Below are 144179 nucleotides of genomic sequence, written 5' to 3' on the forward strand. Positions count from 1 at the left end.
GGGTTAAAAACCTGTGACAGAAACTGGTGACTAAGTAAAATTCTTGAGCTCCTTTTACAGAACAGCAGATAAGGGAACAGGTTGTTTGAAAACTCCTATTGTAACACAACAAAACTGGCTGATATCAGGTCAATATATGCACCAATATAGCTCATCAGAATCTGTGCAGAAGAGACCTGCTTGTCCCATAGGCGACCCACGTCATCACAGCCCCAAAATCACCAACCTGTTTCACACCAAATCCTCTGTATTTGCATGTGTCCCATGAAGAAGTATGTAACCAAGATAAACTTGCACAAAACACCAATTATCTCACTTTTCCTTATCGCCAATCACCTTTCTCTAAGGCCTAAGACCATTCTGCTTCTTGCTCCTGTTAATATTCTAAGCACCTGTCCTCCTGAGAGGCAGTCCTGAGACTTGTTCTCTTGCCTACTTACTAGGTTGCTTCTGCGGCAAACCTTGGTGTCTCAGTGTTTTGGCTTGTAGCTCCTTGGGCAAAAGAACCTGGTTCCCTAACAGCAGCAGTGAAGCTTTTAACTTGTAGGTTAGTACAACACCTTAGGATACATAAAAGAATGGAAGAAATCTGAATCAACCCCCAAACCCCAAAGGTGGATCCACCTTAGTAAAAGAACAGAAAGAAAAAAAAAAAAGGGAATATTTCTGGGCTATAAAATCAAGGATTAAATACACAGGTTCCTCTGCCCATAGAATTCTCCAGGCAAGAACACTAGAGTGGGTTGCCATTTCCTTCTCCAGTGAAGAAAGAAATCACCAAGTTAAAAAGAAAACACTTTTTTAAAAAGGAAAGAGAAAAACAAACTAATTAAAGACTTTTCAACAGAAGAAAAAATAATAAACAAACCCCTTCTTTCACAAAAACACTCCTGAGAAACAGGCTGTTGAACTCCCATCCTACCATTCACTGGGTCATTCATTTGGGTCTCATTCACTGTGGGGTCAGGAATGCCTAAGCCACCTGTGGAGGAGGGCCGAAATTGGGTTTACCAAGTCAGGAAGGGAGGAACCTTGTCTCCCTGGCTTTCCTGGAATGCACCCAGGTTACTGCCTCCAGGAAACAAAACAAAACAAAAAATATAAGTCCTTCTGTCCTTTCATTTTCGATTCTCATAAACCCCACCCATACCAGATGACTTTTTTTTTAAACAAGCAACTGGCTTTTCAGCTTCTGAATCTAAGAGCAGTTTCCAGAGGAGCCAGAGGCAAGAGGAGCCCTAGGGGTGATCCAGAGCAGCTGACTTGACTCCCGGCTGCAGCGTCTGCTCCAAGTAAGTTTGCTCCTAAGCTTGACCTTCCAAGCACTGTTCTGTTGCTGCTGCTGCTGCTGCTAAGTCACTTCAGTCGTGTCTGACTCTGTGAGACACCATAGACGGCAGCCCACCAGGCTCTGCCTTCCCCAACAATAAAATCCCCCAGTGCAGGCCCTATCCTGGGGGAGGGGAGGCGAGGATGGTGCCATGGGGTCACAGTGTAGCTCAAGCAGCTCAGAGTTGGTTGGCTTTGAGGCATGTCACCCTGACGCTCTGCTCCACCTGGAGCATGTAGCAGTTGCTGTTGTGCAGCTGCTGAGATGGTGTCCGTCTCTTTGCGACCCCATGGGCAGCAGCACCCCAGCCTCCACTACCTCCTGGAGTTTGCTCAAACTCATGTCCATTGAGTCCATGATGCCATCCAACCATTTCATCCTCTGTCACCCCTTCTGCTTCTGCCCTCAATCTTTCCCAGCATCAGGGTCTTTTCCAAAATGTTGGCTCTTCACATCAGGTAGCCAAAATATTGGAGCTTTAGCTTCAGCAACAGTCCTTGAATATTCAGAATTGAATTCCTTTAGGATTGACTGGTTTGATCTCCTTGTTGTCCAAGGGAACCCCCTAAGCAGGGCTGGAGCAAAATGTCCGGCATGGGACAAGGAGGAGAGTATGCTTCATCTTCTGAGAAAAAGGGGCTGAAGTGCTTTTTAGGACTTTTGGGAGGGCCCAAACTCCCAGCCCCCTCGCAGAAGCCCTGGGTGCAGTCTCTTCCTCCAGCCCCCTCCATCATGACTGCACCCGGCTGGGCACTGGTGATAGTCCACAGACAATTTAAATCCTAACAGATTAACAGTGGATTATTTTTTTCCTTAACATTCAATATTCTGCATAATACAAAACTGTATTATTTGAAATAACTCAATTTCATTCTTAATAAAAAAAAATACTAATTGTAAGCCTATTCATGTTTATTTACCATGCATTTTTTTTTTTAATACCTGGCCCATACAAATACTGCCTCTTCTAACTTCTGATGCTTGCTGAAAATACAGAGTGTGGGGTACTTTTAACTATCACTTCAGATAACTCTACTGAATAGTAACCATTGGAAACTGTTCATCATCTTCTGCCATCTGGTAACACTATTTCATTCTAGTTACTTAGTTTTCAAGTTTCTTGGTTTGGAAATCTCAGAATATTTTTAATTTAAAAAAATACACAGTAAATTTATGGAGTCCTACCAAAGCTTTATCAATATTCTGACTCAGAGGTGAATGCTACAGTTCCTGTTGCTTAAAACTGTTCACCTTAAAAATAGTCATTTTTCAAGTAAAAAAGGGTTTACTCAGGAATAGCATGGGAATTGTCATTTGGGATAAGCAAGCTATAGCAAAAGACATGAGGCGAATTCAACCAAGAAAAAGAGGAAGTTTCTCTCTCTTATTTTATAGAGAAAAGTAGTAAGTTTGGAAGGATTGTTTTAAAAGAAAGTCCATTTGAGAAAAGTAGGTGTTCAAGGTAATGACCCTTTTTCCTTGGCTGGATTGCTAGGGTACTCCTGGGTTCTTCTAGGAGATGTGAGGTATGCCTTTTCCTGTTGGGGACTCTCATTGGAGAATCTCCTGTTGAAGATTTTTTCCTTGGGTTTTATGATTGACAATTCTTCTCATAACCATCTCCAGTGGTACTGTGTGAGAACTCTTCTTTCTGGCCTGCTGATTCCATTTGAGTGAAGTTTCCTTTTATTAATTTTCACCTAACAGAGCAGTAAAAGGTCATTTTACTGCTCTATCTCTGCTCCCAATCCAATATAGACAAAAAAGAGCCAGAGACAGAGAGAGAGAAAGAGAAATTTTAGAGAGGAATTCCTTTGAGCAAATTCATGCTTTTTCCTGACTGAAAGATTTTAGATAACTTGTATTTCTTGGCAAATTGCAACTTACAGAATGCACCAACATGTTATAGCATATTGTCCAACTTATTTACTGTTGGAGTCATACATTAATGCAGGAAAAGTTTTAAAAACTTTCTGAGAATTTATATCTTATCATCTGTATAGTAATGAATCAGGCAGGAATTACTGTTTCTCCTATAACACTGGTAAGAAAATGGAGGCTTTGCACGTAAGTTCCTTTTTCAAGGTTTCAACAGACAATAAGTGACTTGAACCCTCAGGTTTGAGCCCTGGCAGCCCAACCCCAGAACCTGTGCTTGGACATCTCGGGGCAGCTTCCAGCTCCTCCAGCCTGACTCTTCCCCCATTGCTGTCCTCCCTCAGCTGTCACTGCTTGGGCCTCCAGCCTGCTCGTCTCCCTCTTGGGCTGTGTGCTCCCATTGCTGCAACCAGGGAAGGAAGTGTCACTTTTTCAGGCCAAAGCCAACTCTCCACTTTCATTCAGAAATTACCCTCCCAGTCTTCAGAGACACACAATTGTGAAATTATGTAGGATTGACTATGTGCTTGTATAACTTTAAGAGTATTGTAAGCATTATGAGATATGTAATCCTCCTAATGACCCCAATACCCTACATGGATCACAGCCTTGTCACGGTGAAGGGACATCACCAGATAGTCAATACCGAAATCAGACTGATTATATTCTTTGCAGCCCAGATTGGAGGAGCTCTATACAGTCAGCAAAAACAAGACCTAGAGCTGACTGTGACTCAGATTGTGAGCTCTTTATTGAAAAAAATAAGGCTTAAATTGAAGAAAGTAGCGAAAACTGCTAGTCCGTTAGGTATGACCTAAATAAAATCCCTTATGATTATACACTGGTTTGGTTTGTGACCCTATTGACTGTAGCCTGCCAGGCTCCTCTGTGCATGGGATTATTCTCCAGGCAAGAATACTAGAGTGGGTTGCCAATTCCTTCTCCAGGGGATCTTCCCAACCCAGAAATTGAACGCAGATCTCCTGCATTGCAGGCAGATTCTTTACTGACTGTGCTATGAGGGAAGCCCTTGATTATACACTGGAGGTGATAAATAGATTCAAAGGATTAGACTGATAGAATACCTGAAGAACTATGGACAGAGATTATAACACTGTACAGGAGGCAATGACAAAAACAATCCCTCCTCCCCTCAAAAAAAGAAATGCAAGATTGCAAAATGGTTGTCTGAGGAGGCCTTACAATTAGCTGAGAAAAGAAAAGACATGAAAGGCAAGGGAGAAAGGAAAAGATAAACCCAACTGAATGCAGAGTTTCAGAGAATAACAAGGAGAAATAATAAGGCCTTCTTAAGTGAACAATGCAAAGAAATAGAAGAAAACAATAGAATGGTAAAGACTAGAGACCTCTTCAAGAATATTGGAGGTATTGAGAAAACCATTTCATGCAAAGATGGGCACAATTAAGGATAGAAACAGTAAGGACATAACAGAAGCAGAAGAGATTAAGAAGAGGTGGCAAGAATACATAGAAGACCTACACACAAAAAAACTTAATGTCCTAGATAACCATGATGGAGTGATCACTCACCTAGAGTCAGATATCCTGGAGTGTGAAGTCAAGTGGGCCTTAGTAAGCATTACTACAAACAAAGGTAGTGGAGGTGATGGAATTCCAGCTGAACTATTTCAAATCCTAAAGGATGGTGCTATTAAAGTGCTGCACTCAATATATCAGCAAATGTGGAAACCCAGCAGTGGCCCCAGGACTGGAAAAGGTCAGTTTTCATTCCAATCCAAAAGAAGGGCAATGCCAAAGAGTGTTCAAACTACTGTCCAGTGCTCTTATTTCACATGCTAGTGAGGTAATGCTCAAAATCCTTCAGGCACACTTCAGCTGTACATGAAATGAGAACTTCCAGATGTACAAACTGGATTTAGAAAAAGGAGCAGAACCAGGGATCAAATTGCCAACATCTGTTGGATCATAGAAAATGCAAGGGAATTCTAAAAAAAAAAAAAAAAAAAAATCTACTTCTGTTTCATTGACTATGCTAAAGCCTTTGACTGTGTGGATCATAAAAAACCGTGGAAAATTCTTCAGGAGACATGAATATCAGACCACCTTAAATGCCTCCTGAGAAACCTGTATGCAGTCAAGAAGCAACAGTTAGAACTGGACATAGAACAATGGACTGGTTCAAAATTGGGAAAGGAGGATGACAAGGCTTTATATTGACACCCTGCTTATTTATTAATAATGTATATGCAGAATACATCATGCAAAATGCTGGTATAGATGAATCACAAGCTGGAATCAAGATTACCAGGAGAAATATCAACAGCCTCAGATATGCAGATGATACCACTCTAATGGCAGAAACTGAAGAGGAACTAAAGAGTCTCTTGATGAGAGTGAAAGAGGAGAGTGAAAAAGCTGACTTAAAACTCAACATTCAGAAAACTAAGATCATGGCATCCAGTCGAAGCAGTGACAGATTTTATTTTCATGGGCTCTAAAATCAGTGCAGTTGGTGACTGCAGTCATGAAATTAAAAAAATGCTTGCTCTTTGGAAGAAAAGCTATGACAATCTAGACAACGTATTAAAAAGCAGAGACGTCACTTTGCCAATGAAGGTGTATATAGTCAAAGTAATGGTTTTTCGAGTAGTCATGTATGAATGTGAGAGTTGGACCATAAAAAAGACTGAGTGCCAAAAAATTTATGCTTTCAAATTGTGGTGCTGGAGAAGACTCTTGAGAGTCCCTTGTATTGCAAGGAGATCAAACCAGTCAATCCTAAATGAAATCAACCCTGAATATTCATTGGAAGGACTGATGCTGAAGCTGAAGCTCCAATACTTTAGCCACCTGATGCAAAATGCTGACTAGAAAAGACCCTGATGCTGGGAAAGACTGAGGGCAGGAGGAGAAGGAGTGATAGAGGATGAAATGGTTAGATAGCATCACTGACTCAATGGACATGCTTTTGAACAAATTCCAGGTGATAGTGAAGGACAAGGAAGCCTCGCATACTGTAGTTGGACACAACTTAGCAACTGAACAACAACGACCTTAATGACAGATTGATCTTTACTTTTCATGTCACCACTTTACAGAAGAGAAACTTGAGGCACAGAGAAATTAGTCTTCCCAGTCATCACACAATTCGTAAAGTTTGGCAACATGTGGACGTTGCTTAGTATTGTCTTTGAGAAAATAAAGGGACAATCCGAGCTCTCTGACTGCTACTGCAGTCTGTCTCTTGAGATCATGAAACACCCTACCATTGTAATAAAGTTCTTTAAAGTAGAAGCTAGCCCAGATGTGAGACTCTGACATATCTAGGCAGATCTGACAACACCCTGGTTGCTTGCTTCTCTTCTCTATCTGCTTAAGAAATGTCCTATAATTCCTGTTAATAAATTAATTCTTACATGCACAACATTGTGTAGGTACCTTAAACTCTGCTGTGTTTGTTTGAGAGAAAGCTGCATTATCTCAACTTCTTTCTCTCACAGTCCTTCCTCTTCCAGCCCGTTCCTGCTCCCACTGCTTCCCTGCATCTGTCTGTTCTCCTCAAAGGGTGAGGACACTGATCACCTTCATCTTTCCTTTATTGTCAAGGTCTTCCCTGGATACTCTCTACATAAATTCAACTCCCAGTGTTCCATAGGCCATTGCTTGCTCATTTCCTTGTGATACTTTACTACCCTCTCATGTACATATAGGGCTTCCCAGGTGGCTCGTGTTAAAGAATCTGCCTACCAATGCAGGAGACATGGGTTTGATCCCTGGGTTGGGAAGATCCCCTGGAGTAGTAAGTGGCAATCCACTCCAGTCTTCTTGCCTGGAAAATCCCAAGGACAGAGAACCCTAGCAAGCTACAGTCCATGGGGTGGCAAAGAGTTGGACATGGCTGAGCATGTACAAGCCTTACATATATGTATTTTGGTTATACTTTCTGTTATCTGTTTCCTCCACTGGAATAGAGTACCGTGAGGCAGAGATTTGTATCCATTTTCTTCAGTTTGATACTGAGCCCCTAGAACAGTGTTCAGCATATGGTAGGTTCTCAGTGAATATTTGTACAATTAATGAGTGACCAAATCATTCCCACACTCCAGAAATCATCTCTGATCACTCTTCATCTCCTTCATGTCCCATCTGCCTCTACTTACCCCCAAAATGTTAGTGTTTTCAAGGTTCCATCACCAATACTTTGTTTTCTCATTCTGTTCACTGTATGGCTCATGTGGGCAAGGTTGTTTTAGAGTTCATTTAAAGATCAATAAGATAATTTCTGTAATTTACCTGTACAGGCCTTGATAAAGGGTGGCTAAATACTTACCTTTTAGAAACATGCAAAGCATGGAGAATTGATATACAAGTTCCACAAGCAGAAGACCGATGTGCACTGTGAGAGATGACTTCCAGATCTTATAGTCTACTGAGTTGTTCCTCTGGGGTACAGGTTCCTGTGGCATCTGGATCTACCAAAATGGATCCTGTCTGTTTGGTGGAAAACCGGAAAAATCAACTATCAGTGAATCCCGAAGCACTGAAGATTCTGGACCAGATATCTCAGCCTCTGGTGGTGGTGGCCACTGTAGGGCTGTATCGGACTGGAAAGTCCTACCTGATGAACCGCCTGGCAGGACAAAGCCACGGTGAGTGTTGCTCAGGAACATTTGCTGGGAAGCAGTGATAACACAGTCTGCTGACCATCCTCCTCTAGTGCCCTGTTAAGGAAGAGCCTAACTCCCCCCACTGAAAACAACTTTTAATTCTCACCACTGAATTTGTAACTCCAAACCTGTCTCTGCACCTCTCTTTCATCCAGTAATGGAGAGTTCACAGGCCCATCAAAATGTCCACCTTATTTGTCCCAATCCCATCCACTGCCATCTTCTCAAGGGTTCATCTTCAAAAATTACTCCATTCCTTTCTCCTTCATCACTTTTGCCCTAAACCACAGGGTTGTTTCAAATAGCACACAAATGTCATTCAACACACTCTGTTTTTTCGAAGAGATGTAAAGAAATACAGACAGATGAATTCCTAAAACTCCCATATCTCAATGAGGCTACCACCCATCTTTTTTTGCTTCATTTAATTTCCTATTTCCAAACTTTGGTAAATTATACCCCTGTTTCTCTACTTAATCTTTTCTATAATCTGAACTATAATACATATAGAACAGTACATAAGACATATATATATGTATATATATATATACACACATAATAAAGTTGATAAACCTAAAGTGATCATCTGTGTAATCACTGCACAGATCAAGAAATACTTCAACACCCAAAAGCCCAATTCATGCCCTCTCATACCTTTCCTAGATCTCACCAATGTTTTGACTTCCATGGTGCATTCTTTCATTCTTCCCTTTTAAAAATGGCTTTATATTATGTTTCTGCATTTGTTAAGCATTGCTCAAACTTCATACAAAAGGAGTTACATTGTGACAATCATGGGGCTCTTGCTTCTTTAGCTCAACAAGAAGTTTATGAGGGTCATCCAGTTTGTCATACATATCTATAATTCATGTATATTCACCATCATAGAGTATGCTATTGACAGAGAATAGGAAATTTTATTTATTCACTCATTGATGATGAACACTGGTATTATTTGTAGCTCCAACTTTTATGGGTTCACTGTTGTGAATATTCTTGTATCTATATCCTGGTGCACGTGTGCACTAGCTACCCTTGTTTGATATACTCAGAAGTGCCATTGCTGGGTCATGGAGTCAACATGTTTTCAGACTTTCAAGATAATATCAAACAGTTTTTCAAGTTTTATGTGCAATTTATGTGCGTATTAGCAGTAACTGGAATTCTCCACAGCATCATAAAAATTTGGTAAGATTTTTTTTTTAGCTTTGGCTGATCTGATGTCTGTACAGTTGCACATTATTTGCTTCACTACAAGTAAGTAGTACTTGTAGATAGACTTCTCCCTGTCTTCCTCTTTCTTTTTGTTTACAGTCTCCCGTTGGCCTCAAATAAAACATTTTATATTTGTCTTTCTTTTAAAGAATTCTTGACAACTAGTCAGGGGAGAGCACTTTTTCTTTGCCAGGTTAAAATAATGAATAGGTCATGTTTCTTGGTGATTAAAGATTTGAGAACTCTAAGAAATGATATCAGTCAAGATGTTTCAACAGTCGAGGTGTTTCACAATATTCCTTTTTATTCTATTCAAGATAACATCAGGTAATAAGGAGGTGATTTCCATTTCTAAGGAAGTCTTTCACCTGGTTATGTTTTTTTTTCTTTTTTTTTTTTGGTTATGTTTTAAAGAACTTGAATTGTGGCACTACTACCCCAATTAAATGACAGGAAGAACAAAAACAAACAAACAAACAAGTAAAACTGGTGCCCAGTCAAAGTTCGCTAGCAGAAGCAGCTCACTACTGTCTCCTTGTTATGATTCTTTGTCTCTCCTTTACCTCACATAACTGACAGTGATGAACTTCAGTTATACCCTGCCTTTCTCCCTGGGGGAACTGGGAGTTCAGACTGCTCTGTATTAATCAGAAAGCAGTCAAATGCCATCACAATGTAGAAGAGTGCAGATCATCTCAGGTTTTATACCTGCTAGAGAAGAATACACAGAACATGGCAGTTGAATGGCCTAAGCCATGCACCCCTGGGCATTTCATCATATCCATTTCTATTCTCAGTTGAAGGGAGCATTGGCATCCGGCAGACAGTCAAAATCTTGGATATAGATAAGACATATTTTGCTTTCTTACCCATATGCGTGTTAGTTGCTCAGTCCTGTCTGACTCTGTGATCCATGGACTGTGGCCTGTCAGGTTCTTCTGTCCGTGGAATTCTCCAAACAAGGACACTGGAGTGGATTGTCTTTCCCTTCTCCAGGGGATCTTCCCAACCTAGGGATCTAACCCAGGTCTCCTGCATTGCAGGCAGATTCTTTACCATCTGAGCTAACAGGGAAGCCCATTACCTCACATAATCACTTTCTGTTGGTTTAAGCCTTAGAAAGAAGGGCAAACAGTTCTCACAGGTCTTTTCTAATCCCCTGCTATTTTATCCCCACCCAAGTCAATGACCAAAGATTTCATCATTTTTTGAACAAAAATGAGGAAGATACAGGGAAAACAAGGAGGGAAAAGACAATTTAACAAAAGCTAATGTGTTAGTTCAGAACCTGGAAGGACACAGATGATCCACTTAACAGGTAACCGGAAATGGAGTGACAATTACAAGGGCCCAAGCAGAGCAAAAGGAACCACTCCATTTTTCTGAAGGAAGCAGCAGAAACAATGGCTAGGGAGCCTTTATAAGTCCTATAGGGTGAAGAGGCAATGAGTGGATTCCAGAATGTGACAGAGACCAGAACAACTGGATGGGGCTAAATGAAAGGAGATGTGACGAAGGCACAGGAGCAGAGGTACCAGGACACCATGGCTCACCAGGGTGGAAGCCAAGGGGACAGTGCCTGACTTCTGATCTCTTGCTGGTATCTCTCACTGTTGGGACTCCATCAGAAAGTGGAGGATATGGAAGTGATAAAAATAGAAAGGTTAATAGAGTTTACATTAATTCTGGAATGTGACACAGTATGAGCCATTAGTGTTATGAGGTGAATATGGGACAAGAAATATTTCCTGGGAAGGTCCTGAACATGTGTAAACATTTGAACTGACAGTCCTTGCTGAAATGAAAACACGTTTCCCCCAGCCATGCACTCACATTTCAACAACTTTACCCAAAGTAACCCATGGGCAGCCTGGACTATCTGGTCTCCTTGTGCGCTGCATTCTTCTTTCTGTGCAGGTTTTCATCTGGGCTCCACAGTGAGGTCTGAAACCAAAGGCATCTGGATGTGGTGTATGCCCCACCCCTCCAAGGAGAGCTGCACCCTGGTCCTTCTGGACACTGAGGGCCTGGGCAATGTGGAGAAGGTAAGGCAGGGAATCTTCTTTACTCTTTTTTCCTCTTTCTTTTTTAAATTGTGAAAATATGATAACACATTTACAGGAGACCTGGAAAATACAGAAGAAAGCTACATATAGTACTACTATATATTATAATAAATTTTATGCAGATAAGTTAAGATTTTAGTTGGAGTTTCAATATCAAACTCTCAAAAATTAATGGAATGAATATACAGAGAAGGGGAAGGATATAGTAGACCTGAAAAGCACTATGAACCAATTCAACATAACTAAGATTTATACAATTTTCACACAACAGTAGAATACAAATTCTATCCAAGTTCCCATAGATTATAAACTAGGAGACACTTTAACTTATCCAGGGATGTAAGATCAGGTGTGAAAGAGTCATGGTATAAAGGTATTAAAATCATAGAGTCTGTTCTCTTATCATTGTGGAATTATGTTAGACAGCAATATCAAAAGATATGTTAAAATAACCCACATACTTATAAGTACACTGTGACATTTACCAAGAGAGATATTTGACTTAGCCACTAAAATCCTCAATAAAGTTAGGAGACAAAAAAACACAGAGGGTGATTGCAGAGTAGAAAGCATTTAAATGAGAAATTGATATCAAAATGAGAAATTAATATCAAAGACATTTAAAAATTCCATGGGTTTAGAAATTAAATGGCCACTTTTAAATGATGGGTATATCCAAAAGGCCATAACAAGGAAAACTAGAAAATATTTGTAATAGAATAAAAATAAAAAGAGAATTTATCAGAATTTGTTACATGTAGCTGAAGCTGCTCAATGCAGTTAAATACAATGTGGAGTCTCGAATGAGGTATGAAAACAAGGGACACAAGCATAAAGTTTTGTGAAATTTGAACAAAATCTGAACTTTAGTTAATAATACTATATCACATTTTAACATGTGATTTTTTTTTTCTACAACATAGTATTTCTTTATATTCTCAGAATTGGATAAGAAGTTTCAAGCCTCATTCAAAAAACTTCTTTTTAAACAAATAACTAAGATAATAAACTTTTCTGGTGACTCAGACAGTAAAGAATCTGCCTGTAATGCAGCAGACCTGGGTTCAATCCCTGGACCCGAAAAATACCCTGGAGAAGGGAATGGCTACCCACTCCAGTATTCTGGCCTGGAGAATTCCATGGACAGAGGAGCCTGGCAGGCGTGGGGTAGCAAAGAGTAGGACATGACCGGGCAACTAAGCATACAGACTTCGAGTAGTAATACTAGATGCCAAAGTACATGGAGTGATATCAAAGTTTTGAGTAAATATAAATTAGAAATCTAGGACTCTATTCATACTAAGTCAAACAAATGGAATCAAAATGTCATAATTTTTAGCCAGACAAAAATTTATGTTTTCTAAAATATATATATATATATAATACACATTATGTATAATATGTATATATATATACAAAAGCTTTTCTACTATTCTTGATAAGGACTTTAGAAAGAATATAAAAAAAAAAAGAGAGAGAGAGGGACAGAGAAATTGAAAAGCATAAACTAAACCAATTGGGAGCACTGAATATGAAATAGAAAAAGTGAAACAAATAGAGAAAAGTAAAATATCATCATATAGTCCACTTGTTATTAAATATGACTGTTCATTAGAAACACATCTAGAGCTTTGGAGAAAAAGAGCAATACCTGGGCATTTGTATTTTTTAGAAAATTCCAAGATAATTCTGATGTGCATCTGGATTTTAAAAAGTGATTCCAGGTTTTTTATTGAATGGTAATTGTACTGATGTAGAATTCTGTTATTTTTTTTGTTGACCAATCATGATACAATATGGAGAAGGCAATGGCACCCCACTCCAGTACTCTTGCGCCAGGAAAATCTCATGGACGGAGGAGTCTGGTAGGCTACGGTCCATGGGGTGGCTAAAAGTAGGACACGACTGAGCGACTTCAATTTCCTTTTTCACCTTCATGCACTGGAGAAGGAAATGGCAATTCACTCCAGTATTCTTGCCTGGAGAATCTCAGGGATGGGGGAGCCTGGTGGGCTGCCTTCTATGCGGTCGCACAGAGTCGGACATGACTGAAGCGACTTAGCAGCTGTAGCATGATGCAATAGTATTAACGGAATAATAGTTACATAATCACAATAATAAAAGATGTGTATCAGTTTTCACAATCAATAGCCAGACAAAAAATAAAAGATAATTAGAATTGCAAGCCATAATAAAACATGATTAACCTAACAATATAAAATTATCACATACAATTTGGGGGGTTAAGTAGAGTGATGTGGTAGGTGGAAGTGCATACATGCACATGTTTTCATCAGCCCAGCCAGTTTATGCCTTTTCGTTGGTGCATTTAATCCACTTACATTTAAAGTAATTATTGATATATATAATTCTGTTGCCATTTTCTTAATTGTATTGGGTTTATTTTTGTAGATCCTTTTCTTCTCTTGTGTTTCCCGCCCAGAGAAGTTCCTTTAATATTTGTAAAGTTGGATTGTGCCCATCTTTGCATAAAATTTTCCCTTGGTTTCTCTAATTTTCTTGAAGAGATCTCTAGTCTTTCCTACTCTATTGTTTTCCTCTATTTCTTTGCATTGGTCACTTAAGAAACCTTTCCTTCATGTTGAGGTTTGACAGGAAACAACAAAATTCTGTAAAGCAATTACCCTTCAATTAAAAAAACAAACAAAAGAAAAGAAACCTTTCTTATCCTTCCTTGCTATTCTTTGGAACTCTGCATTCACATCAGTATATATTTCCTTTTCTCCTTTGCCTTTCACTTAAGTGAACAATACAAAGAACTAGAGGAAAGCAATAGAATGGGAAAGACTAGAGATCTCTTCTAGAAAATTAGACATACCAGGAAACATTTCATACAATGGCAGGCACAATAAAGGACAGAAACGGTATGGACATAACAGAAGCAGAAGAGATTAAGAAGAAGTGGCAAGAATACACAGAAGAAATACACAAAAAAGGTCTTAATGACTCAGATAACCACAATGGTGTGGTCGCTCACCTAGAGCCAGGCATCATGGAGTGTGAAGTCAAGTGGACTTTAGGAAGCATTACTACGAACAAAGCTAGTGGAGGTGATGGAATTCCAGCTGAGCTATTTCAAATCCTAAAGGATGGTGCTATTAAAGTGTTGCACTCAATATATCAGCAAATTTGGAAGACTCAGCAGTGGCCACAGGACTGGAAAATGTCAGTTTTCATTCCAGTCCCAAAGAAGGGCAATGCCAAAGAATGTTCAAACTACCACACAATTGCACTCATTTCACATGCTAGCTCAAAATCCTTCAAGCTAGGCTTCAACAGTGCATGAACCGTGAACTTCCAGATGTACAAGCTGAATTTAGAAAAATCAGAGGAACCAGGGATCAAATGTCAACACCTGTTGTATCATAGAAAAAGCAAGGGAATTCCAGAAAAGCATCTACTTTTGTTTCATTGGCTACACTAAAGACTTTGATTGTGTGGATCACAACAAACTGTAGAAATATCTTCAAGAGATGGGAATACCAGATCACCTTATATGCCTCCTGAGAAACCTGAATGCAGGACGAGAAGCAACAATTAGTACTAGACATGGAACAACGGACGGGTTCAACTAGGAAGAAGTATGTCAAGGCTGCATATTGTCACCCTGCTTATTTATCTTATATGCAGAGTACCTCATGAAAATGCCAGGCTGGATGAAGCACAAGCTGGAATCAAGATTGCCGGGAGAAATATCAATAACCTCAGATATGCTGATGATGCCACCCTTATGCCATGACAGAAAGCAAAGAGGAACTAAACAGCCTCTTGATGAAAGTGAAAGAGGAGAGTGAAAAAGCTGGCTTAAAACTCAACATTCAAAAAATGAAGATCATGGCATCTAGTCCCATTTCTTCAGGGCAAATAGATGGGGAAACAATAGAAACAGTGACAGACTTTATTTTCTTGGGCTCCAAAATCACTGCAGATGGTGACCTCAGCCATGAAGTTAAAAGATGTTTGTTCCTGGAAGGAAATCTGTGACAAACCTAGACAGTGTATTAAAGAACACGGACATCACTCTGCCGACAAAGGTCCATCTAGTAAAAGCTGTAGTTTTTCCAGTAATCATGTCTGGATGTGAGAGTTGGAGCATAAAGAAGGCTGAGCACCGAAGAACTGATCCTATTGACTTGTGGTGCTGGAGAAGACTCTTGAGAGTCCCTTGTACTGCAAGGAGATCCAACCAGTCAATCCTAAAGGAAATCAACCCTGAATATTCTTTGGAAGGAATAATGCTCAAGCTGAAGCTTGAAGACTTTGGCCACCTGATGCAAAGAGCTGACTCATTGGAAAAGACCCTGATGCAGGGAAGGAGTGAAGGAAGGATGAGAAGGGGGTGACAGAAGATGAGATGGTTGGATGGCATCACCGATTCAATGGAAACACGAGTTTGAGAAAACTCTGGGAGACAGTGAAGGATAGGGAAGTCTGGCATTCTGCAGTCCATGGGGTTTGCAGAGCTGGACACTACTGAGCAAGTGTTGCTGTTGCGGAACAACAAGCAAAGCTGGATTGGTGCTGCTGAATTCTCTTAATTTTTGGCTTGTCTGGAAAGCATTTGATTTCTCCATCATATCTTAATGAGAGTCTTGCTGGGTAAAGTATTCTTGCTTGTTGGTTCTCACCTTTCATCACTTGGAATATATTGTGTCTGCGCAGCAGGACTCCTTGCTGCCCCACTGTGTGTCATGTATCTCTGTAGTACGCCTGTGTACTCAGTCACCAAGTCGTGTCCAACTCTGCAACCCCGTGGACTGTAGCCTGCCAGGCTCCTCTGTTCATGGGATTTTCTAGGTAAGAATACTTGAGTGGGTTGCCATTTCCTTCTCCAGGGGACGTTCCTGACTTAGGGATCGAACACATGTCCCTTGCATTGGCAAGCAGGGAGCCCATTTCTGTAGTGTGTATATATATATATATAAAATCAATATATATATAATCTCTCTATATATATATATGTATATATATACTCAATTCCAAAGTCACTCTTGACCTTCCGAATCTCATTTTTAGCCACAACATCTACTACTACATGGGTAAAACTACTTCAGTCAAATAAAGTAATCTTGTAATTTCTCTATATGACCACACTTTCTGGCAATTGCGATCAGCTTCTGTGAGCCCTTCTACCTGCAGAGTCCCTATAACTCCAATCCACATTCTGTCAATTTTTTAAAGCCCAGTTCCTTTCAACCTAATGCCATCATGTCACTATCAGACATAGTTAATTCTGGCTCTCAATGCAGAGTATTTTTTTCTGTCTTTTGGGAGTTGCCACTTTGTCTTTTACAGTACAACATTTGATTCCATGCCAGGCTGTTTATCATTGTGGATTGATTTGTATGTTCCCATGTATATCTGCCCCTCAAGAAAGCCATCTCTCTAGGGTGGGAATTATCATGTGGAACTTTATATCCTAGTAAGCAAATAAGTATCTTGTGCTATCTAGATGCATAGTTAGCAGTTGATGAATTTCATGAAATAGTATTTCTGTCTCTAATATACATTGTGATCTAGAAAAACTTGCAAAGCAATCACTGCCCACTTACTATTGTACAACTTTTATGTTCCAGGCACTGTATTAAACATTTTAATCACATATAAGATGTCATTCACTTTTGTTAATATCTAATCACACTGAAGCACTTGAAGGGGAAAATGTCAATACCAGAAAGTTTGAATTTATTATTGTCTTGAAAATTTATTTACCTTACAACTGAGTTACAGTAGAGCTGTTATAGTGAATGAACGCCTGAATGAGAGCATGCGGAATAGTGTCCTCACTCTCTCACATACATTCTAGGAGGACTCCAAGAATGACCTGTGGATATTTGCCCTGGCTGTGCTCCTGAGCAGCACCTTTATCTACAACGGCATGAACAGCATCAACAATCAGGCCTTGCAGCAGCTGCAGTATCCTTTCAGGAATGGAACCACCATGTTTCATTGAGGTTATGGGAATAGCAATTGACACTGTTTTTTCTTGCCCATGACTTCAATCTTATAGTTGATGAAGATGGAAAATGGGGCAAAAGGGAATGATGATAAAATTTGTTTTGAGGTGAGATCTGGAAACTGTGTTGGAGAGTACTTCTTTTTCCTTAGCTAAGATCCCAGCTATGTGACTGAATTAACAGAGCTGATCAGAACCAAATCATCTCCCAGCTCTGACGAAGTAGAGGATTCAGCCAAATTTGTGAGTTTCTTTCCAGACTTTATTTGGACTGTACGGGATTTCACGCTGGAGCTGGAGTTAGACGGAAACTCCATCACTGAAGATGAGTACCTGGAGAATGCCTTGAAGTTGATTCCAGGTATCAGAGCAAGGCCAGGGTGGTAAGAAGCTCAGTAGGAGGTGGGGTCAACAGAGCCCTTTGATTTGAAGTTGGATTTGAGGCCATGCTAATGGTACTTGGTGAATGACTGCAAGGTGGTTTCAGTCATTATTGTTACTGGGAAAACCCCAGTGACCAGAGCTTTAGCTCACAGAGGAAATTTAGAATCCAATATTCTACCAAGTGACTTTAGAAAAATTAATACCATGAAAACGAAAGGCTCATATATTGTGTTTCATATTAAGTGTTTCTCCTCTTCTATTCGAGAAATATAACCCATCAAATTGAAATTAGTAAATACAGAATCGTAAGGTAAGCAAAATAATTAATTTTTAAATACATTTCACACAGTGTATTTTAGTGTCTTATATAGATACATTCTTCACAGACAGACTACTTACACCTTAATTAATTCCAAAGAAAAGCATTGCTATGTCCTTTCACTGAGACTGTGAAATGTCTTCAAATGCTTTCGTCTAATCTCACACTCTTTTTTCTAGAGCCTTACATAGTATGTCATATTATATAACAAATTAGTTATAACAGATTATAATTAGCAGAGAGAATAATGAGTGGTACTTAGAAGAAATACTGAGTTTGCTTGTTTCATCATTTATTTACCCTTTCAATAAATATTTATTGAACTGCAGATATATGGTCAGAATCTCTCTGGATGATACTGTCACTTCCAACAGAAAATGATGCAAAAGACTGATGAGGTGTCCTAGTTTCATTTAGGCCAATCTTACCATGAGATTGTGTATGCTAAAGTAATCTCAAAACATATTTATAGAATGTGCATTTTTTAACTCTGATTTTGTAAAACTTTACTGTCTTGTGTATCATTTGTCTCCCACATGGTTTCTTTCCCAGAAATACTGTGAATATCCTTATTTCTATAATTTCTTTACTTTTGAGCTCACATTTCATACCTGAAATGGAGACTGTAATATCAGAAAAGTATTTCTGACAATGATTTGCATTAGTTTATCTTTCAAGAAAGTGAAATAAAGTGAAGTCGTTCAGTCATGTCTGACTCTTTGTGACCCCATGGACTGTAGCCTACCAGGCTTCTCCATCCATGGGATTTTCCAGGCAAGAATACTGGAGTGGGTTGCCATTTCCTTCTCCAGGAGATCTTCCTGACCCAGGGATTGAACCCAGGTCTCCTGCATTGTAAGCAGACGCTTTACCATCTGAGCCACAAGGGAAGTTCATTGGCAGCTCTATAGACCTGGTCTGTAGGGTTTCTGCCATAAGCTGTATGAGGTCTTCATTTAATAAATGATTAATCCATGGCATACTATACAATGGCTGAGGAAAACAACCCCAGGTTTCTTCAGTTGGGATGGATGCTTCTTCTTCTTCCCCAGGAGTACTTTCTTCACCCTTGGCTTAATACAAAAACAGAGTTTCCATGGTAGATCACCATAAGACTAAAAAAGAGTTACAGGCACAGGAATCAGAGTGATCCAAAAATCCCTGGAAATGAAAGTCCTCAGCCCCCTTACCTGAAGTTTGTCGCTTCTGTGATTGCTCTTTTTCCACTTTTGCAGATGAAGATCCCCAAATTCAAAGTTTCAACTTGCCCAGAGAGTGTATCAGGAAGTTTTTTCCCAAACGGAAGTGTTTCATCTTTGACCGTCCTGCAAGCAACAAAAAACAATTACTCCATCTTGAGGAAATGCCAGATAATCAACTGGATGAGAATTTCCAGAAGCAATCGAAAGATTTCTGCTCATATATCTACACCCATGCAAAGACCAAGACCTTAAAAGAAGGAATCACTGTCACTGGGAAAAGTGAGCCTCATTTGCTACAGCATGTCTCTCTGTGATTCAGTGTGGGTGAGGAATGTGTGGTGGAGTTGAAATTGTGAATATCCTCTGGGATTGCCAATAATTGTGTTTTCTTTTTTTCAGTAATTGTGTCTTCTCTATATGATTTGGAAAAACATATTTACGCCCCACATAGAAGTGCATGTTACTTCATTAAAATTTCCCTACATGAGGGTTTTTTGAAGACTATCATATCTCATGAAACTGTAGGGCTGGCCAACATGTTCTTTCAGGTTTTTCAGTAAGATGTTATGGAAAAACCCAAAAAAACTTTTTGGTCAACCCAATATTACATTGAAGGTATGTTAAGGATAAAAATATTCAGTATGATGAGCCATCTGGTGGATAAGCGTTTCTAGCGAGGATTTGCAAGTTATTTTGTGAATTCACATGAATCAGAAAATAAGTGGTACACCGTGAATCCATGTAAACTAATTGAAAGTCTGAGAAACAAATGTAAATACAGTCTTATAAGCAGAGCTGGCTTCATGCACAGGCTACTTGAGCAGTCTCACGGTGCCCTATGCTGAGACATGCCCTGTCTGTTTTAATGTTGTCACTGTCTGGAAATTCTTGATGACATTTTTACATGGGGCACTGCATTTTCATTTGGAAATAGTACCCACAAAATACACAATTTATTTACATATATAAAATCTCCATATTTTGCTACAATGGGGAAAGTGTCCCAGGAGAATTTTGAACATATTGTTGAGGTCATTCAGTTAATATTGTATTGTGATGAACTGAGAACCATAAAAGAGAATGAATAGGAGACATTGGTGTTATTAAAAGAAAATTATAGAAGAAAAAGAAGGATATGAAGATGAGGAGACAAAAGAGAAGAAAAGAAAATTTGAAGCTCAATAAAATTTTAGTGATTCTTAGGATCTAAGGTTCATAAAATGAATGAAAACATTCTATTTTCAAAATATTGAATTGGCCAAAAAGTTTATTCGGGTTTTTCTGTAGCATCTTATGGGAAAATCTAAATGAACTTTTTGGACAACACAATATAATATGTTATTCAGGGCTGGGGCCTCTGGTGGAGGCCTATGTAAATGCCATCAACAGTGGATCAGTTCCTTGTTTGGAGAATGCAGTAATAACTCTGGCCCAGCGTGAGAACTCAGCAGCTGTGCAGAAGGCAGCTGACCACTACAGTGACCAGATGGCCCAGCAACTGAGTCTCCCCACAGAGACGCTCCAGGAACTGCTGGAGGTGCACGCAGCCTGTGAGAAGGAAGCCATTGCAGTCTTCATGGAGCACTCCTTCAAGGATGAAAATCAGGATTTCCAGAAGAAGCTTGTGGTAATGTGGCCTAGAACATATCCTTCCTGATTCCTGTGGTTCTAGAGATGTGCTTTGTTGTTGCTGTTCTTCAGTAGTAGCTCAGTCGTGTCTGACTCTTTCCAACCCCAGGGACTGCAATACACCAGGCTCTTCTGTCCTCCACCATGTCCTGGAGTTTGCTGAATTTCATGTCCACTGAGTGGGGGATGCCATCCAACCATCTCACCCTCTGCAGAGGATGAGAAATGTTCTTAGGCTCCTTCTGTTCACCTATGATTCATATGCTTCTCATTGTAAAAGGAGTTTGGATTGTTGTGAATGACAGTACTCTACAGGCTACTTTCCTTCTTTTTTCCTAAAAACTGGCCTCTTTATTTTCTACTGCAAACAAATTACCCTGTGCTTTGATACTTAAAACAACACACAGTTATTAGCTCACACATTTTCAGGTCGCACTCCAGTGCAGTGTGTGTATGGGTGATGTGCTCGGAGTACGGCAACCTGAAAACAAAAAAAGGTTCAAATGGGTTTAGCAATACCACCAAGAATAATCAGTAAGCAATTTTTCTCAGGATAAGAAAAGAGTTTTATTTGAGCCAAATGAGGGCTAGATACAGATTAAAGAAGAACTTGAATTCTGTTCTGTTACATGACAAAATGCCGGGTGAGGGGGGCGGGGGGTGGAGAACCCTTACTATAGGCAAAACCCATAAAATTACCTGTATTATTTGTCAAGAATTAAGATTGTAGCTGGAAAGAAATGAGAGTGCTTGTTAAAGAAGGATTGTTTGGGTCTGAATCTATTGCATATTTACAATGGTACACTTTGAGTTCCTAAGTTTGCAGCTCCCAGTTACTAGCAGACACTCTTGAGAATGGATGGTGGCATCCTTGAATTTGATAAAGTTCAGAAGATTCAAGTTCTCAAGGACGCAGAAACATGTCTGAAACCACATCCACAATGGCCACCAAGCTCAATTTTTAATTCCTGCCCGACAGTTACTGCATTTTGATTTTTAAATGCATTCTTTTTAAATTATTAGAGCAGATGTACATGTTTGATAGGCCACAAAACAGATTATTGTAGTTAGCATAAAGTTTAATTTAAATCATGTGCAAGCCAGAGTGTCCTCCCCATATGTAAATATGTGAATATATCTTTCATCAGAACTCATATGGGCTCTGGGGAACCCCCTTTCATCTTCAAGCCAGCAATGGTGCATTGTATTCTTCTTTTGTTTCTAATCACTCCAATTCCCTCTTCTGCCACCAACTAGAGAAGACTGCAGGGGAAGGGCTTGTGTGATTATGTAATGCCCGCTTGGGTAATCTCATTTTCTTAAAGGAGCCTGTGCCGTATGACATAATCTAAACACAGGATCAATGTTCATCATGTTCACAGGTCCAGGGACTATGCAGTGTGAACGCCAAGGGAGAGAATTCTTAGAGTTCATAATCCTGCTTACCATTGGTGCCGTCACTGAAACCTTGTCTTTCAGTCTACCTTTGTACATCCTACAAGTTACAAAAGTCTCTTAGAGGAAAACCAGCCCAATTGTTATTTATAAGGACAAGCACGAAATTTCTGTTCCTATATTTTCACACAATCAAACACTCAATGAAACAAGAATTCAGAAAAAGTTCAAAACACTGTTCAGTGTATACTTCATTCATTATGTTAGGCAGCTGATTTGCTATGTATATATTTTATTTAAAGCACCTAGTATGCATAAGAAAGCCTACTTCAAATCATAATTGAACTTGCTATTTTTCATTGTTGATGGATTTATCACTATTAATCCTACTACTGTTAGAGGAACAATGAAATTCACATCTGCCAACCCATCATTTCACAGATGTTGAGACTGAGACAAGAACGTTAAGGGACTTCCTGTAAGTCACACAGAGTTGGTCACACCCGGGACTAAAACCAGTCTCCTGACTCTCTATCTATTATTCTGTGTCTCTGTGCCGATGTTGTCTGATTGCTTCCTTCAAGAGGATCACAGTTGGATGTTTTCTTCTAACAACTCCTTTCTATTGAATTTCTCCTTGTTTTTCAACAGATCATGATCGAGAAAAAGAAAGACCATTTCTTATTGCAAAATGAAGAAGCATCTGACAGATATTGTCAGGCTGAGCTTAAAAAACTTTCAGAGCCCTTAAAGATGAGTATTTCAGAGGGAACTTTCTTTGTCCCTGGAGGACACCATCGCTACTTAGAAGCAAGGAACAAGCTTGAAGAGAACTACAAATTCATTCCCAGGAAAGGAGTTAAGGTGAGGAGGAAGGGGATTGGGAAAGCACAACAGGTTGGAGACCAAGGGTTGTTGCTGGTTTTTTGATATTCTAAGACCATAGCACAACTTTTGTAGAGAAAGGAGAGCATGGCAATGTCTTTACATTTTCAGCTTTTATATCTATGGTTTGTTAGCTACTCCAACAAACCAGAAATATTTCTATCCAAAGACAGGACTTATTATCAAGGATCTAGATGAAAGAGAATATTCCTTTTATTCAAACAGTGTACTAGGTTTTGCAAAACACTAATTGAAAAAGATACCCGCATCCCAAAGTTCATAGCAGCATTATTTACAATGGCCAAGATACGGAAGTAACCTAAATATCCATCAACAGATGAATGGATAAAGAAGATGTGGAGTGTGCATATACATGAACGCTACTTACTCAGTTATTAAAAAAATAAAAGGGTGAAATTTTGCCATTTGTGGCAACATGGATTGACTTATACTAAGAGAAATAAGTTAAACAGAGAAAGACAAACACTGATGATATCACTTATATTTGAAGTCCAAAACTACAACAAACTAGTAAGCATAACAAAAGAAGAAGATTCAAAGACATAGAGGACAAATTAGTGGTTACCAATGTGGAGTGGGGGCAATGAAGGGTGTGAGGTACAAATGACTGGGTGTAAGACAGGCTGTAAAGATGTATTGCAAAGTATAGGGAATATAACCAATATTTTGTAGTAACTTTAAATGCAATGTAACCTTTAAAAAATTAAAAAATTGTATAAACATAAAATAACAAAATTTTAAAAAGAAATTTTCCTCAAATGGGCTTTCTGCAAAGAATAGGAAAATTAAAGAAAAGTTGCTATTTTCAAGAAGCTGATGGTCTTGCCTGAGAAACATGTAAATAGTCAATGGATATGGTGGGACAATGGTGGGACATGGTGGGACAATACATTGATAGGGATAAGTGACAGTGATGGTGGTGGTGATGATGATGACTGATGTATGTTGAGCACTTGCTACATCAACTGTACCTTAGGTGATTTGGTTGGATTATCAATTTAGTCCTCAAAATAATATAAATTAGATGTTATCATCTTTATTATAAAATTGAGAAATGTGACATGAGGAGAATGTACTAAGTTGCCTAAGATCACACAACTATCAAATAGTAGTGCTTACAGGACAGCTGTTAGGTTCTTGGAAACCATTCAGAACTCAGAATAAAGCTTAAGAATGCTTCCTGGAAGAGGAGGTAAAAGCCACAAGTTGGAGTGTCAGTAAATGATATCCTAATAAAGAAAGAGGAGATGAGCATTAGAAGAAAAACAGTGTGCAGAGACTACAGTTGCAAGCGGTAGAGGATTAGTGTTTGTACAACTGCACATTATTACAAGGTATTTAACCACTGTGGGGTCCCAAGAAGGGTGAAGAACTTATAGGGTCCAGTCTGTAGGTTTACTGAACAATAATTTCCATAGCAAGACACTACGTCTTTGCTGCCTGATGAGTCTTTGCTTCTTGTTGTTTCCTCAGGCAAACCAGGTCCTCCAGAGCTTCCTGCAGTCACAGGCAGGAGAAGAGGCAGCCATCCTGCAGGCAGACCAGGCCCTCACTGATGCAGACAAGGCCATGACAGGTACAGGGGAGGACTGAACTCTCAGAGGGGAAGGTGGTTCCTGTGCTGCCCTTTGGCAGGTGTTGGAGCAAACACTTCCAGAACCAGAGCTCCCTCTTCTGTGGAACCTCTCTGCTACATGTGGAAATAACCAGGGGAGTTTGGGTTTTATGTACATCCAGTCAGGGCTTCTACATCATATGCTGGAGCAGGTTATCTGATGTGGTAGCAGGAACAGTCAGACTCCTTCCCACCAATTTAATGTCATTTTAGTCTTTGAGCTCAGGACGGTACAGCTCAGCATAACTGCTATTTCTTTAAAACTCTTGTGAAACAGAGGAACGTACCAAGAGACAAGCAGCAGAGATGAAACAGGATCTGCTAACACAGAAACTGAATGATGAGAAGCAAAAAATGGAGGCCCAAGAGAGAAGCCACAAGGAACATGTAGCCCAACTGAAAGAGAAGTTCAATATGGAAAGAGAAAACCTTATCAGAGAGCAGGAAGCAGTGCTGGAGCACAAGCTGAAGGTAAGTCTAGTTGGGCTTGGGCAGAGTCTGATGGACAAAATGCTAGTTTCTCAATAATAAAGGGACAGAACTTCAACCTTAAGTCAGATCCCAGAGAGAAACCCAAAGACATATGTTTCATGTAAATATCAAAGAGATGTGGATCATGCTGAAGACTCACCTCTGTAAGACTCAGCACTTTCTGTAGTGTTAGGGTTTGGAAGGGAAAATAACATGGCCCGGGCTCCTGAGCTGCTGTTTGTGGTGATTATAATGTCATATTTGCCCCACCATGAATACGACTTCGGTCTTAGAGGCGTTAGAATTTTTGGTACAGCCATCAGAGACCTGGAATAGTTCCGTCTGCTCTTGAAGGTATCAGATTGTGCCTGGTATGATATATGGGATACTGAAAGCTCTAAAACTTGCTACATTTGTTTCCAGATCTGCCTGATTCATTTTACACACCTAGAGTAAATGTATTCTTTGTTCAAACCTGTAGTTTGATAGTCAGTATCCTAAAGAGGGTCAGCAGATCTCGTTATTTGTGACATGAGTGTGGTCATTCTATCTCAGGGGAACTGAGAAATATTCAGAATTCAACTACATTCCCCCCCAGAGTGCATTCTTAGGGCTGGAACACATTACTGGCATAGTTTTAAGGCCTGCCTGAGGCACAGATCCTCCCTGCCCAGAGAGATGGTGTAGAGCTTGGGTTCCCAGCCCGCAGGCACAGACTGGTAGCAGTCTGTGGCCTGTTAGCAACTGGGCCACACAGCAGGAGGTGAGTGGTGAGCAAGCGAGTGAGTAAGGCCTCATCTGTACTCACAGCCACTCCCCACCACTCGCATTACTGCCTGAACTCTGCCTCCTGTCAGATCAGTGGCAGCATCAGATTCTCAGAGGAGCCTGAACCCTACTGTGAACTGTGCATGCAAGGGATCTAGGTTGCATGCTCCTTATGAGAATCTAATGCCTGATGATCTGAGTTGGAGCTAAGGCTGTGATGCTTGGGAGTGACTGCAAATTCAGATTATCATTAGCAGAGAGGTTTGACTGCACAGAGCCATCATAAATCAATCGGCAGACTCATATCAAAACCCTATTAGTGAGTGACAAGTGACAATTAAGCTGCATCTGGTGGCAGGTTCTACACTGGCAAGTGAGTTGATGTACTTCAATTATACATCTGGTGGCAGGTTTCAAGTAAGAATCCAACACTTATTTTAGTCCATAGATGGCCCATTGATTATTTTATTTACCACTTCTGTCCCCGCCTCTTTTCCACACTGCTCACTAGTCTCAATCACAGTTTTGGTGAGCTCACAAGCTAAGCCTAGCCAAAATAAGTTAAAAAAAAAATGTCACTAGAGAGCTTCTTTGAAAAGGGGGAAAGACCCAATGATGAGACAGCAGAAGACTCTAGGACTGCCAACAAAATGAAAGTTTCACTTAAAAGAAAATACCAAAAGTCCTACTTAAATTACAGGTTCATTGCAATAGGTGGTTCATATTCTCCAACCCACTTTGCATAGTTTGTAGTGACCAGCTACACAGTGAAGCCATGAAACCTTCAAAACTAATTTGCCACATAGAAACCAAGCCTTCTGCATTAAAGGACAAGCTTTAGGAGTTTATCAAAAGGAAAAAATGTGAACAAGAAGAACGGAAGCAATCATTGAAGGCCACCACTTCATCAAACGTGTCTGCACTGAAAGCATCGTTCTTAGTGGCTAACCACATGCTAGAGCTAAGAAGAGGTGGTGAAGAGTTGATCCTGCCAACTGCCAAGGACATTTGTCAGGAACTTTTAGGAGAGGCTGCAGTTCAGAAGGTGGCATGTGCTCCTCTTTCGGCTAGCACTATAACTAGATGAGTTGATGTAATAGCAGAGGACACTGAGGCACAATTGTCAGAGGTTAATGAGTCATGGTGGTATGCAATCCAAGCTGACAAATCTATGAATGTTGACAACAAAGCAACAATCTTGTTTTTGAGACATCTATTTTTCAGAGGATGTGCATGAGGATATGTTATGTGCAGTTTTGTTGCCAACCAACACCACAACCACAGAACTATTGAAGTCCTTTGAATGATTACATAAAAGGACACCTGAATTGGGCATTTGTGTTGGTATGTGCACAGATGGAGAGGCTGCCATGACTGAACGGCTTTCTCGTTTCACTATTCAGGTCAAAGAGCTCGCTTCTGAATGTGAGTCTATGCACTGTGTTATCCTTAGAGAAATGCTGGCTAGATGAAAAATGTCACCTGAATGTAACAACATTTTGCACGATGTGATTAAAATAGTCAACCACATTAAAGTATCTGCCCTTAACTCATGTCTGTTTGCCCAGCTCTGTGAGGAAACAGATGAAGAGCACACACATCTCCTCTTATACACAAAAGTGGGATAGCTTTCTAAAAGTAGGTCACTGGCCAGAGTTTTTGAGTTAAGAGAGCCGCTCCAGAGATTCCTTTTATAAAAACAGTCACCACTGACAGCACATTTCAGTGACACACAATGGGTTCTGACCCAAACTTGCTTACTTGTGTGATATATTGAAACTCAATCTGTCAACTTCATGAGAGAATGACAACTGTGTTCAAGTCAGCAGATAAAATGTCTGCATTCAAAGCCAAACTGTAAGTATGCGGATGATGAGTAAACTGGGATTTTTGACATGTTTCAAACATTAGCAGAGATTTTGAAAGAGACTGAGCCAGGGCCTTCTTTCTCCCAACTGGTGTGTGAACACCTATTTCAGCTTTCAAAACAGTATGAACATCACTTCCCAAACACAAAAGACTCCTAAACTGGAAAGGAAAGTATCTGAGACCCATTTGTGAATAAACCAAATGAATCAAGCTTATCCATGCTAGAAGAGGATGAATTTGCATGAAATCCCAATTGACAGTGGCCTCAATGTATGACAAAACCCACTGAAAAAATAAATAAATAAATAAAGGGAAAAAAAAAAAAGTATGTTTGAGACAGCTTCAAATGTCAAATACTTTCCGGATTCAAGTCAAAGTGAAATATCCTGAGGTTGCCACAAAAGCACTGAAAAGCCTGCTTCCATTTCAACATCCTGTCTTCATGAAGCAGGGTTTTTTGCAGTAACAGCAACTGAAATGAGATTGCCTAGTAGACTGGACATAAGCAACACATTTCAGACATCACTGTCTCCCATCACCTCAGATGCAGCCATCTAGTTGCAGGAAAACAAACTCGGGGCTCCCTCTCATTCTGCTTTACAGTAAGTTGTGTAATTCTTTCATTATATATCATGATGTAATAATAATAGGAATAGTGTGCACATAAATACAATATGGTAGATTCATCCTGAAACCCCCCTACTCTGGTCTGTGGAAAAATTGTCTTCCACGAAATTGGTTCTTGGTGCCTAAAAGGTTTGGGTCACTGGTATAGGTCAATCCTGGGAAGCTATAAACTATGAATACTCTGTCTACCCACCCACATCCAAACCTTTAGAAATATTGGACAAACTCGTCAAAAAGCACCTAAGACCATATAGAAACAGACACAGGTACTGAGCTCCTGTAGTTGTTAGATATGAAGTTCAGATAGTTGGATGTTTTCAACAGGGCACTGTCTTCTTTTTACAGATGCAAGAACAAATGCTTACTGAAGGATTTGAAAGGAAAGCCAGTGAATTACATATTCAGATACTTCAACTACAAAAGGAAATAGAAAGAATTAAAGATGATAAGTTCCTTGAAATTTTAAGGATTCTGTCAGGAATTAGCCTTACGTTGTTAGCGTTCTCACGGCCTAGAGTTTTTAACCGTATATAGATATGATGGATCTCAGGTGAGTTGTTAAATGAGCTGACAATCCCTGTTAAGTACATGAAAAAAAACTTGATGTAAGGGTGGCTAATCCTTGAAGTATATGTCACAGAGTTTCAATCAAGAAAAGTGTAAAAATAAGAGGTTATTACCAAAGAATCAGGGCCTGATATCCAAATATCTAAATAATTTTGATTGACTTGGTCGATTTAAAGGAATGGAAAATGAGTTAAAAGATAATGATTGATTCATAGCCAAGTTTTAAGCAAAGCATAAAAGAAGGGACACTCACCTATGATATAGACATGGAGAGAGTTTCTTTAGGCTCGATCTAACAAGCCCTCATAAATCAGCAAGGAAAGGGTAACGACCACATTTTTTAAATGGGTAAACATATAAGAAGATAATTAAAATGTTTAACTTTACTGATTATAAAAGATATGCAAAGTATAATTAGGGGATAACTGTGTCACCTCTCAGGGGCCAAGAAGTATAGTTTTGAGAGGACCCTGGCCTGGCAAAGGTTACAGGAAAGTGGCAGCCTGATATTTGCTAGGAAGAGTGCAGATGTACACCAAAATTTAAATGCAAATACTGTTGATCCAGCAAGTTCTCACTGAGGGATTTATCTTAAACATTTATGTACCCAAGCTGAATAGGGAATGTATGGTGGTACATTTATTGAAGGATTGTTGTAATTCCAAAAGACTGAAAACATCTTTAAAGTCCCCCGATCACATACTAGTGAGGTAAATCCTGAGACACAATTACACAGGAATACTCTATATCACTAAAGTGAAAAGGGAAACTCTATTTGTGGTAATGTGAGAAAATCTCCAAGATGTATCATAAGCAAAATAAATAAATAAATAAAGATGCAGAAAGTGTGTAAGTTGCATTACTGATTTAAAACATAATCAATATGTGAATATACTTGTCAGGGAATGTTTAACAGGAGGATTCTTACGTGCTGTTTCTCATAAATTCTCTGTTCCTTATCAGTTCCTATTCCAAGAACGAGTAGAGCTGCACGCAGCTCTCAGGACTGAGATCATGAGAAATGGTATCTGGTTGGATTCCTTTCAGTAACTCCCTTCAGTGACTCCTTTCAGTGTCAGCGACCTTGTATGTGTTAGACTATCCATATTGTGGCTATTGATAAAATTTCATCCTGTGTAATAGCTGAGTAATCATCTTACTGAAGATATATAAGCCTGCATTTCTGCTAATAAAATACCTTTGCTCCATCAGAGGTTGGGTCCCCATGTCTTTCTTTCTTTCTCTCTCTCTCTCCCTCCCTCCAGCTCTCTCTTTCACTTTCTTATCATCGACTCTGGGCCACCAGATTCCAGTCCACTAAAGGACCCCAACATATATTATCTTCTATCTCTGGAAATACAAAAGAAACTGGTATCCATGAGCAAAACAGGAATGGACCTGCATATTTGAGACAAAAAGTACATGACATATTCTCCTGTGGGTTTTATATTTTGTATGATTTATCACCTATTCAAACATAAATAGAATTATTAACATTAAATAAGAAATAATAATACATGGAATGGAAGAGTTCTTATGACAAGATGCTGTTAGAAAAATGCCACAGGAGGAAAAAAGCCGCCTCTAAGGACCGGTGGTAAAGGCCTTTATTAAGTGGTCGCTCTCGGGCAGAACTCCCGGAGGCGGGTGAGTGAGGAGACAAAGGGAGTCTGCGAGGTATGAGGGAGTGGGGAGGGGTTTTATAGCCAGGGCCGGCGTCCAAGCCAGGTCTTTTCATATAAGGAAGAAAGCGCGGGCTACAGTGGCGGTCAGTGTCCGAGGGCTCTGTGTTGGTACCTGATTGGACCAGGCTGCAGGGGGTCGGTCTCCGGAAGTTTAGCCAGCCTCCGGAATTTGCCTTGTGGCACTTTCCCGGAGCATGCCCCGACCTTTCAGATGCAAGTGTTGAATAGTGTGAGAAATAAAAAGTCAGCTCCACAGGAGGAATCCACTTATTGGAGCAGGAAATGGAAAGCACCAGATGTGTATCACACTGTTGTCATTAAGGCTTTGAACTTCTAGCCCCTAAGTTATTTTTAGGTATAAAGTCTGCTGGAATGTTACGACCTCCAAATTCCTGCTAGACTTTATGAAGACAGTGTATTCAAAGAAGAGGTTTTCTTCAATTTCAACACAATATTTAAGAATTCTTCTCAGCTGTCGAATGCTAGACCTTGTCCTTAGAATGAACTGGGTGTGGTGACCCTTCTCTGTGCCCCCATTGCACCACGTTTCACTCAAAGCACAGGATTTTTATATAATTTTGACATTGAAATGACCTGTTTACATTTTATCTCCTCTACCAGCTCATGATCCTGTCTACTAGATCACCTTCACTGTATACTTAGCTCCCACCACAAAGATCACCACTGAAGCTTCAGGTGTTCAAACAATACACATGAATAAATACATAAGCTTCCACCCATCAGGGTCCCAAATCGCCACTTCCTTACTACATTAATTGCTGCTTAGGGTTCTCAAAATAAAGGGCACAATTTTAGGAACTGGTACTGAAAGCATTCAGGCAGAAAGTACACACACCCATCTGAACCTGCCACTTTTCTCTGAGAGACTGCGCAGCCCATGTGCTCTGAGTTCCTCCGGTTTATCTCCCAGGAAACTTGCCGAGCAATGAAGCCACCACATTGGGCTCACAGAGTAATGATATTGTCTAAAATAGCAAAAGAGGAGCCAGTAATTGGCAAAATTCACATTGTCACCATAACTGTTAACAGTTCAAGGAACGTCTGTTGAAATAAAACTGTGCCTTTGATGTGAGGAGGATCCATTTCTCACTGAACATGACACCCACATGCTGACAAACTGCGGAGTCTATAGGATGACTCTGCTTTCTTAAGGGTTCAGGGTTAATGCTCAATTGCCACTTCTCTGACCAAAGTCTCTGGAATAAGTCCTTTAGCGGGTCCAGTCCGTAAAGACCCTTTGGTGTCATCAGAGGAATATCCTGAATACCAGAAGTCTGGATGGTCTGGTAAAGTGGTCAAGATTTCAGTGAGGAGTTCTGTTTCCCCATCAAATCTCCCCGACACACATGACAAGTAATGCAAACAAGAAACAGGCATACACATTTGTGCCATGAAGTGACCATGGCTTAGAGAAAGGAAGGGGTCAGGAGTGAGGGAAAGGACTGTTAGGAAAGAGTGAAAGGAACCTGCACTGCTCTGATGTTCAGTCCCAAGTGGTCGTCTGTTGGAATAAAGTTATACACATCTTAAGACAAGGCTCCAGGTGAAAGGCCTCTTCCAGACTTCATAATTAATAAATATTTGTTAAACGACTGATGGAATCAGAGATCTACCCAAGTACTTGTTGAACAATTCTGGAGGAAGACAGCATCACAATCATTTTTTCACACAGTACTTAGTACAGGAAGAGGGAGCTTCTCTGGACATTTCTACATCCATTCCCCCTTCTCCTTAGACTAGTGTACGGCGTGCTCATGTGGGTCTCTTGCCTGCTGACTGGGTATTACACAGTCCTCATGGAATGTATTTATTAAGGAAATTCTTTAGTGTTACAGATGGATTGTCAGAACTCATTAGAAATGCAAATAGAAAATCCAACTCTTTGAGACCCTATGGACTGTGGCCTGCCACACTCCTCTGTCCATGGAATTCTCCAGGCAAGAACACTGGACATGACTTAGTAACTGAATAACAACAACAACAACAGCAGTGATTTTATTCTGCTCCCAAGAAAACAAGGTCTGCAAAGACACATATATGCCCTTGGGACTTGTAGGCTAGTATTTTAACCAAAATATTCCTCCTTGCTCCCATTACATGATAACAATAATACCTCTTTGTGATGATCAAAGTCAATTGTCATGATAAACTACTCCTGTGCCTGCTGCTTTATTGGCAAAAGATGCCCAGAGAAAACAGGCAGTATCTATAGCTTCAGGTTTAAGATGCCTTTAGTGTGCCCCCTCAATGAAACACTCCCTCTCTAGAAACACAGGCCTAGATATTCAAGGTCAAGGAGCACAAATTTCCCCAAAGAGGTCACTGGGAGGGATACTTTGTGCCACTGGCCTCCAAACCCATGTATTATGCCTATTGGGTACCCAGCATCCTATAATGACTCTGGGCTTAAGTTACTGACCACATCCAGAACAATGGCATCCCATCCTCTCAAGAGTTATGGTCAAATTGGCATCTCAATTGCCTCTTGAGAGTGTTCCACAATTCTACTGGGCAAGCTAGTTCTGAACTGTGTGATTGTGGTAGAACCAGTGGAATTCATGTCACATGATCTTAAGCTCATTCTGTATTGTGTGAGTGGCCAAACACAACCCCAAGAGCTGAAAAACAGGCTCATCTTCAAAAGGACACTGAAGTCCTGCTGTGATCAGAGCCAGCATAACAAGGAGTAACAACAAAGCTATAGCTTTAAAAGAGATTCACACATTCTCCTCCAAATTCGTCTGCATTAGCGTCCCTTTGTTTGTTTATCATCATAAAGGCACATTTAAAGGGCACAAATTAGGGAATGGAATTCAGCTGGATATATTGAACAGTTGGGAACACTTTGAAAAAGAAAATGCTTGTGCCTAAATAGAGTTTGTCCTTGTCTGGTAATGGCTGCAGTTTCTATTCCCCTCTTTCAAAGTAAGCACCAAGACAAAACCGAATAGCAGTTTAATTGGTAGATGTCCACACCACTTCTCATGCAAGAATTAGATAGACTAGTTTAAGATATGTAGTTTAAGATTTTACAATTGTGATAATACATCTGTAATATGTAATACAATTCCATTGTACAATACAAATACAATTACATTGTAATACAATTATGATACGACTATTGGCTCCGATATTCTTAAAAAGTAGTGGAGATGAGTGAGAAGGTAACCATTCCTGGTGAAGAATATGTGGATCCTAAAAATTTAGAAGAATGGACAACACAGAATGAGACTAACGGTGGATGAATATACAGACACGTGGGGCCTTCAGTTTGTATTAGATCCTGCTTTCTGTTTCTGTATAGAGCTAATAGACACCTTCCCCTGAAACTCCGACCCAACTATATTAAAGTCTGTGGACTTTGATCATGTGAATTCTCTGACACTTCAAAAATGGTAAAAGGAAACTTAAGCCAGAAATAACTTTTTCCTTTAAAAATGAGATCTAAAGAGAGTTTAGCTTGAACACTATCAGTTATTCCTTTACCTTGTGTTGCAGATACACTGAGGCTGAACTTCCTCAGGTGATACACCTCCACCCCAGTTTGTAAGCAGAGTGACATATTTATTATAGCCAAGTAAGCAATCAGGGTCTATCACCTTACAATTTTATAGTCCTGAATCCCTATTCTTTGATCTTGTTTATGTCTGTGCTCTGCAATATCCAAGATGCTTTTAGTTTTGCCACGTTTTTGTAAATATTTTGCCTCAGTGCTTACTCTCTCCAATTCTAAAGCTCCCCGAGCCTAGGAACTTTATCCCCCAAAGAGCTATTACTTCTTTGTGCCCACATTTTCCATGTGAAGGACTGCACTCCTATTTCTGAACTGCAAGTGCTTCAGGTTTGAGCTGTTTATAATGCTCGTCCATCCACATCCTGTGGCCTGGCACTAAACTCTGAGGATGTGGAAATGAGGTTCTTCCTCTCAGATGTTTCACCGGACACAGTGTGCAATACTCAGTTCAGTTCAGTCACTCAGTCTGTCCGACTCTTTGCAACCCCATGGATTGCAGCACGCCAGTCTTCCCTGTCCATCACCAACTCCTGGAGCTTACTCAAACACATGTCCATTGAGTTGGTGATGCCATCCAACCGTCTCATCCTCTGTCGCCCCCTTCTCCTCCCGCCGTCGATCATTCCCAGCATCAGGGTCTTTTCAAGTGAGTCAGTTCTTTGCATCAGGTGGCCAAAGTATTGGAGTTTCAGCTTCAGCATCAGTCCTTCCAATGAACACCCAGGACTGATCTCCTTACTAGGTGACAAAGAAGCACAACTTCTAAAACAAGAGGCAAGACCACTTTTTCTGGAGTTAAATAAATAGAAACTATTAAAATCTTCAGTTAAATAATCTCATTGACTGCCTTCCATTTAGGAACACATTTTACTCATTCTTCCTTTCCTAATACTATAGTTTTGTGAATTAGAGTTATGGTATGTAACTTTTAAAGTATTTTTCCTGAAGCAATTACAAACCATGGAAACTGAAAGACTCCAAATTTATTTGTAAGTAATAATATATATCATGTTTATAATATATACCATGTTTCAGAGCCAAACATATCTAAATGGCATTACAATTTTCATTTTGAATCGTACATCTTTATACCCTCACTGACAACAACAAAAAGTTAACGAAAACAGAATAGAGGAGATCAAGAGAGGCCGAAAGAGACTGAGTGAGAGAGAAGAAGAGAGAAAAATTTCTTGGATACAGGTAACTGAGAAAAGATTAACTTTATCTGGTTTTAGGTCACATCCCCAATCTCCCTCTAAATCAATCTCAGTGACTCAGGCTTATGAGGCCACAGTAATTTTCCCAGCTTGGGTTCAAGTCTTGAAGATACTAATGTGTGGCCTCAGAATTCAAGAAAAATCTGTCCCTGATATTGTCACATAGACCTTTACAGTTATAACACACTCTGCAGCTCCAAATATCATATCATTCTATTTTACAAAATAAGGATATGGTAATCTAAGGATTCTTTTACTTTTCTAGTTGCCTTTGCAGCTAGAGAAGTCTGCATAGGGAATTTGTGCAACCGCCCTTGCTCTTGGGAAGGCTTGGGCATAGCATTTTGAGACTATACTCTGCATGTCCTTCCTTCCCCTCACTGCCATCTGAAATATAGGTGAGATAACAAAACTCTGATTCATAGGGTTAAAAACCTGTAACAGAAACTGGTAACTAAGGGAAATTCTTGAGCTCCTTTCACAGAACAGCAGATAAGAGAAGAGCTTGTTTGAAAACTCTTTCCTCTTGTAACACAACAAACCTGGCTGAAACCCGGTGAAACCAATATTGCTCATCAGAGTCTGCTCAGAAGAGACCTGCTTGTCCCATGACCTACTGTCATCACAGCCCGTGCAGCCTTACTGGGTTGCCTCTGTCAACTATAAGTGGGCACTTGCCAAGAGCACTGCCAAGAACTGAACAATAAGGGCATTTGCCATCTGCCTCTGAGGAGACTGAACCCTGTGCTGCTGCAGCTGTTGACCTTCAACAACCCCTGCGGAAGTTCAGGGTGGAATGGGGCACTCTGTGCTCCAGGTAACCTGATGGGACAGGTCTTCATATAGTTGGATATTTTTGGGGAGCAGATTTTATGATAACAATCCCTGCATTTCCTCTCATCTTAAGTGAAAGTCCCTCAGTCGTGTCTGACTCTTTGCGACCCCATGGACTATACAGCCCATGAAATTCTCCAGGCCACAATCCTGGAGTGGATAGCCTTTCTCTTCTTCAGGGGATCTTCCCAACCCAGGGATTGAACCCAGGTCTCATGCATTGCAGGTGGATTCTTTACCAGCTGAGCCACCAGGGAAGCCCAAGCATACTGGAGAGGGTAGACTATCCTTTCTCCAGCAGGTTTCCTGACCTAGGAATCGAATCAGGGTCTCCTGCATTGCAGGCAGATTCTTTACCAACTGAGCTATCAGGGAAGAGCCCCCCTCATATCTAGAAAATCCATTCATGGTGACATCAGATCCTCGTGACTAGAAGAAAAACACTTGTAAATTAAGCACTTGATTGCATTGAACTCCCCCTTCACCAAAACCTTACATATTGAACTTCCCCCACTACTTCTTCAGAGCAGTCTCTCAGAGCTATCTGAGGTGATGTCTTCTGGGCTACAGTCCTCATTTTTCCCTAAACAAGACTTAACTCACAACTCTCAAATTGTGCATCTTTTTTAGTTGATACCTCACAAATAAACTCTCTGCTGCAAACCTGGGGTCTCAGTATCTTGGCTTGCAGCTCCTCGGGCAAAAGAACCGGGTTCCCTAACAGCAGCAATCAAGCTTTTAACTTGCAGGTTTTTACAATGCTTTAAAGGATACAGAAAATAATGGAAAGGATGAATCAAGCCCTAACCTCCAAATCTGGATCCACACTAGTAAAAGAAAAGAGAAAAACTCTTAACAAAATAATAGTGAAGATCAAGAGGGAGGGGATATACATATAATTATGGCTGATTTGTGGTGGTGTACAGCAGAAATCAACACAACATTGTGAATCAATTATTCCCCAATTAAAAATTTAAAAAAATAGTGACTATGGGCTATAAAATTAAGGATTTTATACACACACATATTTCTTTTACTAATGAAAAAAATCACTGAGTTAAAAAGAAGAAACATTTTAGAAAGGAAAAAATGAAACATTTTTCAAGAGAAGAAAAATTAATAAACAAACCCCTCTCTCACAAAAACACCCCTGAGAGACAGACTGTTGAACTCTCATCTGTACATTACTTGGGCCACATTCAAGCCACTTGTGTAGGAGGGACAAAGTGCTTACCCAGCCAGGCATGGAGGAACAACCATCCCCTGTCTTTCCCGGAATTCATCCAGATTCCTGCCTCTGTTTAAAAAAAAAAAAAATCCATGTTCTTTCAATTTTGATTTCATTTCTCATAATCGCCACCAATACTGATGGCCTTTAATAACTTGGTGGCTTTTCAGTTTCTGAATGTAAGAGTCAGGTTTCCAGAGGAGCCCGACGCAGGAGAAGCCCTGGGGGCAAGCCAGGGCAGCTAACTTGACCCCTGGCTGTAGCTTCAGGTAAGTTTACTCTTAAATTTGACCTTCCGAGCACACTTCCATTAGATAACAACAATAAATCCCCCTGCTCAGACCCCACACTGCAGGCAAGTCCGACCCAGGCTCCTATCAAATTACCGCTTATTCTCTGGGTCCTGGGACATGTGACATTTAGGGTGCACCCTGTAAGAGCTAGGATTCTTATTTCCCCAAGCCCGCTGGGACTGCCGAAAGCCAGCCTCACTGGCCTTCAAAGCAAAGTTCTTGAGGATTGTCTTCCTGGTGCTAGATCCATGGCTGTGGTGGAGGGGCGGGTGATGATACAGACCTAGGAATTCTCACTTCTTGGAAAACATTTCGGGTTATAATTATCCTCAAAGTTCTGAATAGCCCACACGGGGGTATGGAATTTGACTGTATTGAGACTCCACCACTCCTACTCATCTCACTGTGGTTCCTCCTTTATATCACCATTCATAGGAGATCTCTTCTGATAGGTTCCATGTTTTTCACCAATGGTTGTTTTGCAAACAATTGTTTCTTTGGGGGTGAACTCAGGATCTTTCCACTCCACTATATTGCCTAGACAATGAGTTTAGTCCTCAGAATAATGAATTAGATACTGCTGTCATGCCATAATAAAATTGAGAACTATGGTGTACAGAGATATTCCTAATTTGATTAAGACAACACAGCCAGCAAGTGGTTTGCTGGTGGGGTAGGAGTTCTTGGCAGCCATTCAGAACTCAGAATACAGCTTAGGAAAGCTTCCAGGAAGATGAGGTAGAAAGGACAAGCTGAAGTGTGCATAAATGATGCTTTATTAAAGAAACAGTAGATGAATATTAGTCAAGAGAAAAAGAATATGCAGATATGACAGTTGTGAACAACAGATGATGGGGGTTTGTAGACCTGCACAGAATTCTAGGGTCTGTAACCATTTGGGGAGCCTACAAAGGATGGAGAAATTACAGAATCCAGTCTGTAGGTTTAGTGAATGACAATTTCCATAGCAAGACACTATATCTTTGCTGCCTGATGAGTCTCTGCTCCTTGTTTCCTCAGGCCACTGAGGTCCTCCAGAACTTCCTGCAGTCACAGGGAGGAGTAGAGGAAGCCATCCTGCAGGCAGACCCCCTCACTGATGGGGACAAGGCCATGGCAGGTCCAGGGGAGGACTGAGCTCTCAGAGGGGAAGGTGGCTTTTGTGCTGCGAGTTGGCAGGTGTGGGAACAAACACTTCCTGACACCAGAGCTTCCTCTTCTTCCGTGGAACCTCTCTGCTACATGGGGAAGTAAACGGGGGAGTTTGGGTTGTGTGTACATCCACTCAGTGCTTCTATATCATGAGCTGAACCATGTTGTCTGATGTGGTAGCAGGAACAGTCAGACTCCTTCCCACAATATTAAAGCTACTTTATCTCTGAGCAAAGGAGGTAACAGCTCAGCATAACTGTTCCCTTTTTAAAACTCTTGTAAAAGAGCTGAGTGTGCCAAAAAGGATGCAGCTAAGAGAGAACAGGAGCTGCTAAGAGAGAAACAGAATGAAGAGGAACAAAAACTAGAGGCACAAGAGAGAAGCTTCAAAGAAAACTTGGCCCAACTGCAAGAGAAGATGGATAGGGAAAGAGAAAACCTTCAGAGAGAGCAGGAAATGATGCTGGAGCACAAGCTGAAGGTAAGTCTAGATGGGCCTGGATGGGGCCTGATGGGGAAATGCTAACTCCTCAGGAATGAAGGGACAGGAATTTTACCTTAAGTCTGATCCCAGAGGGAAATACAAAACCATAGGATTCACTGTAGCATCAAAGAGATGTGAATTGTGCTGAAAGTTCACCTCTCTAAGACTTGGCACCTTCTGTAGTGTTAGTGTTTGAATGGGACTAATAACATGGCCCAGGCTCCTGGGCTGCTGTTTGTGGTAACTACAGCATTACATTTGTTCCCATGTGGATAGGACCTTAGTCTTAGAGTCTTTAGAATTTGGGAGACAACCATCAGAGACCTGGAATAGCTCTATCTTCTCTTGAAGGTATCAGCTTGTGCTGGTATGAAATACAGGGTACTAAACTGTAAAACTTACTACATTTGTTTCCACGTCTGCCTGATTCATTTTATACACCTAGAGTAAACGCATTCTTTGTCTGGAGTTTGATGGCCAGAGTTCTAAAGCTAGTCAGGAGTACCATTTTGGTGACTTGTGTATGGTCGTTCTACCTCAGTGAAACTGACAAATATTTAGAATTCACTCACATCTTCTCCCAAAGTGTATTCTTAGGGCTGGAACCCCTTCTTGGGGTAGTTTTCAGGCATGACCTAGGCCCAAGTCCTCTGTGCCCAGAAAGATGGTCTTGAGGGAACATGGGAAGCTCCGAGCCCTGGATGTTCTCTCTTTCCTGGTACAAATGTTTGCAAATATTAGACTAATATCAAAAAGCATAAGGTATTAGAGAAATAGACACACATGCATATCACCTGTAGCTGTTTGATACAGAATGCTAATTTGGGGCATTTTTAAAAGGGGAATCTCTTTTTTTACAGATGCAAAAAGAAATACTTACAGAAGGATTTAAAAGGGAAGCTGAGGAGCTAACTAAAGAAGTTAGTTAGCTAACTAAAAGAAACAACTGAAAATAAGTCCTTCATTTCAAATGTCCTTGATATGGCTAGCATGACATTAATTGCAATATTCCCTGGGGCTTATAAAGCATTTTGTGTGGAACTAAAACTTCTCAGTGATTGTATGAAAGGGTCTGAGAAACCCTGCTAAGTATAATTTGTAATGTTTTTTATGTTTTAGTAGTGTAACACTACAGTTCATTTTAAAAATATGTTTATCATTATAGTTTTGTTCAGGAGGAGCTTAGAAATGATAACTGACTACCAAAAAATTACTGAAGTTATTACCAAAGTGAGTACCAGGGCCTGATATTCAAAAAAGAAAAAAAAAAAAAAAAAACAATTTTGATTGAATTAGTTAATTTTAAGAAATGGAAAACAACTTGGAAGATAATGATTAATTCTAGAAAAGTGTTAAGAAAAGCAAGAAACAAATGAGAAGAGGAAGAACATTTGCAGTCTATAATACAGTCATGGAGATCAATTCTTTAAGTTATAATGAGCCCTTATACATCAGTGAGGAAAAAGCAACAAAGACATTTTTAAATGGGCAGAAATATACAAGAGAAAATGTGTTTAACTTTACTGATTATAAATGATGTACTTACCGTGTACAATTAGGAGGGACTTATGTCACCTCCCAGATGGTCAAGAAAGAAGTTTGGACAGGACACTGGCTGGCAAGGGTACCAGGAAATGGGGGTCTCTGATAAATGCTAGGGAGAGTGAAAATTGGTGCAAATATGTACCAAAGATTTAAATGCAAATACAGCTGATACAGAAGTCCACGTTTAGCAATTCATCTTGCAGATTTATTTACCCAAGGTGAAAATGACACATGTAGCAGTATATTTGCCACAGGATTGTTTTAATTCCAGAAGAGGAAATGACTTTAAAGTCCCTCTGTCACACAATAGTGAGATCAATCCTGAGACACGCTTATACAGGAATACTCTACAGTCATTGAAGTGAAAAGGGAAACTCTGTGCTAACATGAGAAAATCTCAAGATGCAGAAAATGTGTATACTTGTATTACTGATTGGAAAAATAATGAATATGTGCATATATTATCATCTATCTTTGGAAAATACAGAAGAAATTGGTATGCATGAGCACAATAGGAATGGACCTGCATATTTGATGTAAGACATGAGAGGATAACTAACTTTGCATGACACATTCCTCTGTGACTTTTATACTTTGTAGAAACTCTTACTTATTGAAACATAAATACAGTTATTAAAATTAAACACAGAAGCTTAACACACAGATTGGAAAAGAGACTTCTCTTCAAGAATAGGGGAAATAGCTTCTTAAGGAAGCAGGACTAGTAAGAAAGTGTCAAGTAGGGTCCTTTGGTCTCCTCAGGCTCAGATTTTTTTCTGCTAATTGTGTGAGCATTGAGTGTAAGACAGGCAAGAACATTTAAGCAACCAATCTGCAGTCTGGGGAAGCCCTGCTCTAGGAAGCAAACAGCTGGTCCATGGTTACCAGTTATGGCAGGTCCTCTGGCCTTGAAGTTCTATCAAGGGCTGGGTCTTCTCTGGGATGTGGTTAATAAGAGCAGCAGAAGGGAGCCTCGGAACAGCACAGCTGCCAGGAGCCACGGCCCCTCCCTGCTTATGTCCTGTTCATGCAAGAGGATTGGGACTGCTCAGTTTTCCTAACACACCGCATGTCTTAAGCAACACTGGTTTCATCATTACTATTGACTCTTAAGCCCCTTAACAAACTCTTTTTCTTAATTCAGAAAAGACTTCCTGTACAAAAATCACCTTATCTAAAATGTTATAGTCTAGATTTGGTCAATTCACATTCTATTAACCACCCTACGGGTATTAATTGAAGTCAGCATCTAAACATACACAGCACACTACTATCTGAAATATGTTAATATTAATTACCACATGGAGGAAATACCTTTTTCAGTTACAATCTGCCATTGACTTGAATATTTGTCTCTTACTTGCTCACTAGAATCAAACACCATTATCATACCTGAAGCTTCATTACTTGCACCTAGCTTCTGTCCAAACCAAAAGGACAAATAAAATCCCTCATTGAAGCCTCCTTTTTATATAAGCACTTTTATTAAGATAATTCATCCGTGTACATTGGACACGCTGTATGACAGACATTGTGGAATGTCATTAATACTTACCTAGCAAATGTATGACAATGCTTTCCAATACTCACCACCTAGCAGAAAATTTTCTTTTGAAATAAATGATTTCTCTTTTTCAAAGGAAAGTACTTTCCAGTTGTGTACGTATTCTTCTATGATTCTACTATGATTATGAAGGAATTCAAAATCATTGAAAATAATTAACTATTGACAAAAAAAGTATGAAAATAATAAACTACAATTCTAACAATGAGCTAGAAATGCTGGTTATAATGGAATAAATAATTTTCAAGATTCTCAGGTATTTATTATTGATATATAAATGTTTTCATAAAAGAACAGCTTTGTACCTATTCTAAATTGAGTTATTCACAATCAACATGCCAAAATTTCTCTACAGAGAGTAACCTTGGTCATCTGAAAAGAGGTGTGAAATGTAGGGAAAAATTCCGTTCCTTCATATTAGTGGTGAATTAAAACTGTTAAAGAAATTCCTCTTCATAACAATTTAAAAAGAGGATATTTTTATATCATTGAATAAGCAGGCCTAGCACATGCATGGGGTTCCCTCATGACTCAAACAGTAAAGAACCTGCCTGCAATGACAGAGACCTGGGTTCAATCCCTGGGTTGGGAAGATTCCCCTGGAGAAGGGCATGGCAACCCACTCCAGTATTCTTGCCTGGAGAATCCCAAGGACTGAGGAGCCTGGCGGGCCACACTCCATAGGGTTGCAAGGAGTCGGACACAACTAAGCGAATAACACTAGAACATGCATATAGGTAGACTGTAATCAGATGGTAAAGAACCTGCCTGCAATACAGGAGACCTGGATTCAATCTCTGGGTCAGGATGGTCCTCTGGAGAAATGAATGTATACCTATTTCAGTATTTTTCCCTGGAGAATTCCATGGACAGAGGAGCCTGGTGGGCTACAATCCCATGGGGTCAAAAAGAGTCAGACATGACTGACTAATACACACACACACACACGACTAGAAAGGGTAAAATGGTTTCACTTATATATCAAAGCAAATAAGTCCTTTCCATTGCATTTTTTAGCCAGTACAGAGCATGTTTCCTTAAGACCAATGGGATCTTGTTTTCCCATAAAATGATGAAAACTGCACAATTTGCTATTACATGCTGAACTTTCTGAGCCTTGCTCCATAGTGTTCAACTCATGCTAAATTGAAAACTGAGTAATCCATTGTTAGGTTAATGGCCCTCATCAGAAAGAATACTTTTACATCTCAGCTCCCTGAGGAGAAATGATTACAGGCAGAATTGAACATAGGTGAAGCCACCGAGATGTCAGGGAGCCTGAAAATAAAACTACCACTGTTGTTGTCCAGTCACTCAGTCATGTCCAACTCTTTGCAACTCCATGAACTGCAGCTTGCCAGGCTTCCCTGTCCTTCACTATCACCCAAAATTTGCTCAAACTCATGTCCATTGAGTCCGTGATGCCATCCAACCATCTCATCCTCTGTCGCCCCATTCACTTCCTTCCTTCAGTATTTCCCAGGGTCTTTTCCAGAGTGAGTTGACTCTTTGCATCATGTGGCCAAAATATTGCAGCTTCAGTTTCAGCATCAGTCCTTCCAATGAATGTTCAGGATTGATTTCCTTTAGGATTGACTGGTTTGATCTCCATGCTGTCCAAGGGACTCTCAATGGTCTTCTCCAGCACAATTTGAAAGCATCAATTCTTAGGTGCTCAGCCTTCTTTAGGGTCCAACTCTCACATCTGTATTTGACTACTGGAAAAACCATAGCTTTGACTATATGTCTTTTTTTTTTTTTTTGCAAAGTGATGTCTCTGCTTTATAAAATGCTGCCTAGGTTGGTCATCTTTCCTTCCAAGGAACAAACATCTTTTAATTCCATGGCTGCAGTCACTGTCTACACTAATTTTGGAGCCCAAGAAAATAAGCCTGTCAGTATTTCCATGTTTTCTCCATCTATTTGCCATAAAGAGATGGGACCAGATGCCATGATCTTCGTTTTTTGAATGTTGAGTTTTAAGCCAGCTTTTTCACTCTCCTCTTTCACCTTCATCAAGAGGTTCTTTAGTTCTTCCTTGCTTTCTGCCATTAGAGTGGTGTCATTCACATATCAGAGATTATTGATATTTCACCCAGCAGTCTTGATTCCAGCTTGTGATTCATCCAACTCAGCATTTCATATGATGTACTCGGCATGTGTGTTAAATAAGCAGGGTGACAATATGCAGCCTTGATGTACTCCCTTCCCAATTTTGAACCAGTCCATTATTCCATGTCCGGTTCTAACTGTTGCTTCTTTACCTGCATACAGGTTTCTCAGGAGGCAGATAAGGTGGTCTAGTATTCCCATTTCTTTAAGAATTTTCCAAAGTTTGTTGTGATTGACACACTCAAAGACTTTAGTGTAGTCAGTGAAGCAAAAGTAGATGTTCTTTTTCGGAATTTCCCTTGCTTTTTCTATGATCCAACAGATGTTGACAATTTGATCTCTGGTTCCTCTGCCTTTTCTAAATCTGTACATCTGGAAGTTCTCAGTTCATGTACTGTTGAATCCTAGCTTGAAGGATCCTGAGCATTACCCCATATTCTACTTCTTGTTATTTACCCAAAGAATAGGAAAAGTAATTCAAAAGGATATAAAAGTGTAGTCACTCAGTCGTGTGATCACTCTTTGTGATCCTATGGACTGTAGCCTGTCAGGCTCCTCCATCCATGGGATTTTCCAGGCAAGAATACTGGAGTGGGTTGCCATTTCCTTCTCCAGGGGATCTTCTGGACCCAGGGGTAGACTCAGACCTCCCACATTATGGGCAGACTCTTTACCATCTGAGCCACCAGGAAATACCTCAAAAGGTTACAGGTATCCCTATATTCTTTGCAGTTTTATTTGCATTCAAGATATGGAAAGAACCTAAGTGCATATCAGTGAATAAGTAGACAAAAAGATGTTTTTATATATAAAGACAATAAATACTAGTCAGCCATAAAATAGAATGAAATTCTGACATTTGCAACACTGATGGACCTTGACACTATTATGCTGAATGAAAAAGATCAAGTGGAGAAAGACAAATACTATATTATTTCACTCGTATGAAGAGGGAAGGAAACAAAAACAAATAAGCAAACAAAGTAAAACAAAATGAACTCATAGATAACAGTGAACAATTGGCAATTACCAGAGAAAAGGGTGCCAGGGCGTAGATAAAATTGGTGAAGAGAATCAACTGTATAGTGACGGATAACAAGTGTATTTGTGGTAGTGATCATTTATTTCTATATACAGATGTCAAATTATAGTGATGTACACATGAAACATAAATAGTTTTAAAAATAGAGAAAGTACATTTGCCCAATTATCTCGAAAGAAACACTCTAAAAGAGAGATGGGAAAATGAACTTTCTTCAGGTGATAAATTTAAAGAATTCACCATCATTTACCTTTATATTATATGCAATTTACAAAAAGTTTCAATTGTCCCTGGTATCAACGTTTTGGTTTGTTTCCCACATAAACAGTACATTTTTTGACCAAAATAAGAAGGTGGATTCCTGACATTAGACCTATTTCAAAGCAATCCTGCCCTACTTTCATTTTCAATTTCACTTCTATTAACCATAAACTATATTTCACATTTTGTTCTAAAATTGACACCAGCACTTTACATTTATGAAGAAGGGTGGAGATAAACTTTAGAACTTATCACTTACAAAATATTAATCAAACAAAGCAAGAAAGGAAACAAGGGAGGAAACAAGCAGAATTCATGCATTGTTGCCCAAATTTTCTCAGATTAGACTTAAATACAGCCTTAAACTCTATGGACACACTGACATGTCATTTGAGAACCTGACACCAATTTCTTGAAAGCTTAGTTAAGAAATAACTTTTGAGAACAGCCAAGACACAATTTTAGAAAGACCCTGAGCTTTCTTCCACTTATGAGCACACGAAACCAAAACTACTTGCAGAGAAACAATCAGTGAAAAAGATGGGAAAATACCAGAATAGATCTTCTATAATTAAAGACATAAGGAGGGAATGACAAGGAGATTGGTAGGAGGAGCACAATCACAATATCATCAGATCCCATACACCCTGGGTGAGGGAACCCTCAAACTGGAGAATAATTATCTTGTAGAGGTTCTCCTGCAGGAGTGAGGGTTCTGAGCCCCACTTCAGACTCTTGAACACAGGGCTCCAGTACCAGGTAGATGAGCCCAGAGCATCTAACTTTGAAGGCCAAAAGGGCATAGTTTCAGGAATCCCACAGAATGTTGGGAAATAGAGACTCAGTCTAAAAGGGCACACATAAAATTTCACTCACATGAGGACCCAGAGAAAAAGCAACAATTTGATAGGAGCCTGGTCCAGCCCTACTGGCTAATTTTGGAGTCTCCTGGAGAGGTGAAGTGGTGATTGTAGATCACCCTGGAGACACAGATTCTGGGTGGCAGCCATATTGAGGAACTTTGAACCACATGAACACTCTCAGCAGCTGCCATATTGACTCTTTAGCGCCAAGATCTGTCCCTACCCAAAAGGATGAAGACAATTTAAGAGACCCTATACCATTAAGCTGACACATATTTTCATTGTAGTATAGGGGTCCCAGAAGGAGAAGAGAGAGAGGAAGGGGGATGAGAATATAACTGAAGACATCATAGCTGAAAACCTCCCTAACCTGGAAAAGGAAACAGACCCTGGAGTCTAGGAAGTAGAGAGTGTTTCACATAACATGAATCCAGAGCAACACACCAAGATACATTATAATTATAAAGACAACCAGAAACTATAAAACTAGAGGAGAACATAGGCAAAACACTCTCTGACATAAATGAAAGCAAGATCCTCTATGACCCACCTCCCAGAGTAATGGAAATAAAAGCAAAAATAAACAAATAGGACCTAATTAAACTTAAAAGCTTTTGCACAACGAAGGAAGCTATAAGAAGGTGAAAAGACAGCCTTCAGAATGGGAGAAAATAATAGCAAATGAAGCAACTAACAAAGAATTAATCTCAAAAATATACAAGCAGCCCATGCAGCTCAATTCTAGAAAAATAAATGACCCAATAAAAAAAATGGGCCAAAGAACTAACAGACATTTCTCCAAAGAAGACATACAGATGGCTAACAAACACATGAAAAGATGCTCCACATCACTCATTATCAGAGAAATGCAAATCAAAACTACAATAAGATACCATCTCATGTCAGTCAGAATGGCTGCTATCCAAAAGTCTACAAGCAATAAATGCTGGAGAGGGTGAGAATAAAAAGGAACCCTCTTACACTACTGGTGGGAATGCAAACCAGTATAGCCACTATGGAGAACAGTGTGGAGATTCCTTAAAAAACTGGAAATAGAACTGCCATACGACCCAGAGAAAACCATAATTCAAAAAGATACATGCACCCCAATTTTCATTGCAGCACTATTTACTATAGCCAGGACATGGAAGCAACCTAAATGTCCCTCAACAGAGGAACAGATACAGAAGATGTGGTACATATATACAACAGAATATTACTCAACCATAAAAAGAGCAAAATAATAGTTTGCAGCAACATGGATGGATCTGGAGATTGTCATTACTAAGTGAAGTCAGACACAGGAAGACAAATATCATATGATATCTATTAAATGTGGAATCTACAAAAAGGGTACAAATGAACTTATCTACAAAACAGAAGTAGAGTCACAGATGTAGAAAAGAAACTTATGGTTACCGAGGGATAAGGAGGGGAGGGGTAAATTGGGAGGTTGTGGTTGACATATACATACTGCTATATATAAAATAGACAACTACTAAGGACCTACTGTATAGCACAGGAAACTCTACTCAGTACTCTGTAATGGCCTATACGGGATAGGAATCTTTAAAAAAAAAAAAGTGGATATATGTATATGTATAAATGATTCATTTTCTGTACACCTTAAATTAACATCACATTGTAAATCAAGTATACTTCAATAAAAATTTAAAATAAAATAAAAGATGGGCAAAACTTAAAAAAAAATAAAGACTAAGAGACGATACTAAAAGAAACAAGGAAAAAAAAGAAAGGAAAATAAGCAAATAATATGCTAAATAACTTCCATAAGCTATCAACTGATTTTTCAGCAGAAATATATAGACATCACATATTTAAAGTGATAAAAGGGAAAAACCAAAACTAAGCCTGCTCTGTGAAATAGAGCAATCATTAAGACTTGATGGAGAATTCAAAAGTGTTACAGATAAGCAAAAGCTGAAGGAGTTCAATACCACCAAACAACCATGACAACAAATGATAAAAGAACTTCTAGGCAAAAATGGCCATAAGTCAAACAAGAAAACTATGAAGTGAAAGGCTCAACAGCAAAGGCACAAAATCAGCTACACACAAATCTAGTATGGAGATTACAAGACAAAAGCAGTAAAATGGTCTCTAAACAATAAGCAATTAAAGGATACACAAAATAATGAGATGCAAAATAGGCTATCAAAAATTATAATCTTGAAGGAAGGAGAATAAAATGCAGGGTTTTGAAAATGAGAGATCAACAACTTAAAATAATTACATATACATATAGCCTTTCATTGGAGAAGGCAATGGCAACCCGTTCCAATACTCTTGCCTAGAAAATCCCATGGACAGAGGAGCCTGGTAGGTTGCAGTCCATGGGGTCGCTAAGAGTTGGACATGACTGAGCGACTTCATTTTCACTTTTCACTTTCATGCACTGGAGAAGAAAATGGCAACCCATTCCAGTGTTCTTGCTTGGAGAATCCCAGAGACGGGGGAGCCTGGTGGGCTGCCGTCTATGGGGTCGCACAGAGTTGGACACGACTGAAGTGACTTAGCAGCAGCAGCAGCAAGAATACACAGAAGAACTGTACAAAAAAGATCTTCAGGAACCAGATAATCACGATGGTGTGATCACTCACCTAGACCTAGATGTCCAGGAATGCAAAATCAAGTGGCTTAGGAAGCATCACTATGAACAAAGCTAGTGGAGGTGATGGAATTCCAGTTGAGCTATTTCAAATCCTAAAAGATGATATTGTGAAAGTGCTGCACTCCATATGTCAGCAAATTTGGAAAACTGAGCAGTGGCCACAGGAGCAACAGACTGGTTCCAAATAAGAAAAGGAGTATGTCAAGGCTGTATATTGCTACCCTGCTTATTTAACTTATATGCAGAGTACATCATGAGAAACACTGGGCTGGAAGAAGCACAAGCTGGAATCAAGATTGCCGGGAGAAATATCAATAACCTCAGATATGCAGATGACACCACCCTTATGGCAGAAAGTGAAGAGGAACTAAACAGCCTCTTGATGAAAGTGAAAGAGAAGAGTGAAAAAGTTGGCTTAAAGCTCAACATTCAGAAAACTAAGATCATGGTATCTGGTCCCATCACTTCATGGAAAATAGATGGGGAGACAGTGGAAACAGTGTCAGACTTTATTTTTTGGGGCTCCAAAATCACTGCAGATGGTGATTGCAGCCATAAAATTAAAAGATGCTTACTCCTTGAAAGAAAAGCTATGACCAACCTAGATGGCATATTAAAAAGCAGAGACATTATTTTGCCAACAAAGGTCCGTCCAGTCAAGGCTATGGTTTTTCCAGTGGTCATGTATGGATGTGAGAGTTGACCTGTGAAGAAAGCTGAGCACCAAAGAATTGATGCTTTTGAGCTGTGGTGTTGGAGAAGACTCTTGACAGTCCCTTGGACTGCAAGGAGATCCAACCAGTCCATCCTAAAGGAGATCAGTCCTGGGTATTCATTGGAAGGACTGATGTTGAAGCTGAAACTCCAATACTTTGGCCACCTGATGTGAAGGGCTGACTCATTGGAAAAGACCCTGATGCTGGGAGGGATTGGGGGCAGGAGGAGAAGGGGACGACAGAGGATGAGATGGCTGTGTGGCATCACTGACTCGTTGAACATGAGTTTGAGTATACTCCAGGAGTTGGTGATGGACAGGAGGCCTGGAGTGCTATGATTCATGGGGTCGCAAAGAGTCAACACCACTGAGCGACTGAACTGTACTGAACTGAACTGAACCCCAGTCACTGGACTAAAGATTTACTGAGCACAGTTCCGCCTATTAGAACATGAGCCAATTTTCCTCCTCAGTCAGTCTCTCCCATCAGGAAGCTTCCATAAGCCTCTTATTCTTCTCCATCAGAGGACAGACAGAATGAAAACCACAGTCACAGAAAACTAACCAATCTGATCACATGGACTACAGCCTTGGCTAACCAATGCCTATGAGCCATGCCTTGTAGGGTGACCCAAGACAGACAGGTCATGGTGCAGACTTCTGAAAAAAAGTGGTGCCCTGGAGAAGGGAATGGCAAACCACTTCAGTATTCTTGCCTTGAGAACCTTATGAACAGTATGAAAAGGCAAAAAGATAGGACACTGAAGGATGAACTCCCCAGCTCGGTAGGTGCCCAATATGGTAATGGAGATCAGTGGAGAAATAACTCCAGAAAGAATGAAGGGACAGAGTCAAAGCAGAAACAACACCCAGTTGTGGATGTGACTGTTGATGGCTGTAAAGTCCGATGCTGTAAAGAGCAATATTGTATAGGAACCTGGAACGATAGGACCATCAATCAAGTTAAATTGGAAGTGGTCCAACAGGAGATGGCAAGATTGAACATCAACGTTTTAGGAATCAGTGAACTAAAATGGACTGGATTGGGTAAATAACTAAGATGACCATTATATCTACTAGTGTGGGCAAGAATCCCTTAGAAGAAATGGAGTAGCCCTCATAGTCATGGAAGGAGTCTGAAATGCAGTACTTGGATGCAATCTCAAAAACGACAGAGTGATCTCTGTTCGTTTCCAAGGCAAATCATTCAATATCACGGTAATCCAAGTCTATACCCTGACCGGTAATGCTGAAGAAGCTGAAGTTGAATGGTTCTATGAAGACCTACAAGACCTTTTAAAATTAACACCCCACTAACAATGAGAAAACAGAAAGAGAAATTATGGAACCAATAACATTCACTATTGCAACGAAAAGAATATAATACTTAGGAATAAATCTACCTAAAGAAACAAAAGACCTATATATAGAAAACTATAAAACACTGATGAAAGAAATCAAAGAGGACACAAATAGATGGAGAAGTATATCGTGTTCATGGATTGGAAGAATCAATATAGTGAAAATGAATATACTACCCAAAGTAATCTATAGATTCTGTGCAATCCCTATCAAACTACCAACGGTATTTTTCAGAAAACTAGAACAAATAATTTCACAATTTGTATGGAAATACAAAAAATTTCGAATATCCAAAATAATCTTGAGAAAGAAGAATGGGACCGGAGGAATCAACCTGCCTGACTTCAGTCTCTACTACAAAGCCAAAGTCATCAAGACAGTGTGGTACAGGCGCAAAGACAGAAATATAGATCAATAGAACAAAATAGAAAGCCCAGAGACAAATCCATGTACCTATGGACATCTTATCTTTTACAAAGGAGGCAAGAATATATCATGGAGAAAAGACAATCTCGTTAACAAGTGGTCCTGGGAAAACTGGTCAACCACTTGTAAAAGAATGAAACTAGAACACTTTCTAACACCATACACAAAAATAAACTCAAAATGGATTAAAGATCTAAATGTAAGACCAGAAACTATAAAACTCCTAGAGGAGAACATAGGCAAAACACTCTCCGACATAAATCACAGCAGGATCCTCTATGAACCACCTCCCAGAATATTGGAAATAAAAGCAAAAGTAAATAAATGGGACCTAATGAAACTTAAAAGCCTTTGTGCAACAAAGGAAACTATAAGCATGGTGAAAAGACAGCCCTCAGATTGGGAGAAAATAATAGCAAATTGAGCAACAGACAAAGAATTAATCTCAAAAATATACAAGAAACTCCTGCAGCTCAATTCCATTAAAATAAATGACCCAATAAAAAAGTGGGCCAAAGAACTAAACAGACATTTCTCTAAAGAAGACATACAGATGGCTAACAAACACATGAAAATAACCTCAACATCACTCATTATCAGAGAAATGCAAATCAAAACCACAATAAGGTACCATTACATGCCAGTCAGAATGTCTGCTATCCAAAAGTCTATAAGTAATAAATGCTGGAGAGGGTGTGGAGAAAAGGGAACCCTCTTACACTGTTGGTGGGAATGCAAACTAGTACAGCTGTTATGGAGAACAGTGTGGAGATTCCTTAAAAAACTGGACATAGAACTGCCATATGACCCAGCAATCTCACTGCTGGGCATACACACTGAGGAAACCAGAACTGAAAGAGACACATGCACCCCAATGTTCATCGCAGCACTGTTTATAATAGCCAGGACATGGAAACAACCTAGATATCCATCGGTAGACGAATGGATAAGAAAGCTGTGGTACATATACACCATGGAATGTTACTCAGCCATTAAAAAGAATACATTTGAATCAGTTCTAATAAGGTGGATGAAACTGGAGCCTATCATGCAGAGTGAAGTAAGTCAGAAAGAAAAACACCAATACATTATACTAATGCATATATATGGAATTTACAAAGAAGGTAGCAATAATCCTGTATGCAAGACAGCAAAAGAGACACAGATGTATTGAACAGTCTTTTGGAATCTGTGGAAGAGGGCGAGGGTGGGATGATATGGGAAAATGGCATTGAAACATGTAAATTATCATATACGAAACAAATCACCTACTTAGATTCGATGCATGATACAGGATGCTCGGGGCTGGTGCAATGGGATGACCCAGAGGGATGGGATGGGGAGGGAGGTGGGAAGGGGATTCATGATGGGAACACATGAACACCCATGGCGGATTCAAGTCAATGTATGGCAAAACCAATACCACATTGAAAAGTAAAATTAATTAACTAATTAATTAAAAAAAAAAACTAACACCCTGAAAAAGGTCCTTTTCATTATAGGGGACTGGCATGCAAAAGTAGGAAGTCAAGAGATACCTGTAGTAACAGGCAAGTTTGGCCTTGGAGTACAGAATGAAGCAGGGCAAAGGCTAAATAGAGTTTTCAAGAGAATGCACTAGTTATAGCAAACACCCTCTTCAACACAAGAGGAAACTGTCCATGTGTAGACATGGACATCACCAAATGGTCAACACCAAAATCAGATCGATTATATTCTTTGCAGCCAAAGATGGAGAAGCTCTACACAGTCAGCAAAAACAAGACCAGGAGCTGACTGTGGCTCAGATCATGAACTCCTTAAAGTCAGACTTCAATTGAAGAAAGTAGGGAAAACCATTAGACCATTCAGGTATGACCTAAATCAAATCCCTTACAATTATACACTGGAATTGACAAATAGATTCAAGAGATTAGATCTGATAGAGAGAGTGCCTGAAGAACTATGGATGGAGGTTCATGACATTGTACAGGAGGCAGTGATCAAGACCATCCCCATAGAAAAAAAAATGCATAAAGGCAAAATGAACAAATAGCTGAGAAAAGACAAGACGTGAAAGGTAAAGGAGAAAAGGAAAGATATATCCATCTGAATGCAGAGAATAGCAAGGAGAGCTAAGAAAGCCTTCCTCAGCAATCAATCAAAGAAATAGAGGAAAACAACAGAATGAGAAAGACTAGAGATCTCTTCAAGAAAATTAGAGATATCAAGGGAAATTTTCATGCAAAGATGGACTCAATAAAGGACAGAAATGGTATGGACCTAACAGAAGCAAAAGATATTAAGAAGAGGTGGCAAGAATACACAGAACTATACAAAAAATAACTATGATGCTGTGGTCACTCCCCTAGAGCCAGATGTCCTGGAATGCAAAGTCAAGTGGGCCTTAGGAAAAACCACCATGAACAAAGCTAGTGGAGGTGATGGAATTTCAGTTGAGCTATTTAAAATCCAAAAAGATGATGCTGTGAAAGTGCTGCACTCAATATGACAGCAAATTTGGAAAACTCAGCAGTGGCCACAGGACTGGAAAAGGTCAATTTTCATTCCAATCCCTAAGAAAGGTAATGTCAAAGAATGCTCAAAACTGCCGCACAATTGCACTCATCTCACACCCTAGTAAAGTAATGCTCAAAATTCTCCAAGCCAGGCTTCAATAATATGTGAACCATGAACTTCCAGATGTTCAAGTTGGATTTAGAAAAGGCAAAGGAACCAGAGATCAAATTGCCAACATCCACTGGATCATTGAAAAAGCAAGAGGGTGCCAGAAAAACATCTATTTCTGCTTTATTGACTGTGCCAAAGCCTTTGACTGTGTGGATCAAAACAAACTGGAAAATTCTGAAAGAGATGGGAATACCAGACCACCTGACCTGCCTCTTGAGAAATCTCTATGTAGGTCAGGATGCAACAGTTAGCACTGGACATGGAACAACAGACTGGTTCCATATGGGGAAAGGAGTATGTCAAAGCTGTATATTGTCACCCTGCTTATTTAATTTCTATGCAGAGTACATCTTGAGAAACACTGGGCTGGAAGAAGCACTAGCTGGAATCAAGATTGCCAGGAGAAATATCAGGAACCTCGAATATGCAGATGACACCACCGTTATGGCAGAAAGCAAAGAAGGACTAAACAGCCTCTTGATGAAAGTGAAAGCGAAGAGTGAAAAAGTTGGCTTAAAACTCAACATTCAGAAAACTAAGATCATGGCATCTAGTCCCATCACTTCATGACAAATAGATTGGGAAACAGTGGACACAGTGACAGACTTGATTTTGGGGGGCTCTGAAATCACTGCAGATGGTGACTGCAGCCATGAAATTGAAAGACGTTTACTCCTTGGAAGAAAAGTTGTCACCAACCTAGACAGCATATTAAAAAGCAGAGACATTACTTTGCCAAAAAGGTCTGTCTAGTCAAAGCTATGGTTTATCCACTAATCATGTATGGATGTGAGAGTTGGACTATAAAGAAAGCTGAGCACAGAAAGATTGATGCTTTTGAACTGTGGTGTTGGAGAAGACTCTTGAGAGTCTCTTGGACTGCAAGGAGATCCAACCAGTCCATCCCAAAGGAGATCAGTCCTGAATATTCATTGAAAGGACTGATGCTGAAGCTGAAACTCCAGTTATTTGGCCACCTGATGTGAAGAACTGACTCATTTGAAAAGACCCTGATGCTTGGAAAGATTGAAGGCAGGAAGAGAAGGGCATGAGATGAGGATGGCATCACCAATTCAATGGACAAGAGATTGAGTAAACTACGGTAGTTCAGGATGGACAGGAAGGCCTGGTGTCCTGCAGTCCATGGGGTCTCAGAGTTGGACATGACTGAGTGAAAGAGCTGAACCCCAGTCATATCACAGAAAGAACAAAAACCAAAGAAACTATACTTATGCCCAGTTAGGTGGACAATCAAGACCAGGTCACTGCTTTCTCTTTCTCCTTGTGATGACTTCTTTATCTGCTCTTTTTCTCAAACACCTGACAGTGGTGAACTCCTTGTCTTTTCTCCTTGGTGAAACTGGGAGCTCAGGTTGCTCTGTATTAATCAGCAAGAAGTCAAATGCCATCAAGATGTCGAAGGGTACAGATCATCTTAGGTGTTATACCCACACTGAACAGAACACACAGGACATGGCAGCTGATTGGCCTGAGCCATGCTGAACCATGCTCCCCTAGGTATTTGATCATATCCATTTGTAGTCTCAGTTGAAGGGAGCATTGCCTATGGCAGACAGTCAAAATCTTGGAGTATGGATAAGATACATTGCCTGCAGCTTCTTCAACATATACCTCACATCCTCTCCCACTGGGGTTTAAACCTTTAGAAAGATGGGCAAGCAATTCTCATAGGTCTTGTTGAATTTCCTGCTGTTACATGCCCACCTCAGTCAATGAGTAAAGAATTCATCTTTTTTTGAAGAGAATAACAGAAATGAGGAAAATACAGAGAGGAAGGGGAGGTAAAATATCTGACAACAGCTGATGTATAGTCCAGGTGGGAGAAGTACACAGATAATCCACTTAGCGGGTAACTTAAAGGTGGGGGGCAGGGGAGGGACAAGTTCAAGGGCACAAGCAGAGGGATTCAATGAAGGATATGGAGAAGTCAGAAGGTGGCAGGAACAAGGACCATGTAGCTTTTATAACTCGTGTTGAGTGAAATGGCAAGCAATGTGTGAATTCCAGAATTATTGAAGATCAGAGATAATGGATGATGCTAAATGAAACATGTGACCAAGGTAGAGGAACAGAGACACTGGGGCACTGTGGTTGATGAGGGTGGAAGCAAGGGGAACAGAAGCCTGACTTCTAGTCTCCTGCTAGTACTTCTTATTGGTAAATATCCATCAGAAAGGATGGAGGATATGGGGGATCTTCAGTGTCAGATAAATATAGAAAGTTTAATACAGTTTGCATTGTTTCTAGAATGTGACACAGTTAGAGCCATTAATGGTAGGAGGTGAATAGGGGAAACAAAGTGTTCCTTGAGAAGGTTCTGAACATGTATAGAGGTTGGATTTTCTTTCCTTGTTAAAATGGAAGTATCTTCCTCCTAGGCAGGCATTCATCAGCACACAAGTTCACCCAAAGTAATCCCTGGGCCGTCTGGACGATTGCTCTTACTGGGTGTTGCATTCTTTTCTTTCTGTGCAGTTTTCCCTCTGGGGTCCACAGTCAGGTCTGAAACCAAGGGCATCTGGATGTTGTGTGTGCACCATCCCTCCAAGGAGAACCACACCCTGATCCTTCTGAACACTGAGGGTCTGGGCAATGTGGATAAGGTAACACAGGGAGTCTTCTTTACTCTTCAGACTCCACTTGCATTTCAACTTCCCACCTCGATTTGATTTTTATGATATGTTCCTATACACTGCAAATCCTATTATGAATGATGAGGCCAAATTCTCTTTCCTTGAATTAATTCTTTGATAAAATATATACTTCAGTTGATAGGAATAAATTTTTATTATTTATAACACTGGGGTGAAAGATACAGTGAAAGTCTCTCAGTCCTGTCCAACTCTTTGCAACCCCATGCACTATACTGTCCATGGTATTCTCCAGGCCAGAATACTGGAGTGGGTAGCCTTTCCCTTCTCCAGAGGACCTTCCCAATCCAGAGATCCAACCCAGGTCTCCTGAATTTCAGGCAGATTCTTTACCAGCTGATCCACATGGGAAGCCCAAGAATACTGGAGTGGGTAGCCTATCCCTTCTCCAGAGGATCTTCCTGACCCGGAAATTGAACTGGGGTCTCCTGCATTGCAGGTGGATTCTTTAGCAACTGAGCTATCAGGGAAGCCCGTACAAGCTAATAAATATTCATTGGGCATTTGAATCCTGGGGATGAAGTGTAACAGATATCTCAGTGAGTTAAAGACCCAAAGCTGAGTTGGGGAGATAAATATTCAGTGTTCTCAGTACAGGGAAGCAAGAGGAAAAGAATGTGAGAATCTATCCCAGTTGCTCAGGTTCCTGAAAACTTCCTTATGAAAGCTATAACCCATTCAATCAATGGGATCTAGTCATTGAAGTATGTGGAGTTGATGAGTTGATGGTGGTGTAGGTAGGAACAATTAACATAGGATTTCTCTGAATAATGTATTTTTCAAATCTCCAGAAAAGTTTCAGCTATCCCAGGAAGATTTTAGGTTCTGAAGATGAATTCTTCATTGACTTATCTAGAAGCATGAGCTACTTTAATCAAGAACTTTGTAAATGGGATAATTTTAGAAACTTTGTCTTTACAGTGTTAGTTGTAATCAAGCTTTTTGACTTATTTATAGTAATCTGTATCTATACAAGAAAGCAGTAGCATTGAATCTTTGGCCTTCATCATTGTAGAAAAGAGCTGGTTCATAAATTCAGAAATTCTAAGTTTAAAAATACAGATTTAATGTATTCAATAATCACATTAGTGTCAACCCAAGTTGGTCTACGGATTCATAATAGACTGTAATTTTCATGACCCTCTTCTTTTTATCTAACTGCATTTTTCAAAGAACCAAAGCACACTGAACTGCACACTGATAGTAGAACTACTTGCTGCTCATATCATTATAAAGTATCTTGATAGTATATATGATGATGATTTAGTCACTAAGTCCAATCTTGCAACCCCATGGACTATAGTCTTCCAGGCTCTTCTGTCCATGGGATTCTCCAGGCAAGAATACTGGAGTGGGTTGACATTTCCTTCTCCAGGGGATCTTCCCAACCCAGGAAATGAAACTGGGTCTCCTGCATTGCAAGCAGATTCTTTACAGACTGAGCTACGAGGGAAGCCCTGAGTGTGTGTGTGTGTGTGTGTGTCTGTGTATATATATACATATTCTATTCCAAAGTCACTCATGAATTGCCCTGAATGTTGCTTTCAGCCTCATCATCTACTATCACACAAGTAATCACTACTTCAGTCAAATAAAATAATCGTGTAATAGCTTTACATGACCACACTTTCTGGCAATTATGATTGACTTCTGTGGGTCCTTCCACCTGCATGATTTCTATAACCCCACAAATCCATCTTCTGTCAATTCTTTAAATTCCAGCTATTTATTTCTTAATACCATCATATTACAGTCAGACACAAGCACTACTGCTCTGAATGCACAGAGTATTTTTTTATGGTTTGGGCATACGGGTTTTCCTGGTATCTCAGACAGTAAAGAATCTGATGCAATGCACGAGACCCAGGTTCAATCCCTGTGTTCAGAAGATTCCCTGGAGAAGAGAATGGTTACCCACCCCAGTATTCTTGCCTGGAGAATTCCATGGACAGGCCTCACAGGCTACAGTCCATGGGGTCGAATAGAGTCGAACACGACTAAGCAACTAACACTTACTTGCTTACCTTTGCCATTTATAATATAACATTTGATTCCATGTCTGGCAGCTTATCATCTTGGATGCATGTAAACATCTCCAATAAGATTATGTTCCCAGGTATACCTGCACCTCTTCAATGCCCTCTCTCTAAGGCAAGGAGTATAATATAAAACTTTATATCCAAGCAAGCAAATAAGTGTCTCCTGTTAGTTAGATGCACAGTTAGTAGTTGATTAATTTAACTGAATATCATTTGTGTTCTCAATATACACCATGATATATTAGGAAAATGTTGGAAAGGCAACAAACACCCACTTACTGTCCCACAGCTTCTATGTTCTAGGCACTGTACTAAACATTTTAAGCACATATAGGGCATCATACATTTCTGTTAGTAGCTAATCACACTCAGGTGTTTAAAGGGGTCAATATCTTCACCAGAAAGGTTTGCGTTTAGCATTGTCTTGAAAATTTGTTATTTGTCTCACTACTGAGTTACAGTACAGATGTTATAGTAAATGAACAACTGAATGAGAGCAGATGGAGTAGCATCCTCACGCTGTAATGTACTCTCTAGGGGACTCCAAGAATGACTTGAGGATCTTTGTCCTGGCCGTGCTCCTGAGCAGCAGTTTTGTCTACAACAGGGTGAACACCATCAACCACCAGGCCCTGGAACAGCTGCAGTATTCTTCCAGAACTGAATGAATACATTCCATTGAGTTCCTAAGAATAGCAACCGACAATGTTTGTTCTTTTCCATGACTCCATTCTGTTGGCAGATGAGACAGTAAAATGGGGAGAAAGGGAATATTTGTAAAACTTGTTTTGGGGTAAATTTTTTCCTTAGCTAAGATCCCAGCTATGTGACTGAATTAACGGAGCTGATCAGAATCAAATCATCTCCCATCTCCGATGATGTAGAGGACTCAGTCGAGTTTTTGACATTCTTTCCAGACTTTGTCTGGACTGTGTGGAATTTCATGCTGGAGCTGGAGTTAGATGAAAACCCCATCACTGAAAATGAGTACCTGGAGAATGTCTTGAAGTTGATTCCAGGTATCAGAGCAGGGGCAAGGTGGTAGAAAGCTCAGTAGGAAGTGGGATCAAGAGCCCTGACATCCAGCACTTGATGTCAATCTTGATTTGGGGCTGGATTGAGGCCATGCTAACGGTGCTTGGTGAATGAAATGTAGGTGTGGCTCCATCATTGCTGTTACTTGGAAACCCCAGTGACCAGAGTGTAAGCTCACAGAGGAAGTTTAAAATCCAATATTAGAGAAATGGGTACCAAGAAAAAGCAAAGCTGACATATGTGTATTATATATTGAGTGCTTCTCCTCTCCTATTTGAGTAAGATAATCTATCAGATTGGAAATTGGTAAATACGGAATCATAAGGTTAAAAAAAGGACTAATTTTTGACATACATTTCACACAATATATGTTACTAGCCTACACAGATAACTCCTTCATAGACAGGCTGTTTATACACTAAAGAGTTCAGGGGAAACAAACTGCTATGTCCTTCCAGTAAGACTGTCTGGTTCCTAAATGCTCTTTCTCATAACATCACACTCTTCATTCTTGAACTTACACAGTACATGTCATGTTAAAAGAAAAGCTAGTTACTTAGGTTATTTTAGCAGAGAGGATAATTGCTGGTACCTAAAAGTATTATGGCAGAGAGTGAAGAGGAACTAAAAAGCCTCTTGATGAAAGTGAAAGAAGAGAGTGAAAACGTTGGCTTAAAGCTTAACATTCAGAAAACTAAGATCATGGTCTCTGGTCCCATCACCTCATGGAAAATAGATGGGGAGACAGTGGAAACAGTGTCAGACTTTATTTTAGGGGGCTCCAAAATCACTGCACATGGTGACTGCAGCCATGAAATTAAAAGACGCTTACTCCTTGGAAGGAAAGTTATGACCAACCTAGACAGCATATTAAAAAGCAGAGACATTACTTTACCAACAAAGGTCCGTCTGGTCAAGGCTATGGTTTTTCCAGAGGTCATGTATGGATGTGAGAGTTGACCTGTGAAGAAAGCTGAGAGCCAAAAAATTGATGCTTTTGAACTGTGGTGTTGGAGAAGACTCTTGAGAGTCCCTTGGACAGCAAGGAGATTCAGCCAGTCCATCCTACAGGAGATCAGTCCTGGGTGATCACTGGAGGGACTGATGCTGAAGCTGAAACTCCAATACTTCGGCCAACTCATGCAAAGAGTTGACTCATTGGAAAAGACCCTGATGCTGGTAGGGATTGGTGGCAGGAGGAGAAGGGGAAGACAGAGGATGAGATGGCTGTATGGCATCACCAACTCGATGGACATGAGTTTGAGTAAACTCTGGGAGTTGGTGATGGACAGGGAGGCCTGGCGTGCTGCGATTCATGGGGTGACAAAGAGTTGGACACAACTGAGCTACTGAAATGAATTGAACTGAACTGAACTGAAAAGCATTATTAATTTTGCATATTAAATCATTTATTCACTCTTTCAATAACTACTTACTGATAGATATGCCTAGAACCATCTTCTATGATGCTGTAAGACATAATATAGAAAGATACAGGAGATGGATGAGGTCTTCAAGTTTCATTTAAGCTATCTTTACTATGGGATGGTATATGCTAAAGTGATCTTTTGATAGTATGTTTACACTTTTACCCTGGTTTATAAAACTTTTCTTTATGTCCTGAGAATCATTTATTTCCATAGGTTTTCTTCCCAGCATTATCATAAATATCTTTATTTCTATAATTACATTACTTTAGAGCACACATGTCATTTAGAGACATGGGAATTGTAATATCAGAAAAATATTTCTGACAATTTCTTGGGTAAAGCTATTACTCAAAAGACATCTAATAATTAGTTGATTCACTATACAGCATGGAAGGTTAAGGAAAATAATCAGAAGTGTCTTCACTTGGAATGGATTCCTCCCCTGCCTCCTCAGAAGTACTTTCATCACTCTTGTTGTTGTTAGTCACTCAATCATGTGCTAATCTTTTGTGACCCTATGGATTATAGCCCACCAGGTTCCTCTCTTCATGGGGTTTCCCAGGCAAGAATACTGGAGTGGGTTGCCATTTCCTTCTCCTGGGGATCTTCCAGACCCAGGGATCACACCCTGGTCTCCTGCATTGGGAGGCAGATTTTTTACCACTGAACCACTTGGGAGGCCCTCCTTCACTCTCAGCTCTGTGCAGAAAAAAAAAAGGGGGGAAGGGATTTTCCATTTCCTGAGTAGATTAGCATAAGGTTGACTTGCATGAATTGATTAGTAAAGATTTACAGACACAGGAGATACCAAAATGCAAAGATCCCAGAAATGAAACACTTGAGCCCCCTCACCTGAAATTTGTCCCTTCCATGATTGCTTGTTTTTCACTACTGTTGGCGAGGATCCAAGAATTCAAAACTCCAGCATGCCCAGAGAGAATATCAGGAAGTTTTTTCCAGAAAGAAAATGCTTTGCCTTTGACTGGCCTACAAGTGACAAAAAGCTATTACTCCATATTGAGGAAGTGCTAGATAACCAACTGGATGAGAATTTCCAGAAAAAATGACGATTTCTGTTCATATATCTTTTTTTTTTTTTTTATTCTTTTATTCTTTTTTTTTTTTATTAGTTGGAGGCTAATTACTTCACAACATTTCAGTGGGTTTTGTCATACATTGATATGAATCAGCCGTAGATTTATACGTATTCATATATCTTTACCCATATATCTTTACCCATATATATTCATATATGTTCATATATATGTTCATATATCTTTACCCATGCAAAACCCAAGACCCTAAGAGAAGGAATCACTGTCAAGGGGGGACGTGATTCTCTCACAATAGACCATGTCTCTCTGTGACTCAGTGGGTGCAATGAACTTGTGATTGCACTCTGGGATTCTCAGTAATTGTGTTTTCTTCTCCACGTAACTTGGAAAATGGATGCTCATGCCACACATGGAAATGCATGTTTCTTCACTAAAAGGAGCCTATATACATGTGTGTTTTTTCTGCAGTCTATCAAATCTCTTGAAACTATTACAATAATGATATAAGTTAAAGATAGAAATCTTCATGGTGATGAGATGTCTGATGCGATAGGTGTTTTGAGTGAGGATATGCAAAGTATTTTGTGAATTTACACGAAGAATAAAATAAATAGTAGTCCATGAATCCATGTAGTTTTACCGAGAGTCTGAGAAACAAATATAAATATGTCTTATATACAGGGTTGGCCTCATGAACATGCCACCTGGGCAGTCACACTGTGTCCTGTGCTGAGATGAGTCCTTCTTGTTTTCATGTTTTGTGTCACTGTACCGAAATTCTGATGACATTTTCATCAAGATGTTTTAATTTACAAATAGAGCCCCCAAATTATGTAAATTACTTACAAGTGTCATAAGATGTTCTTATTTAATTACAATGGGAAAAGTGTTGTTAATTACAATGGGAGACCCTTGAGCATATTGTTTGAGATGATTTGTTCAATATTGTAATGTGATGAATTGGAGAAACATAAAAGATAGAGTGCATAGGAGATACAGTGATGATATTCAAAAAAAGTGGATTCATACAAGAAAATGGAAGAGGATACAAGAATGAAGAAAATGAGGGGAAGGATAAATAGAAGAAAAGAAATCTTTAACTTCAAAAAATTTTAATGATTTCTAGAATGCTGATCTGTAAAGCTGTTTTTAAAAAGCCAGTGAGAATTCTCTCTCATTTCATAAATATCATGTATCTTTCAGGGTTGGGGACTCTGGTGGAGGCTTATGTAGATGCCATCAACAGTGGAGGAGCTCCCTGTTTGGAGAACGCAGTAATAACTCTGGCTGAGTGTGAGAACTCATCAGTCATGCAGAAGGCAGCTGATCGCTACAGTGAGCAGATGACCCCGCGACTGAGCCTCCCCACAGACACGCTCCAGGAGCTGCTGGAGGTGCATGCAGCCTGTGAGAGGGAAGCCATTGCCATCTTCTTGAGGGACTCCTTCAAGGATGACAAGCAGATGTTTCAGAAGAAGCTCGCAGTAATGTGTCCTAGAATATATCCTTCCTGATTCCTTTCTTCCGGAATGATGCCTAGCCACCGCACTTTTGACCCCATGGTTCATATGCTTCTTATCATAAAATGAGTCTAGATTCTAGTGGGTGATACGGCTCTACAAGCTATACAGTCCATCCATTTTCTAAAAGTTGGGCTTTTTATTTTCTGTCATAGTAAAATAAACTACCCTGAGCTTAGCAAGTTGAAACACACATCTAATAGCTTATCGTTCCCCGGGTCAGATTCCCACTCAGGGTCCATGGGTATTTGCTCGGTGTACTGTAGCTGAAAACAAGGTCACGTGGGCTTGCTACTCACATGGAGACTCTGGGGAACCCCCCTACCCCTTCAACAGCAATGGGGCACTGTTTCTTTCCTCAGTTTCTAATCTCTCTAATTACCTCTTCTGCCATCAGCTGGAGAAGACTACATGTGAAGGGCTTGTGTGATTAGGTAATGCCCACTTGGGTCATCTCCATTTCTTCACTTAGCCTGTGCCATATAACATAGTCTAAACACAGCATCTATATTTGTCATATTCACAAGTCTCCAGGCTATGCAGAGTGTGGACACGAGGGGAGAGAATGCTTGGAGATCACAGTTCTACTTACCATTGGCAGCTTCACTGAAAGTTTGACTTTCAGTCTCCCTTGACCATCTTACAAGTTACAAAAACCTCTTAGCTCATATTGAGAAAGCAAGCCTGATTTTAATTTATAAGTACAAACAAAAAATTTTGTTTCTATATTTTCACACACTCAAGCTCTCAGGGAATCAAGAATTCATGAAGAGTTCAAAACTCTGATCAGTGTGTACTTAACTCATTAATGGGCAGTTGGTTTGCTGTGTATGTATTTTTATCCATAGCACCCAGTGTGCAGAAGAATCCCTGTTTCCCATCATAATTAAACTTTTCATTTTTCATTGTTGGTGGATGGATCGCGATTTGTCCTACTGCTGCTAAAGGAAGCACACAGGGTTCATGCCTGCCAACCCCTTCACTGAACAGATGTTGAGGTTGAGTCCACTGAATTTAAGGGACTTCCCACAAGTCCCACATAGAGGTGGTCAGAACTGGGACTAAAACTAGACCCCTGACTCCATGTCTGTTATTCTGTGTCTCAACCCTATGTTATCAGACTTCCTCCAAAAGAATCACAGCTGGACCTTCCCTTCTAACAGCTTCTTTCCATTGGATTTCTCCACTCTCCCTAATAGGACTTCACAGAGAAAAAGAAGGCAGTTTTCTTGCTTCAGAATGAAGAGGCATCTGTCAATTACTGTTAGGCTGAGCTTAAGCACCTTTCAGATCCTTTGATGCAAAGTATTTCAGAAGGAATTTTCTTTGTTCCTGGAGAACCCAATGTCTACTTAGAAGCAAAGAAGAAAGTTGAACAGGATTATAACTAGGTGCCCTGGAAAGGAGTTAGGTGAGGAGTAAAGGAATTGGGAGAAAACAGCAGACTGCAGTCAGGAGGTGCTTGTTGGTTCCTTTGTTCCTTTGTTCCTGCTTTGTTCAGAAGCTATCAGCCACTGGTTGGTGGGACTAGGTCATGAGGAGGCTAACTGTGGAAACCTGGAGGGTTCTGAGTCTAGTGTTAGATTACCAATGAGTGACGTGAGGCTCTGGGAGACCTGAGTGTTGCCCACACTGGTGGGTAAGGCCAGGTAGCTAGTTGCCAGCCTCTTGGAGGGAAGAACCAGTTTTGGGGGACTGGTTGCAGCCTCCAGGGTCCTGATTACAGGATCCAAGAGACCCAGAACCTAATTTGGTTAACTGTAGGGCAGCTGGTCCCTCATACATTTGGCTACTGGGCCTGGAACGTCTTAAAATTTCTGTTGGCCTGAGCCCAGCTGGGTGCAGGGCGGGATCTGGCCTGCTAGTGGGTGGGCTGGTCGTGCAGTTTGGGAGACTGAGGTTTTTTTGCTCCTAGTATCTTCCCACTGGTGCAGAGATGTAGGTCACAGGTCTCTGGCTGGAGGGCCCAGGGATTTTTCAGGCTTAGACCCCGTGGCTTGTGACAGGGTGCTGGGTTTTTTTCTGGAGTTGGCTTTGGCCTCAGGAGTTCGTAAGGTAGCCTGGCTTCTGGTGCATGGAGCTATGCTTATGCTCAGTTAGTTGCCTGAACCATCCCAGCAGTGTCAGCTGACTGGGCCAGGATAAGCCTGGGTCTTAGAGCTAATAAACTAAAAGCAAGATTCCTAAATGGTGATTGCCAGCACCAATGTGCACCTGGGATAAAGAGTTCTCAAAGATGAGTGTTGCAGTGACTGTGTCCCCTGAGGGGGCTGCAGTTGCCCTCTGCCTCTAGGAGACCCTCCAAGATCAGGAAGTAGGTCCAACCCAGGTTCCTGTCAAATTGCTGCTTCTTGTCTGAGTTCTGGAGCATGTAAGAGTTGGTGTGTACTCTTTCAGGGTTAAATCTGTATTTCCCCAAGCCCTCTGAGACTCCTGAAAGGAAGCCCCGCTAGTCTTCAAAGCAGAATGCTGTGGAAGATTGTCTTCCCAGTGCTAGACACTGGCTGCGGGGCCCAATGTGGGAGCCGGACCTCTCACCGCTGTGGGAGGACCTCCAAAGCTGTAATTACCCTCTGGATTGTGGATCATCCACCTGGGTGTATGGGATGTGGCAGTACTGGGACACTGCCCCTCCTATCCATCAATTGTGGTCCCTTGAATTTCTGTTAGATTTTGCTCTTTTTCACCAATGGTTGCTCTGCACATAGTTGTGACTTCAGTGTGCCTGTGAGAGGAGATGAACTCAGGGTCAGTCTGCTCCAGCATATTACCAAGACAATCAGTTAGTTTAGTCCTCAGAATAATAAATTAGGTACTACTGTCATTCTCTTTATAAAACTGAGAACTATGACATATGGAAATATCACTAAGTTGCTTAAGATCACAGAGCCATCAAGTGGTAGTGCTGATGGGGCAGCCATAGTTTTTTGACAAGTATTCAAAAATCGGAAAACAGCCTAGGAAAGCTTCCTGGAAGAGGTGGTAGAAGCTCCAAGTTGAAATGACCATAAATGATATTCTAACAAAGAAAGAGTAGACGGGCATTAGTAAAAAAAAAAAAAAGAAGAAGAAGAGAATATGCATATATAGCAGTTGCAAACAGTGGAAGATGGGAGTTTGTAGACCTGCCGTGAATTCTGGAGTCTGTAAACATTTTGGGAGCCTGCAAAGGATGGAGAATTTAAAGGGTCTGGTGTGTAAGTTTACTAAATGATAATTTCCACAGCAAGACACTACATCTTCCCTACCTGACAAGTCTTTGCTCCTGTTGTTTCCTCGGGCCAATGAGGTCCTCCAGAACTTCCTGCAGTCACAGGGAGGAGTAGAGGCAGCCCTCCTGCAGGCAGACCAGGCCCTCGCTGATGGGGACAAAGCCATGGCAGGTACAGGGGAGGACTGAGTTCTCAGAGGGGAATGTGGTTCCTGTGCTGCCCTTAGACAGGTTGGGAGCAAACACTTCCTGGAACCAGAGCTTCCCCTTCTTTTGTGGAACCTCTCTGCTACATGTGGAAATAAATGGGGGAGTTTGGGTGGCATGTACATCCAATCAGTGCCTCTATATCATGTGCTAAAGCAGGTTGCCTGATGTGGTAGCAGGAACAGCAGACACCTTCCCACCAATTTAAAGTCATCCTAGCCTCTGAGCTCAGGAGGGTATAGCTCAGTATAATTGTCATATGTCTCTCTTTAAAATGCTTGTGAAACAGAAGAATGAACCAAGAGACAGAAAGCAGAGATGGAGGAGGAACTGCTAACACAGAAACTGAATGACAAGAAGCAAAAAAATGAAAGCACAAGAGAGAGGTTTTGGTGAAGATGTGGCCCAGCTGAGAGAGAAGATGGAAAGGGAAAGAGAAAACCTTCTGAGAGAGCAGGAAATGATGATGGAACACAAGCTGAAGGTAAGTTTAGAAGGGCCTGGGCAGGGCCTGATGGGGAAAACCCTAACTTCTCAGGAATAAAGGGACAGAAATTTGACCTAAGTTCAGATCCTGGAGGGAACTCCAAAGACATAGGATTCACTATAATGTCAAAGAGATGTGGATCGTGCTAAAGGCTTACCTCTGTAAGACTCAGCACCTTCTGTAGTGTTAGGGTTTGGATGGGACACATAAAATGACCCAGACTCTTGGACTGCCGTTCACGGTAATTATAGCATCACATTTGCCCCGAAATGAATAGGACCTCGTCTTAGACTCCTTAGAATTTTAGGGACAACCATCAGAGACCTGGAATAGTTCCATCTGCTCTTGAAGGTATCAGATGGTGCCTGCTATGAGATACAGGATACTAAAAGCTGTAAAATTTGCTACATTTGTTTCCAGGTCTGCCTGATTTCATTTTATATACCTAGAATAAATGCATTCTTTGTCCCAGCCTCGAGTTTGAACGCCAGTGTTCTAAAGAGAGTCAGCAGTGCTGTTTTGGTGACATGTGTGGGCATTCTACCTCAGTAAAACTGACAGATATTTAGAATTCACCTGCATTCTCTCCCAAGGGCTGGAACCCCTTCCTAGGATAGTTTTAAAACCTGACCTACACCCTAGGAGATGACCTACAACTAGGGAGATGCTGTTGAAGGAACATGAGAAACTCTAAACCTTGGATGCTCTCCCGTCCCTGGTGCAAATGTTTGCAAATACTAGACAGACATCAAAAAAGCATCTCAGGTGTTAGAGAAATAGACAAACGTACTTTTCTGCTATAGTTGTTTGATTAAAAAATACTTATTTGGTTTGTTTTCTAAAAGGAACTCTCCCCTTTTTACAGATGCAAGAAGAACTACTTACAGAAGGATTTTAAAAGAAAGCTTAGGAGTTAAAGACATATATCAACTAAAAGAAGACATTAAAACAAATAAAAATAATAAGCCTTCAGTTACTGCACAGTTCCTTGATGGGGCTAGCTTAACAGTAGTTGCTGTACTACCTGGGATTAGTAAAGTATATGGTTTGATATCAAACCACTTATATCACTATAAGTGAAATTTTGAAAAAGATTGAGATTCCCTGATAAGTGTATTTTAAAAGGCATCTTTTGTCTTAATAGTGTAACATTGTAGCTCATTTTTGAAACATGTATGTCATGACAGCTTTGTTCAAGAAGACTTTAAAAATAAAAACTGATTATCAAAGAATTGCTGTAGTGTATGCGTGTGTGTGTGAATCACTCAGTCATGTCCAACTCCTTGAGACCCCATGGTCTGTCCACGGAATTCTCCAGGCAAGAATATTGGAGTGGGTTGCCATTCCCTTCTCTAGGGGATCTTCCCGACCCAGAGATTGAAGCCAGGTCTCCTGCACTGCAGGTAGATTCTTTACCTTCTGAACTACCAGGGAATCCCACTTAACATGGTTACCATGGTCTGATACACAAAAAATAAAAAACAAGCAATTCTGATTGAATTAGTTAATTTAAAGAAAAGGAAAACAAGTTGAAAGACAATGATTAATTCTGGTAAAGTGTTGAGAAGAGCAAGAAACAAATATAAGAGGAGGAACATTTGCAATCTATAGTACAGTCCTGAAGGTCAGTTCTTTAAGTTATAATGAGCCCTTATATAACAGTGAAGAAGCAGCAACAAGCACATTTTTACATGGGCAAAAATATAGAAAGAGAAAATGTGTTTAACTTCACTACTAATAAATGACATACAAGGTAAAATTAGGAGGGACCTGTGTCACCTCCCGGATGGGCCAGAAACAGCAGTTTGGACAGGACACTAGGTGTCAAGGGTTCCAGGAAATTGGGGGTCTCTGCTAACTGCTAGGGAGAGTACAAACTGGTACAAATATAATTCAAAGATTTAAACGCAAGTACTGCTGATACAGAATCCACATTTAGTAATCTGTCTTAACGGTCTTATTAACCAGAGTTGAAAATGGCACATGTTGTAGTGTATTTGTTGCAGGATTGCTGTAATTTCAGAAGACTGGGAACAACTCGATTTTTTATAATTATTATTTATTTATTTTATTTTAATTTTGGGTTGTGCTTTGTCTTTGTTGCTGGGCAGGCCTTTCTTTAGTTGCAACAAGTGAATCCTCATCCTAAATGCAGAGTGCAGGTTTCTCATTGTGGTGGCCTCTCCGTTGTGGAATACAGGCTCTAGGACACTCAGGCATCAGTACTTGGAGTACATGGGCTCAGTCATTGCAGCTCCCAGCTCTAAAGCACAGGCTCAAAAGTTGTGATGCACAGGCTTAGTTGCCCCACAAATGAGGAATCTTCCAGATCAGGGACGAACCAATGTCTCCTGCATTGGCAGTTGTATTCTTAACCACCAAGTTACCAGAGAAGCCCTGGAAACAACTTTCAAGCCCCTATGTCATATACCAGTGAGATAAATACTGAAACACACTTACAAAGGAATACTTCACAGTCTCTAGATGAAAAAAGGAAACTCTTTGTGCTACTGTGGGAAGATCTAAGATATGGAAACTGTGTATAGCTGTATTACTGATTGAAAGAAATAATGAATGTATGCATTAGTTATCATCTATCTTTGAAAATACGAAGAAATTGGTATCCATGTGCACAACATGAATAGTCCTGCATGTTTGATGTAAGACATGCTGCTGCTGCTGCTAAGTCGCTTCAGTCATGTCCGACTCTGTGTGACCCCATAGACAGCAGCCCACCAGGCTCCCCCATCCCTGGGATTCTCCAGGCAAGAACACCAGAGTGGGTTGCCGCTTCCTTCTCCAATGTGTGAAAGTGAAGTCGCTCAGTCGTTTCCGACTCTTAACGACCCCATGGACTGCAGCCTACCAGGCTCCTCCGTCCATGGGATTTTCCAGGCAAGAGTCCTGGAGTGGGGTGTCATTGCCTTCTCCATGTAAGACATGAGAGGATAACTAAGTTTGCACGATACTTTCTTCTGTGACATTTATATTTTGTAAGAGTTCTTACATATTGAAACATAAGTACAGTTATTAAAATTCAGAACAAAATAATGTATGGAATGAAGATGCTCCTATGACAAGGTGAAAGGATTATATACTACTAGAAATAACATGTCAGCTCAACAGGAAACACCTACTTGTTACAGCAGGAAATGGAAAATATATGAGGTGCATCCTAACTTTCTTGTCATTTGGAGTTCTCACTAAGGCATTGAAATTTAGTCTCCAATTCTTTACAGAAAAAGGGTCCCTGGGTATGTTGGCTAAAATGTTCTCTAAGTACTAACCTTAGATTTTAAAAGATGGTGATTTCAAAGAAAAATTTCCCTTCAACTTAACATTTTAGGAATTCTTCTTAGCTGTCTGATGGTTGACCATTGTACTTAGAATAAATTGCTGACAATTCCCCAATAGGACAAATTCTCTTGATTTTGGGAATTTGAGCCCAACACAGATATCCCTAACCCAGGTCCCCAGCCTGAAACCCTGATCAGTCACCATCCATTCCTCCTTACTGTCTCTGATTTCCTGCTTTCCTAAGATTGGGTCTGGTGTCCTTCTCTGTGATGCCATTGTATCAGATTTCCCTCAAACCACAGGATTTTTGTGTAATTTTAATACTGAAATGGTCTATTTATATTTTGTCTCCTACTGCCTTATGATCTTGTCTTTTTGATGTTCTTCACTATCTATGTAGCTCCCACCACATAAGCCCCAAGTATTCAAATAGGGAATGTGAATAAATACATGAGCTTCCACCCATCAGGGCCACAAATTGCTGTGGCAACCCACTCCAGTATTCTTGCCTGGAGAATCCCATGGACAGACGAGCCTGGCAGGCTACAGTCCGTGGGATCGTAAAGAGTCAGACACGACAGAGTGACTTTCACTCACTTGTGGGTATTAATTGGAGTCAGCATCTAAACAAAGACAGCACACATTATTCTGAAATATTTTACTACTAATTTCCACACAAAACTTTGACAGGGGAACCTGACGGGCTACAGTCCATGGGGTCGCAAAGAGTCAGACACGACTTAGCCACTAAATACAACAGCCACACGGGAAAAAAAATAACCTTTTCGAGTTCCAATCTGTGATTGTTCAGAATGTTTGTCTCCTACTTAATCACTAGGATAAAACACCTTTATTGCACCCTGCAACTACATAAATTGACTCTGGATTCTGTCTAAACCATGAGGACGAGTAAAATTCCTCATTGCTGCCTCATTTCCTATGCAAGAGACTTTATTAAGATAACTCATCTGACGACATTGAACACTCTATATGACAGATTTTGTGTAATGTCATTCATTAATACTCATCAAGTAAATGTATGACAAGGGATTTCAACACCCATCAACTAGCAGAAAAATTTTCTTAATATAAAATGATTTCTCTTTTTCAGAGGAGAAGTACTTTCCTGTTGGGTATAAGTTCTTCTATGAGTATCAAAGAATTTAGTATCATTTTAAAGATTTGCTATTCACAGAAAGGCTTCCTTCATAGCTCAGTTGATAAAGAATCCACCTGCAATGCAGGAGACCCTGATTCGATTCCTGGGCCGGGAAGATCTCCTGGAGAAGGGATAGGCTACCCATGCCAGTTTTGTTGGGCTTCCCTTGTGGCTCAGCTGGTGAAGAATCTGCCTGCCATATGGGAGACCTGGGTTGGATTTCTGGGTTGGGAAGATCCCCTGGAGAATGGAAAGGCTACCCATTCCAGTATTCTGGCCTAGAGAATTCCATGAAGTTTCAAAGAGTCAGACACAACTGAGAGACTTTCACTTTCACTTATTCACAGAAAAGTATAAAAATAATAAACTGCAATCCAAATATGAGCTAAAAGTGCTGTTTATAATGGAATGCAAATGTTCAAAGCTCTGATTTATTTATGGTTGTTCTTGTTGTTTATTCACTAAGTTGTGTCTGACTCTGTTCACTTGGACTATAGCCCACTAGGCTCCTCTGTCCATGAGATTTCCCAGGCAAGAACTGGAGTGGGTTGCCATCTTCTTCTCCTTCCCAAAATAGGGATCCAACCCACATCTCCTGCTTGACAAGCAGTTTCTTTACCACTAAGCTACCTGGGAAGCCTCTTATCTACTTACTCAGTTCAGTTCAGTTCAGTCACTTCATTCTGTCTGACTCTGCGACCCCATGAATCCCAGCATGCCAGGCCTCCCTGTCCATCACCAACTCTAGGAGTTAACCCCAACTCATGTCCATCGAGTTAGTGATGCCATCCAGCCATCTCATCCTCTGTCTTCCCCTTCTCCTCCTGCCCCCAATCCCTCCCAGAATCGGGGTCTTTTCCAATGAGTCAACTCTTCGCATGAGGTGGCCAAAGTATTGGCATTTCAGCTTCAGAATCAGTCCTTCCAATGAACACCCAGGACTGATCTCCTTCAGGATGGACTGGTTGGATCTCCTTGCAGTCCAAGAGACTCTCAAGTGTCTTCTCCAACACCACAGCTAAAAAGCATCAATTTTTCAGCTCTCAGCTTTCTTCACAGTCCAACTTTCACATCCATACATGACCTCTGGGAAAACAATAGCCTTGACTAGATGGACCTTTGTTGGCAAAGCAATGTCTCTGCTTTTTAATATGCTATCTAGGTTGGTCATAACTTTCCTTCCAAGGAGTAAGCATCTTTTAATTTCATGGCTGCAATCACCATCTGCAGTGATTTTGGAGCCCCCCCCAAAAAAGTCTGACACTGTTTCCACTGTCTCCCCATCTATTTTCCATGAAGTGATGGGACCAGATACCATGATCTTAGTTTCCTGAATGTTAAGCTTTAAGCCAACTTTTTCACTGTCCTCTTTCACTTTCATCAAGAGGCCTTTTAGTTCCTCTTCACTTTCTGCCATAAGGGTGGTGTCATCTGCACATCTGAGGCTATTGATATTTCTCTCGACAATCTTGATTCCAGCTTGTGCTTCTTCCAGCCTAGCATTTCTCATGATGTACTCTGCATATAAGTTAGATAAGCGGGGTAACAATATACAGGCTTGACATACTCCTTTTCCTATTTGGAACCAGTCTGTTGTTCCATGTCCAGTTCTAACTGTTGCTTCCTGACCTGCATACAGATTTCTCAAGAGGCAGGTCAGGTGGTCTGGTCTTCCCATGTTTTTAAGTGTTTTCCACAGTTTATTGTGATCCACAGAGTTGAAGGCTTTGGAATAGTCGATAAAGCAGAAATAGATGCTTTTCTGGAACTCTCTTGCTTTTTCCATGATCCAGCAGATGTTGGTAATTTGATCTCTGATTCCTCTGCCTTTTCTAAAACCAGCTTGAACATCTGGAAGTTCATGGTTCACATATTGCTGAAGTCCAACTTGGAGAATTTTGAGCATTACTTTATTAGTGTGTGAGATGAGTGTAATTGTGCAGTAGTTTGCACATTCTATGGCAAACTTTCTTTCTTTAGGATTGGAATGAAAACTGACCTTTTCCACTCCTGTGGCCACTGCTCAGTTTTCCAAAGTTGCTGGGATATGGAGTGCAACACTTTCACAGAATCATCTTTCAGGATTTGAAATAGCTCAACTGGAATTCCATCACATCCACTAGCTTTGTTCATAGTGATGTTTTCTAAGGCCCACTTGACTTCACATTCCAGGATGTCTGGCTCTAGGTGAGTGATCACACCATTGTGATTATCTGGGTCGTAAAGATCTTTTTTGTACAGTTCTTCTGTGTATTCTTGCCACCTCTTCTTAATATCTTCTGCTTCTGTTAGGTCCATACCATTTCTGTCCTTTATCGAACCCATCTTTGCCTGAAATGTTCCCTTGGTATCTCTAATTTTCTTGAAGAGACCTCTAGTCTTTCCCATTCTGTTGTTTTCCTCTATTTCTTTGCATTGATCACTGAGGAAGGCTTTCTTATCTCTCCTGGCTATTCTTTGGAACTCTGCATTCAGATGCTTATATCTTTCCTTTTCTCCTTTGCTTTTCACTTCTCTTCTTTTCACAGCTATCTGTAAGTCCTCCTCAGACAGCCATTTTGCTTTTTTGCATTTCTTTTCCTTGGGGATGGTCTTGATCCCTGTCTCCTGTACAATGTCACGAACCTCTGTCCGTAGTTCAGGCACTCTGTCTATCAGACCTAGTTCCTTAAATCTATTTCTCACTTCCACTGTATAGTCATAAGGGATTTGACTTAGGTCATACCTGAATAGTCTAGTGGTTTTCCCTACTTTCTTCAATTTAAGTCTGAATTTGGCAATAAGGAGTTCATGATCTGAGCCACAGTCAGCTCCCGGTCTTGTTTTTGCTGACTATATAGAGATTCTCCATCTTTGGCTGCAAAGAATATAATCAGTCTGATATTGGTGTTGACCATCTGGTGATGTCCATGTGTAGAGTCTGCTCTTCTGTTGTTGGAAGAGGGTGTTTGCTATGACCAGTGCGTTCTCTTGGCAAAACTCTACTAGCCTTTGCCCTTCTTCATTCCATACTCCAAGGCCAAATTTGCCTGTTACTCCAGGCTTTTCTTGAGTTCCTAGTTTTGCATTCTAGTCCCCTATAATGAAAAGGACATCTTTTCTGGGTGTTAGTTCTAAAAGGTTTGTAGGTCTTCATATAACCATTCAACTTCAGTTTCTTCAGCGTTTTGGTTGGGGCATAGGCTTGGATATTGAATGGTTTGCCTTGGAAACGAACAGAGATCATTCTGTCATTTTTGAGATTGCATTCAAGTACTGCATTTCAGACTCTTTTGTTGACCATGATGGCTATTCATGGCTACTCCATTTCTTCTAAGGGATTCCTGCCCACAGTAGTAGATATAATGGCCATCTGAGTTAAATTCACCCATGCCAGTCCATTTTCATTTGCCCATTCCTAGAATAGATTCCTAGAATCTACTTATTATTGATATATAAATGTTCTGATTAACAGAAAAGTATTGCACCTATTATTAATTGAGTTATTCACAGACAGCATGCCCAAATTTGTCTACAACAATAACTTTGATTATCTAGAAAAAGGTGCGGCAAAAAATTCATTCCTTCATATTATTGGTGAATTAAATGTCTTAAAGAAAGTCCTCTTCATAACAACATAAAAAGAGAACACTTTATTTTATTGAATAAGCAGTACCCAGTACATGTGTGTCAGTAGACTAAAATGACTAGAAAGAATAAACTCATGTTATTTATATATCTAGGCCAATGAGTCCTTTACCAGTGCAGATTTTAGCTGGTATAGAGCATGTTTCCTTAAGATCAATGAGATCTTGTTTTCCATAAGCAGACAGGATGGCACAATTTACTATTACATGCTAAACTTTCTGTACCTTGCTTCAGAGAGTCAAACTCATGCTAAATTGGAAACTGAATAACTGATTTTTTGGATCCTTGAAAGAATAATCTAATGTCTTTCATCTTCCTGAGAAGAAATGGTTACAGCCAGGATTGAAGCTGGTGTCAAGGACCCTGTAAATACAGCTACCATATATCCCAGCTATTCCATGTTTGTGGAATAGTTCAGGGTCAACTCCGGGAGTTGGTGATGGACAGGGAGGCCTGGCGTGCTATAGTCCACGGGGTCGCAGGGAGTCAGACATGACTGAGTGATTAACCTGAACTGAACAGGAAATTACCCAAAGTACAGGAAAACAGTAATTCAAAATGATATAGGCACTGAGATCTTCCTTGTAGCATTATTTATATTAGCCAAGATATGGAAACAACCTAAGTGCCAGTCAATGACTGAATGGATAGAAAAGATATAAGATATATATATATATATATTACTCAACCATAAAATAGAATTCAATTCTGACATTTGTGACAACATGGATGGACCTTGACAGTATAATGCTGAATGAAATAGGTAAAGTGAAGAAAGACAAATGCCATATGATTTCACTCACATGAGGAGACAAAAAAAAAAAGCAAATGAGCAAACACGGTAAAACAAACAAACAAACAAAAAACCCTCATAGATACAGTGAACAACTGGTGGTTACTAGAGGCAAGGGGGGCCAGGGCGGAGGAGGTGGACATATGGTGAAGGGGGTCAACTGTGTGGTGATAGGTGACAACTAGACTTGTGATGGTGATCACTTTTTGTGTATACAGAAATCAAATTGTAATACTTAACATGAAACTTTTGAAGTTAAAAAATAGGGAAAGGATCCTTGCCCAGCTGTCTCCAAAGAAAATTTCTAAAAAGGAGATGGACAAATGGGCCTTCTTCAGGTTAGAAATGTGAAGAATTCACCATCATTTACATTTACCTTGCACACAGTATACAAGAACGTTCACTTGTCCTTGGTATCAACGTTTTGGTTTGTTTGCCACATAAACAGTAGTTTTTTGATCAAAGTAAGAAGCTGGTTTCCTAGCATTAGTCCTATTTCAAAGCAGTCCTGCCCCTACTTTCATTTGCAATCTCACTTCTAATAACCATAGACTGCATTTCACATTTTGTCCTAAAATTGACACCAGCACTTTACATTCATGAAGAAAGGTGGAGATAAACTTTAGTATTTATCATTTATAAAATGTTAATCAGACAAAACAAGAAAGGAAAGGCAAGGGTGGAGACAGGCAGAATTCATGCATTGTTACCCAATTTTTCTCAAATTAAAGTTAAATATATCCTGAAACTCTATGGACACACTGACTTATCATTTGAGTACCTGACACAAATTCCCTGAAAGCTTAGGTAAGAAATAATTTTTGAGAGCACCCAAACTGGCATTGTAGAAAAACCCTGAGCTTACTTCCTCTCATGAGCACACCAAACCACAAATATCTGCATAGCAGCCGTCAGTGGAAAAGACAGGAACACAGCAAATAGATCTTCTCCAATTAAAGACATAAGGAGGGAATGACAAGGAGATGTGTAAGAGAGGCAAAATCATGATATCATCAGATCCCATAGTCCCAGGCTGAGTGAACCTCCAACTAGAGAATAATTATCTTGCAGAGGTTCTCCTGCAGGAGTGAGAGTTCTGAGCCCCACTTCAGGATCTTGAACACAGGGCTCCAGCACAAGGAAGATGAGCTCCAGAGCATCTGGCTTTGAAGGCCAATAGGGCTTAGTTGCCGGAACCCCACAGAACTTGGGGAAACAGAGACTTCAGTCTAAAAGGGTTCACACAAAATTGCTTTGTTTTTTAAAATTAATTAATTAATTTACTTTACTTTACAATATTGTATTGGTTTTGCCATACATTGACTTGAATCCACCATGGGTGTTCATGTGTTCCCCATCCTGAACCCCACTCCCGCCTCCCTCCCTATACCTTCCCTCTGGGTCATCCCAGTGCACCAGCCCCAAGCACCCTGTATCATGCATCGAACCTGAACTGGCGATTCATTACACATATGATATTTTACATGTTTCAATGCCATTCTCCCATATCATTCCACCCTCGCCCTCTCCCACAGAGTCCAAAAGACTGTTCACTACATCTGTGTCTCTTTTGCTGTCTCGCATACAGGGTTATCATTACCATCTTTCTAAATTCCATATATATGCATTAGTATACTGTATTGGTGGCTTTTTTTCTGACTTAATTCACTCTGTATAATAGGCTCCAGTTTCAGCCACCTCATTAGAACTGATTCAAATGTATTCTTTTTAATGGCTGAGTAATATTCTATTGTGTGTATGTACCACAGCTTTCTTAGCCATTTGTCTGCTGATGGCATCTAGGTTGCTTCCATGTCCTGGCTATTATAAACAGTGCTGTGATGAACATTGGGGTACACACATCTCTTTCAATTCTGGTTTCCTCCGGGTATATACCCAGCAGCGGGATTGCTGGGTCATATGGCAGTTCTATTTCCAGTTTTTTAAAGAATCTCCACACTGTTCTCCATAGTGGCTGTACTAGTTTGCATTCCCACCAACAGTGTAAGAGGGTTTCTTTTTCTCCACACCCTCTCCAGCATTTATTGCTTGTAGACTTTTGGATAGCAGCCATCCTGACTGGCATGTAATGGTACCTCACTGTGGTTTTGATTTACATTTCTCTGATAATGAGTGATGTGGAGCATCTTTTCATGTGTTTGCTAGCCATCTGTATGTCTTCTTTGGAGAAATGTCTAGTTCTTTGGCCCACTTTTTGATTGGATCTTTTATTTTTCTGGAATTGAGCTGCAGGAGTTGCTTGTATATTTTTGAGATTAATTCCTTGTCCATTGCTTCATTTGCTATTATTTTCTCCCATTCTGAAGGGTATCTTTTCATCTTGCTTATAGTTTCCTTTGTTGTGCAGAAGCTTTTAATTTTAATTAGGTCTCATTTGTTTACTTTTGCTTTTATTTCCAATATTCTGGGAGGTGGGTCATAGAGGATCTTACTGTGGTTTATGTCGGAGAGTGTTTTGCCTATGTTCTCCTCTAGGAGTTTTATAGTTTCTGGTCTTACATTTAGGTCTTTAATCTATTTTGAGTTTATTTTTGCATATGGGGTTAGAAAGTGTTCTAGTTTCATTCTTTTACAAGTGGTCGACCAGTTTTCTCAGCACCACTTGTTACAGAGATTGTCTTTTCTCCATGATATATTCTTGCCTCATTTGTCAAAGATAAGGTGTCCATAGTTACGTGGATTTATCTCTGGGCTTTCTATTTTCTTCCATTTATCTATATTTCTGTCTTTGTTCCTGTACCACACTGTCTTGATGACTGTGGCTTTGTAGTAGAGACTGTAGTCAGGCAGGTTGATTCCTCTGGTCCCTTTCTTCTTTCTCAAGATTGCTTTGGCTAGTCAAGGTTTTTTGTATTTCCATACAAATTGTGAAATAATTTGTTCTAGTTCTTTGAAAAATACCATTGGTAGTTTGATAGGGATTGCATTGAATCTATAGATTGCTTTGAGTAGTATACTCATTTTCACTGTATTGATTCTTCTGATCCATGAATATGGTATATTTCTCCATCTATTTGTGTCCTTTTTGATTTCTTTCATCAGTGATTTATAGTTTTTTATACATTCTTTTTTTCCTTTAGGTAGATTTATTCCTAAGTATTTTATTCTTTTTGTTGCAATGGTGAATGGAATTGTTTCCTTAATTTCTCTTTCTGTTTTCTCATTGTTAGTGTATAGGAATGCAAGGGATTTCTGTGTGTTAATTTTATATCCTGCAACTTTACTATATTCATTGATTAGCTCTAGTAATTTTCTGGTGGAGTCTTTAGGGTTTTCTACATAGAGGATCATGTCATCTGCAAACAGTGAGAGTTCTACTTCTTCTTTTCCAATCTGGATTCCTTTTATTTCATTTTCTGCTCTGAGTGCTGTGGCTAAAACTTCCAAAACTATATTGAATAGTAATGGTGAGTGGGCACCTTTGTCTTGTTCCTGACTTTAGATGAAATGCTTTCAATTTTTCACTGTTGAGGATAATGTTTGCTGAGGGTTTTGTCATATATAGTTTTTATTATATTGAGGTATGTTCCTTCTATTCCTGCTTTCTGGAGAGTTTTTATCATAAATGGATGTTGAATTTTGTCAAAGGCTTTCTCTGCATATATTGAGATAATCATATGGTTTTTATTTTTCAATTTGTTAATGTGGTGTATTACATTGATTGAAATGCCAATATTGAAGAACCCTTGCATCCCTGGCATAAAGCCCACTTGGTCATGATGTATGATCTTTTTAATATGTTGTTGGATTCTGGTTGCTAGAATTTTGTTAAGGATTTTTGCATCTATGTTCATCAGTGATATTGCCCTATAGCTTTCTTTTTTTGTGGCATCTTTGTCTGGTTTTGGTATTAAGGTGATGGTGGCATCATAGAATGAGTTTGGAAGTTTACCTTCCTCTGCAATTTTCTGGAAGAGTTTGAGTAGGATAGGTGTTAGTTCTTCTCTAAATTTTTGGTAGAATTCAGCTGTGAAGCCATCTGGTCCTGGGCTTTTGTGTGTTGGAAGATTTCTGATTACAGTTTCAATTTCAGTGCTTGTGATGGGTCTGTTGAGATTTTCTATTTCTTCGTGGTTCAATTTTGGGAAGTTGTAGTTTTCTAAAGATTTGTCCATTTCTTCCAAGTTGTCCATTTTATTTGCATATAGTTGCTGATAATAGTCTCTTATGATCCTTTGTATTTCTGTGTTGTCTGTTGTGATCTCTCAATTTTCATTTCTAATTTTGTTGATTTGATTTTTATCTCTTTGTTTTTTGGTGAGTCTGGCTAATGGTTTGTCGATTTTATTTACCTACTCAAAGAACCAGCTTTTGGTTTTGTTGATTTTTGCTATGGTCTCTTTTGTTTCTTTTGCATTTATTTCTGCCCTAATTTTTAAGATTTCTTTCCTTCTACTAACCCTGGGATTCTTCATTCTTCCTTTTCAAGTTGCTTTAGGTGTAGAGTTAGGTTATTTATTTGACTTTTTTCTTGTTTCTTTAGGTAAGACTGTAATGCTATGAACCTTCCTCTTAGCACTGCTTTTACAATGTCCCATAGGTTTGGGGTTGTTGTGTTTTCATTTTCATTCATTTCTATGCATATTTTGATTTCTTTTTTGATTTCTTCTATGATTTGTTGATTATCCAGCAGCATGTTGTTCAGCCTTCATATGTTGGAATTTTTAATAGTTTTTCTCCTGTAACTGACATCTAATCTCACTGCATTTTGGTCAGAAGAGATGCTTGGAATGATTTGAATTCTTTTCAACTTACCAAGGCTAGATTTATGGCCCAGGATGTGATCTATCCTGAAGAAGGTTCCGTGTGCACTTGAGAAAGAGGTGAAATTGATTGTTTTGGGGTGAAATGTCCCGTAGATATCAATTAGGTCTAGCTGGTCTATTGTATCATTTAAAGTTTGCATTTCCTTGTTAATTTTCTGTTTAGTTGATCTATCTATAGGTGTGAGTAGAGTATTAAAGTCCCCCACTATTATTGTGTTATTGTTAATTTCCCCTTTCATGCTTGTTAGCATTTGTCTTACATATTGTGGTGCTCCTATGTTGGGTCCATATATATTTATGATTGTTATATCTTCTTCTTGGATTTATCCTTTGATCATTATGTAGTGTCCATCTTTGTCTCTTTTCACAGCCTTTGTTTTAAAGTCTATTTTATCTGATATGAGTATTGCTACTCCTGCTTTCTTTTGGCCTCTATTTGCATGGAATATCTTTTTCCAGCCCTTCACTTTCAGTCTGTATGTGTCCCTTGTTTCAAGGTGGGTCTCTTGTAGACAACATATATAGGGGTCTTGTTTTTGTATCCATTCTGCCAGTCTTTGTCTTTTGGTTGGGGCATTCAAGCCATTTACATTCAAGGCAATTATTGATAAGTATGATCCCGTTGCCATTTACTTTATTGTTTTGGGTTTGATTTTATACACCCTTTCTGTGTTTCCTGTCTAGAGAAGATCCTTTAGCATTTGTTGGAGAGCTGGTTTGGTGGCTCTGAATTCTCTCAATTTTGCTTGTCTGTAAAGCTTCTGATTTCTCCTTCATATTTGAATGAGATCCTTGCTGGGTACAGTAATCTGGGCTGTAGGTTATTTCCTTTCATCACTTTAAGTATGTCTTGCCATTCCCTTCTGGTCTGAAGTTTTTATTGAAAGATCAGCTGTTATCCGTATGGGAATCCCCTTGTGTGTTATTTGTTGTTTTTACCTTGCTGCTTTTATTTATTTATTTTTCTTCTTTTCTTTCTTTCCCCTTTTTCCTCCCTTGCTGCTTTTAATATTTGTTCTTTGTGTTTGATCTTTGGTAATTTGATTAATATGTGTCTTGGGGTGTTTTGCCTTGGATTTATCCTGTTTGGGATTCTCTGGGTTTCTTGGACTTGGGTGATTATTTCCTTCCCCATTTTAGGGAAGTTTTCAACTATTATCTCCTCATGTATTTTCTCATGGTCTTTCTTTTTGTCCTCTTCTTCTGGGACTCCTATGATTTGAATGTTGGGGTGTGTAACATTGTCCCAGAGGTCTCTGAGGTTGTCCTCATTTCTTTTTTCTTTTTTCCTCTCTGTTTCATGTATTTCTACCATTATATCTTCTACCTCACTTAACCTTATCTTCTGCCTCTGTTATTCTACTGTCGGTTCCCTCCAGAGTGATTTTTATCTCATTTATTGCATTATTCATTACATATTGACTATTTTTTATTTCTTCTAGGTCTTTATTAAACCTTTCTTGCATCTTCTCTATCCTTGTCTCCAGGCTATTTATCTGTAGCTTCAATTTGCTCTCAAGATTTTGGATCATTTTCACTATCATATTCACTATTGCAATTCTTTATCAGGTAGATACCCTATCTCTTCCTCTTTTGTTTGGTTTGATGGGCATTTATCCTGTTCTTTTACCTGCTGGGTATTTCTCTGCCTTTTCATCTTGTTTAGATTGCTGTGTTTGGGGTGGTCTTTCTGTATTCTGGCAGTCGGTGGTTCCTCTTTATTGTGGAGGTTCCTCACTGTGGGTGGGGTTGGATGGGTAGCTTGTCAAGGTTTTCTGGTTAGGGAAGCTTGTGTCGGTGTTCTGGAGGGTGGAGCTGGATTTCTTCTCTCTGGAGTGCAATGAAGTGTCTGGTAATAAGTTTTGAGATGTCAGTGGGTTTGGAATGACTTTGGTCAGCCTGTATATTGAGGCTCAGGGTTATGTTCCTGTGTTGCTGGGGAATTTGCATGGTATGTCTTGCTCTGGAGCTTGTTGGCCCTTGGGTGGTGCTTGGTTTCAGTGTAGATATGGAGGTGTTTGATGAGCTCCTATTGTTTAATGGTCCCTGGATTCAAGAGTTCTCTGGTGTTCTCAGGATTTGGACTTAAGCCTCCTGCCTCTGTTTTTCAGTCTTATTCTTATAGTAGCCTCAAGACTTCTCCATCTATACAGCACTGATGATAAAACATCTAGGTTAATGATGAAAAGTTTCTCCACAGTGAGGGACACGCAGAGAGGTACACAGTTACATGGAGAAGAGAAGAGGGAAGAGGGAGTTAGAGGTGACCAGGAGGAGCAGAGGGGGTATCAAAAAGGGAGATTGCAAGCTAGCCAGTAATCACTTCCCTATGTGCTCATCACAGTCTGGACCCCTCAGAGATGTTCACAGAGCTACACAGAGTAGAGAAGAGGGAGGAAGGAGACAGAGGTGGGCAAGAGGATAAAAGTGAAAATGAAGTCGCTCAGTTGTGTCCAACTCTTTGCGACCCTGTGGACTGTAGCCTACCAGGCTCCTCCATCCATGGGATTCTCCAGGCAAGAATACTGGAGTGGGTTGCCATTTCCTTCTCCAGGGGATTTTCCCAACCCAGGGATTGAACCTGGGTCTCCTACATTGGAGGCAGACACTTTAACCTCTGAGCCACCAGGGAAGCCCCAAGAGGATAAAAGGCAGAATAAAAAGGAGAGAGACAGATCCAGCCAGTAATCAGTTCCTTAAGTGTTCTCCACAGCCCAGAACACACAAAGAGATTCACCTAGTTGGGTAGAGAACAAAAGGGGGCGGGGAGATATAGAGGCGGTGGGGGGATATAGAGGCGACCTGGTAGAGAAAAAGGAGAGTCAAAAGGGAGAGAGAGCAATCAGGCCAGTGATCTCGCTCCCAAGTAAAAATGGGTACTGAAGATTGGGTTCTTAAAGGTACAAAGTTGATAACAGATACCAAAATGCAAAGATTAAAAGTCTTGAGTAGAGGTTAGTTTCCCAAAAATACAATATTTAAAAAAAAAACCGAAAAACAAACAAACAAAAAACAAAGTCACAGAAATTATAAAATATATATATATATATATGCGAAGTTTGCTTTAAAAATAGGGTCTTTCTTTCTTCCTTTCTTTTTTTTGCAAGGTAATAGTAGGTTACAAAAATGAAAATTAAAGGAGTAATGGGGACTTAAAAGTAAAAAAATAAAACAAATTAAAAAAAAATTTTTAATTTTTTTTAAATTAAAAAAATGATAGTAGTAAAAATATATCTAAGACTTTCTCTAGAGCTATTGCGGGCAGTGTGGGGTCAGTTCATCTTCAGATAGTTCCTTGGTCCGGCTTGTACTTCTCAGGGTCTATAGGTCCGTTCCCATGTAGTTGGTGCTAACTACAGGGTTTTAATCTATTGCACCTGTCACTCCCAAAGCAGTTCCCTCTGTTTATTTTAGCTTTTGTTTGCTGGTCTCTTCAGTGTCTAATTTCCACCCTGACACAGGGGCGCGGTGGTGGTCACTTTTTTTTTTTTTTTAGGCTCTCTTGTTCAGTTATGCTTTGGGGAGGGAGGAACACTGCGAACAAATATCACTGGCATGTGCTCACAGTGATTCAGCCACACTGGGTTTGCCGCCACACACACACACGGCGTGTGTGCTTTCCCAGTCTACACTGCTCAGACTCTAGGTTGCTCTGCCAGGAGTCTGATGAGGGTCCTGGTTTACATGCACTTCCCAGGTCTAAGCCGCTCAGATTCAGGTTCTCGGGTACTCCACAAACGCGCAGACTTGGTTGGGCCTGCATTTTGCACCTGTCCCAGGTCCGAGCAGCTCAGGTGACTAGGTGTTTGGTGCGTGTAGTTGCCCCCAGTTGAAGGCTGCAGCTTATTCCCTCTCCCATTCCAGTTGCTCAGTTTTCTGGGTGTGCAAGGGGCGCACCTTCTCAGGTGTGCTGTGTGTCTATTCTGGGGAGCTGATCTCTGGCTGCGACCCTCCCAGCAAATGTCGATCATCCAGAATCCCAAGAAGTCTTGGTTAGCAAAGAAGTCTGCTTGCAATTTGGTATAGGATGGCTCTCTGGGGCTGCGATTGCCACCTTCCGGCTCTGGCTGCCCTCCCCTGCCTGTCTCTGGCGGCAGATGGGCTGGTCCGCAGCTGGCTAGCTCTGCTCAGTCTTTTGTTCTGTGAGCGTGCCTGGCAGTGTCTTCAGTTCAGTTCAGTTCAGTTGCTCAGTCGTGTCTGACTCTTTGCGATCCCATGAATTGCACCACACCAGGCCTCCCTGTCCATCACCAACTCCCAGAGTTTACCCAAACTCATGTCCATCGAGTTGGTGATGCCATCCAGTCATCTCATCCTCTGTCGACCCCTTCTCCTCCTGCCCACAATCCCTCCCAGCATCAGGGTCTTTTCCAATGAGTCAACTCTTTGCATGAGGTGGCCAAATATTGGAGTTTCAGCTTCAGCATCAGTCCTTCCAATGAACACCCAGGACTGATCTCCTTTTGGATGGACTGGTTGGATCTCCTTGCAGTCCAAGGGACTGTCAAGAGTCTTCTCCAACACCACAGTTCAAAAGCATCAATTTTTTGGTGCCCAGCTTTCTTCACAGTCCACTCCCACATCCATACATGACCACTGGAAAAACAATAGCCTTGACTAGATGGACCTTTGTTGGCAAAGTAATGTCTCTGCTTTTTAATATGCTATCTAGGTTGTCCATAACTTTCCTTCCAAGCAGTAAGCATCTTTTAATTTCATGGCTGCAGTCACCATCTGCAGTGATTTTGGAGCCAAAAAAAAAAACTTAAGTCTGACACTGCTTCCACTGTTTCCCCATCTATTTCCGATGAAATGATGGGACCAGATGACATGATCTTAGTTTTCTGAATGTTGAGCTTTAAGTCAACTTTTTCACTCTCCTCTTTCACTTTCATCAAGAAGCTTTTTAGTTCTTCACTTTCTGCCATAAGGGTGGTGTCATCTGCATATCTGAGGTTATTGATACTTCTCCCGGCAATCTTGATTCCAGCTTGTGCTTCTTCCAGCCCAGCATTTCTCATGATGTACTCTGCATAGAAGTTAAATAAGCAGGGTGACAATATACAGCCTTGACGTACTCCTTTTCCTATTTGGAACCAGACTGTTGGCCCATGTCCAGTTCTAACTGTTGCTTCCTGACCTGCATACAGGTTTCTCAAGAGGCAGGTCAGGTGGTCTGGTATTCCCATCTCTTTCAGAATTTTCCACAGTTTATTGTGGCAGTGTCTTAGGTCAGGACTTTTCGCCTTTTCACGGGATAGCTATCCCACAGTCTGGGTTGCTATCTCAAGCTAGTTCCCTCAGATTGCCCTCAGGGCATTCAGGCCGCTCCTTACCCTAAGCAATGCAGCCCGCTCTTCCCTGTGCCTCCCCCTCTTGCTAGTGGGGGATGTGAGCGTCTGGGCTGCTGCTCCACTGGGAGTTGTCAGGCACGTAATCTGTGGGTTTTAATTATTAATTTATTTTTCCTCCCAGTTATTTTGCCCTCTGAGATTCCAAGGCTTGCCACAGACCCGCCAGAGAGTGTTTCCTGGTGTTTGGAAACTTCTCTCTTTTTCAAGACTCCCTTCCTGGGCTGGATCTCCATCCCTACCTCTTTTGTCTCTCTTTTTATCTTTTATATTTTGTTCTACCTCCTTTTGAAGACAATGGGCTGCCTTTCTGGGTTCCTGATGTCCTCTGCCAGCATTCAGAAGTTGTTCTGTGGAATTTGCTTGGCATTCAAACGTTCTTTCAATGAATTTGTGGGGAAGAAAGTGGTCTCCCCATCCTATTCCTCTGCCACCTTAGGACCGCCTTCCACACAAAATTTCACTCACACGAGGACCCAGGGGAAAAGCAGTAGCTTGATAGGAGCCTGGGCCAGACCTACTGGCTTATTTTGGAGTCTCCTGGAGAGGCGGGGTAGTGATTGTGGCTCACCCTGAGGACATAGATACTGGAAAGTGAAAGTGAATGGGTTAATCACTCAGCTGTGTCTGACTCTTTGCAACCTCATAGACTGTCACTCACCAGGCTCCTCTGTCCATGGGATTCCCCAAGGAAGAATACTGGATTTGTTTCCCTTGCCCTCCTACAGGGGATCTTCCCCACTAAGGAATTGAACCTGGCGCTCCCAAGGTGCAGGCAGATTCTTTACCATCTGAGCCACCAGGGAAGCCCAAAGAATACTGAAGTGGGTTGCCATGCCCTCCTCCAGGGGATGTTTCCCAACCGCAGATCAAACCTATGTCTCTCACATTTCCTGCATTAGCAGGTGGGTTCTTTACCACTAGCACCAACATTGGGATGGCAGCCATAACTGGGGAACTTTGAACCACATGAACACTCTTGGCAGCTGCCGTATTGACTCTTTAGTGGCAAGATTTTGCCCTACCCAATAGGTTGAGGACAATTTAAGAGACCCCTCTACTGTTAAGCTCACACATATTTGCATTGTAGTATAGGGGTCCCAGAAGGAGAAGAGAGAGTGGAAACAGGATGAGAATATAACTGAAGACATAATAGCTGAAATCTCCCTAACCTGGGAAAGGAAACAATCACTCAAGTCTAGGACGTGCAGAGTGTCCCATATAGGATGAACCCAAAGAGGAATACACCAGATACATTGTAATTAAAATGACAAAAAATAAAGATAAAGAGACAATATTGAAAGAAGCAAGGGAAAATAAACAAATAACATGCAAAAGAACTCCCATAAACTATCAGCTAATTTTTCAGCAGAAACTCCACAGGCTAGATGAAAAATGGCATGGTATCATTAAAGTGGTAAAAGGGAAGAACCAAAACCAAGCTTACGCTATGCAAGAAGGCAATCATTAAGACTTGATGGAAAAATCAAAAGCTTTACAGATAAGCAAAAGATAAGCAAAAGGGTTCAATATCACCAAACCACCATGACAATAAATGATAAAGGAATTTCTTCTAGGCAAAAATGGCCACAAGTACAAACAAGAAAAGTTATGAAATGAAAGGCTCACCAGTAAAGGCAGACATACAGAAAAGGCAGAAAATCAGCTACACACAAAGCTAGTATGGAGGTTACAAGACAAAAATAGTAAAATGGTCTCTAACCACAACGAGCAGTTAAAAGAGACACAAAATAACTAGATGTAAAACAAGCTATCAAAAACAGCAATCTTGAAGGGCTGCTGCTGCTGCTGCTAAGTCGTTTCAGTCGTGTCCGACTCTGTGCGACCCCATAGACGGCAGCCCACCAGGCTCCCCCATCCCTGGGATTCTCCAGGCAAGAACACTGGAGTGGGTTGCCATTTCCTTCTCCAATGCATGAAAGGGAAATGCGAAAGTGAAGTCACTCAGTAGTGTCCAACTCCTAGCAACCCTATGGACAGCAGCCTACCAGGCTCCTCTGTCCACGGGATTTTCCAGGCAAGAGTACTGGAGTGGGTTGCCGTTGCCTTCTCTGAATCTTGAAGGGAGGAGAGTACAAATGCAGGGTTTTGAAAATGTATTTGAAAATGAGAGATCAACAGCTTAAAACAATCACATATACATATAGCCTGGAGAAGGAAATGGCAACCCACTCCAGTATTCCTGTCTGGAGAATCCCATGGACTGAGAAGCCTGGCGGGCCACAGTCCATAGGGTCACAAGTTGTTGGACATGACTGAAGTGACTTAGCATGCATGCATACACATAGCTTTTCATTTAAAAAAAGAAGAAGAAGAAGAAGAAGAAGAAACCTCTTGGTAACTGCAAACAAAAAATCTATAATAGATATACACACACAACACAAGGAAAAAGGAATCTAAACACAACATTACAGTTAGTCATCAAATCACAAGAGAAGAGAGCAAAAGATGAAGAAAGAGGAAAAGAAGACCTACAAAAATATTTCCAAAACAATTCACCAAATGGCCATAAGAATATACATATTGATCATAATCTTAAGTGAAGACATCCAAAATGTGCCAACCAAAAGACATAGAGTGGCTGAATGGAAACAAAAACAAGACCTGTGTATATGCTGCCTACAAAGGCTTACTTCAAATCTAGAGACACACACAGTGTGAAAATGAGTGTATGGAAAAGGGAGTTTGTGCAAATGGAAATCAAATGAAAGTCAGAATAGCAACACTTAGACAAAATACTCTTTAAAATAAAAGAAAGACACTACCTAATCAATCAAGGGATCAGTCCAAGAAGATATAGCAATGCTTATCCTCTGGCTCAGACAGTAATCTGCCTGCAATACAGCAAACCCAGGTTTGATCTCTGATTCTGAAGATTCCCAAGGAGAAGGAAATGGCAACCCACTCCAGTGTTCTTGCTTGGGTAATCCCATGCAAAGAGGCCTGTGGGTATAATCCATGGGGTCACAGATGAGTTGGCATGACTCAACAATGAAACAACAACAAAAATACACGTGCACCCAGCATAGGAGCACCTCAATATACAAGGTAAATCTTGGTCATGTAACAGAAAATGATAATGGAGTAGTTTGTGTCTCCTCACACAGGGCATTAAGTAGGCACTGGTGGGGGTCCTCTGACATCTAAGGAGACAGGAGGAAGCCCCTCATGACCAGGTAAGACTTGGGAAAGAGGAGAAGGAGGGAAAGTGGAGGCAGGGTGGAACCAGTGCACCTGTGGGTTTTGGGGGTGCGGAGAAGCTCTGATGCTCAGAGGAGCCCACTCACTGAAGAGGCACCGGTGGGGGCAGAAAGGCAATTCTGTGGATCCAATGATTGGAAGGGAACCCTGCCAGTATATCCTCTCACCCTGGGAGGCTCAGGCAAGCCTGTTGGGGTACTCTGCCTGAACCCCTACTCTCCTCTGCCCCCTCAGAGTGAAGGCACAGTGAAGGGACTGGAGGAAATGGAGAGTGACCTTGGGGGGTAGGAGGGAAAGTCTGCCAGAGACTCTTCTGCCTGCTCAGGCTCTGGCCAGTCTGATGGGGTCCCAGGCTTGAAATTTCAACCCCCAGGGCCCCTTCTGGGTGAATGGATCCTGGGCCAGAGCACCCCACCTTAGGCCTCTTCTAGCCATGTAGGTCCCCTCTGGGCCACAACCACCCTCTGAGGCCTTTCCTGGTGCATGGGACCCCAGGCCTGAAGTGCACTCGCTGGGCCCCCACCCTCACCAAGGCCTGTTATGGAAATGTGGGTCCTGGCAGCCTGAGTGCCACCCTTGACAGGGCCTCCTGGTTGTGTGGGTCCAGGAAGACTGAGCACCACCCCCCTCCAAGGCTTACTCTAGCTGCGCTGGCCCTTGCAGGGGTGCCTGTGGAAATCTGCATCCCCAGTGGCCTGCACAGGCTCCTGTGCTCAGAAGCAGCTCCAGGAGCAAATGCTGGTGAGAAAAGCATACTCAGAGGTGGACTGACACAGCAGGGCCAGTCACCTGCCTAGAAGCCTTGGAGGCCTGCCTGGGGCTGCAGGGGTAGGTTGTAGCTCACTGTGGGAGTAAGGACACTGAGAGAGAAGGCACCAGGGAATTTTTTATTTTTTATATTATTATTGTTGATTTAGTTTTTTTAATCTTATTTTTCAGTTTTTATTTATTTATTTTGCTGTTCTGGTTCTCATTTCTTTGTTGCTATTTCATTTTTATTGTTATTTTTTCTAAAGTATGTTTTTTATTCTTTTCATTTTACCTTAGTTTTTATTCTGTGTTATTGTTCTTCTCCTTACTGTTTGTTGCTTTTTGTCTTTTTCCCACACAGCATGGCTTGCAGGGGTTTGGCTTTCAGGCCAGATATTGGCTTGAGTTCTTGTGGTGGGAGTGCTGATCCAATCCACTGGTCTAACAGAGAATTTCAGGTCCCAAGGAATATTAATTGGTGTGAGACCTCCTGGAAGTCCTCATCTCAGCACCAAGACCAATAGATGAAAAGATGTAACATGTTCCAGGGTTGGAAGAATCAATATTGGTCAGATAACTGTACTACCCAAGGCAATCTACAGATTCAATACAATCCCTATCAAGTGACCAATGGCATTTTTCACAGAAATAGAACTAAAATATCTTAAAGTTTGGAAGGAGACACAAAATTAGTAAAGAGAAATCTATTGCACTCAATACACTAAAAATGAGCCACCAGAAAGAGAAATTAAGGAAACAATCCCATTTACCATTCCATCAAAAACAATAAACAACATAGGAATAATCTTACCTAAGAAAAGCACTGCACTCAATATGCAAGAAAATTTGGAAAACTCAGCAGTGGCCACAGGACTGGAAAAGGTCAGTTTTCATTCCAATCCCAAAGAAAGGAAATGCCAAAGAATGCTCAAACTACCACATAATTGCACTCATCTCACACACTAGTAAAGTAATGCTCAAAATTTTCCAAGCCAGGCTTCAACAATACGTGAACCGTGAACTTCCAGATGTTCAAGTTGGATTTAGAAAAGGCAGAGGAACCAGAGATCAAATTGCCAACATCTGCTGGATCATTGAAAAAGCAAGAGAGTTCCAGAAAAACATCTATTTCTGCTTTATTGACTATGCCAAAGCCTTTGACTCTGTAGATCACAACAAACTGTGGAAAATTCTGAAAGAGATGGGCATACCAGACCACCTGACCTGCCTCTTGAGAAATCTGTATGCAGGTCAGGAAGCAATAGTTAGAGCTGCACATGGAACAACAGACTGGTTTCAAATAGGAAAAGGAGTATGTCAAGGCTGTATATTGTCACCCTGCTTATTTAACTTCTATGCAGAGTACATCATGAGAAATGCTGGGCTGGATGAAGCACAAGCTGGAATCAAGATTGACAGGAAAAATATCAATAACCTCAGATATGCAGATGACACCACCCTTATGGCAGAAAGTGAAGAAGAACTAAAGAGCCTCTTGATGAAAGTGAGAGAGGAGAGTGAAAAAGTTGGCTTAAAACTCAACATTCAGAAAACTAAGATCATGGCATCTGGTCCCATCACTTCATGGCAAATAGATGGGGAAACAGTGGAAACAGTGACAGACTTGATTTTAGGGGGTTCCAAAATCACTGCAGAAGGTGACTGAAGCCATGAAATTAAAAGATGCTTGCTCCTTGGAAGAAAAGCTATGCCCAACCTAGACAGCACATTAAAAAGCAGAGACATTACTTTGCTGACAAAGGTCTGTCTAGTCAAGGTTATGGTTTTTCCAGTAGTCATGTATGGATGTGAGAGTTGGACTATAAAGAAAGCTGGGCATCAAACAATTGATGCTTTTGAACTGTGGTGTTGGAGAAGACTCTTGACAGTCCCTTGGACAGCAAGGATATCCAACCAGTCCATCCTAAAGGAAATCAGTCCTGAATATTCATTGGAAGGACGGATGCTGAAGCTGAAACTCCAATACTTTGGCCACCTGATGCAAAGAACTGACTCTTTTAAAAGACTCTGATGCTGGGAAAGATTGAAGGCCGGAGGAGAAGGGCACGACAGAGGACGAGATGGTTGGATGGCATCACTGACTCAATGGACATGAGTTTGAGTAAACTCCAGGAGTTAGTGATGGACAGGGAGGCCTAGCGTGCTGTAGTCCATGGGGTCACAAAGAGTTGAATATGACTGAGCAACTGAACTGACTGAACTGAAGGAGACAAAAGACATGTATCAAAACAGCAGTATTTTTCACACATCTAGAAGAAAAATTTTTCAGTGCATATGTAAACAAAAGACCCCCAAAATCCAATTGGGGAGGAAGACCGAGGGTGGGTTTGTGAACTTGAGTGTGAAGAAAGTGATGTCGTTACCCCCACCTCATCTCATGTCTTGCCTCAAAGAATAAAAGGAAAAGAAAGAAAATCTAACAATTAACCTCTCCAGAAAAAGTCATGTGATTTAGACTTGATTTCCTCTCCTTTTGGGGCTTCCATGATAGTTCAGTTGGTAAAGAGTCTGCTAGCAATGTGGGAGACCCTGTTCTATTCCTGGATTGGAAAGATCTTCTGGAAAAGGGATAGGCTACCCACTCCAGTATTCTTGGGTTTCCCTTGTGGTTCAGTTGGTAAAGAATCTGCCTGCAATGTGGGAGACATGGGTTCAATCCCTGGGTTGAGAAGATCCCCTGGAGAAGGGAAAGGCTCCCCACTCCAGTATTCTGGCCTGGAGAATTCCATGGACTATATATACCATGGGATCACAAAGAGTTGGACACAACTGAGTAACTTTCATGTCACTTTCTTTCTTCTCTTTTTATCAACTCAACCCATAACAGGATGGGTATAACATCCTGCTCCATTTTCTATTTCAAAAGAGAGGCGTTTTCTCAAAACCAAACACAGGAAGGGCTCAGGAAAAAAGCAAGGACAGCTGAGAAATTGTTTCCTGGCTGCAGAATACACACAAAGTATGTACACTTCTAAAATTTACTTATAAGCATTTTTTTGTTGACTAGAAAGAGCAATTAATCCCCCAACACAGTGCCCACACTTTGGGAGGGGAGGTAGGAGGGCATGGAGGGAGTGAAGGATGAGCAGCCTACAGGGAGCTTTCCTCCTGCCGCTCAGTATCTCGGTTTGGACCTGAGGCATCTGCAAGGCAACAGCCTCTGCACTGTGTCCTGGATGGATGCTCCTCCTCCAGCATCCATCCAAGAGTGCAGAAAGGAGCCCACCGTGGAATAAGGAAGTGTGCATCCTAACTCTTCTGAGGTAAGGGGGCTGAAGTCCTTCCTAGGAATGCATGACCCTATACCTACCTCTTCACAGAGGCACTGTGGGGCTGTTTCCCCTGCCCTTACCTCCCCGACTCTGACTGCGTCCTGACCGTAACTTGCTGGGCACTGAAAAAAGCAGAGAGAGTGGAAGTCCCATAATATACAGATTATGTAAACTCTAAGAGACAAACAAGATTATTTTTCTATTAAAAATACTTAACAATCCATGGGGGAAGGATGGGAAGAAGGGATAGTTAAGGATTTTGGGACCGACATGTACTCACTGCAATATTTAAAATGGATAGAAAGTGTTCTAATTTCATTCTTTTACAAGTGGTTGACCAGTTTTCCCAGCACCACTTGTAAAAGAATGAAACTAGAACACTTTCTAACACCATACACAAAAATAAACTCAAAATGGATTAAAGATCTAAATGTAAGACCAGAAACTATAAAACTCCTAGAGGAAAACATAGGTAAAACACTCTCCTACATAAATCACAGAAGGATCCTCTATGAACCACCTCCCAGAATATTGGAAATAAAAGCAAAAATAAACAAACGGGACCTAATTAAAATTAAAAGCTTCTGCACAACAAAGGAAACTATAAGCAAGATGAAAAGATACCCTTCAGAATGGGAGAAAATAATAGCAAATGAAGCAATGGACAAGGAATTAATCTCAAAAATATACAAGCAACTCCTGCAGCTCAATTCCAGAAAAATAAAAGACCCAATCAAAAAGTGGGCCAAAGAACTAAATAGACATTTCTCCAAAGACGACATACAGATAGCTAACAAACACATGAAAAGATGTTCAACATCACTCATTATCAGATAAATGCAAATCAAAACCTCAATGAGGTATCATTGCACGCCAGTCAGAATGGCTGCTATCCAAAAGTCTGCAAGCAATAAATGCTGGAGAGGGTGTGGAGAAAAGGGAACCCTCTTACAATGTTGGTGGGAATGCAAACTAGTACAGCCACTATGGAAAACAGTGTGGAGATTCCTTAAAAAACTGGAAATAGAATTGCCATATGACCCAGCAATCCCGCTGCTGGGTATATACACGGAGGAAACCAGAATTGAAAGAGATGTGTGTACCCCAATGTTCGTCACAGAACTGTTTATAATAGCCAGGACATGGAAGCAACCTAGATGCCCATCAGCAGACGAATGGCTAAGAAAGCTGTGGTACATATACACAATAGAATATTACTCAGCCATTAAAAAGAATACATTTGAATCAGTTCTAATGAGGTGGCTGAAACTGGAGCCTATTATACAGAGTGAATTAAGTCAGAAAAAAAAACACCAATACAGTATACTAATGCATATATATGGAATTTAGAAAGATGGTAATGATAACCCTGTATGCAAAACAGAAAAAGAGACACAGATGTAGTGAACAGTCTTTTGGACTCTGTGGGAGAGGGCGAGGGCAGGATGATATGGGAGAATGGCATTGAAACACGTAAAATGTCATATGTGAAATGAATCACCAGTCCAGGTTTGATGCATGATACAGGGTGCTCGGGGCTGGTGCACTGGGATGACCCAGAGGCATGAGATGGGGAGGGAGGTGGGAGGCAGGGTTCAGGATGGGGAACACATGAACACCCATGGTGGATTCAAGTCAATGTATGGCAAAACCAATACAATATTGTGAAGTAAAATAAATAAATTAATTAATTAAAAACAAAAAATAAAAATAAAATGGATAACCAACGAGGTCCTACTGTATAGCACATGAAACTCTCCTTAACATTACAAGGCAGCCTAGATGGGATGGAAGTTTGTGGAAGAATATGTATGACAGAGTTCCTTTGCTGTCCACCTGAAACTATCACAACATTGTTAATCAGCTATACTCCAATATAAAATAAAAAGTTTAAAAAAATATTTAATATTCCACATACTATGAAACTGTATTATATGGAATAATTCAATTTTAGTCTCAACCAACTATAAATAATAGCTTTAAGGTCTAATCGTGTTGGTTTATTATGCATTGTTTTTAATACCTTGCCCATATAAGAACTGCCTCATAATAACTTTTGGTATTTCCTGAAAATACAAGGACTAGAGTACTTTTAACCATCACTTCAGATAACTCTCCTGAACACTAGCCTTTGGAAAACGTTAGTCATCTGCTGTGTAGTAACATTATTTCATTCTACTTGGTTAGTTTTAAAATGAAAAGTTTCTTGGTTTGGGTACCTCAGTCTACGATGAATTTTAAAAAATACATTGCAAACGCATGGACTCTTACACAAAACTTTATCAGTATTTAATCTCAGAAAGTCTATAATTCCTCTTGCTTATGACTGCTCACCTTAAAAATTAAAGTTATTTTTCAAGTAAAAGTGGATTTATTCAGGAATAGCAGAGGAATTGTAATTTGGGAGTAGCAAGCTACACGAAAGCCATGGGCAAATCTCGCAAAGAAAGAAGAAAATTATTTTATTGAGAAAAGGAAGGAGTTGGGAAAGATTATTTTGAAAACAAGTCCGTTAGTGAAAAATAAGAGGTCAGGGTGATGACCTATTCTTGTTGGCTGAATTGTTGGGGGAGACAATTCTTCTAGGAGATGCAGTGTACATCTTTTCCTGTTGGGGACTGTCATTGATGACTCCCTTGTTGAAGAGTTTTTCCTCAGGGTCTATAATTGACAGGTTTCCTTATAACTTACCTCTAGTCATACTGTATGAGAGTTCTTCTTTCTGGCATGCTGACTCCATTTGAGTGAAGTTTCCCTTTATTAAGTTTCACATAACACGGAAGTAAAAGGTGATTTTGTTCTCCCATCTCTGCTCCCAATCTACTACAGGAAAGAAAAAAAAAAAAAAGATACATTTTAGACAGGAATTCTGCTGAAAAAATTCATGTGTGTTTTTTTTTTTAAGGTTTTAGATGCTTTGATTATTTACAACTTACAGGAAGTGCTAACAGATTATTACATTTTCTAACATGTTCACCATTAAAACAGTACATTAATGCAGGAAATTTTCTTAAAGTTTTCTGAAAGCCTATATGTTAGCAGCTATACAGCAATGAATCAGGTAGGAATTATTCTTTTTCTTACAACATTGATAGAAAGTGGAGGCTTCCAGAGTTAAGTTCCTTTCACAAGGTCTCAACAGCAAACAAGTCACGTGAACCCTCTGATTTGAACCCTGGCAGCCCAACTCCAGAACTTGTACTTGTACTTGGCAGGGCAGCTCTTAGCTCCTTCAGCCTGACTCTCCCCCATCACTGTCCTCCCTCTCAGCTATTACCACTGGATCTCCCCAGCTTGCTCATCTTCCTCTTGGGCTGTGTCCTCCCACTTGCTTGCAATCAGGGAGGGAAGTGTCACTGTTTCAGGCCAGAGTCAATCCTCTACTTTCATTCAGAAATTATCTTCCCTCTCTTCAGAAGACTCAATTTTAAAGCAATACTTATATAGGATTTACTATGAACCAGCATAATGTTAAGAATATTGTAAGTACTATGAGATATTTAATTCTCCTAATGACCCTAACAACAGACCGATTTTTACTTTTAGCGTCACCAGTTTATAGCAGAGAAACATGAGGCACAGAGAAATTAATCGTCCCAGTTGTCACATGGTTAATACAGTATGGGAACGTGTGCATGCTGCTTAACATGGTCTGTGAGAAAAAAAAATGGGACTGTCAAAGCCCTCTGAGTGCTGTTTGTCTCTTGAGATCATGACACACATTATCATTGTGACAAAATCGTTTTAAGTAAAGCCTGGCCCAAATGTGAGACTCTGACATACCTAGGCAGATCTTAAAACACCCTGGTTGCTTGCATCTCTTCCCTATCAGCTTAAGTAATAAGAAAAGTCTTATAATTTCAGTTAATAAATTAATTCTTACATGCACAAATTTGAGTAGCCACATTAAAGTTCTATCCTTTTGTGTTTGAGAGAGAGCTACGTTCTTTGTCTCAATTTCTTTTCCCACACTCACTCTTCCAGCTTGTTCCATATCCCACTGATTCCCTGCATCCATCTATCCTCATCAAATCATTGATTACATTCATTTTCCTTACTTGTCACGGTCTTTCCTGGCTACTGACTACATAAATTCAACCCCCAGTGCTCTATAGGCCATTCCTTGATCATTTCCTTCTGATCTCTTACCACCCCCTAATATACATATATGTGTTTTGTTTGGGGGGCGGGGGGGGGGCTTCCCTGGTAACTCAGTGGTAAAGAATCTGCCTGCCAAGCAGGAAACATGGATTTGATCCCTAGGTCAGGAAGTTTCCCCTGGAGAACGAAATGGCAACCCGCTCCAGTATTCTTGCCTGGGAATCCAGTAGGCGGAAAAACCATGCAGGTTACTGTACACGGGGTTGGACAAGACTTAGAAACAAAACAACAACAACAGCAATTTTGTTTTTACTTTATTATCTGTCTCCTCTAGAATAGAGCTCCATGACGCTGGGATTTGTCTCCATTTTGTTCACAGCTTGCTTCTGAGCCCCTAGAACTGTGTCCAGCACATGGTAGGTTCTCAATAAATATTTGTGCAATTACTGAGTGACCAAATCATTCAGAATTCCAGAAATGGTGTCTGGTCATTCCTCACCCGCTTCATGTCCCATCTGCTTCTAATACACCCTAAATGCTTGTGTTCTCAAGGTTTCATCATCAGCACTTTGTATTCTCATTCTATTCACTGCATGCCTCCCATGGACAGGTTGCTTTAGGGTTCATTAGGGACCCATGAGGTAATGTATATAATTTACTTGTATAGGCCTTAGGACACTAGGATGAATACTTACCTTTTAGAAACATGCAAAGAATAGAGAATTGATGTACAGGTTCCACTAGCAGAAGCCTGATGTGCACCATGAGAAATGACTTCCGGATCTTGTGTTTTACTGAGTTGTTCCTCTGGGTTACAGTGTCCAGTGGCATCTGGGTCCATTGTAATGGACCTCATGTGTCTGGTGGGAAACCCAATCAGCTGCCAGTAAATCCCAGAGCACTAAAGATTCTGGAGCAGATATCTCAGCCTGTGGTGGTAGTGGCCATCGCAGGGCTCTATTGGACCGGAAAGTCCTACCTGATGAACCGCCTGGCAGGACAAAACCATGGTGAGTGTTGTTCAAAACCCTTTACTTGGAAGCAGTGATAATACAGTCTGCTGATCATCCTCCTCTAGGGTCATGTTAAGGAAGAGCCTAACTCCCTACTGAAGGAAACTTCTAATTCTCACCACTGAATTTATAATTTCAAACCCATCCTTCCACAATGATAACTCTTTTATCCAGTAATCGAAAATTCCCAACCTCATCCAAACATCTACCTCATTTGTCCTGATCCTATCCACTGCCATCTGCTCAGGAGCTCATCTTCAAAAATCATTCCTTTCCCTTCTCCTTCATCACGTTTGCCCTAAACCACAGGGTCATTTTAGGTAGCACACAAATGTTCAACATGTTTTGTTTTTTAAAAATGATAGAAGGAAGTACAGACAGATGAATCTCTGTAAAACCCATATCTCAATGGGGCTACTACCCATCTTTTTTTGCTTCATTTAATTTGCTTATTTCCAAACTTTGGTAAATTATACCTTCTTTTTTCTCTTTTTCCTACTATTAACTATAACACATACAGAATGGTGCATAAAATATACATATGTAAATACTGTAAAATTGATAAACATAATGTAATCATCTGTCTAATCACTACTCAGATCAAGAAATAATACTTCAACACCCAAAATTCCAAGTTATGCCCTCTCACACCTTCATTAGACTTCACCAGTGTTCCTGATTCCAGCTTGTGCTTCCTCCAGCCCAGAGTTTCTCATGATGTACTCTGCATATAAGTTAAATAAGCAGGGTGACAATATACAGCCTTGACATACTCCTTTTCCTTTTTGGAACTAAATCTGTTGTTCCATGTCCAGTTAAGTACAACACCTTAAAGGATACAGAAAAGAATGGAAGGAATCTGAATCAATCACTAACCTCCAAATCTGGATCCACACTAGTAAAAGAAAAGAGGAAAACTCTAACAAAATAATAGTGAAGCTCAAGAGGGAGGGGTATACATGTAACTATGGCTGATTTGTGTTATTGTGCGGCAGAAACCAACACAACAGTGTAAAGCAATTATTCTCCAATTAAAAAAAATAGTGAATATGTCTGGGCTATAAAATTGAGGATTTTATATACACATATTTATTTTGCTAATGAAAAAAAAGATCACCGAGTTAAAAACACTTCTTAAAAAGGAAAGAGAAAGGAAAAAATGAAACATTTTTCAAGTGAAGAAAAATTAATAAACGCCCTCTCTCACAAAACACCCCTGAGAGACAGACTGTTGAACTCTCATTCTACCATTACATGCCCCTCCTTCAAACCACCTATGGAGGAGGGACAAAGTTGTGCTTACCCAGCCAGGCCTGGAGGAACACATGTCTCCCTGTCTTTCCTGGAATTCATCCAGATTCCTGCCTCCATTAAAAAAAAAAAAATTATCCCTTTCGATTTTGGTTTCGTTTCTCATAATCCCCACCACTACCTGGATGGCTTTTAATAACCAGCTGGCCCTCAGCGTCTTCTTTTTTTTTTTTTTTTTCCCAGTTTCTGAGTAACAGAAGCTGGAAAAACCTAACAGTAGGTTTCCTGAGGAGCGAGAAGCAAGAAGAGCCCAAGAGGCCAACCAGAGCAACTGACTTGACCCCCGGCTGCAGCTCCAGGTGAGTCTGCTCCTAAACTTGACCTTCCAAGCACACTTCAGTTAAATAACAATAAATGCCCCAGCGCAGCCCCCACACTGGGGGAGGAGAGGAGCAGATGGAGGCGCGGGGCGGTGGGTGGCGGCCGGCCGGGCGCATTGTTTGGGCAGCTTCGAGTCTCCTTTTGGATCCCAGGCTGCTTCCAAGCTTGTCGCCCGGATGCGCCGCTGCTCCTGGAGCATCTAAGCAGCGCTGCAGCAAAAAGCAGAAGAGCAGGTACGTCTTCTGAGGAAAGGAAGTTGAAGACCCAAACTCACCCTTACTCCCCAGCCTGCCCTTCGCAGAGGCGATGAGTGCGGTCTATTCTACCAGCCCCCTCCTGCCCTCCTCAGCCACATCCTGAGTGCACCCCGCTGGGCAGTGGCCAAACAAAAAAATGGTCTTAAACACAGAGCCAATTTAAATCCTAAAAGATGATCCTGGGATTATTTTTGTCTTAATGTTTGATACTCAATACATACAGAACTGTTTTCTTTCGAATAATTCCATCTTACTCTTACTAAAAAAAAAAAAAAAAAACTATTAATAATAACTGCAAGATCTAATCGTGTTTCTTTATCATGCATTGTTTTTAATGAGTGACACATACATTAACAGCCTCAGAATAACTTCTGGTACTTGCTGAAAATCCCCAGTGTGGGGTATTTTTGACTATCAGATAATTCTTAACAGTCACCTTTGGAAACTTGTTGGTCATCTTCTGCCTTCTATTAGCACTGTTCTTTTCTATTTGTTTCGTTTCTTTTTTATGGCTTTTTGTTGTTTTATATTTATTTATTTATTAAGCCATGCCATGCAGCACGTGGCGGCGGAGGCGGGGGGTCGATCTTAGTTCCTGGACTAGGGATCTAACCCCTGTCTCTTGCATTGGGAACATGGAGTCTTAACAACTGGACTGCTGGGAAAGTCCCTCCAAGTTCTTAGTTTTGAAGGTAAAAGCTTGTTGGTTTTGGTCCCTCAGTGTACTTTGAGTTAAAATACAAAATCTTTGTAGACTCATTGACTTACAAAAAGCTTTATCAATATTTTGTCTAAGATATACTCTGCAATTTCTCTTGCTTATAGCTATTCACCTTAAAAATAAAAGTTATTTTACAAGCCAAAGTGAATTTATTCAGGAATAGTAGAGTTATTGCAATTTGGGACAAGGGAGCTATTTTTAAAAAGCCATAAGGAAGTCCAGCAAAGAAAAAGAACATTATAGAGAAAAATAAGGGTCTGGGAAGGTTGGTTTGGAAAGAAAAGTCAGAGTTCAAGGGTGATGACCAGTTCTATTGACTGAGTTGCTGGGGTAGTCAATTCTTGTAGGAGATGCAATGTACACCTTTTCCTCTTCTGGGTTGTCATTGGTGATTCTTTCCCTGTTTGGGTCCTTTAATGGTGCAGGACCTGGCAGTCCGGAGTCGACAATAAGAAAGTGAAAGAGAGAGCCGGAGGGAGGGAGAGAGAGAGAGAGAAAGAAAGAAAAAGAAAGAAAGAAAGAAAGACACGGGGACCCAAGCTCTGATGGAGCAAAGGTGCTTTAATGATTTTTCTGTGAGTATATATAGGCTGTGGTACAAGAAGTTTCTTACCACAATGATAAAGATCAGAAAACTAAACGTACAGTAATCATTACCAAGGGAACAAAGGATAATAATGGTCACAAGGTCAGGAGACAATCCACATCTCAAGAAAGGGGGCGAGACTAAGCAGTTCTGTCGTAAAAAGAATGTTTACTAAAGGAGACCCAAGCCTGTCTCACCTCAGTCCTGAGAGCTGCTTGCAGTTCTACTCCCTTCTAGCAGAAGCGGATAAGGAACAGAGGATTTATGAGAAACAGCATGTAGGAATCCTCCAGTCAAACACTCCCTGACAATTCCCCCTTATTTATTTATAATATTTGTAAAAAGAGTTCTGACCATAAGAGTTTGTTTAGTTTTAACAATCTTTGCATGAAGGTAATGGTAGATGACAAATATAATTGTCAAGACAATCATTAAAATTACTGTTCCAGACCCGATACTGTGAGTAATGCTTTGAAACCATCTGCGTGGGTCTAAGCCCAGATAACTGATCAGCTAGTTGTTCAGCTAAAGTTTCCACATTAGTGGAAGAGGGCAGATTATTAGAAAAAGTTTCAAATATTTCTTTTTGCAATAATTGTATACTCAGAGAGGCATTATCATGGATGTTTTGTAAATGAAATTTCATTTGATTTGTTCCCAGTTGTAAGCATTATTATTGAATTGAACAGGAGTAACACAAAATTGAGTAGAATTCCAATCACATTTTAGTATCACCTGTTTTTGTACATCTAATAATTGATCTCCAACCCATTTGATGGCTGTTTTTAGTTCCTGTATTTCATCTTGAATATCCTCATCTATTTGAGCCTGAGTGGCCCACATAGTATGAGCATCTTTAGTCCAATTTTGAGTAAAATTATGTTTGAATTGAGGTTTTTAAAGCAACACCAGTGACAGCAGCAGTGGTGCAAATAGCTATTAATCCCAAAATGCTAAAAATCAGCCATCCAATGAATTGTTTAGATGGCTGGAGCAATTTAGTAAGTAACCAGGAAGGAAGTCCAGCCATGGGACCTTCTTCCCAGGGCCACTGGAGATTTATTGGTAACCATATATTATGTCGAGATTGAAGAATCAAAAGGGAGTCATTTCTCAAGGAAATAGAGGAGTTAAGACAAGTATATAATTTACAATTTGTGCAAGTTGCAGAACATAAAGTCTTATTGAATTGTAAATTTCCTATAGCTACAACAGAAGGAAGTGGAACATAGGCTTGTATAAAATATGATTGATTATAGTGAAAGAAATAATTGCTATAGCTACAACTGGTCCCTGTGAAATGTGCAGTCCAAGTCCCAAGTTCTTCGGTGTTTGCAGCAAGTTTCCAGATGTCCCATTGTTTTGGCCCAATCTGTTTATTAAGGATAATTCGAGGACGAGGAGGGGCTATTCCACCGTCAAGCCACCCAAGAAGTCCTCTGTTTTGGTTGGTAATGCTCCATTGTAGTGTTAGTAACCTTCCATGCTACTTGGGTAACATAATCACACATAGTTCTGTTAATATCATCTGAGTAGTTAGATAACTGCATAACATGGGGTCCCCAATTGACAACTGTATGATTAGCCATAAACATTAATTTTCCTGATTTGGCCTGACATTTGTCCCAATTAACAGGAATATATTTAAAGTTCTTATTAGTAAACCCTTTGCATAGTGTTCTTTGTTCTTTCTTTAATTCTTTCCCTAAAGTTTCAGTAGTATAAACATGATTCATGGACAAAGAAAGGGCAGTAAATAATCCAAGCAGCATCTGAAAGTCCTCTTCTGGAGGCAGGGAGAAAGCCCAAGTTTGTTGACTAATGTTTATGCATAATTCTGTTGGGCCCATACATAAATGAAGGATTTCATAACCTAGAAAGATATTAATTAGTTTTTCTTCAGGATGAGAGGGCCCCTCCAAGTTCCAAGGATGGGGTATGTGTGTTGAGTCATTAGTGGATATGATTGGTCTTATATCTGTCCATTTTATAACCTACAATAAAAAGGGGGATTAAGTATATAAGCCCAATAAGTGTGATCAATTAAGTCAGCCTGAGTGGTGGAAGCAAAAGCAAGCAAATCAAGCATAGAAAAGAAAAATATTTTCAGGATTCCGAGGCATTCCCTGTTGAGAAATCAGATTTTCAGTTTGATTAATAAGGGTTTTCATCTGTCCCCAAGGAGGGAGATCATAATGTCGGTGACATCGAGTGCGGTGTTTTTTGGAAATTTTTAAAGTCACCATGGCTTGTATTGGAATTCTTTCCCCTTGGGGTTTTTGTTGTTTTGTCTCTAGTCTGAATGCTGGGGGCCCCCTTAGGTTGAATCTTCTGAAGAGGAAGTCATGTGAGCTCGTTGGATCCATCTGGATAAATAGAAGCATACCCCTTTCCCTGTAAAATTAGTTTCTTAGATTTCCATTGATTAGTTAACCCATCTTGATATCAAATGGGCAAAGGAAGGGAGGTGTCCTTTAATGTTTCAAAATGTTTTTCTGCTTTTGTCAAAATATCTCCTTGCAGTAAGTTTAAAAAATTTAAAACAAATAAGGCTATATTAACAATAGTTATAGAAAGAAAGGAAAGCGATAATGATGAAAATATTCCCAGGAAATATTTCAGTATAAAAGAAAAAAAATCATCTAGAGATCTGTTTGGGACTGGTACTTGGCTGTGGTTTTGAATTAATGGGTTGATTTTCTCTTCATTCAGTACATACATTTTTCCTGATATAAAAAGAAATGGGATCTGACTGTGTTTTAAGTGGTTTGTGTTATTTGGGGCAAAGGATTAGGAGCAAACATTCATTTTTTCCTAAGTGAAATTATTGAAAAGCTGATGCAGAACAACTTGACAAATGAAATGTTGCTTACATCCAAATATATTTGAACTTGGTCCTTGGAAAAGAAATGCAGCCTGGCAGCTGTTGAATCTCTCTGTTCAGTGTGTTAAAGAAGATGATTACACTTTCAAGACAGACCTGAAAAGAAGGGGACTATTTTGTATTTTTTATATTCTTAGGAACAAATAATTTATTGGCCAAAGGTGTCTCTTTTATGTTGTTTTTGTTTTGTATAGTGAAACAGGCATTGAAGTTGGTGTTGTTTTAAGAATCTTACAGATTGTAAACAGAAATAAAGCTATATTAATAATAGTTATAGGCTTAAAGAATGTATTGCAGTAGAATCTAGTAAAATCTGTTCTGGATAAGGAAGATAAAAGTGTTCCTTATAAATAAAAGTATTTCCTCTTATTTAATTTTTTATTTGCAGTTACAGTGTGTAATATGTTTGTTTAATTGTGTCTTGTGTTTGTGGATTATAAGGAATGTCTGTAATCTGTTTTATAGGGAATGAATGTAAAAATTGTTTGAACTGCTTAGAAATACAGGCAGGGTCATTGTCTGTTTTTATAGAATTAGGTGTTTTCATTATCGCAAAGTAAGTTGATAGGTGGGTTATAACATGTTGTGTAGTTTTACCTTGGAGAGGTGTTGCCTCTAGAAAAGAGTTTGTATTGATCGAGACATATAAGAAGGAAGAGGAAGAAAGTTCAGGGCAATGAGTCACATCTATTTGCCATAAAATTCTCTTTCATTTGTCATAAATCTTTTTTTTTTGTATTCATCATTTGATTTGCCATTTCTTATATCTTTTTATTAAAAGCATATATCTTATTTTTCTTTAGCAACTATGAAGTGTCTTGTATGTTAGTATTTTATAGATTGGTGAATATATTTATTATATCATATATTATAATATATATATTTATTAATAGCTTAAAATCTCTTTAGATTTTCTGTAAGAAAAACTTTTTGTAAGAGTAAGTTAATGTTCAGTAATTAATGTTTCAAAATCTTCATTTGGAAATGAGCTAGTTATTTAATAAACTTTCATTATTTAGTTTAGTGTAACTCCAGAAACTTGTTACCCCAACCCTAAGAGGATGTTTTAGATTATAATAATATATTATTCTATCAAAAAATAATTATTTTAATAGAGCTTATCTAAAAGTTTTCACCTCATTTATATATATATATATATATATATATACATATATATATATAAAGAGTTACCTTTTTGTTGACAAATTTAGTTTACTTTAAACCTAGGCAAAATAAAAGTATTATATAATGTTGATGACTTAAGACGTGTCTTAATTAGATTAACAAATAATTATATTTAAATTATATTTATATTTAAATAAACATTATATTTAATATTGAATATTTTTTAGTTCATGTGAAGTTGAATTTAAATATAACTTATTAACTTCATATTATCCAAAAACAAAGACATATATTGAGACATAGGTAATTTTAGATAGATAGGCATAGTTTTCCATTTGATGTTTAAAATATCTTTTTGTTTTATTTACTTATTTTGAGTTCCATCAATTTGTTTATGGCTGGAGTCCTAGATAGAGTGAACTGTGTATCCTAAGGACATGATAAGAGTTAACTTTAGGTTTTTTCTTAGGCCTGTTTTTGTTTCCCAAGCAGAACTGGAGCTCCAAAAATGTATTTTAACAAGTTAACCTTTTCTTAATTGCACGAGTAAGAAGAACCACTTTTGTAATTTCATAAAAGATTTTATTTTAATCAGTTTTCTCTGGAGTCTAAAGAATATCATGGCCATTCAGTGTCAAAAATATCATTTCTAGTTTGTAGTTATAGTATATTATTAATGATATATGCATGAGGGAATTGCTGTCATATAGGAAGTAAAGCCTTGGCTACAAAATTTTGACAAATACTAGAGGACTGTTACAGAGAAGGCAATGGTACCCCACTCCAGTACTCTTGCCTGGAAAATCCCATGGGAAAATCCCATGGAGGAGCCTGGTGGGCTGCAGTCTATGGGGTCGCTAAGAGTCCGACACGACTGAGCGACTTCACTTTCACTTTTCACTTTCATGCATTGGAGAAGGAAATGGCAACCCCCTCCAGTGTTCTTGCCTGGAGAATCCCAGGGACTGAGGAGCCTGGTGGGCTGCCGTCTATGGGGTTGCACAGAGTCGGACATGACTGAAGTGACTTAGCAGCAACAGCAGCAGGACTGTTAAACATACCTTGAGGTAACATAGTCTATTGAAATCTCTTATGAAGCCTGATATGATTAGGATAAGGGAGAGAGAAAGTGAATCTCCAGTCTAAAGGGTGTAAAGGTATATTAAAAAAGCAATCTTGTAAATCAGTAATAATAATGGACCAATTTTGAGGAATGGTAATAGGTGATGGGATCTCTGGTTGTAATGCACCCATAGGTTTCATAGATGCATTAACTTTTCTAAGGTCTGTTAAGAGACACCATTTGTTAGATTTCTTTTTTATAACAAAAATAGGAGAGTTCCAAAAAGAGCAAGATTCCTTAATATGTTTCCATTCTAATTGTGTGCCTATAAGTTCTTTAGTAGCTTGTAATTTTTCTTTCGTAAGGGGCCATTGCTCTGTCCAAATAGGCTCGTCGTTTTTCTCAGTTATTTTAATAATTGCTTTGTTTGTTAAATGAGCAGTGGCCCCTAGGAAAAATGTGGAATATATATCTGAGTTTGCCATTGCATAAGTAAGTCCCTTCCTATTAGATTAAGGGGTGCAGCTATCATATAAGGTCTTAATGTTGTAGGTTGACCTTTTGGTCTATCATATGAGTAGATTTGAACATTTTGATAAATTTCTTGTACTTTGGTTTGAGAAATTCCTGCAATTTGGCAAGAGACCTTTTGTATAGGCCAGGATTTGGGCCGTAAGTGTTTGGAAATAATAGTAATATTAGATCCAGTGCTGAGGAGACCAGAAAATCTTTTACCATTAATTTTGATATTTATTTTTGGTTAAGCATATTCAGATACCAATGATGTCCATAAGGATTGTTTTTTATCTGTATTGCCAAATCTGTCTGTCCGTACATTATTAGAGGAGTTAATAGAAATGTAAGGCGAAAGAAGTAATTGAGCAATTTTGTCCCCCTTTTTGAATTGCCATAGAATCTGAGATGACATCATAATTTGAATCTCCCCTTTATAATTTGAATCAATTATTCCAGGGTGAACAGTAATTCCTTTAGAAGCCAAATTAGATCAGCCAAGTAAAAGACTAAAGGTTTGTGGGGACAGGGGTCCAAAATGTCTGGTAGGTACTCTAGAAGGGACTGCTTAAGGGTAAAGGAAAAAATCATTTAGGTCTGGTATATTGATGGCAGCATTGCTGGATGTTGAGGGTTTGAGGGAAAAGATAGAATTTGCCTCTGGTTTTTGTTGTAGGGGACCTGCGGGTTCCCATGTTTGGAGTTTCCTGGAATAGGTTTTCCTTCAATATCAAATTTAGATTTACAGTCTTTGGCCCAGTGCATTCCTCTATGGCAGTGAGGGCGAATTCTTGGAGGTTTTTTATTAGCCTTCTTAGGACAGTCCCCCTTTAAATGGTTTTTATCTCCACATGTAAAGCATCCCTCATTTCCCTTATTAAAGGTAGTAGCCATTGTTTCAGCTAGTATTTGCATCTTTTGAGTTTTTGATCCTAGATTCTGACAAGCCTTCAAATAATCAGTAATAGTCCCAGTCTCACAAATTGCAGCGATAGCTCTTTGACATTCCTGATTTGCATTCTCATAAGCAAGTAATTTCTCTAGCTGTTTCTTGGTTTCTTCTCCGATTACAGTACAGGAAATAGCAGTTTCTAATCTAGCTAAAAAATTAGCATAACTTTCATTAGGTTCCAACAAAGGAGAGACTTTTGGAGTTGCGCCTTTTTGGCAGAGGAGGAGCATTTGGGGCAGCCGGGGCAGGGCTAATAAGAAAATTTTGAAATATTTTGTGTTGTTTTAATTAGGCCTCTTGTAAAGTTTTGTCATTTAATTTATATTCATGTAATAAATGTTCTGTCTGTTTTCGAATATTGGAAGGGCTAGAATTTACCTTGAAATGGCAGAATTACAGCTTTAATGAGAGCCCCTGGGGGCTAGAAGTCAATTAGAATATTTTTTTCTTGTTTGGCGGCTCATTCAACATTTTCTTTGACCCAGTGCCAAATTTCTAAATCAAAACTGCATTTTTCAGGGAACCAAGGATTACATTTAACCACTGTTTGAAAGTAAGCCTCTATTCGTTGGTGTGAAACCAAAAGTCCCTGAGCTTTAAACAAATGGTGAAGTAAAATAGAGAAATGATGGGGCTTTCCAGCCATTTGATCCGTGTCTTAGTACTTACTAACCTCAATAGGTCCAGACCTCAATAGGCCTCTGGCGTCACTCCGTCCAAAATGCCATGTATACCAGTGTCCATGTTCTGGGCGCCACTTCTTGGTGTCCTTTAATGGACCAGGACCTGGTGGTCTGGAGTCAAATATAAGAAAGTGAAAGAGAGAGAGAGCCGGAGGGAGGGAGAGAGAGAGAGAAAGAAAGAAAAAGTAAGAAAGAAAGACACGGGGACCCAAGCTCTGATGGAGCAAAGGTGCTTTAATGATTTTTCTGTGAGTATATATAGGCTGTGGTACAAGAAGTTTCTTACCACAATGATAAAGATCAGAAAACTAAACGTACAGTAATCATTACCAAGGGAACAAAGGATAATAATGGTCACAAGGTCAGGAGACAATCCACATCTCAAGAAAGGGGGCGAGACTAAGCAGTTCTGTCGTAAAAAGAATGTTTACTAAAGGAGACCCAAGCCTGTCTCACATAATGACCTCAGTCCTGAGAGCTGCTTGCAGCTCTACTCCCTTCTAGCAGAAGCGGATAAGGAACAGAGGATTTATGAGAAACAGCATGTAGGAATCCTCCAGTCAAACACTCCCTGACATTTCCCTGTTGAAAATTTTTCCCTGGGGGTCTGTAATTGACAATTCTTCCATAACTGACCTCCAGTCTGTAGTTCTGCAACAAGCCCCCTTCTGGCTTGCTGACTCCATTTGAGTGAGTGAAGTTCATGTTTTTGGCGGGGGTGGGGGGTTGGGGACACATGAAACCCAGGTGGCTCGGAATCCGCCTGCCAGTGCAGGATATGCAGGAGACACCAGAGACGTGGGTTTGATCCCTGGGTCAGGATCCCTTGGAGGAGAAAATGGCAACAGGCTCCACTATTCTTGCCTGGAGCACACAGCACATACATGATGGGGGAGGGGACACAGGCCTTCAAGTGAGATCTTACTTCCCAGACCAGGGACGGAACCAGCACCCTCATCAGTGAAAGCACAGAGTCCCAACTACTGTCAGGGAATTCTCCAGGTTTTCGTTTATTAATTTTGACATAACACAGCAGTAAAAGGTCATGTTTTACTGCCCATTTCTGCTCCAAATCCACTATAGAAGAAGAAAAGAAATCGTACAGAACAAATCTGTTACATAAATAAATGTTTTTTCTCATAAAAAGATTTTAGATCCCTTATAATTCTTGACAATTTCAGGTTACAGAGCTCACTGACACAGTATAACACACTGTCTATTTGAAATAGTACATGAATCAAGAAAAAATTTTTTTCATGATTTAGAGCCTATATGTTACCAGCTGTACTGTAGTGAATCAAGAATTGTTCCTTTACATATAAACTGCTAAGAAAAAGAAGGTTTTGGAGGTAAGTTCCTTTTTCAAGGCATCAACAGATAATAAGCACTGTGAACCTTCAAGTTTGAACCCTGGCAGCCCGACTCCAGAACCTGTACTTGGACATCCCAGGGCAGCTCTGAGCTCCTCCAGCCTGACTCTCCCCGCATCACTGTCCTCGCTCTCAGCTATTACCACTGGATCTCCCCAGCCTGCTCATCTTCCTCTTGGGCTGTGTCTTCCCACTTGCTTGCAACCAGGGAGGGAAGTGTCACAGCCAGTCCTCCAGTTTCATTCAGTAATTACTGTCCCTGTCTTCAGACATTCAGTTGTAAAGCAATACTTACATAGAATTTACTATGTACCAGCATAATTTTTGAAGTATTGTAAGCATCATGAAATCATGAGCTAGTTAATCCTCCAAATAACCCTAATGACAGATTGAGTTTTATGTCTCATGCTGCCATTTTACAGAAGAAAAAACTGAGGCACAAAGAAATTAACCTTCTCAGCCGTCACACAGCCAGTAACATATGGAAACATGTGGATGTTGCTTAGTATTGTTTTTGAGAAAATAAAGGAACAGTCAAAGCCTTCTGACTTCTGTCTGTCTCCTAAGATCATGAAACATCTAATCATGGTGATGAAATCATTTAAAGTAGAGCCTGACCCAGATGTGAGACCCTGGCATATCTAGCCAGACCTTATAACACCCTAGTTGCTTGCATCTCTTCTCTATCTGCTTAAATAATAAGAAATTCCCTTTAATTTCAGGTAGTAACCGAATTATTAACATGTGCAACTGTGTTAGGTACCTTCAAGATCTGTGCTGTTTTAAGAGAGAGCAGCATCTTTATCTCAACTTCTTTCTCTCACAAGCACTCTTCCTCCAGCCTGTCCTACTCCACTGATTGCTTCATCTGGTCACCAGTCACATTCATTTTTCCTTTGTTGGCAAGGTTTTCCCTGATTAAATTCCATGTAAATTCAAATCCCATTCCCTGCTCATTTCCTTCTGAGCATTTGCCACCCTCTAATATCCACATATGTGGATGTTTTATTTTTTCACTTTCTATATTATTTGTCTCCTTTACTAGAATAGAGATCCATGAAGCAAGAATTTGTATCCGTCTTGTTCACTGTTTGATCCTGAGCTTCTAGAACAGTGTCCAGCACATGGAAGGTTCTCAATAAATATTTGTGCAATTAATGAGTGATCAAATCATTCTGGAACTCAAGAAATCATCTCTGGTCACTCCTCATCCCATTCATGTCCCATCTGTCTCTACTTACCCCCAAAATGTTAGTGTTCTCAAAGCTCTATCATCAGTGCTTGGTGTTCTGAATCTGTTCACTGTATGCCTCATGTGGGCAAGGTTGTGTTAGGGTTCATTTAAGAAGCAGTAAGATAATATACATACTGTACCTATACAGGCCTTGGCATGCTAGGCTAAATTCTTACCTTTTTGAAATATACAAAGCAAAGAGAATTGATATCTAAGTTCCACAAGCAGAGGACTAATGTGCATATGACTTATGTAACCATGAGGGATGACCTCACGACCCTGTAGGGGTTTTTCACATTTTTTTAAATTGAAATATAATTTTTTTACAACGTTGTGTCCATTCCTGCTGTAGGAACATATGAATCAGCTATGTGTATACATAAATCCTCTCCCTCTTGAGCCTCCCTCCTGCCCCCCCATCACACCCCTATGGGACCTTGTGTTCTACTGAGTTGTTTCTCTGGGTTACAGCTTCCCATGGCATCTGGATCCACCATAATGGACCCCATCTGTCTGGTAAGAAACCAGAACAACCAGCTGACAGTAAATCCCAGAGCACTGAAGATTCTGGAGCAGATATCTCAGCCTGTGGTGGTGGTGGCCATCACAGGGCTGTATCGGACCGGAAAGTCCTACCTGATGAACCGCCTGGCAGGACAAAACCATGGTGAGTGTTGTTCAAAACCCTTTACTTGGAAGCCGTGATAACACAATCTGCTGATCATCCTCTTCTAAGGTCATGTTAAGGAAGAGCCTAACTCCCTACTGAAGAAAACATCTAATTCTCACCACCGAATTTATAACTTCAAACCCATCCCTCCACAATGTTAACTCTTGTATTCAGTAATCAAAAATTCCCAACCTCATCCAAACATCTACCTCATTCGTCCTGATCCTATCCTCCACCCTCTGCTCAGGAGCTCATCTTCAACAATCATTCCCTTCCCTTCTCCTTCACCACATTTGCCCTAAACCACAGGGTCATTTTAGGTAGCACACAAATGTTGTCCAACATGTTCTGTTTTTTGAAAAGGATAGAAGGAAGTACAGACAGATGAATCTCTGTAAAACCCATATCTCAATGGGGCTACCACCCATCTTTTTTTGCTTCATTTAATTTGCTTATTTCCAAACTTTGGTAAATTATACCTTCTTTTTTCTCTTTTTCCTATTATTAACTATAACACATACAGAATGGTGCATAAAATATACATATATAAATACTGCAAAATTGATAAACATAATGTAATCATCTGTCTAATCACTACTCAGATCATGAAATAATACTTCAACACCCAAAATCCCAAGTTATGCCTTCTCACACCTTCATTAGACTTCACCAGTGTTCTGATTTTCATGGGGTATTCTTTCACTCTTCCTTTTAGAAAATTAGTTCATATTATGTTTCTGTATTTGTAAAACATGAAGTGAAAGTGAAAGTCGCTCAGTCGTGTCCAACTCTTTGCAACCCCATGAACTGTACAGTCCATGGAATTCTCTAGGCCAGGATACTGGAGTGGGTAGCCTTTCCCTTCTCCAACGGACCTTCCCAACCCACGGATCAAACCCATGTCTCCCACATTGCAGGCGGATTCTTTACCAGCTAAGCCACACCCAGGTTGTAAAACATAGCTTGAACTTAATACAAGGGGAACTAAATTGTGCCAATCATTGGGGTCTTGCTTCTTTTGCTCAACAAGAAGTTTATAAGGTTCATCTAGTTTGTCATACTTGACTGTAATTTATTTTTGTTCAGTACTTTATAGTATGCTATTGACAAAGGATAGAAGAATTCACTCATTGTTAATGAACACTGTTATTATCTGTAGTTTACCTTTTATGGATGCTTCTGTTGTGAATATTGTTGTGTCTATCCTGGTGCACATGTACACTAGCTACCCTTGTGTGATACACTCAGAACTGTAACTGCTGAGTCATAGAGTCCATATATTTTCAGGCACTCAAGACAATATCAAACAGTTTTTGAAGTTTTCTGTGCAATTTATGTGCTTATTAGCAGTAACTGGAATTCTCCACATCATTAAAAAAATCTGGTAAAAGACACTTTAACTTTGACTGATCTGGTGTCTATACAGTTGCATGTTATTCGCCTCACTACAAATAAGCATCTGTACCTTTGAACATATTAATTTACTCTTTACATTTCCAATTTCATGAAATCTTTCTTTTTCTAAAGAGTTGCTTTCTTGGTTCTTATTGATTTTAGGAACAACCTGCCAATGTCTTGGATATTGCTGTCTAAGGAAACTACACACCATTTCTTTCTTAATGCCTTCTTATGTGGCTCAGTGTCTCAGCATGATTAGGGAGTAGAACCTCAGCCAACTAAAATCTAAGAATCTTAGCTATTTCTCAGTGTCTCTCTCAGACTCTCTCTCTTATCTCTCTTACTCTATTTTCTTCCTTTCTTCCACTTTTTGCTTTGCACTCTCCCATTGGCCTCAAACAAAAACATTTTATATTTCCCTTTCTTTTAGAGAAACTCTTGACAACTAGTCAGGGGAGGACTGGTTTCTCTGTCAGGCTATATTACTTAGTATGTCATTTTTGAGTGATTAGAGATTTGAAAACTGTGAGAAAGGTTATCAGTCAAGCGTTTAAACAATCAAGGTGTTTCAACAACATTCTTTTTAGTCTATGTGAGACAACATCCATTAATAAGGGGGTGAATGTCATCACTGATACAATGGACATGAACTTGGGCAAACTCCAGGAGTTGGTGAGGGACAGGGAAGCCTGGCTTGCTACAGTCCATGATGTTGTGATGAGTCAGACTTGACTGAGCAACTGAACAACAAATTCTGTTACTACGGAAATCCCTCAGTTATGTTTTAAAGAACTTGAATTGTGACTCTACTACTCCAGCTGTATGACAAGAAGACAAAAACCAAAAATCAAACAAAATTGGTGCCCAGTCAAGGTCCACGAGCAGAACTAAGTCAGTACACTCTGCCCTTGTTGTGACTCCTTTGTCTGTCCTTTACCTCACATAACTGACAGTGATGACCCCCAGTTATACCTTGTTCTTTCTCCATGTGGGAAATGGGAGCTTGTGTTTCTTGGTATTAATCGGCAAGCAGTGTGAAGCCATCACGATGTAGAAGAGTGCAGATCATCTCAGGTGTTGTATCCTCTCTGAACAGAACACACAGGATATGATCATTGAACGGCCTGAGCCGTCCTGAACTATACTCCACTAGGGATATCATCATATCCATTTCTAGTCTCATTGAAGGGACCTTGGGCATCTGGTGGGCACTTAACATCTTGAACTATAGATAAAATGCACTGCCTGCAGCTTTTAGGCATATACCTCACATAATCTCCCTCTGGGCCTTCCTGGTGTCTCAGTGGTAAAGAATCTGCCTGCAATGCAGCAACCATGTGAGACTCAAGTTAGATAGCTGGGTAGGGAAGATGCCCTGGAGGAAAAAATGCAACCCACTCCAATATTCTTGCCTGGGAAATCCCATGGACAGAGGAGCCTGGTGGGCTACAGCCCAAGCACACACACAATCTCCCTCAGTTGTTTTAAGACTCTAGAAAGAAGGGCAAACAATTCTCATGGGTTTTTTCTGATTCACTGCTGTAATATCAGCAACCTTGAGTCAATGAACGAAGAATTCATCATTTCTTGAAGAGGAGAACAGAAATGAGGAAAATACAGGGAGGAAGGGAAGGAAAAATAAATCTATCAAGAGGTGTATCAGTCCAGGTCCTGGAAGGACATACAGAAGTCACTTAAGGGGTAAATCAAGATGTTTAATGAAGAAATAATCACAAAGGAACAAGCAGAACAAAAGGAATCAATGATGGATGCAGAAGAAGTCAGAGGGTGGCAGGACCAATGGCCATGTAGCCTTTATATCTTCTGTAGTGTGAAGAAGCAAGCAGTGAATGGATTTCAGAATGTGACAAAGACCAGAGCTACTGGATGGAGCTAAACAAAAGGAGATGTGGTCAAGGTAGAGGAAGAGAGGCCCCGGGACAACGTGGCTCACGAGGGTGGAAGCCAGGGGAACAGGAGGCTTACTCCTGATCTCCTGCTGGTACTGCTGGGACTCCATCAGAAAGTGGGGAATATGGGAACTCTTCAGTATCAGATAACTAGAAAGGTTAATAGAGTTTACGTTGACCTCTTAATGTGACACAGTATGAGCCATTAATGTTAGAAGGTGAATAAGGGACATTAAATATTTCTTGGGAAGGTCCTGAGTATGTGTAGCACTTGTCCTTGCTGAAATGGAAACACCTGTCCCAACCCAGGTACTGACATTCCAATCATTTTACCAAAGCAATCCCTGGGTAGCCTGCACTCTCTGCTCTTCCACTGTGTTGCTTAATCCTCTTTTTTTGTGCAGGTTTCCATCTGGGCTCCACAGTGCAGTCTGAAACCAAGGGAATCTGGATGTGGTGTGTGCCCCACCCCTCCAAGGAGAACCACACCTTGGTCCTTCTGGACACCGAGGGTCTGGGTGATATGGAGAAGGTAAGGCAGGGAATCTTCTTTATTCCTTACTCTACTTACATTTCAATTTCCCACCTCAGTTCAATTTTTATGACATGTCCCAATCAAATTATGCCAATCAAACTATGAATAATGACGCTAAAAAAACCTTTCCTTGAATTTATTCTATAATAAGTTCAATAGTTTGGTTATTATAGATCAGTTCAGTTCAGTTCAGTTCAGTCGCTCAGTCGTGTCTGACTCTTTGCGACCCCATGAATGACAGCATGCCAGGCCTCCCTGTCCATCACCAACCCCCAGAGTTTACTCAAACTCATGAACATCGAGTCGGTGATGCCATCCAACCATCTCATCCTCTGTCGTCCCCTTCTCCTCCTGACCCCAATCCCTCCCAGCATCAGGGTCTTTTCCAATGAGTCAACTCTTCGCATGAGGTGGCCAAAGTACTGGAGTTTCAGCTTCACCATCAGTCTGTCCAATGAACACCCAGGACTGATCTCCTTTAGAATGGACTGGTTGGATCTCCTTGCAGTCCAAAGGACTGTCAAGAGTCTTCTCCAACACCACAGTTCAAAAGCATCAATTTTTTGGCACTCAGATTTCTTCACAGTCCAACTCTCACAACCATACATGACCAGTGGAAAAACCATAGCCTTGACTAGACGGACCTTTGTTGGCAAAGTAATGTCTCTGGTTTTTAATGTGCTGTCTAGGTTGGTCATAACTTTCCTTCCAAGGAGTAAGCGTCTTTTAATTTCATGGCTGCAGTCACCATCCGCAGTGATTTTGGAGCCCCAAAAAATAACGTCTGACACTGTTTCCACTGTCTCCCCACCTATTTCCCATGAGGTGATGGGACCAGATGCCATGATCTTAGTTTTCTGAATGTTGAGCTTTAAGCCAACTTTTTCACTCTCCTCTTTCACTTTCATCAAGAAGCTTTTCAGTTCCTCTTCACTCTCTGCCATAAGGGTGGTGTCATCTGCATATCTGAGGTTATTGATATTTCTCCCAGAAATTTTGATTCCGGCTTGTACTTCTTCCAGCCCAGCATTTCTCATGATGTACTCTGCATACAAGTTAAACAAGCAGGGTAACAATATACAGCCTTGACATACTCCTTTTCCTATTTGGAACCAGTCTGTTGTTCCATGTCCAGTTCTAACTGTTGCTTCCTGACCTGCATACAGGTTTCGCAAGAGGCAGGTCAAGTGGTCTGGTATTCCCATCTCTTTCAGAATTTTCCACAGTTTATTGTGATCCACACGGTCGAAGACTTTGGTGCAGTCAATAAAGCAGAAATAGATGTTTTTCTGGAACTCTTGTTTTTTTGATGATCCAGCGGATATTGGCAATTTGATCTCTGATTCCACTGCCTTTTCTAAAACCAGCTTGAACATCTGGAAGTTCTCAGTTCATGTATTGCTGAAGCCTGGCTTGGAGAATTTTGAGCATTACTTTACTTGTGTGTGAGATGAGTGCAATTGTGCGGTAGTTTGAGCATTCTTTGGGGTTGCCTTTCTTAGGGATTGGAATGAAAACAGACCTTTTCCACTCCTGTGGCCACTGCTGAGTTTTCCAAATTTGCTGGCATATGGAGTGTAGCACTTTCACAGCATCATCTTTCAGGATGTGAAATAGCTCAACTGGAATTCCATCACATCCACTAGCTTTGTTCATAGTGATGCTTCCTAAGGCCCACCTGATTTCACATTCCAGGATCTCTGGCTGTAGGTGAGTGATCACACCATTGTGATTATCTGGGTCGTAAAGATCTTTCTTGTACAGTTCTTCTGTGTATTCTTGCCACCTCTTCTTAATATCTTCTGCTTCTGTTAGGTCCATAGCATTTCTGTCCTTTATCGAACCCATCTTTGCCTGAAATGTTCCCTTGGTATCTCTAATTTTCTTGAAGAGACCTCTAGTCTTTCCCATTCTGTTGTTTTCCTCTATTTCTTTGCACTGATCACTGAGGAAGGCTTTCTTATCTCTCCTGGCTATTCTTTGGAACTCTGCATTCACATGGGAATATCTTTCCTTTTCTCCTTTGCTTTTCGCTTCTCTTTTCACAGCTATTTGTAAGGCCTCCTCAGACAACCATCTTGCCTTTTTGCATTTCTTTTCCATGGGGATGGTCTTGATCCCTCCTGTACAATGTCACGAACCTCCATCCATAATTCACCAGGCTCTCTATCAGATCTAGTCCCTTAAATTTAATTCTCACTTCCACTGTGTAGTCATAAGGGATTTGATTTAGGTTATACCTGAATGGTCTAGTGGTTTTCCCCACTTTCTTCAGTTTAAGTCTGAATTTGTCAATAAGGAGTTCATTATCTGAGCCACAGTCAGCTCCTGGTCTTGTTTTTGCTGACTGTATAGAGCTTCTCCATCTTTGGCTGCAAAGAATATAATCAATCTGATTTTGGTGTTGACCATCTGGTGATATCCATGTGTCGAGTCTTCTCTTCTGTTGTTGGAAGAGGGTGTTTGCTATGACCAGTGCGTTCTCTTGGCAAAACTCTATTAGCCTTTGTCCTGCTTCATTCCATACTCCAAGGCCAAATTTGCCTGTTACTCCAGGTGTTTCTTGACTTCCTACTTTTGCATTCCAGTCCCCTATAATGAAAAGGACATCTTTTTTGGGTGTTAGTTATAAAAGGTCTTATAGGTCTTCATAGAACCATTCAACTTCAGCTTCTTCAGTGCTACTAGTTGGGGCATAGGCTTGGATCTGGACCTAACATTCCAGGTTCCTATGCAATATTGCTCTTTACAACCTCAGACCTTGCTTCTATCACCAGTCCCATCTACAACTGGGTACTGTTTTTGCTTTGGCTCCATCCCTTCATTCTTTCTGGACTTATTTCTCCATTGATCTCCAGTAGCATATTGGGCACCTACCGACCTGGGGAGTTCTTCTTTCAGTATCCTATCATTTTGCCTTCTCATACTGTTCATGGGGTTCTCAAGGCAAGAATACTGAAGTGGTTTGCCATTCCCTTCTCCAGTGGACCACTTTCTGTCAGACCTCTCCACCATGCCCCGACCATCTTGGGTGGCTCCACACGGCATGGCTTAGTTTCATTGAGTTAGACAAGACTGTGGTCCTGTGATCAGATTGGCTAGTTTTCTGTGATTATGGTTTTGGTGTGTCTGCCCTCTGATGCCCTCTAGCAACACCTACTGTCCTACTTGGGTTTCTCTTACCTCAGACGTGGGGTATCTCTTCACTGCTTCTCCAGCAAACCGCAGCCGCTGCTCCTTACCTTGGCAGAGGGGTATCTTCTCATGGCCGCCCCTCCTGACCTTGAATGTGGAGTAGCTCCTCTCAGCCCTCCTGCATTATTATAGATAGATCTTATTTTCAGCACTGAGACAAAAAATGTGCTGTGCTGTTGCTTAGTTGCTCAGTTGTATAGAAGGAACATACCTCAACATAATAAAAGCTATATATGACAAATCCTCAGCAAACATTATCCTCAATGGTGAAAAATTGAAAGCATTTCCCTTAAAATCAGGAACAAGACAAGGGTGCCCACTCTCACCACTACTATTCAACGTAGTTTTGGAAGTTTTGGCCACAGCAATCAGAGCAGAAAAACAAATAAAAGGATCCAGATAGGCAAAGAAGAAATGAAACTCTGACTGTTTGCAGATGGCATGATCCTCTACATAGAAAACCCTAAGACTCTACCAGAAAATTACTAGAGCTAATCAATGAATATAGTAAAGTTGCAGGATATAAAATTAACACACAGTTGTTATTCTTTGCAACCGCATGGACTATAGCCCATCAGGCTCCTCTGTCCATGGGGATTCTCCAGGCAAGAAACCTGGAGTGGGTTGCCATGCCCTCCTCCAGGGGAGAGGAAAGATATAAGTTAATAAATATTTATTGGGCATCTGAATCCCAGGGCTTTGTGTTAAATGCAACAGGTATCACAGTGATGGAGCTAAAGGCCCAGAGCTCAGTTGGGGAGGTAAGAAATATGCAGTGTTATCAGCACATGGAACCATGTTTACACAAAGTGATAACCTATATCAGTTGTTAGTTTGGGAAATCTGGTGAACGCTAGACTGGTAGAAGTCTGGCTATGGTCAGAAGACTATAACCAGTCTTCCACCAGTTATAGTGGTGGAAGACTATAGTTATAGTCCAGTGGAAGCTATAACTCATGGGAACAATGGGCTCTACTAATTGAGAGCTGTGGAGTTGATGGGGTTGTAAGTAGAAACCATGAAATGGAGTTTCTCTGAATAAAAATCTATTTTAATAAAAAAATATTTAATAAAATAACATTTTTAAAAAATTAGTAAAATTTAAAGGTCTATTTAACAAAAATCTATTTTATATATATTTTTAAAATCTCCAGAAAAGCTCCTTCTATACAAGGAACATTTTATTCCAAGGCTCTGGGCATTGTCAGTGAACTCTTAACTGAAAAGCTTTGTAAATGGGATAATTTTCGATATTTTGACTTTATAGTGTTAAGCTACAATCAGTTTTTTCTCCTTATTTGTATTAACCTGCATCTAAATTAAATGTAGGAGCATTGAATCTTGGGTTTCATCACTGCAGAAAAGAGTTGGGACATGAATTCATGAATTCTGAGTTATAAATCAAAATTTAACTTATTCAGTAATCACATTAGTGTCAACCCAAGATGGTCTATGATTCACAATAGATTGTAGTTTTAATAACCTGTGTCGTTTATCTAACCTCACTTGCCATAAGCCAAAGCACAGCAAACTGCACACTGATAGCAGCAGAACCACTTGCTGGTCTCACTATCTGTAATGCATCTGGGTGAAAGAAGTCAAAGTGTTAGCCACTCAGTCATGTCCAACTCTTTGTAACCCCATAGACTGTAGCCAGCCAGTGTCCCCTGTCCACGGAATTCTCCAGGCAGGAATACTGGAGTGGGTAGCCATTCCCTTTTCCAGGGGATCTTCTGGACCCAGGGATCGAACCCAGGTCTCCTGTATTGCAGGCAGATTCTTTACTGTCTGAGCCACCAGGGAAGCCCAAGAATTCCATATAAATCAGTTCCAAAGTCACTCATGACTTGTTCTGAATATCATTTTCCACCTCATCTACTACCACACGGGTAACATCACTTCAGCCAAATAAAATAACCTGGTAATACCTCTATATAACCACAGTTTCTGGCAATCATGATCAGCTTCTGTGGGCCCTTCCACTTGCATGGTCCGTAAAGTGACTGAAGTGAAAGCCCTCAGTCGTGTCCAACTCTTTGCGACCCCATGAACTATAGAGTCCATGGAATTCTCCAGGCCAGCATACTGGAATGGGTAGCCTTTCCCTTCTCCAGGGGATCTTCAAACCCAGGGATCAAACCCAGGTCTCCCGCACTCCAGGCAGATTCTTTACTATCCCACATTGCAGGCAAATTCTTCACCAACTGAGCTATCAGGGAAGCCCTAGAGCTTCACAAATCTACTTTCTGTCAATTCTTTAATGCCCAGTTCTTTTCAGCTTAATGTCACCACATCACTGTAAGACACAATCACTCTTGGCTTTGAATGCACAGAGTATTTTTTTTCTGTCTTTGTGGTATTACTCCTTTGTCTATTACAGTAACACATTTGGTTCCACACTGAGTTATCATCTTGGATAAATATGTACGTTCCCATATATATCTGACCCTCCAGAAAGCCGTCTCTCTAGGGTAGGGATTATTATGTGGAACTTTATATTCAAGTAAGTCAATGAGTATCTCCTGTTATCTAGATGAACAGTTAGTAGTTGAATTTAATTGATTAGTATTTCTATTCCTAATATACATCATGATCTAGAAAATGTTGCAAAAGGAATCATTGTCCACTTTCTACTGGAAAACTTCTATGTTACAGGTGCTGTAGTAAACATGCAAACATATATAAGATGCCATTCATTTCTGTTAATAGCTAATCACACAAAAGAGCTTAGATGGGTCAATATCAACACCAGAAAAATTTGCATTTAGTCCATGGTGTCACAAAGAGTCGGACACAACTGAGTGACTGAACTGAACTGAGCTGAAAATTTATGTTGCTTGCCTTACTATTGAGTTATGTACTGCTGTTACAGCAAATGAACAATGAATGAGAGCATGAGGAGCAGTGTCCTCACCCTGTAATGTACTTTCTAGGGGGACTCCAAAAATGACTCGTGGATCTTTGCCCTGGCCGTGCTCCTGAGCAGCACCTTTATCTACAACAGCATGAGCACCATCAACCACCAGGCCCTGGAGCAGCTGCAGTATCCTTCCAGAGCTGAACTAGCACTTTTAATTGAGTTTATGGGAATAGCAACTGACACCGTTTCTCCTTTTCCACGACGCCATTCTGTTGACAGATGAGATAGTAAAATGGGGCAAAAGGGAATAGTTGTAAAACTTGTTTTGGGGTAGGAGTTGGAAATTTTGTTGGAGAGTGCTTCTTTTTCCTTAGCTAAGATCCCAGCTATGTGACTGAATTAACGGAGCTGATCAGAATCAAATCATCTCCCATCTCTGATGATGTAAAGGACTCAGTCGAGTTTGTGAGATTCTTTCCGGACTTTGTCTGGGCTGTGCGGGATTTCATGCTGGAGCTGGAGTTAAATGGAAACCCCATAACTGAAGATGAGTACCTGGAGAATGCCTTGAAGTTGATTCCAGGTATCAGAGCAGGGGCAAGGTGGTAGAAAGCTCAGTAGGAAGTGGGATCAAGAGCCCTGACATTCAGCACTTGATGTCAATTTTAATTTGGGGTTGGAATGAGGCCATGCTAATGGTGCCTGGTGAATGACTGGTGGGTGGCTTCAGTCATTATTGTTACTGGAAAAACTTCAGAGACCAGAGCATAAGCTCACTGAAGAAATTTAGAATCTAGTATTAAAAAAACGATTTTAGAAAAATCATGAAGAAAAAGTCTCACATACTGTATTACATATTAAGTGCTTCTTCTTTCCTCTTTGAGAAAAATAACCCATCAAACCGAAATTGGTAGATGTAGAATCATAAGGTAAATAAAAGGATTAATTTGTGAAATATTGATACACTTCACAGAGTGTTTTTTATTACCCATATAGATATATTCTTAATAGATAAGCTATTTATAGTCTAATTCATTCAAAAGAAAAGCATTGCTACATCCTTCCAGTGAGACTATCAGATCTTCAAATGGTTTCTCATAACATCATACTCTTCATTCTAGAGCCTTACACCATAGGTACGTGCATGCTCGTGTGCTCAGTTGCTCAGTCATGTTTGACTCTTTTCAACTCTGTGGACTGTAGCCCGCCAGGCTCCTCTGTCCTTGAGATTTTCCGGGCAAGAATACTGGAGTGGGTTGCCATTTCCTCTTCTGGGGATCTCCCTACCCAGGGATTGAACTCACATCTCCTTTGTCTCCTGCATTGGCGGGTGGATTCTTTACGATTGAGCCACCTATAACCTCTCTTACGTGGTATATGTCATATTCATATGCTAGTTGGTTACTCCGATTATATTTAGCAGAGAGAATAATAGGTGGTACCTAGAAGTAATATTGATTTTGTTAGTTTAATCATATATTTACACTTCCAATAAATACTTATTAAACTGATGGTATATGCCCCAAATCTCTCCGTATGATACAGAGGACTGATAGAGTGTCCTCATTTCCTTTAGGCCAATCTAACCATGAGATTATGTATGCTACAGTCATCTCAAAACATATTTATAGAATGTGCATTTTTACTCGATTTTATAAAGCTTTTCTTTCCTGTATATCATTTGTTCCCAATGTGATTTCTTTCCCAGATATATTGTGAATATTCTTATTTCCACCGTTACTTTTCATGTCTGAAATAGAGGTTGTAACATCAGAATAGTGTTTTTGACAGTTATTTGGGTTGGTTGATCTTTCAAGAAGCACCTAATAAATAATTGATCCAGTGCACACTATGCAATGGTTGAGGAAAACAAAAGTTTCTTCAGTTGGTATAAACAGTTCTTTTTCCTCCCCAGAAGTATTTCCTTCAGTCTTGGCTCAGTATAAAAATAGAGTTTCTATGGTAGATTAGTGTAAGGTTGATTTTCAAATAGAAAAGATTTACAGGCATGGGAATTAGAGTGAGTGCATAAATTCCTGGAAATCAAAGTCCTCAGCCCCCTTACCAAGAGTCTGTCTCTTCTTTGATTATTCTTTTCTGCTTTTGCAGATGCAAATCCCCAAATTCAAAATTCCAACTTACCCAGAGAGTGTATCAGGAAGTTCTTTCCCAAACGGAAGTGTTTCGTCTTTGACCGCCCTGCAAGTAACAGAAGACAATTACTCCATCTTGAGGAAATACCAGAGAACCAACTGGATGGGAATTTCCAGAAGCAATCAAAAGTTTTCTGCTCCTATATCTATACCCATGCAAAGGCCAAGAGCTTAAAAGAGGGAATCACTGTCACTGGGACAAGTGAGTCTCCTTTGCTACAGCATGTCTCTCTGTGATTCACTGTGGGTGAGGAATGTGTGGTGGAGTTGAAGTTGTAAATGTACTCTGGGATTGTCAGTAATGGTGCTTTCTTCTTTTTTCCTTTATTAATTGTGTTCTCTATATAATTTGGAAACTCAGATATTCATTAAAATATGAATTTTGAGTTAAAATTTCTTCATTAAAATATCCTTGTATGAGGCTTTTTTGAAGCGTACCAAATCTCATGAAACTATTGGGTTGGCCAGAATGTTCTTTCAGGTTTTTCAGTAAGATATTATGGAAAAACCCAAACAAACGTTTTGGCCAACCCAATATTACTATAAAGATATTTTAAGGATAGACATATTCATGGTAATGAACCACTGAGTGGATAAGTGTTTCTAGTGAGGATATACAAGGTATTCTGTGAATTTACATGAATCAATAATAAGTAGTAAGTCATGAATCCATGTAAACTCATTGAGAGTCTGAGAAAGAAGTGTAAATATAATCTTATGTGATGCTGGCTTCGTGCCCATGTCAGTGGGGCAGTCACATAATGCCCTGTGCTGAGATGGGCCTGCTTGCTTTAAAGTTTGTATCATGGTCTGGAAATTCTTGATGATATTTTTACATGTGGCACTAAATTCTCATTTGCAAATAGTGCTCACAAAATATGCAGTTTACTCACATATATATAAGTTCTTTGTATTTTATTACAATGGGAAAAATGTTACAGAAGAACTTTGAACATATTGTTTGAGATAATTTGGTGAATATTTTATTGTGATGAACTGAGAACTATAAAATAGAGTGCATAGGAGACACAGTAATGTTACTATAAGAAAACCTCAAATTCAATAAAACTTTAATAGTTTTAAGTGTACTGATCTAAAGTCCATAAAACGAGGGAGAATGTTCTGTTTCTTTTCAAAATATACTGTGTCATTCAGGGCTGGGAACTCTGGTGGAGGCCTACGTGTATGCCATCAACAGTGGATCAGTTCCTTGTCTGGAGAACGCGGTGTCAATTCTGGCCCAGCGTGAGAACTCAGCAGCTGTGGAGAAGGCAGCTGACCACTACAGTGAGCAGATGACCAAGCGACTGAACCTCCCCACAGACACGCTCCAGGAGCTGCTGGAGGCGCACGCAGCCTGTGAGAAGGAAGCCATTGCAGTCTTCATGGAGCACTCCTTCAAGGATGAAAAGAAGGATTTCCAGAAGAAACTTCTGGTAATGTAGCCTAGAATATAGCCTTCCTGATACCTTTTCTTCTAAAAATGTACTTAGGCTCCTTCTTTTCACTTGTGGTTCACATGCTTCTCATTTATAAAAGGAGTTTGGATTCATGTGAAAGACAGGACTCTACAGGCTACATTCCATCCTTTGTACTAAAAATTGGCCTCTTCATTTTCTACTGTAAACAAATTACCCTGTACTTAGCTGTTTAAAACAACACACATTTATTAACTCAAAATTCTTCAGGTTAGATCCCAGCTCAGGGTGTACAGGTGATATACTCTGTGTACAACAAGATGGGGTGGGGAGAAGGCTCAAATGGGCTTAGTAATACTCCCAAGAATAAATAGTAAACAGTTTGTCATAAGATAAGAAGAATTTGATTTGAGCCAAATGAGGACTAGTGCCCTGAAGATACACATACAAGAAGCATTTGAATTGAGTTCCACTGGACTCCAAAATGGGGACGGGGTTGGGGGGGGCGGGTTGTTGCAAGACCCTCAATATAGGCAAAACCCACAAAATTACCTGTATTATTGGTTAAGAATTAACAAAGTTAGAAAGAAGTTGGAGAGAAGTAAGAGTGCTTGTTAAAGAATTGTTTGGAGTCTGAAACCATTGCCTATTTGCAATGGGATCTTTGAGACCATGAGTTTACAACTCCCAATTGCTATCATAGCAGACACTGTTTTGGGAATGGATAGTGGCATCCTTGAGTATGATAAAGTTAAGAAGATTGAAGTTCTCAGTGATGCAGAAACATGCCTGAAACCACATCTACAATGGCCACCAAGCTCAGTTTTGAATTGCTGCACAAGTTATTCCATTTTGATTTTTAAATGTATTTCTTTAATGATTAAAGCAGATGTAAACACTTGCTTGATAGGCCGCAAACAGGTTATTGTATTTAGCGTAAAGTTGAATTTAAATCGTGTATAAGCCACACTGTCCTCCCCCTGTGCAAACATGTGAATATATCTTTCTTCAGCACTAATATTGGCTCTGGAAAACCACCCTGCTCCATCATTTAACCAGCAATGGTGCCCTGTATTCTTCTTTTGTTGCTCATCTCTCTGATTACCTTTTCTGTCACCAAAAAAAAAAGAATAGATGTGAAAGACCTATGTGATTCAGTAATGTCCACTAGGGTCATCTCTACTTTTTAACGTATCCTATGCTATATAACATAATCTAAATGCAAATAGAGTTTTGCAAAGAGAACGCACTCGTCATAGCAAACACCCACTTCCAACAACACAAGAGAAGACTCTACACAGGGACATCACCAGATGGTCAACACCGAAATCAGATTGATTATATTTTTGCAGCCAAAGATGGAGAAACTCTGTACAGTCAGCAAAAACAAGACCAGGAGCTGACTGTGGCTCAGATAATGAACTCCTTATTGCCAAATTCAGATGTAAATTGAAGAAAGTGGGGGAAACTACTAAACCATTCAGTTCAGTTCAGTCACTCAGTTGTGTCCGACTCTTTGTGGCCCGGTGAACTGCAGCGCACCAGGCCTCCCTGTCCATCACCAACTCCCAGAGTCCACCAAAACCCATGTCCATCCAGTCAGTGATGCCATCCAACCATCTCATCCTCTGTCATCCCCTTCTTCTCCTGCCCTCAATCTTTCCCAGCATCAGGGTCTCTTCAAATGAGTCAGCTATTCTCATCAGGTGGCCAAAGTATTGGAGATTCAACTTCAACATCAGTCCCTCCAATAAACACTCAGGACTGATCTCCTTAAGGATGGACTTGTTGGGTCTCCTTGCAATCCAAGGGACTCTCAAGAGTTTTCCCCAACACCACAGTTCAAAAGCACCAATTCTTTGGCACTCAGCCGTCTTTATAGTCCAACTCTCACATCCATACATGACCACTGGAAAAACCACAACCTTGACTAGACGGCTTTTGTTGGCAAAGTAACGTCTCTGCTTTTTAATATGCTAACCAGGTTGGTCATAACTTTACTTCCAAGGAGCAAGTGTCTTTTAATTTCATGGCTGCAATCACCATCTGCAGTGATTTTGGAGCCCAAAAAAAATAAAGTCAGCCACTGTGTCCACTGTTTCCCCATCTATTTGCCATGAGGTGATGGAACCAGATGCCATGATATTAGTTTTCTGAATGTTGAGTTTTAAGCAACTTTTTCACTCTCCTCTTTCACTTTCATCAAGAGGCTCATTAGTTATTCACTTTCTACCATAAGGGTGGTGTCATCTGCATTTCTGAGGTTATTGATATTTCTCCCAGACAATCTTGATTCCACCTTGTGCTTCCTCCAGCCCAGCATTTCTCATGATGTACTCTGCATATAAGTTAAACAAGCAGGGTGACAATATGCAGCCTTAATGTACTCCTTTCCCTATTTGGAACCAGTCTGTTGTTCCATGTCCAGTTCTAACTGTTGCTTCCTGACCTGCATACAGGTTTCTCAAGAGGCAGGTCAGGTGGTAGGGTATTCCCATCTCTTTCAGAATTTTCCACAGTTTATTGTGACCCCCACAGTCAAAGGCTTTGGCACAGTCAATAAAGCAGAAATGGATGTTTTTCTGAAACTCTCTTGCTTTTTCGATGATCCAGTGATGTTGGCAATTTAATCTCTGGTTCCTCTGCCTTTTCTAAAACCATTCAGTTATGACCTAAATCAAATCCCTTATGATTATACAGTGGAAGTGACAAATAGATTTAAGGGACTAGATCTGATAGACAGAGTGCCTGATGAACTATGGACAGAGGTTTGTAACATTGTATAGGAGTCAGGAATCAAAACCATCCCCAGGAAAAAGAAATGCAAAAAAGCAAAATGGCAGTCTGACGAGGCCCTACAAGTAGCTGTGAAAAGAAGAGAAGTGAAAAGCAAAGGAGAAAAGGAAAGCTATATACATTTGACTGCAGAGTTCCAAAGAATAGCAAGGAGAGATAAGAAAGCCTTTCTCAGTGATCAATGCAAAGAAATAGAGGAAAACAACAGAATGGGAAAGACTAGAGATCTCTTCAAGAAAATTAGAGATACCAAGGGAATATTTCATGCAAAGATGGGCTCAATAAAGGACAGAAATGCTATGGACCTAACAGAAGCAGAAGATATTAAAAAGAGGTGGCAAGAATACACAGAAGAACTGTACAGAAAAGATCTTCATGACCCAGTTAATCACAATGGTGTGATCACTCACCTAGAGCCAGACATCCTGGAATGTGAAGTCAAGTGGGCCTTAGGAAGCATCAAGACTATCAAAGCTAGTGGAGATGATGGAATTCCAGTTGAGCTATTTCAAGTCTTAAAAGATGATGCTGTGAAAGTGTTGCACTCAATATGTCAGCAAATTTGGGAAACTCAGCAGTGGCCACAGGACTGGAAAAGGTCAGTTTTCACTCCAATCCCAAAGAAAGGAAATACCAAAGAATGCTCAAACTACCACACAATTGCACTCACCTCACACGCTGGTAAAATAATGCTCAAAATTCTCCAAGCCAGGCTTCAAAAATACGTGAACAGTGAACTTCCAGATGTTCAAGCTGGTTTTAGAAAAGGCAGAAGAACCAGAGCTCAAATTGTCAACATCTTCTGGATCATCGAAAAAGCAAGAGAGTTCCACAAAAACATCTATTTCTGCTTTATTGACTATGCCAAAGCCTTTGACTGTGGGGGTCACAATAAACTGTGGAAAATTCTGAAAGAGCTGGGAATACCAGACCACCTGACCTGCCTCTTGAGAAACCTGTATGCAGGTCAGGAAGCAACAGTTAGAACTGGACATGGAACAACAGACTGGTTCCAAATAGGAAAAGGAGTATGTCAAGGCTGTATATTGTCACCCTGCTTGTTTAACTTGTATGCAGAGTACATAATGAGAAACGCTGGGCTGGAGGAAGCACAAGGTGGAATCAAGATTCCTGGGAGAAATTTCAAAAACCTCAGAAATGCAGATGACACCACCCTTATGGCAGAAAGTGAAGAAAAACTAAAGAGCTTCTTGATGAAAGAGAAAGAGGAGAGTGAAAAAGTTGGCTTAAAACTCAACATTCAGAAAACTAAGATGGTGGCATCTGGTCCCATTACCTCATGGCAAATAGATGGGGAAACAGTGGAAAGAATGACTGACTTTATTTTTTTGGGCTCCAAAATCACTGCAGATGGTGATTGCAGCCATGAAATTAAAAGACACTTGCTCCTTGGAAGTAAAGTTATGACCAACCTAGACAGCATATTAAAAAGCAGAGATATTACTTTGCCGACAAAGGTCCGTCTAGTCAAGGCTATGGTTTTCCAAGTGGTCATGTATTGGACTATAAAGACGGCTGAGCACCGAAGAATTGATGCTTTTAAACTGTGGTGTTGGAGAAGACTCTTGAGAGTCCCTTGGATTGCAAGGAGATCCAACCAGTCCATCCTAAAGGAGATCAGTCCTGGGTGTTCTTTAGAGGGTCTGATGTTGAAGCTGAAACTGCAGTACTTTGGCCACCTGATGAGAAGAACTGACTCATTTGAAAAGACCCTGATGCTGGGAAAGATTGAGGGCAGGAGAAGAAGGGGATGACAGAGGATGAGATGGTTGGATGGCATCATCGACTCAATGGACAGGAGTTTGGGTGGGCTCCCCGAGTTGGTGTTGGATAAGGAGGCCTGGCGTGCTGCAGTTCATGGGGTCACAAACAGTCGGAGACGACTGAGAGACTCAACAGAATTGAAAGACATAATCAGTGTTCAACTTACTTACAGGTCCAGGAATGTGAATACCAGGGAGAGAATTCTTGGTGATGATACTTCTGCTTACCATTGCCATATTCATGAAAACTTTGTCTTTTAGTCTACCTTTGTCAATTCTCCCAGTTAAAAAATCTCTTAGAGGAAAATCAGATCAATTATAGTTTACAAGTACAAAAGTGAAAAATAAGGCTCCTATATTTTCGTACACTGAACCCCTCAATGAAGCAAGAATTCAGAAAGAGTTCAAAATTCTGTTGGGTATACTTAACTCATTAAGTTAGGCAATTGATTAGCTATGTATTAATAGATATCTTTATCTATAGCACCTAGTTTGCATAGGAAGCCCTACTTCAAGTCATAATTGAGCTTTCCATTTTTCATTGTTGATGGATGGATCACAATTAATCCTATTACTGTTAAAGAACAATGGAATTCACAGCTACCAATCTGTCAGTTCACAGATACTGAGACTAAGCCAACAGAGTTAAGAGACTTCCTATAAGTCACACAAAGAGTTGGTCAGATCTAGAACTAAAACTGGAGAAGGCAATGGCACCCCACTCCAGTACTCTTGCCTGGAAAATCCCATGGACAGAGGAGCCTGGTAGGCTGTAGTTCATGGGGTCGCAAAGAGTCGGACACGACTGAGCAACTTCACTTTCACTTTTCACTTTCCTGCATTGGAGAAGGAAATGGCAACCCACTCCAGTGTTCTTGCCTGGAGAATCCCAGGGACGGGGGAGCCTGGTGGGCTGCCGTCTGTGGGGTCGCACAGAGCCGGACACGACTGAAGAGACTTAGCAGCAGCAGCAGGAGAACTAAAACTAGTCTCCTGACTCTGTATCTATTATTCTGTTTCTCATGTGCCCTGATGTTGTGCGACTGCTTCCTTCAAGAGGATCACAGTTGGACTTTCTCTTCTAACAGCTTCTTTCTATTGAATTTCTCTTCATTTCCTTGACAGGTCATGATCAAGAAAAAGAAAGAAACTTTCATGCTGCAAGATGAAGAAGCATCTGTCAAGTATTGTCAGGCTGAGCTTAAGAAGCTTTCAGACCCCTTGATGAAGAGTATTTCAAAAGGAACTTTCTCTGTCCCTGGAGGACACTGTCGCTACTTAGAAGCAAGGAGCAGGTTTGAAGAGAACTATAAACTCATTCCCAGGAAAGGAGTTAAGTGAGGAGTAAGGGGATTGGGAAAGAACAGAAGATTGGAGTCAAAGGGTCTTGGCTGGTTCTTTTGAACCATTTTTGTAGAGAAAGCAGAGCATGGTGGTAGTTCTACACTTTTAGCTTTTATAGCCATAATTTGGCAGCTGCTTGGAGATCCGGGTTCAATCCCTGGGTTGGGAAGATCCCCTGGAGGAGGAAACAGCAACCCACTCCAGTATTCTTGCCTGGAGAATTTTAAGGAGAGAGGAGCCTCATGGGTTACATACAGTCCATGGGCTCACAAGGAGTTGGACATGACTACGTGACTAACACTTTCACTTTCTTAAAGACAGGATCTATTATCAAGAATCTAGATGAAAGAGAACATTCCTTTCTATTAGCAAAGACTGTGATAGGTTTTGAAAAAACACTAAATCAAAAAGATACCAGCATCCCAATGTTCATAGCATCTTTTCTTACAATAGCCAAGACATGGAAGCAACATAAGTGTCCATCAACAGATGAACGGATAAAGGAGATGTGGAGTGTGTATATACAGGAATGCTACTCAGTTATTAAAAAGAATGAAATGTTGCCATTTGTGGCAACCTGGATGGACTTGGAGGGCATTATTCTCAAAGAAATGTCAGACAGAGAAAGACAATACTGCATGATATCACTTACATGTGAAATCCAAAAAATACAACAAACTAGTTATAATTGAAAAGAAGACTCACAGGTATAGAGAACAAATTAGTGGTTACTAATGTGGAGTGTCATCTGCATATCTGAGGTTATTGATATTTCTCCTGGCAATCTTGATTCCAGCTTGTGCTTCTTCCAGCCCAGCGCTTCTCATGATGTACTCTGCATAGAAGTTAAACAAGCAGGGTGACAATATACAGCCTTGATGTATTCCTTTCCCTATTTGGAACCAGTCTGTTGTTCCATATCGAGTTCTAACTGTTGCTTCCTGACCTGCATACAGGTTTCTCAAGAGGCAGGTCAGGTGGTCTGGTATTCCCATCTCTTTCAGAATTTTCCACAGTTTATTGTGATCCACACAGTTGAAGGCTTTGGCATAGTCAATAAAGCAGAAATAGATGTTTTTCTGGAACTCTCTTGCTTTTTCGTCGATTCATGGGGTTGCAAAGAGTCGGACATGACTGAGTGACTGAACTGAACTGAATGTGGATTGGGGGCAATGTAGGAGTGAGGGTGAGAGGTACAAGTGACTGGGTGTCAGATAGGCTACAAAGATATACTGTAAAATACAGGAAATATAGCCAATATTTTGTATTAACTATAAATAGAGTATAACCTTTAAAAATTGTGTAAAAAATAAAATAATAAAATGTTTAAATGAGTAACCCCAAAATGGACTTTCTGCAAAGTGTAGGGAAAATTAAAGAAAAGTTGTTCTCCAGAAGCTTATGATCTTACCTGAGGACACATAAATAGCCATTGGATATGGTAGCACAATGATTATCACACAGGTACACACTGATAGAGATAGTGACAGGGACGATTGCAGTGGTACTGATGGTGATGACTGACGTATGTGGAGCACTCACTACTTCAAGTGTACTTTAGGTGTTTTGGTTAGACCATCAATTTAGTTCTCAGAATAATATAGATTAGATACTGCTATCATCTTCATTACAAAATTGATAAATATGACATAAGGAAAAGGAACTACGTTACCTAATGTCACATATCTATCAAGTGGTAGTGCTGATAGGGTAGCTGTTAGTTCTTGGCAGCCATTCAGAACTCAGAATAAAGCTTAAGAAAACTTCCTGGAGAAAGAGGCAAAAGCTACAAGTTGAAATGTCAATAAACGATAACTTAATAAAGAAAGGGTTGGTGAGCATGAGTCAGAGGGAAAGCAATGTGCAGGTAGAGGAGTTGCAAACAATGGAGGATGGGTGTTTTTACAACTGCACATAATTCCAGCATCTGTAGCCACTGTGGGGTCTGAAGAAAGGTGAAGAATTTACAGAGTCAAACCTGGAGGGTCGTTACTGTTGTTCAGTCACTAAGTCATGTCTGACTCTGTGTAATCACATGGACTGCAGCCTGCCAGGCTTCTCTGTCCACCGTATCCCTGAGTTTGCCCAAATTTATGTCCACTCAGTCAGCAATGCTATCTAAACAGCTCATCCACTGTTGCCCCGTTCTCCTCCTGCCTTCAGTCTTTCCCAGCATCAGGGTCTTTTTCAGTGGGTCAGCTCTTTACATCACATTGCCAAAGTATTAGATCTTCAGCTGCAGCATCAGTCCTTCCAATGAATATTCAGGGTTGATTTCCTTGAGGGTTGACTAGTTTGATCTCCTGCTGTCCAAGGGACTCTCAAGACTTTTCTGCTAGGTGGGTCATAGAGGATCCTGCTGTGATTCATGTTGGAGAGTGTTTTGCCTATGTTCTCCTCTAGGAGTTTTATAGTTTCTGGTCTTACCTTTAAATCTTTAATCCATTTTGAGTTTATTTTTGTGTATGGTGTTAGAAAGTGTTGTAGTTTCATTCTTTTAATGAGATGGATGAAACTGGAGCCCATTATACAGAGTGAAGTAAGCCAGAAAGATAAAGACCAATACAGTATACTAACACATATATATGGAATTTAGAAAGATGGTAATGATAACCCTATATGCAAAACAGAAAAAGAGACACAGATGTACAGAACAGACTTTTGGACTCTGTGGGAGAAGGCGAGGATGGGATGTTTCGAGAGAACAGCATTGAAACATGTATATTATCTAGGGTGAAACAGATCATTAGCCCAGGTTGGATGCATGAGACAAGTGCTCGGGCCTGGTGCACTGGGAAGACCCAGAGGGATCAGGTCGAGAGGGAGGTGGGAGGGGGGATCGGGATGGGGAACACATGTAAATCCATGGCTGATTCATGTCAATGTATGACAAAACCCACTACAATATTGTAAAGTAATTAGCCTCCAACTAATAAAAATAAATGGAAAAAAAAAAAATCTTCTGCAGTACCACAGTTCTAAAGAATCAATTCTTCAGTGCTCCACCTTCTTTAGGGTGCAACTCACACATCCATACATGACTACAGGAAAAACCATAGCTTTGACTGTATTGACCTTTGTTAGCAAAGTGATGTCTCTGCTTTTTAATATGTTGTCTAGGTTGGTCATAGCTTTCCTTCCAAGGAAGAAGCATATTTAGTTTCACTTTTGCACTCACCATCCACAGTGCTTTTGGAGCCCAGGAAAATAAAATCTGTCTGCTTCCACTTTTTCCTTTTCTATTTGCCATGAAGCAATGGGACTGGAAGCCGTGATCTTAGCTTTTTTTAATGTTAGGTTTTAAGCCAGCTTTTTCCACTCTCCTCTTTCACCCTCATGAGGCTCTTTAGTTCCTCTTCACTTTCTGCCATTAGAGTGGTATCACAGGCATATCTGAGACTGTTGATATTTTGCTCAGCAGTCTTGATTTCAGCTTGTGCTTCATCCAGTCGAACATTTCACATGATGTACTCTGCATGTAAGTTAAATAAGCAGAGAGACGATATACAGCCTTCACATACTCCTTTCCCAACTTTGAACCAGTTTGTTTTTCCATATCCAGTTCTAACCGTTGCTTCTTGATTTGAATACAGGTTTCTCAGAGGACAGATAAGGTGGACTGGTAATCCCACCTCTTGAAGAATTTCCCACACTGTTGTGATCCTTACAATCAAAGGCTTTAGCATAGTCAATGAAGCAGAGGTAGATTATTTTCTGCAATGCCCTTGCTTTCTCCATGATCCAACAAATGTTGGCAATTTGACCTCTTTGAAACCCTACTTATACATCTGTAAGTTCTTGGTTCATGTACTGCTGAAGCCTAGCTTGGAGGATTTTGAGCATAACCTTACTAGCATCTGAAGTGAGTGCAACTGTGTGGTAGTTTGAACATTCTTTGACATTGCCCTTCTTTGGGGTTGGAATGAAAACTGACCTTTTCCATTCCTGTGGCCACTGTTCTTTTCCAAATTTGCTGACGTAGTGAGGGCAGCACTTTAACAGCATCATCTTTTAGGATTTTAAAGGGCTCAGCTGGAATCTATCACCACCACTAATTCATGGTAATGCTTCCTATGGCCCGTTTGACACTACAGGATGTCTGGCTTTAGGTGAGTGACCACACCACTGAGGTATCCAGGTCATTGGAACCTTTCTTGTATAGTTCTTCTGTGTATTCTTGTCACCTCTTCTTAATCTCTTCTGCTTCTAATTAGGTCCTTATCACTTCTGTCCTTTATCATGCCCATTCCTTGCATGAAATGTTCCCTTGATCTCTCCCATTTTATTGAAGAGATCTCTAGTCTTTCCCATTCTATTGTTTTCCTCTGTTTCTCTGTATTGTCCATGTCAGAAAACCTTCTTATCTCTCCTTGCTATTCTCTGGAACTCTGTATTCAGTTGGGTATATACTTACCTTTCTCCCTTGAGTAGGGAAAAGTACTAGGCCAGTGAGATATGGGTTAAATCAAATCCCTGATGTTTACACAGTGGAGGTGACAAATAGATTCAAGAGATTAGATCTGTTAGACAGAGTGCCTGAAGAGCTATGGATGGGGGTGTGTAACACTGAACAGGAGGTGGTGACCAAAACCATCCCAAAGAAGTCTGTAGGTTCACTGAACAATAATTTCCCCAGGAAGATACTATATTGATGTTGCCTGACAAGTCTTTGCTCTTTGTTGTTTCCTCAGGCAAACCAGGTCCTCCAGAGCTTCCTGCAGCCACAGGCAGAAGTAGAGGCAGCCATCCTGCAGGCAGACCAGGCCCTCACTGATGCGGCCAAGGCCATGGCAGGTACAGGGGAGGACTGAGCTCTCAGAGGGGAAGGTGGTTCCTGTGCTGCCCTTAGACAGGTTGGGAGCAAACACTTCCTGGAACCAGAGCTTCCTCTTCTTCTGTGGAACCTCTCTGCTACATGTGGAAATAAACAAGGGAGTTTGGGTTGTATGTACATCCAATCAGTGTGTCTACATCATATACCAAAGCAGGTTGTCTGATGTGGTAGCAGGAACAGTCAGACTCCTTCCCACCAATTTAATGTCATTTTAGTCTTTGAGCTCAGGAAGGTATAGCTCAGCATAACTGTTTTTTGTTTAAAACTCTTGTGAAACAGAGGAACGTACCAAAAGACAAGCAGCAGAGATGAAACAGGATCTGCTAAAACAGGAACTGAATGATAAGAATAAAAAATTGGAGGCCCAAGAGAGAAGCCACGTGGTAAGTATAGCCCAACTGATACATAAGTTCATGATGGAAAGAGAAAACCTTCTAAAAGAGCAGGAAGTGCTGGAGCACAAGTCTAGATGGGCATGGGCAGAGTCTGATGGACAAAATGCTAGTTTCTCAATAATAAAGGGACAGAAATATGACCTATAGTCAGATCCCAAAGAGAAATCCAAAGACAGGTTTCATGTAACATCAATGTGGATGGTGCTGAAGACTTACCTCTGTAAGACTCAGCATCTTCTGCAGTGCTAAGGCTTGGAAGGGACAAACAACGGCCCAGGCTCCTGGACTGAGGGTCACACTTCACTTAAGTGAACAGGATCCCAGTCTTAGAGAACTTAGGACTTGCGGAACAACCATCCGAGACCTGTAATATTCCCATCTGCTCTCAAAAGTATCAACTGTACTTCTACCAAATACAGGATGTTGAAAACTTCAAGTTGCTACATTTTTTCCAGATCTGCCTCATTCACTTTATACACCTAGAGTAAATGAATTCTTTGTCCAAACCTGGAGTTTCAGTGTTCTAAAGAGAGTCAGCAAACCTCATTATTTGTGACATGTGTGTGGTCACCCTACCTCAAGGGGACTGAGAAATATTTAGAATTCACCTACACTCCCTCCCAAAGTGCAGTCTTAGGGCTAGACCACATAACTGGTATAGTTTTAAGTCCTGACTTAGGCCTAACTCCTCCTTGCTCAGGGAGATGGTGTTGAGGGATCCTGGGAAGCTAAACCACGGATGCTGTCACTTCCCACCATGTTCAAACATTTGGAAATACTGGACAAACTCATCAAAGAGTATCTAAAGTAGTAGGAAATAGACACATGTACTGAGCTGCTGTAGTTGTTAGATATAAAAAGATGACAATTGGATTTTCAACAGGGTACTATCTTCTTTTTATAGGTGCAAATGGAACAACTCCATGTGGACTTTCAAAAGAAATCTGATGAATTACATATTGAGTTAACTAGACTACGACAAGTAACTGAAAGAAATGAAAATACGTGCTTACTACTTTAGGAATCCTGGCAGGTTTTACTTTTGTGTTAATGTCCTTATGAAGTGGCTTTTTTTCACAATGTGCATAGGGATGATGCGTCTCATGTGAATTATTAAATGAGTTGACAATTCCGCTTAAGTACATTGTAAAGGGTTTCATATAATAGTTGTTAATCTTTGGAATATGCCATGGTAGTTTCAATCCAGAAAAGTTTAAAAATAAAAAGAAGTTATTACTGAAGAATCAGGGCCTGGAATCCAAATATCTAAGTAATTTTGATTGAAAGTGAAAGTGAAGTCGCTCAGTCATGTCCGACTCTTTGTGACCCCATGGACTGTAGCCTACCAAGCTTCTCCGTCCATGGGATTTTCCAGGCAAGAGTACTGGAGTGGGTTGCCATTTCCTTCTCCAGGGGATCTTCCCAACCCAAGGATTGAACCCAGGTCTCCCACATTGTAGGCAGACGCTTTACCATCTGAGCCACCAGGGAAGTCCTAATTTTGATTGAATTAATTTAAAGAAATGGAGAAGTTAGTAGGTAATGATTGATTCATAGAAAAGTTTTAAGAAAAGTATAAAAACAAATCATAAGAGAAAAAGTCTCCATGAAACAGGTATGAAGATGATTTCTTTAAGCCATAATGAGCCCTTATACATCAGTGAGGAAAGAGCAACAATCACATTGTTCAAATGGGTAAAAACTTGAGAATATAAATGTCTAATTTTACTGATTATAAAAGATATGAGGGGTAAAATTAGGAGGGACCTGTGTCACCTCTCAGATGGACCAGAAAGTAGTTTGGCACGAAATTAGCAGTCTCTGATATATGTTAGGAAGAGTGAAGATTAATGCAAATATATACCAAACTTTAAGTGAAAATACTGTTGATACAGCAAGTTCTTATTTAGAAATTTATCTTTAACATTTACGTACCCAAATTGAAAAAGAAATGTATGGTAGTATATTTATTGAGGGGATTGTTGTGATCCCAAAAGACTGGAAACATCTCTAAAGTCCCTCTGTCACATACTAGTGCGATAAATCCTGGGACACACTTACACAGGAATACTCTATAGTCACTGAAATGAAAAGGGAAACTCTATTTGTGCTAAGGTAAGGCAATCTCCAAGATGTTGCTGCTCAGCGGCACAGTTGTGTCTAACTCTGCGACACTATGGCCTGCAGCACGCCAGGCTTCCCCGTCCTTCACTATCTGCCAGAGTATGCTCGAACTCATGTCCATTGAGTCGATAATGCCATCCAACCATCTCATCCTCTGTCACCCCCTTCACCTCCTGCCCTCAATCTTTCCAAGCATCAGGGTCTTTTCCAATGAGTCGGCTATTTGCATCAAATGGCCAAAGTATTGGTGCTTCAGCTTCAGCATCAGTCCTTCCAGGGAATATTCAGGGTTGATTTCCTTTAGAATTGACTGATTGGATCTCCTTGCTGCCCAAGGGACTCTCAACAGTCTTCTTCAACACCACAGTTCAAAAGCATCAATTCTTTAGCATTCAACCTTCTTTATGGTCTAACTCTCACATCCATACATAACTACTGGAAAAACCATGGCTTTGACTATATGGACCTCTATTGGCAAAGTGATGTCTCTGCTTTTAAACATGCTGTCTAGGTTTGTCATAGCTTTCCTTCCTAGGAGCAAGTGTCTTTTCATTTCAAGGCTGAAGTCACCATCTGCTGTGATTTTGGAGCCCAAGAAAATAAAGTCTGTCACTGTTTCCATTTTTCCCCCCATCTATTTGCCATGAAGTGACAAGACTGGATACCATGATCTTCCATTTTTTGAAATTTGAATTTTAAGCCAGCTTTTTCACCCTCCTCTTTCACCTTCATCAAGAGGTCAAGATATATTATAAGTGAAAAAAAAATAAAGATATAGAAAGTGTGTAAGTTGCATTACTGATTTAAAACATAATCAGTATATACACACATTTTCCTCTATTTCTGGAAATAGAAAAGAAACAGGTATCCCTGAGCACAACAGGAATGGGCCTGCATATCTGAGATAAAAAATGAGAGAAATAGGTTCATATGACATATTCCTCTGTGGGTTTTATATTTTGCATGAATTATTACCTACTCAAAGATAAATAAATATAAATAATGAAATAAAAATAATAATATATGGAATGGAATAGTTCTTATGACAGCATGAAAGTATCAAACACTATGAGAAATAAAAACTCAGCTCCATAGGAGGAATCTACTTATTACAGCAGGAAACAGAAAGTACTAGATATGCATCCTGATACTGTTGTCATTAAGGCTCTGAACTGCTAGTCCATAAGTTATTCTCAGGTGTAAAGTCTACTGGAATGTTGGCTGGAATGACCTCACAATTCCTGCACATTTATAAAGATCATGTATTCAAAGGAGACTCATTCAATTTCAACTCAACATTTTAGGTATTCTTGTCAGCTCTTTAATGCTAGCCTCTTGTACTCAGAATGAACTGGGTGTGGTGTCCCTCCTGTGTGCTGCCATCATACCATGTTTCACTCTGACCACAGATTTTCATATAATTTTGATATTGAAATAACCTGTTTATATTCTGTCTCCCCTACTGCCTTATGATCTCATCTACTTGATGATCTTCCCTGTGTATTTATCTCCCCTACAAAGTCCAGGTGTTCAAAATCCCCAGGTGTTCAAACAATGTACGTGGATAAATACATGACCTTCCACTCTCAGGATCACAAACTGCCATTTCCTCACTCTATTAACTGCTGCCTAGGGCACTCAAAATCAAGAACAGTTTTATGAACTAGTACTAAAAGGATGGGCTTCCCTGGTAAAGAACTCGTCTACCAATGCAAGAGACAAGGGTTCGATCCCTGGGTCAGGAAGATTCCCTGGAGAGGAAAATGGAAATGCATTTTAAGTATTCTTTCTTTTTTTTCTACTATTCTTGCCTGGGAAATCCCATGGACAGAGGAGCCCAGTGGTGTACAGTCAAAGGGGTTGCGAAGACTTGGAAACCATTCAGCAATTAAAACACCAACAACAACGGAAAGGACTTGGGTGGAAAGTACATGCACACCCTTCTGAACCTGTGCTCTTCTCTGGAAGGGACTGGACACCCCACGTGCTCTGGGTTCCTGGAACTTCTCTGCAAGAAAACTATCCAGCAATGAGGCCATCACCTTTGACCCACGAACAATGATACTGTAATTGGCGATACTCCAGTTGTCATCATAAAGCAGCTGTTCAAGGAGCTTCTGTTGAAATAAAACTATACTTTTGATAGGAAGATATATTTCTCACTGAATATGACACCCACAAGCTGACAGACCATGGCATCTACCAGATAACTCTGCTTTCTTAACACTCAGTTGCCACTTCTCTAACCAAACTCTCTGGAATAAGTCTTGCAGCTTGTCTAGTCCCCAAAGACCCTCTGGTGTCACCAGAAGAATGCCCTGAATACCGGAAGTTTGGATGATCTGGTAAAGGGGGCAGTGAAGATTTCTGCTTTCCCATCAAATCTCCCTGACACACATGAGAAGTAATGCAAACAAGAAACAGGCATACATGTTTCCACCATGAAGTGATCATGGTTTAGAGAAAGAAAGGGGTCAAGAGTAAGGGACTGGACAGTTAAAGCAGAGTGAAAGGAACCTGCATTGCTCTGATGTTCAGTCCTAAGTGGTCGTCTATTGGAATAAAGTTATACTCATCTCAAGACAAAGTTCCAGGTGAAAGGCCTCTTCCAGACTTCATAACTAATAAATATATGCTAATTGCTAATGGAATTAAAGATCTATACAAGTATTTGTTGGACAATTCTGTAGGAAGGCAGCATCATAATCATTTTTTCACACGGTACTTAGTACAGGAAGAGTGAGCCACTCTGGACATCTCTACATCCCTTTCCCTTTTTCCTTAGACTTGTGTATGGCGTGGTCACGAGGGTCTCTTGCCTGTTGACTGGGTATTACACAGTCCTCCCAGGATGTATTTACTAGGGAAATTATTTAGTGTTACAGATGGATTGTCAAAATTCATTAGAAATGCAAATAGAAAGTCCAACTCTTTGAGACCCTATGGACTGTGGCCTGCCACACTCCTCTGTCCATGGGATTCTCCAGGCAAGAGCACTGGACAGGACTTAGTGAGTGAACAACAACAACACCACCAACAGTGCTTTTATTCTGCTCCCAAGAAAACAAGGTCTGCAAAGACACATATATGCCCTTAGGACTCGTAGGCTAGTATTTTAACCAAAATATTCCTCCCTGCTCCCATCACATGGTAGCAATAGTACCGCTTCATGACGATCAAAGTCAATTGTCATGATAAACTACTCCTGTGCCTGCTGCTTAATTGGCAAAAGATGCCCAGAGAAAACAGGCAGTATCTATAGCTTTAGGTTTAATGGTGCCCTTAGTGTGCCCCCTCAATGAAACCCTCCCTCTCCAGAACCATAGACCTAGATTTTCAAGGTCAAGGAGCACAAATTTCCCCAAAAAAAGTCACTGGGAATGACACTGTGTGCCACTGGCCTCCAACCCATGTATTATGCCTCTTGGCCACACAGCATCCAATATCGACTTTGGGCTTAAGTTATTGACCACATCCAGAAAAATGGTGTCCCATCCTCTCAAGAGTTATGGTCAAATTGGCATCTGAATTGCCTCCTGAGAGTGTTCCACAATCCTACTGGGCAAGCTAGTTCTGAACTGTGTGATTGTGGTAGAACCAGTGGAATTCATGTCACATTAAGCTCATTCTCTATTGTGTGAGTGGCCAAACACATTCCCAAGAGCTGAAAAAAAAGGCTCATCTTTGAAAGGACATTGAAGTCCTGCTATGGTCATAGCCAGCATAACAAGGGGCTAACTACAAAGCTATAGCTTTAAAGAGATTTACATGTTCTCCTCCAAATTTGTCTGCATTAGCTTCCCTTTGTTTGCTTATCATTATAAGGCACATTTAAAGGGCACAAAATAGGGAGTGGAATTCAGCTGGGTATATTGAACAGTTGGGAATACTTTGAAAAAGAAAATGTTTGTGCCTAACTAGAGTTTGTCCTTGTCGGGTAATGGCTGCAGTTTCTTTTCCCCTCATTCGAAGTAAGAACCAAGACAAAACAGAGTAGCAGTTTAATTGATAGCTGTCCACACCACTTCTCATGCAAGAATGAGATAGACTAGTTTAAGATAATTAGATATATAGTTAAAGATTTTCACTATAGTAATACAATTGTGACATGAGTATTGGCTCCAATATTCTTAAAAAGTAGTGGAGATGAGTGAGAAGGTAACCATTCCTGGTGAAGAACATGTGGATCCTAAAAATTTAGAACAAT

At 40.3% G+C, this 144179-nt stretch overlaps 3 protein-coding genes, 1 non-coding gene and 1 pseudogene across 5 annotated transcripts; 4 read left to right on the forward strand and 1 right to left on the reverse strand.

The window, feature by feature from the left end:
- Positions 1-1163: 1163 nt before the first annotated feature.
- Positions 1164-32411, forward strand: LOC122676924 (guanylate-binding protein 4-like). Of its 2 annotated transcripts, XR_006335666.1 has the most exons (12): positions 1164-1292; positions 7644-7839; positions 10990-11117; positions 16966-17075; positions 17280-17476; positions 19054-19299; positions 20367-20647; positions 22696-22908; positions 24424-24526; positions 24843-25036; positions 28646-29397; positions 32401-32411. XR_006335666.1 is itself a non-coding variant. In XM_043876516.1 (11 exons), exons 2-11 carry the CDS (start codon positions 7671-7673, stop codon positions 28832-28834), a joined length of 1830 nt encoding a protein of 609 aa, XP_043732451.1. In that variant the 5' UTR covers positions 1164-1292; positions 7644-7670; the 3' UTR covers positions 28835-29715. The 2 variants fall into 2 exon arrangements, 1 of the variants encoding a protein (XP_043732451.1); XM_043876516.1 differs by lacking the exon at positions 32401-32411 and having other exon boundaries at positions 28646-29715.
- On the forward strand, positions 28840-69223 carry LOC122676768 (annotated as a pseudogene).
- Positions 69224-84366: 15143 nt separating this feature from the next.
- On the reverse strand, positions 84367-84438 carry TRNAW-CCA. The gene has a single exon. It is a non-coding gene; the product is annotated as a tRNA-Trp (tRNA).
- Positions 84439-102044: 17606 nt separating this feature from the next.
- Positions 102045-132616, forward strand: LOC122676769 (guanylate-binding protein 6-like). Its single transcript, XM_043876351.1, has 8 exons — positions 102045-102117; positions 113028-113223; positions 116939-117066; positions 123198-123307; positions 123511-123707; positions 125234-125479; positions 126433-126713; positions 132401-132616. The coding sequence occupies exons 2-8, from the start codon at positions 113034-113036 to the stop codon at positions 132614-132616; spliced, it is 1368 nt and encodes a 455-aa protein (XP_043732286.1). The 5' UTR covers positions 102045-102117; positions 113028-113033.
- Positions 132617-137169: 4553 nt separating this feature from the next.
- LOC122676770 (guanylate-binding protein 6-like) lies at positions 137170-139070 on the forward strand. Its single transcript, XM_043876352.1, has 4 exons — positions 137170-137226; positions 137311-137413; positions 137733-137836; positions 138753-139070. The coding sequence occupies exons 1-4, from the start codon at positions 137170-137172 to the stop codon at positions 138867-138869; spliced, it is 381 nt and encodes a 126-aa protein (XP_043732287.1). The 3' UTR covers positions 138870-139070.
- The last annotated feature ends 5109 nt before the right edge of the window (positions 139071-144179 follow it).

Source organism: Cervus elaphus, chromosome 20 (assembly GCF_910594005.1).
Source record: "Cervus elaphus chromosome 20, mCerEla1.1, whole genome shotgun sequence".
Lineage (NCBI taxonomy): Eukaryota > Metazoa > Chordata > Mammalia > Artiodactyla > Cervidae > Cervus > Cervus elaphus.

Bases quoted from the DNA above. Each gene is read 5' to 3' on its own strand.
- LOC122676924 (XM_043876516.1), top strand. From the start codon at position 7,671: ATGGATCCTGTCTGTTTGGTGGAAAACCGGAAAAATCAACTATCAGTG. The intron at 11,118-16,965 runs GTAAGGCAGGGA...CATACATTCTAG, and splicing joins GCCTGGGCAATGTGGAGAAG to GAGGACTCCAAGAATGACCT. The intron at 22,909-24,423 runs GTGAGGAGGAAG...TTGTTTCCTCAG, and splicing joins TTCCCAGGAAAGGAGTTAAG to GCAAACCAGGTCCTCCAGAG.
- LOC122676769 (XM_043876351.1), top strand. From the start codon at position 113,034: ATGGCATCTGGATCCACCATAATGGACCCCATCTGTCTGGTAAGAAAC. The intron at 113,224-116,938 runs GTGAGTGTTGTT...TTTTTTGTGCAG, and splicing joins CCTGGCAGGACAAAACCATG to GTTTCCATCTGGGCTCCACA. The intron at 125,480-126,432 runs GTGAGTCTCCTT...TGTGTCATTCAG, and splicing joins AATCACTGTCACTGGGACAA to GGCTGGGAACTCTGGTGGAG.
- LOC122676770 (XM_043876352.1), top strand. From the start codon at position 137,170: ATGGGGGTGTGTAACACTGAACAGGAGGTGGTGACCAAAACCATCCCA. The intron at 137,414-137,732 runs GTACAGGGGAGG...CTTGTGAAACAG, and splicing joins TGCGGCCAAGGCCATGGCAG to AGGAACGTACCAAAAGACAA. The intron at 137,837-138,752 runs GTAAGTATAGCC...TTCTTTTTATAG, and splicing joins CCCAAGAGAGAAGCCACGTG to GTGCAAATGGAACAACTCCA.